Here is a 136,362-nt window from a genome sequence, read left to right on the forward strand (position 1 = left end):
TTACAACAGATCTGAGATCATTCAGCCATGTAGAATCTCTCCAGATCCTTGGTCCTTGCTTGTTGACTCAACTCAGCTCAACTTACATTTGTAATGAGTTTAGGTTAGGAGAGTTGAATGGCCATTGCAAAAGCTTGATTCTGTGGTCATTCAGCCATTTTTGTGTAGATCTGGAGGAATGCTTTAGATAATTTTTCTGTTGAAAGGAGGATCCAACGACCACCCAGTTTTAACCTCTTAGAAATGGCTAATTTTGTTCTAAAATCTCCTGGGACTTGACAGACTCCATGTATCCTAACAAGGTTCCCAGGGTCTTTGGAAGAAAAACATCCCCACATCATCAATATACACTACCAAGATTCACTGTGGGCAGTAGTTTTTTTCTGCATGACCATGCAAACAATGGTGTTTAGCAAACTCTAGACATGGAAGTTTATGTCTTGATGAGTTTAGGGGCTTTCTTCTGGCGAGACATCTAAATATCTTGTTGACATGGAGATGGCGTCTACTTGTGTGGTGAATGGTTTACCTCTAAACTATCCTCCTTACTGGGCTTGGGGTCAAAATGTACTTGGATATTCTGCAAGGCAGGTTTATCATAGTGTCAGATGATTTCAATCTTTTAATTATTACTTTAAAATAGCCGATATACGTATGTTCAGGTGTGTACCTAGTTCAGCCATTGCCTAAATTCTGAAGGTCAACATTCTCTTGTCTTATATAATTTCTATGTTCTGTGACCTTTGCGATGTTCAAAGATGGAAAAGGAAGTTTGGCATTTGAGTCACTTTATATTTATAATGTGTAGATTATTCTATTCGGCTAATAAGAATAATGGTCCAACACATGATTAATAATTTCTCCCCCATCACCACTATCTGCCACGACCACTGCCACTTTGATGGAGGAATCAACATAACATATTACAGCTCAAGTGTTGAGTTTAAATAAGCAGAACCCAGTGAAACACCCAAGCTGAACTACAATTACGAAATCCTTGTCTTCCTTGGCTTTTAGAGAGATCTCTCTCATACACCTTGCATGCGGTTGTGTGTGAGGAAAGCTCCTTGTGCTTTACTTCACATTTAGAATGAGAGTCCCATCTCAGTTCCTATTAACATACTGCACAAAATACACATGAAAAGTTAAATAGGTATTTCAAATGTACACTACCATTCAAAAGTTTGGGGTCACTTGTCCTTGTCATTCAAGAAAATGAGTTTTTTGTCCATTAAAATAACATCAAATGTATCTATAATACAGTGTAGACATTGTTAATGTTGGAAATGACTATTGTAGCAGGAAACGGCAGATTTTTTATGGAATATCTACACAGGCATACATAGGCCCATTATCAGCAACCATCACTCCTGTGTTCCAATGGCTCATTGTGTTTGCTAATCCAAGTTAATCATTTTAAAAGGTTAATTGATCATTACAAAACCCAATTATGGCGAATTTGTTTTGCAATTAAACTAGCCTTTAGACTTGTTGAGTATCTGGAACATCAGCATTTGTGGGTTTGATTACAGGCTCAAAATGGCCAGAAACAAATAATTTTCTTCTGACACTATTCTTGTTCTGAGAAATGAAGGTTATTCCATGCTTGCCAAGAACCAGAACAGACCAAACTGGCTATAACCAGAATAGAAAGAGGAGTAGGAGGCCCCAGGACCATCACCGAAAGCACAGCTTCAAACTATGCAAGAACTATTTAGGGAAGAAGCAATCAGTTGGTATTCTCTGGTATTCTGTCTATAATAGAGTGGCCAGCATAGTTACCGGATCTCAAACCTATTGAGCTGATGTAGGAGCAGCTTGGCTGTAGGGTACGTAAGAAGCTCCCATCAAGCCAATCCAACCTGTGGGAGCTGCTTTCGGAAGCATTGGGCTAAATCTCTTCAGATTACTTATAGTTGTCTACTTCTAGTTGTCAAAAACGACCTCATAAAGCCGAAAAAACAGGTGTAGGTTATAAGAACATTTCCAAGGCACTGAAAATCCCTCAGAGCACAGTCCATAATCCATAATTATGGACTGTGTCCATAACTCCATAATAAAAAAAATTGGTGAAGTGCTGCCGATGTGCTGCTTTCTGAAAGGTTTTCCCATCTCTGTACAGGAACTCTGTCAGAATGACCATTGGGTCCTTGGTCACCACCTTGACAAGGGCCTTTTCTCACTTGATTGCTCAGTTTGTCCAGGCAGCCATCAAGTTTTAGAAACAACTCAAGGATAACTTATGGAAACAAGATGCACCTGAGGTCAGCTTTGAGTGTCATAAGCAAAGGGTCTGAATACTTTTACAAGAGGAAATTGAGGGGAAATTACTTCACTATATTTTAATAAAACATAGCATAACATATGTGGATAAAGAGATCTGAATACTTTCCAAATGCACTTTGTCTATTCATTACTATTTAAATGGTACTTTAATGCTATTCTAATACTATTTAATGTACTACAGTACAACTTAAGTGGTTCCAAAATAAAACACTTTAAGTTAAGTACTGTAAAGTACAGCTTTTTTTGGCTTGAGTTCGCATAGCCTATTCAGTGTTCAGCTTATCACGGGGGGGTGGGGGGGTTTGGAAAAGTGACAAATTTTTTGTTTATTTGGCTCTGTGTTAAAGCACATTGGATTTAAAATGATACAACAACTTTAATGTTAAAATGCATACTGTCAGCTTTAATTTGAGGGTATTGTCATGTGTATCAAACCTGAAAAAAACATGGAAAGATACGTTGTTATATTTGGTTCTTAAGAATTTCTAGAGATGACAATATTTGTTACAGACAAAAAATATTTATTGATTAAGAATTTGTAATTTCTTTAAAAATCTATCCTAAATTAAAGCTTTAATTTCTCTCACATTTTAAGTGTAAGTTTAAGCTGGTAAACAACAATTACATTTTTTCATAGCCTTTCTTATCTTTAACCAAGGGTGACTATAATTTTGGAGAGCACATCATATTTATATTTAAGGGATATTTTTCATGCATTACTGTCTTAGTGAAAGTGATGAAAAATAGAGGAGAGTGTTTTTAGCTGAAAAGGCACTGGGCCAGACTTGAACAGGCTTGAATTCCATCCAGTGTATGTGTACCATAGGTAACAGCGTATGTGTATCATAGGCAACTGATTGCCCTAGGCAACTTCTTCACTGAAAGACTTAAATATAATGTTAATGAAAAAAATATTGATATTTTCATTTGATATATGCGATAATAGCCTAGTAGTCATTGAAATATGCTGACATGAAACGTCATGCGGGTGAAAGTGATATTAATTATAGAGTAGCATGGTTGATAAACAAGTAGCAGAGCAAGCCCGTCAAACTTCATATTAACCACCAAACCGCAACCATTGTGCCAGTGCCGAAGCAGTCGACTGAGTCTAGCCTGAATGACTTCCAACCTGTCGGACTCACCCCCACAATCATGAAGTGCTTTGAAAGACTAATCCTGGCCCGCCTTAAGTCCTACCTCCCCTCAATACTGAATCCCTACTAGTTTGCCTGCCGTTTGAACAGGTCTACCAAGATGCCATTTCCACAGCTTTACACTCTGCCCATCTTGGAAAAAACAAACACCTATGTGAGAATGCTAATTATAGACTTTAGCTCAGCATTCAACACGGTCATACCCTCTAGGCTGGTCAAAAAAATCCATGACCAGTCCCTCTCTCTGTAACTGGACTTTGGACTTCCTAACCAACAGAACCCAATCTGTCAGGTTAGACAACTTCACCTCCTCCACCCTGATCCTGAACACTGGTGTTCCACAAGGCTGTGTGCTGAGCCCCTCCTGTACTCCCTCTTCACCCACAACTGCATTCCTGTACACAGTTCCAACAGGCCTGATCAGTGACAATGACGAGTCACCCTACAGGGAGGAGGTCGAGCCCCTGGCGACATGGTGCGCTATTGCTGTTGCAAACAAATGCCCTCCTTTATTTGCCTTAATTGCACATTTAGTATTGCTATTTGTACTGCATTTGAATTAATTGCACATCTATACATTCCACTTGTTGTACACATATACACTCACTTAAAGGATTATTAGGAACACCATACTAATACTGTGTTTGACCCCATTTTGCCTTCAAAACTGCCTTAATTCTACATGGCATTGATTCAACAAGGTGCTGAAAGCATTCTTTAGAAATGTTGACCCATATTGATAGGATAGCATCTTGCAGTTGATGGAGATTTGTGGGATGCACATCCAGGGCACGAAGCTCCCGTTCCACCACATCCCAAAGATGCTCTATTGGGTTGAAATCTGGTGACTGTGGGGGCTATTTCAGTACAGTGAACTCATTGTCATGTTCAAGAAACCAATTTGAAATGATTCAAGCTTTGTGACATGGTGCATTATCCTGCTGGAAGTAGCCATCAGAGGATGGGTACATGGTGGTCATAAAGGGATGGACATGGTCAGAAACAATGCTCAGGTAGGCCGTGGCATTTAAACAATGCCCAATTGGCACTAAGGGGCCTAAAGTGTGCCAAGAAAACATCCCCCACACCATTACACCACCACCACCAGCCTGCACAGTGGTAACAAGGCATGATGGATCCATGTTCTCATTCTGTTTACGCCAAATTCTGACTACCATCTGAATGTCTCAACATCAGAAATCGAGACTCATCAGACCAGGCAACATTCTTCCAGTCTTCAACTGTCCAATTTCGGTGAGCTCATACAAATCTTTTCCTATTTGTAGTGGAGATGAGTGGTACCCAGTGGGGTCTTCTGCTGTTGTAGCCCATCCGCCTCAAGGTTGTGCGTGTTGTGGCTTCACGAATGCTTTGCTGCATACCTCGGTTGTAACGAGTGATTATTTCAGTAAAAGTTGCTCTTCTATCAGCTTGAATCAGTCGGCCCATTCTCCTCTGACCTCTAGCATCAACGAGGCATTTTCGCCCACAGGACTGCCGCATACTGGATGTTTTTCCCTTTTCACACCATTCTTTGTAAACCCTAGAAAGGGTTGTGCGTGAAAATCCTAGTAACTGAGCTCAGACCGGCCTGTCTGGCACCAACAACCATGCCATGCTCAAAATTGCTTAAATCACCTTTCTTTTCCATTCTGACATTCAGTTTGGAGTTCAGGAGATTGTCTTCACCAGGACTACACCCCTAAATGCATTGAAGCAACTGCCATGTGATTGGTTGATTAGATAATTGCATTAATGAGAAACTGAACAGGTGTTCCTATTAATCCTTTAGGTGAGTGTACATAATACTTGTAAAAACTTGTAAATGTTCTGCCCTCTTCTATTTGCACTTCTGGTTAAATGCTAACTGCATTTCATTGTACTGTACTTGTACTTGATCAATTACAATAAAGTTTCATCTAATATAATCTAATCTAAAACGCTAGCTAACCAACAACAGTTGCTGAGTAACTAGCTAGCTAACATGAGTTTTCATAAAATGGCAGCTGCCACCTGCAGGCTGGTAAAATGTGCACACTTGATCAAAAGGTGCTATTGTTGAGAAAACATGCTTACAGGCAGGCTGATCTTCAATCATTTTTAGGCAGGGAGCAATTTAGGTTACTTGTCTTGCTGAGGAACAGAACAACACAGAGTTTTTCACATTGTTCGTTCATGGATTTGGAACAGCAACCTTTCATTTACCTTGCAAAATCTGTTCACCACTAGGCTACCCTCTTGCCCTGTTTAACCTAGTAAACCATAATGATTAGGCATGATATAATCCTAACAAATAAAATAAGGATTAAGTCTTTACAATCACAACAGGGGAATTAGACCCCTTATAATATAAAATTGGCTTCTAAAGCAAATGTAGTTAGGCATGTGTCACCAAGGCATAGTCCCTTGTAGTCTTATACTTACGATCCTGATGACTTCAGTAATTAAAGTGGTGTCATCGTTTTTAATTAAATTACATTTCAACCTAACAGTTTTTATATTGTTGTATGAAAGTTGGATTACACAGAAAGGTGTAGATTTATTCCAAAATGCCCAATAACCCACCAAGCCAAATGCAAACTTGTGTAAACACAGCAGTACGTAAACAGGCTGACCTATTTGTCATTCCAGGTTTCAATGACTCCTTTCTCCATCCTTCTCCTTAGAGGTATTCCCCTCGTTCTGGACCAGTGCAACCTCCAGACCATTGACTGCATCCAGAAACTAAAGTCAACAACCCAAGCTGTGAACGTAGAGGTTAAAGTTAGCCATCAGTATTTGAGGGATACTGTGTGTGTGAACATTTCTCTAGGCCCTGAAAACGAATGGAGGGTATGTGTGCCCCTCTATGAGTCCATTCATTCCCCCTCAAGCAACTTTATCATTTACATGCAATGGAAAGAAAATAAACATGCTGCCTCAGCTGAGTCCTAATCTGTTAATTTACAGTAAGTAGGGAGGAAAGCAAGCCAAGGCTGTGGTTTTATAACAACGAGCTAGTAAAAGACAAACCAGGGGCAGGACTACAGCAATGCAAAGAAAACATTTAATAGAATAACCTTCATTCATGTTTTGTCATACATTATTTGATAACCAATGCATAGTTGTCAAAAACTATATGTATATAGTAGTATATCATGAGGTAAAAATAGATACTGATATTTATCAGTCACTCCCAGAAGTATTGGCTCTCAAAAGGGAAGTTGTCTGTTTTTTCAGCTGGACACAAACCATGGTTGTATTCCTCTGCTCAGACAAAATATAAATTAGGTAATTCTAAAAAAAATATGTAACTGACTCTGGTTGTTTTATTGCCGGACAGATTTTCACTTCCATTAGTCAAATGAAGTGAATGCAAAGTTCTTTGTAAATTTCTTTGTTAGAGGTTTTTACTTTAGTTTCTTGTCAAGTCCTTTAAAGCCTTGTCATGTTGAAGTCTTTACATTTTAATTTGCGGTAATTGTTACTCTATGATTGTGTCCTGCCTTATTATGAATTGTGACATCAGTGAATGTGGGTAGGCAAAAAAAATTTTTTGTTCTATTTTTGAAAAGCAGATGAAAACATCCGGACTGGTTGTGTTCCTGCCGTATTTCAAGGTAATTCACGACAAATACATTTATCTTTACTATTTGCTAGTAAATTTTTGCCTAAATGTTTTTATGTGACTGCGCAATCACATTTAACCTGTAGGCACCTGCCGAATGTCTCAGTATAATTTACACTCCCCTCTGCACACAATTGGGACAAGATGGCTTAGAGCCATATCTGTTTAAGGTACATTTATATTCAGACTTTATCACTAGATGGCAGTATGGTCAATTCAGTATTTCCATTTTATACCTCAGATGAAAATAATTTAGCCAAAGATAAAGAAAAGAAATTAACATCTATTCAGATTTCAGTACTGGGAAAAAAAGAAAATTCTCAGAAATAGTTAAAGAGAATATCTGATCCCAACTCTGCCTGTATCATCGCAAACTTTATGGAAAATGACCTTTTTACCTATTTCACCTTTCACTGAGCAGACTTCACACACGTTATTACCAATACCCACTCATGTCAAAGGGGAATGCAATTTATATCTGAGGAAGTCCAGATGAGATTGCTCAAGCTGTCTGGAAGTCTGAACCACTGATTGTGTTTTGTATGCCACAGCAATAGCTACAGTTAGGTCTGGAAATATTTGGACACTGTCATTTTTTTCATTAGTTTGTCTCTGGACACCACAAATATGGATTTGAAATGAAACAACCAAGATGCAACTGAAGTGTAGACTTTCAGCTTTAAGGGGCAGATTTTTTTTTAAATTTGAAACGTTTAGGAATTGCATCCATTTTCATATACAGTCCCCTTATTTCAAGGGCTCAAGTGTAATTGGACAAATTAACACAATCATAAATAAAATGTACATTTTTAATACTTTGTCAAGAATCCTTTGCAGGCATTGATTGCTTGTAGTCTGGAATGCACAGACATCACCCAATGCTGGGTTTCCTCCTTTGCCAGGCCTTTACTGCAGCTGTCTTGAGTTGTTTGATTGTGAATCTTTCTGCCTTAAGTTTTGTCTTCAGCAAGTGAACTGTATGGTCGATCGGGGTTGAGATCAGGAGATTGACTCGGCCGTTGCAGAATATTCCACTTCTTTGCCTTATAAAAGTTTCTGGGTTGCTTTTTCAGAATGTTTTGGGTCATTGTCCATCTGTAAAGAGAGGTGCCGTCCAATCAACTTTGCTGAATTAGTCTGAAACTGATCAGACAATATATCCCTTTACACTTCAGAATTCATCTGTCTGCTTCTGTCTTTTGTCACATCATCAATAAACACTAGTGATCCAGTGCCATTGGAAGCCATGCATGCCTATGCCATCACACTGCCTCCACCCTGTTTTACAGATGATGTGGTATGCTTCATATCATGAGCCGTTCCGAGCCTTCTCCATACTTTTTTATTCCCATCATTTTGGTAAAGGTTGATCTTAGTTTCATTTGTCCAAAGAATGCTGTTCCAGAACTGGGCTGACTTTTCTAGATGTTTTTGGCAAAGTCTAATCTTGTCTTTCTATTCTTGAGGCATATAAATGGTTTGCACATTGTGGTGAACCCATTGCATTTGCTCTCATGAAGTCTTCTCTTTATGGTAGTCTTGGATAATGATATCCCTACCTCCTGGAGAGTGTTCTTCACTTGGCCGGATGTTGTGAAGGGGTTTTTCTTCACCATGGGAAGGATCCTACCATCATCCACCCTCCACCCATCCAGGCCTTTTTGTGTTGCAAAGCTCACCAGTGCAATTTCTCAGAATATACCAAATGTTTTTTTTCTCGGCGTGTCTATTTGCACCTGGGTGAGAATAGCCACACTGCAGCTAATCAGTTATTAACCCCCACCCAAATGACACAATACGTGACAGATAGCTACGTAAATCAATGGCAGCAGACACCAAAGGATACTGGTCACTCGGCGCTGGCGGCCGACTCTAGCTCAGTAGGTATGGTGTCATTCTTGTAAGCTGTAGGTTGCCTGTTAGATTCTTACAGGTGGCGCTTGGCTTTTACTGCATTTCGTTGTAATGTACTATTTGTTCAATGACAATAAAGTTACATATGTGCCTCAACAGTTGCAGGTGCCAAAGGAGGATTCAATTAAAACAAGAGATCAGGCAAGCCTAGTTCAGCCGGACCGCAATAGAATGTATTGCCCTCTTGAGATTCAAACCGGGGTCACCCACATGAAAAGCTGTGTCACTAACCACTGCACCACAAAGCTCCTCTTGTGTCCATGAACAAATCCTCTATTGCCACTGGCTGTTTTAACAGCTAATTGGCCATTCGTGAATGATATTGATACAATTAAACTGACTAACATTTCTTATTAAGTTTACATCCACCACAAATAGCGACTATGAACTGTTAGCTTTGGCCACTGGCCATTTGAACAGCTTATTAGCCAGTAATAGGCTTAATGGTATCTACTAACTTAATTGAGCAATTATTTGCGAGACTGAAGATGAACTTTTCCATGCCAGAAACAGTCACAATATAATCATATACAGATTTAGTTAAGGCTCACTGTAATGTGATACTGTAGCCTGTGTTAGTAGCCAGCAAATGTGTTTTTCTATCCTGACCCAAAACATGTTCACGGATGATTACTTCGAAAATCCACCAGAAACAGTTGCACTATAACTGTAGACTGTTTTATTTCAGGCTTACTGTAATGTAGTCATTGGAGATTTAACCAGCAAAGTTTTCGTCTATACGAAATAATTCATAATGCGTACATCACTTCACCTGTGAGGAGATACGAACTCGGAACCTATAGTTGACAGGTCTGCTTCTCTAACCACTACGCTATTTAACAAGAGGTAGTCTGTTAGTCAGTAAGAGACATTCGCTCTTCTTAGCCGGCTCCGCTTACACGGTCCGGCAAAGAGTAGGCTAAATTAAACACAAAATATAACCTTTTCAACAACATTGTGTTTTCTTGCTGTTTGTATAATTAAACTAAAATTGTCCAATGTGCAAACTTCTATGGTTTGCTATACCCTGCTAATTTGGCTAATGTTAGATGTTAGCCAAGTAATTTAACAAATGTTAGCCAGCAATGATGAAGGCATACAGGACTGAAGAAATGACACTTTGCTACAATGTAAAATTTGCTGTCCCCTCAAAATAACACAACATACAGCCATTAATGTCTAAACCACTGGTAACAAAAATGAGTACACCCCTAAGTGAAAATTGGGCCCAATTAGCAATTTTTACTCCAAGGTGTCATGTGACTCGTTAGTGTTACAAGATCTTAGGTGTGAATGTGGGGCAGGTGTGTTAAATTTGGTGTTATCGCTCTCACACTCCCTCATACTGGTCACTGGAAGTTCATCATGGCAAATTATTGTTGCTCTACATAAAGATTGCCTAGGCTATAAGAAGATTGCCAAGACCCTGACATTGAGCTGCAGCAAGGTGGCCAAGACCATACAACGGTTGAACAGGACAGGTTCCCCTCAGAACAGGCTTCACCATGGTCAACCAAAGTAGTTGAGTGCACATGCTCAGTGTCATATCCAGAGGTTGTCTTTGGGAAATAGACGGATGAGTGCTGCCAGCACTCATACTTCAGGTCAGCCTGTCAATGCTCAGACCATATGCCGCATCAAATTGGTCTGCATGGCTGTCGTCCCAGAAGGAAGCCTCTTCTAAAATGATGCACAAGAAAGCCCGTAAACAGTTTGCTGAAGACAAGCAGACTAAGGACTTTGATTCCTGGAACCATGTCCTGTGGTCTGATGAGACCAAAATTAACTTATTTGGTTCAGATGGTGTCTAGCGTATGTGGCGGCAACCAGGTGAGTACAAAGACAAGTGTGTCTTGCCTACAATAAAGCATGGTGGTGGGAGTGTCATGGTCTGGGGCTGCATGAGTGCTGCCCGCACTGGGGAGCTACAGTTCATTGAGGGAACCATGAATTCCAACATACTGAAGCAGAGCATGATCCCCTCCCTGCCCTGCGTAGACTGGGCCGCAGGGTAGTATTCCAACATGATAACGACCACAAACACACCTCCAAGACGACCACTGCCTTGCTAAAGAAGCTGAAAGTAAAGTTGATGGACTGGCCAAGCAGTCTCCAGACCTAAACACTATTGAGCATCTGGGGCATCCTCAAATGGAAGGTGGAGGAGCGTAAGGTCTCTAACATCCACCAGCTCTGTGAAGTCGTCATGGAGGAGTGGAAGAGGACTCCAGTGGCAACCTGTGAAGCTCTGGTGAGCTCCATGCCCAAGAGGGTTAAGGCAGTGCTGGAAAATAATGCTGGCCACACAAAATATTGACACTTTGGGCCCAATTTGGACATTTTCACTTAGGGGTGTCCTCACTTTTGTTGCCAGCGGTTTAGACATTAATGGCTGTGTGTTGTGTTATTTTGAAGGGACAGCAAATTTACACTGTTATGCAAGTTGTACATTCACTACTTTACATTGTAGCAAAGTGTCATTTCTTCAGTGTTGTCACATGAAAAGATATAATCAAATATTTACAAAAATGTGAGGGTTGTACTCACCTTTGTGAGATACTGTATCTATATTAAGTTTTTAACCACCAAAAATAGGGCTGATGATTCGATTTTAGACTGTAGTAACAGATTTGTCCAATGATTTTAACTAGCTAATGTTAGGGGACATTGGGAAATTGGGAATTTACATACACATTATCAAAGTTGCATTTGACGACCTGAATTTGACTTTATACATTGGTTCTTGTGACATATATGATTAATAATTCCAAGGCCCAGTGCAGATATGCATGTTTTGTGCTAGCCGGCCAAGGCCAAAGTGTGAATATAGTGCTCATGTGCACCATGCAAAAAATTACTCACAACAGGTAGAACTAATACTAGGTATTCTGGGTGTTTTTTGTATTAGAGACATGCTGTAGTAATAAACTTGAAACTTACAGATTATTGAAGTTATTACCTCACCATATCATAGGGTGTTTACCATGTAATAGTCAAATGAATGTAGATCGATGCAAATAGTATTGCAGTGTGATCAGTTTGAGTATTTGCCCTCAGGTAGTTGGCTACGGACACATGGGTACAAATTGTCTGCCATTATATACACCTGGGTGTAAATAGATACATGGACTATTTCCACCCCGGGTGCAAATAGCATTGTTGGCTACAGACACCTGGGTGCAAATAGCATGTGCCTTTTTTGCAGGCTAAAGATGGCCTGTTTTACATACATTGAGAGCACCTTTGACCACATGTTGTGGGTTCACAGCAACAGTTTTAAATGTGAATGCCACACCTGGAATCAACTCCAGACCTTTCACCTGCTTAATTGAAGAAGAAATAAGGAATAGCCCATACCTGTTCATGAAACAGATTTTGAGTCAATACATGTGGTCCCTTGAAAAAGAGCAGGTTACATATTAAAAAGCTGTAATCCCTAAACCCTTCCTCCAATTTGGATGTGAATACCCTCAAATTAAAGCTGAAAGACTGCACTTAAAAGCTAAAGTCATTATTTAACTGTAACTTGAATATATCTTGGTAAACAACCAAAATAACAAAACTTGTGTCTGTGTCCAATTATTTCCAGACCTAGCTGTATACCGGTTTCGGAGCAACATCTGCTGCCAACCAGGCAAGGTCTTTTTCAGGGATGGTCTTGCTTAGTTCAGCAAGACAATGCCAAACCACATTCTGCACGTATTACAGCATGGCTCCATAGCAACACGTAACAGCATGGGTCCATAGAAAAAGAGTCCGGGTGCTAAACTGGCCTGCCTGCAGTCTAGACCTGTCACCGATTGAAAATATATTTGGCGTATTATGAAACCAAAAATACGACAAAGGAGACCCCGAACTGTTGATCAGCTGCCATCCTGTATCAAGCAAAAATGGGAAAACATTTCACTTTCAAAACTACAGAAAGTGGTCTCCTCAGTTCATCAACAAACAGAGTGTTATTGAAAGAAGAAGTGATAAACACAGTGGTTAACATGCCCCTGTCTCAATGATAGTCCTAAAACCACAAGGAGGGATCAGCACTTACACCTAATGCCATAGACTTGCAAATTAAAAGGGATTTATCAGCTATGAATATACACAACCAAGTGATGAACAAGCACCTGTCCCAACTTTTTTTAAACATGTTGCCGGCATCAAATTCAAAAGGGGTATGTATTTTTCCAAAAACAATAACATTTCTCAGTTTCTACATTTGATGTTGCCTTTTTACTATTTGTCACATCAACTTCATTAAGGAGCACACACAAAACACCAATGTCTACATCAACATTAAAGAGGCTACTCCAAGATGCTGGCCTTCTAGGCAGAGTTGCAAAAAAAAGCCATATCTCAGACTGGCCAACGAATAGAATAGATTATGATGGGCAAAAGAACACAGAGGAAGATTGGAAAGAAATATTACTGACAGAAGTATCTAAGTTTGAGGTGTTTGGAAGAACATTTGTGAGACTCAGACCAAATGAAAAGATGGTGGAGGCAATGTGATGGTCTGTGGGTGCTTTGGTGGTGGTGAGGTGGGAGATTTGTACAGGGTAAAAGGGATCCTGTAACGCTATAACATACCATGCGTACATGTGCCTGATTGGAGCAATGACCTAAAGCATGGAAGAAGTTTTGTGTGAATGTCTGGTAACTTTATTGTAAATAAAATATATATAAAATATATATGTGTAAAAAAAAAACATAACAACTGAGGTCAATCTATATCCCAAGTGATTATTATTTTGTTTATTCTTTTGTAATAGCAGAGCAAAAAATATGTCAACAGTCAATTGGCAAAAATCTACAAACAGCACTTCTGGACATATAACTTTCTACCTAAGCCAGAAAGGTTTTCTTTCATCTCCCTCTGTACGTTCCCCTGCTTTTCCTACACAAGTCACTGATCTCAAATGCCGGCAGCTCCCTCCCATCCCCCATACACCGCTGTGGTTAAACCTCGCTACCTCGCTTCCCAGAATGGGCTGTAAACTACACCAGTCCTATTAATTAATTAATGATCCCGAGGGAAGGGTCTGGCTAGTGAGGTGCTGTTTACAAGAAAACTTATCGTGGTGGACATATGTGTTGGTAGAGAAAGAATCAAGATAGGAGAGGCATAGGCAGTGCACCAGATGGAGAGAGGACGCCCCTCGTCAGCACCCCTTTACTGACCATTAATCACCCAGGACCATTGTGGTGCTGTCCAGGGTTGCCCACAGCGCAGCCGCCCAGCAGAGGATAGGATAGAGGGGGCAGGGAATCTGTAGCCTGCAGGGAGAAAGGAAGGGTAAAAGAATGACATCCGGGGAACGGCCTTCTAAATGTATCCCTCTCCGGCCGGTACTGCTGGGTTTTGGGGCAGCCCTACTATCGTTCTATGTCTCCGCTGTGCTTTCCCAGGTTCCGGATCCAGAGGTAAGAACTTGTTCATTCTTACTGGTCCCTGTCCACATGTTAATGCTCATCAGTGGGAAACTGTTCACAGAGGTGTGGGTGTCCGTCCAAGTCGCTCCCACCACTGTTTATAGGATGTTTGGTTGTTTTCATGATTTGAGAATGACACTTGTTTGCAATAGAGCTATAGTGTTGGTCAGCCTGACAGACAATAGTGTTGTAACTGGATACTATATGTTGTTGCGTTCTTTCCAGAAAAGCATGGATAGGTTGTTACAGACATAATGTTCACCATGTGTCGCCATTTGTATCTTTTATTTTCAAGGCAGTGAGTGATGCCGCAATCCCCGCTATCAGAAATGAAATACTGTGGCAGGCTCTTGAGAGTGGCAAAGCAAAATATAGAGAGAAGCAAATTGAATGTTTTGACATTTTAGAATTCATGTAGTACCACATATTTTATTGTATTACGCAAGTAACAATATTCCATGCTAGATCAGATAATACTATAGTCACCATGAAAATTATTGGCGCCTCTGATGAAGCTAAGTGAATAATACAAAATGGTTTTCTTGTATCAAAATTTGGGGAAACGTTTTTAATTAAAACAGCTGCCAAGAGAGATTTCAACACGCACACACATTTTTCATCTCAAGAAATAAGATCTTAAAACTATTGGTACACCTGAAGAATATTAGAATTAAAAATAACCTAAATTAAATCTGCATTAAATTAAATGTTTCTACTTCTTAAGGACCTGTATTTTGGTCTTCCATTACTTTCTGTTTCACAGGTGTATAAATTGAGTGAATATGCCAAATCTATATTTTGTTCATTATCGTGCGAAAAGGCAATGCGTTCATTGTTGTGTATCATTACCTAATTTATGAAGAGAATACTAAATGTTTCCCTTAAAACTAAATACAGCATACTACTTGCAATGATTTGGGCAATAATTTATGTTATGAATCAACTGTAGTAGTGAGTAGTGGTAAACTTGTTTGGCTAGTTGAGGCATGAGTCTCTTGATTTGTAAGTAAAGAGACTACTGATGGAGAACTACAGAACTTGGAGGCATCTTGCAGTGACATTCCAGAACTGCAACTAGAAAAGTGATGCTTGTTAATTATTGAGTGCATGGTTGTGAAATAGTATTATTAATGCTAGTGAGTACAAGTGAATACCATAGACTATGCATTAGTTACTTGTGCGGGTTGCCAAACAGGTGTGCCATTTTAATGGACTGCTTGACAATCAAATGAAAATATCATGACTATTTGTGTTTATTCCATACTATAATGTAACATATCCTAAATGTTATTTGAAAAATGTTCACTAGGCCTACTAGGACCACAGAGATCATAGGCAACTAAATGAAAAGTGATTATCCATATGAAACCGTCATAATCCTGTACTTAATTCAGAAAGAAAGTGTCTTAAAACTCATTGGCCGGTGCTTCATCACACCTCATCGTACTGCGATCTTTGAAAAGTGAATAGAACTTAATTCTGCCACAAAAAAATGCATTTAGCCACTGGCCCCATTACTTAAAGAAATGTTATGGCTATCATTCTGAAAAACTTTTGAAGAGCCTATTTCTTGTGGAGTGTAGACTAGATGGTGTAGAATGGTCAAGAATTTAGTTTTTTCCAACACATGGACAATTATGTGGCCAATGCCTTACCAGCCATAGAAACAAGTCCACTGGAGCTAATAAACTGGAGACAGATTTACTTGAATACTTGTTGGCACAGTAACCCATTATTTGTTATTTAACTCTAATCTTGGGAGTTAATATGGAAAGCGACTCATGTTCTACCACTAAATAAGGGCAAAGTGTCTAGTAACGTTAACAATTACCACAACATTTAAAAATGATCTTATCTTTCAAAGATTCTACAATTACTAGTGAAAATATAGCTATCTGCTCCTATTGGAATGAACTCTTATTTATTCAATGTGTGCGTGAATAAGGATTCAAACCAGTGTACAACAGTGTGGTCGAATGATACTGTAAAATAAATTGTCCTGCCTGTTTAAAAACCTGTCAAAGGCCTTTGACACAGCTGATAACTCCCTTTTAATTAGCAAGTTTATGGCATTAGGCGTAAGTGCTGATCCCTCCTTGAGGTTTTAGTACTATTGTTGGGAAAGAACAGACATTTTTCTAGTACATAAAGGCTCAATTTTGCATCCTCTGTTCTTAACAATGCATATAAATCACATTGGAAATACTTGTTATAGTAATTTTTTGCTGATGATACAATCAATCTTAGATCTTAAATTAGTGCTAAATGTTAACCTAGTAGATAACCATCACATTTGTTTCTTTGCCACCCCATGGCCAAACAAGCAATTTACATTAGGTCAATGTGGTCCTGATGTTGGGCGACGACAAAACAAGCAGAGCTACCAAAAAGGTCACTATGGAGAGGAGGGGCAAAAAGGACATGTGCACTGCTCAGGTACAGCCCTACCTGTTCAAGTGCCCGAGCACCAGAATGATCTCTGTCCTCCCATTGGTCTTGTCGTGATGAGAATGTCAATCCTGTATAAAATACATTCCTGTTTTTGAATTCAAATTTGATACCTTTCCTGATGTATCAAAAGACAATATCCCATTGCCTATTATTTTGCCATTGTCTATTGTAATTTCATTGAATTCTATATTGTTTACCATTTCTATAATACTGCAAATTTGCTTCATTATATGAAGTCATAATTCTGTCTATGTGAATTTGAATCAAAATGATCATTCAAAGAGTGTAACTACTTTCAGATCATAGAGATAAATGATTTGTGCCTTCTAAATTTCTACAAAGATACTTTCCTGACAGTGTATACAAAGGTCCCCATTAATTAACAAAAATAAATCTATTAACTATTTTCCATGATTAATACGGAGGACACAACTCATAGTATTATGATGTTTCTAGTGGTCTCCATTTTGGGACACAAAATCACAAATTTGAAAATACACTTGTGAGATCAGGTTCTGTACCATCTTGGTGAGCCACAGCAAAGGGAAACAAACTGTTATGGTGGTGGAATTTTGTGTTCATGATTGACTTGCACTATACATCTTCCCTCTGGCAGTGATGGTACATTTCAGAACAATGGGTGACCAGGGTCAGAGTGGCAGCGATGAACTTGTGTGCTTGCTTCCTTGACCTGGAGTCATGTAGGACCTTGATGAAGGGCATTTACAGACTGGTCATTACGTTAAAATGTAACCCTGCAGCAGGCAGGTGCCAAGCTATAACAATAAATGTAATTATCAAATTGCAAGTTTCAGATAAATATCCAACATGGATGCAATTGTGTTATCCTATCAACAGATTCATGTAGTTAGTCATCTAGATGTAGTAAAAGAGAGAGGAGAATTTCCTACTCTCATACTGGAAGAGCTGTCCACCTAATGTCCAAACATTTTCATTTTGGGCCATGTGGACCCTGTGAGCAGGAATTTCATGTCAGGTGTTGGCCCCTACATCCTACATTTTAATTTTTTTATTTTCCAACACCAATTCTAAAATACAACTCAACACCAATTCCACTACATTTTCTACTCTAATTCTCAATCTGAAATCTAACTACAATTCTCCACTTCCTGTTCCTGAATATTAAATTGAGATCAACCCCAAAGCTTGTTCTCATTTCAGTTTGCCCTTACAATTTCTAAGATTTGGGAAACAAAATGATCTGGCTCATCCACAAATCCTAATATCTTCAATGTGAGGGGAGATATTTTATTATGGTATTAAGGTGAACTGTAGATGACTTAAATTAAATGTTGCAACAGACACATTTGAATTGTTATTATATTAAACTATATTAATGGCAGCATTTGTATATGGGTTGAAACATTATACATTGTGACAAATCAAGTCTGATGTTAAAGTGGAAATTACTCACTTTAGAATACTTTTATAACCTTTAAATGGAAAACTACAACAAGAATATTATTAAATTAAGATAAAGCATTGATACTGTAATGTTCCATCTTGGTTATTATTGGAAAAACACAGACATTTGAAACCTCTCTGCAAAGTTTAATCACATTGTACCAAAAAAAAATCTATAGGAATTGATTTTGCTGAAAGAATATCCTTAACTCTTAATGTCTGAATTAGATACATGACAAAATACATTCTATGTGCACTGTCATCACACATTGCTTTTTATTCATAACAAGCCAGATGCCAGAAACAAAATTCAGGAATATTAACATATTTTCTTAATACAGATATGAGATTTACATAAAAATATGTTGCATATTAAATGGTACCTTGCAAGCAAGAAAATTGCTTACAATATTTATCTGCATTTGGTAGCTTTTCAGAATTGTATTAACAGCTTATGTTTTCAGACCCCAAGGACCCCAAAGGAAAACTGTGAAAAAGTCAACATAACAGAAATTGCAAAAAGACAAGACAGAGAATGTATTAGATGCTTGTGTTTCTTAAGTGATTCTTCATGACATGACAAATAATTACTGCTCCTTGCCTTTTTTGTAAGTTAAAGTTGTTCATTTTGAATGCCTCTCATTTAGATGGTCTTCTTATTAATGTGAAGGGCACTTGAGATGCCGTTAATTGTTCTTTATTATTTAGGCAGCTTCTAAGGCAGATGTAGGATTGTTTTTTATGCATTTGGTGGTACATCTCCCTCCCAACTGTCTTCAGATTGGCTGAGATGAGGATTGAGGATGAATGGGGTCATGAAATGGCATGTTTCACATTCTTCGTGATATACTGAATTCTCAATTTCAGTTTTTCTTTTCAAGTCATGCAAATTTCTAGTTCCTGTATTTCCTCTAGTTGTCAACTCTTCAGAAACTTAAAGTACGAATATACTATTATTCACTCGATCAGATTGATGGATTTCAATCTGCATAATTTGTCCAAATTGACTAACTGTGTCATGAAGACTCATACTGCAGAATGAACAGGAATACTTCTCTTGATGACACAACCATTTATTTATGCAAATACCCCCCCCCCCCTCCCCCCAACAGCTTTCACCGACAAATCCTCCAAAGAAGCCAGACCCAGTCACTTCAGAAACAGTGGTATTCTGGGGATTGCGGTTATGGCAGGTCATTGGCATCTTCTCTATGTTTATTCTAGCAGTCAGTAAGTATTCATCCCAACCCATCCTTAGTCTGCCAGACTAATTCAAGACAATTCATAATAAAATCACATGCTGTTAATACCAAACAATCTCATCAACACCCTACTTGCCAATATGCTGTAGTTTCATTTTTCAGCTTATTTTGTTTATAGTCCTACTATTTTTGTATACCAAAGGTATTTGAAAATATCAAAATTATGTAAAACAAACTACAAATGGGCTTGTGTTACATTTTCAGTACCTGTTAGTTTTGGGGCCTATTTCCCTTCATTCTTGTCAAAAACATTTTGCTTTTCAATTAGTGGTTCTAATAAATTCCTTTGTAGCTCATTATCCTACTGCATGATGAAGCACCACCCAATGAGATCAGAGGAATTTGTTTATACACTAAAGAGCCAAAACATTATAACCACTCACAGGTGAAGCAAATAACATAGATCTCTTAACAAGGGCACGTGTCAAGGCCTGGGTAGATTAGATGGTAAGCAAACAAGCAGTTCTTTTAGTCAATGTGTCAGATGCAGGAGAAATGGGCAAGAGTAAAGACTTGAGCAACTTTGACAAGGGCAAAATTGTTACAGCCAGACAACTGGGTCAGAGCTTCTCCGAAATGACAAGACTTGTGGGGTGCTCCCGGTCAGGCAGTGTTGAGTACCTACCGACAGTGGTCCAAGGAAGGACAAACCAGAAACCGACAATAGGGTGTTGGGCGCCCAAGGCTCATCGATGCCTCAGGGCATTGAAGGCTATCCTGTCTGGTCTGAACCGACAGAACGTCTACTGTGCCACTGACAATTTTAATGGTGGTTAGGGGAGGAATGTGTCACAACACACAGTGCATCGCACCCTGCTACGATTTGGGCTGCATAAGCTGTAGACTGGTCAGAGTGCCCATGATGACCCCAGTCCACCGTCAAAAACACCTACAATGGGCACCTGAGTGTAGGAACTGGGCCTTGGAGCAGCGGAAGAAGGTTGCCGATGGGTCCCGTTTTCTTTTACATCACGTGAACAGCCGCGCATGCGTGCTCCGATTACCTGGGTGAGTAATGGCACCAGGATGCACTGTGGGAAGATACAAGCCAGTGGAGTGAGTGTGATGCTCGGGGGCCAAGTTCTAGTGGAAACCCTGGGACCGGGCATTCATGTGGACGTCAATTTGACACGTGCCACCTATCTAAACATCACTGCAGACCAGGTATACCCTTTCATTACAATGGTATTCCCTGATAGCCGTGACCTCTTTTTGCTGGATAATGTGCCCTGCCACACTGCACACATTGTTCAGAAATGGTTTGAGGAACTTGATGAAGAGTTCAAGGTGTTGCCCTGACCTCCAAATTCCCCAGATCTCAGTCCTATTGAGCATCTGTGGGATGTGCTGGACCAACAAGTCCGATCCACGGCGGCTCCGCCTCACAACTTATAGGACTTGAAGGATCTGCTGCTATTGTCTTGGTGCCAGATACCAGAGGATGCCTCCAGGGGTCTTGTAGAGTCCATGCCTTGGGAAGTCTGTGCTGTTTTGGTTGCACATGGAGAACAAACAGCATTTTAGGCAGGTGGTCATAATGTTTTGGCTCATTAGTGTATGTCTGTACATAGCAGTCATATCATCCATGTGAGCCCGTTTCAGACATTCTGTACATGCCCAAGCCATAACACTACCTTCACAATATTAACAGATGGTATACTCCATGGGCAGGATCTACCTCTAGTTAGTTTTGAGAACAGGTTGGCCAGGTTACAGTACATAAAACAGACTGTAAGGTTCTGGAAACATGTATTGTGGGCAGAAGAAACATACATATACTAGAGTGAAGGCAGGATGAAACTCTGTTGGCACATCTGTGATATGGTTGAGCATGTATGGCTGTCAGTGGAACTGGCTCAATTGTCAAAGTTCATAAGGTATAAGCAAATTCATAAATATATAAAATACATGTGTAACCAATTATAAAAGTCATTACTAAATAGCTAAACCACTACGTACTTCAATAACACTTTTAAAACAAGTACCTCGACAGAAATTTTATTCTAATTCAACAGTAACAATGTAATGTGACACACTTGACTAATGTTAACGTAAATACATATTGAGATGTATCACAGATAACAGTGACTAACATTCCACACAGGAAAAATTCTAATATTTTCTCTCTTTCTGTCATTTGCAAGTCATAACCCTATGCTGCATCTTCAAATGCCGTATCCCCAGAACGAAGAAAGAGATTGAGGCGCGACATGCTCTAAGAGTAGCAGCTAAAGACTACGCTAACACACTGGAGACTGTGCCTCCTCTTAATGAGCTCACAGAGATCCCAGGAGGTAAGTGATGGTTCTCTTAGCCCCTTTCACTAACAACAATACACATTTTAATGTTTCCAGGCGATAGGTTAGTTGGACATTTTCAAACATCCTTATTGTCTAAGACAAAAGTCCTTAGAAGGTAGCTAGGAAGGTATGTTGTACACTTTAGAAAATTTTCCTAAAACAGAGGTATCTGGGAGGTAGTTGTTGTATACTTTTTTCTCAAAACGAGTCAGATAATAGTAATAGTCGCTAAAATGGGTCTTTCTTATGTCTTTTATGGATAATAAATAAATCCAATCTCTGTCTAACTCTCTCTGGATGTAGTGTTTTCAATTAGTGTACTGTATGTGCCACATTTACCATGTCCTATCTCAGACAAATAGCATTGTCCTTGAAAGAAGTTACAAACACAATCTAGGTAAATGAATGCATGACATAACTACAATAGGGGTTCTGTTTCTTCTTCCTTATCAGTACATATATCTTCCTTTGCAACTGATCTAACTCTTATTCCTTTCCTTTATCTTCAATCCTTACACTCCAATCATATCTCTTCCTATTTACCTTTCCCATTCCTCTCCCCTTTCATTGTTTTCCTCTTCTATCTTCCTCTCCTACCTCCTCACTATCTTCCCTCCCTCCCTTCACCCTAACCTCTTTTAATTATCTTCTCACCCCTACGTGTCTTATTTCCTATTCCTGCCTTCTTCCCTATCTCTCCTTCTCCACCTCTTCGTCCTGTCCTGCCAGCCATTCCGGACATTTCCTCCCTTCCGACGGTCTCTGAACAGGTCCAGGCTCGCGGCGCCAGCAGCAGCCAGCTCACAGTGGTGAGAGAGGAGGAGGAGCTCACCGGCCCTCTCACTCTGCCCTAGACTGGATGACTTCCCTCTCTCCTCTTCCTCCTCTTCGGCCCCCCTTCTCTCAGCCTGAGACTCCATTACATCCTTTCCTCATTCCCTCTTGCCTTATCTGTTCTTAACACCCCCGCCATATTTATGTTTGGACAGTGAGCAATCCACAAGAGGGAACATTGGATCATACAGCTCAGCATTTGCTCATTTACAGAAAAGGTTTGAATTGCTGTATAGAAGAGTTAATTGACTCAGTCAGTGTTTTCCACAACTATATAAAGAAATGACTTCGCTATTGTGGAGAAGGTGGCTTGCTGAAGAGTTAAAGTTGAATTGAATTTTCACTACTGCCTGATATGCTATTTGTTTGTATAGTTATCCTTGTCTGTCAAACATTTATTGTACACTGGACACAAAACAGCAAATGCAATATTTGACTGCCAACTGTGGACCATGAATATACAGAGATTAATCTCAAAGCTTTCTGTCAATTATGGTGCACGTCTACATCTGTCAGTCATTATTTGTGTTTCTCTTTCTCCCTCTCTGTGCCGGACTCAATCTGTAAGCTTGGCTTTGAATAAATATAACTTCCCTTTCATGTAAGCTTTTACAGTGACAACCGTGACAACCACTGATCCGGTTATATTTCAACCTAGCACCAACTATGTCTGCACATGCTATCTGTCCCCATGCAGTATTGCACAGGTCTACATAGACATATTCAGGTCTAGAATATCTATAATTCATACTTATCTACAATGAAAGACACCACAAGATGCATTAACTTATGTAGCCAACACTTTGCTATAAACATAAAATCAACCATGCATCTGAGATTAATGGAAGCCTAGCTAGCGGTTACAGTTATAGGCCAGTAACTGAAAGGTTGCTGGTTTGAATCATAATGTTGTTGTGCCCTTGGGCAAGGAACTTACCCCCTAATTGCTCATTATATTGTTCCTGATAATATCACCTGCTAAAAGACTGAAATGTCAGAGGGAGGCATAACTTAATGCTAACTGCTCCTGTGGCTTTGGACAAGTGTGTGTGGTAAATGAAATGTAACAAAAAATATTGATATCTAGATATTGTTTAGACTCATTGGCAACACCGAGGTCCATTTGTTAATCCCCAAATTCATCCACATGTAATTTAGGGCTATTTTATATTTCATCTAATGCTATTGTAAATGTTAGGGCTGAATGTTTGAGGTTGTTTCAGAAATGTTTGTGCTATTTACACAATTATATACACAGCTAGCTGGAATTTGTGAAAATACATGGCTTTTGATGAATGCCTAATAAATACTTATTGTTGGAGTGTTGAGAATTGACCTCTCACTGGCCATTCAGAACATGGCTACATGTGCTTCAATATGCTTCAATATGTATATTTACAATTTTGAATAGTGTTTTTATCAGCCTGCAGGAGGGTATCACTTGTGTATATTTATTTACGTTTGCAACTAAACTTGGCAATAGTATGCCTAGTTATAATTTAGGCCTATCCAGTTTTCAAAAAGGTCAGTTCTGGGCATAAGTGATAAGCGGTTGCTTAGGGCCCCATTGCTAGGGACCCTCCATTGCTAGGGAAGTGGGTTCCAAATAAATTTTTGCTTAGGGCCCCAAAAAGGCAAGAGCAGGCCCTGATGCCAAAACAGCAAAGAGAAAGGTACATTATTTAACAAAATCATACAGTGAAACAAAAAACCGTCTAATTAGGCTTCCTAGCCTCATTGGTATCTTTCAATTCAATGAGCGACTGCCACTGTATTGCACTGGATAGCCAGGATGGTGAATCACATCGTCCTCTGTCTACCATTACCTCCTGAAAACTTCAACAATCAGAATGCAGCAATCTCGAGAGCAAGGATCCTCTTTTGTCCTGGAGAGAGCATGATTAATTTACACAAATGATTTCCAACCATTATGAAACAAATTCACAAGTAGTGACTCATATTGGATTAAATTATGTCATCCAAGGGAACTCAGAAAAGCTCAAATCAAATTTCAAACAGTTTATCAAGGCTGTTCAGGAATCTGGAAAACAGACTGTGGTATCAGATCCCCGGCCATTACCCCACACTCGAGCTGTGAGATGTTTAAGGGCATTTTAGTTTAGTTGGCTTTAGTTTTTTTGATCATTTTTGGGGAAATGCCAAAGCTTTTCACTATCAATGACATTCATCACTATGACAATGGACTCAGAATGCTGTTGTCAAATATTGGCTTAGGATGGGTGTTGTCCCACAATTCCTTGACCTATGTGTGAATTATTCCATTTAAAATATCCATTGCTGCAACAACCTGATAGCTTAGCTATTTGTGAGCTGCACATCCATATAATCTAAAATATGATTGAGAATTTATTCCGTTAGAACCGAATGCATCTCGTAGCCTACAAGATTCCATTCTGGGCACAATTTCTAACCAAATAAGTAGGACAGTGCCTTTATCCTCAATGAATTGACAATTGTATCTGAGAATACTTTCCTCTTTGCAGTTTTCCATTGATTCCATCAATTATAATATAATTCCATGCATACACAAGGACAGTCATGCAGGTCACAGAATTTGTTTTCATAAACATATCATGGCAAATGGAGATGCAGAGTCTTCTGATCATTATTCTGGTTGCCAACCGATTTCCACATTAAAACCGGGTCCAGGAGTGTGAGATGTCCTGTTGTACCTCAGCCTCCATCGGGAGTACACAACACCACCAGAGAGGCACAGACATAGAAACAGTGAACATGAACATGATTGTGAGAATTCAATGAGCGTAGCCTTGGGATTGTGGGATAGAGGAAGGGAAAGTGGTCAGGCTTGAAATGTAGTGTCCTGAACATTACGTAGGCATGTACGTAGACTGGTACATTAAAGCTGAACACGTGGGTAGATGCTGTGACGTTGTTATGTAGTGTCCTGAACATTACGTAGGCATGTACGTAGACTGGTACATTGAAGCTGAACACGTGGGTAGATGCTGTGACGTTGTTATGTAGTGTCCTGAACATTACATAGGCATGTACGTAGACTGGTACATTAAAGCTGGTTCATTCATTTAATTAATTTATTCTGGAGTAAGCAGAAAAAAATTACGTACACACATACCGCAATCTACCGACAGGTATTACAGATAGAAAGTCTGTATCTAAACATGTTAATGGTGTACCCTACACCTGCCTGTGTAAGGCACGGTATGAATAGAGACGCTTTACATGAATACTCACTGAAAAGGGTAATGTCTACAATTCCACCACTGTCCCTACTACCCAACCAATCTTCCACAGGTCACTGTAGCAATATTCTTTTTTCAACAAAAATGGTTTTGCAGGGGTATGTCCTACATTGTTGGATGGTAAAGGGCCAACTGCCATACCCTGTCATACAATGCCATGCTAATAAGGCACCTTTTGGTGCTATAACATACCCTAAGCCCTTGTGATGTAGCATCATGACATTTTGAATGTAATGAAATACTCTGAAAATGCTACCTCTCTGTCACCAAATCACATTTTTTTATAAAACATAATATATAGCATTACATGTTAATGTTTTTGCAAAGTTCGTGTTATGCACACAGTGCTCTAGCTGGATACACATTTGCTCAAAATATTGTAATTTCCACTGTGACATATAGTGTAATGCTCTCTCTCCCACAACATGTTTACATGTTGGCTACTGGCACTGCTAAAATTACCAGAGGTATTAATTCTGCCAAACAAAATATTTCAGTTGTGAAACGTTTGGTCAAACAAAATGAAATCGCAAAGGAACCTCTTGTGTTTATCTAAGAGCAATTATATTTTGCTCCCAGAATTACTGTCTATAGGTCCAGTCACACCATGATTTTATGATTTGACAGCCATTGTGATGTGACAGCCATTGTGATTTGACAGCCATTGTGGGACATAACTGCAGAATATAGCCTCTAATAGATATTACCAGTATAGATGATCCAATTATTCAGATTCTTCATGGCAGTCTGCACAATCTGTCATTTTTGTATAGTTTTCTTGGAATAAATTTGCAGCCTGTGATCAACTAAATGTAATGTCTGAATAAAGATAATCTATTCAGCCATTAGCTGGAATAACTTCATGTAGCCATTTCTTTTAACTGTCAATCAGTCACTTACATCAACTGGGAGGAATTATTGCCAACTCTTCTTTACAGTATTGCTTCAACTGCATCATGTTGGAGGGCTTTCTTGCATGCACAGCCTGCTTCAAATCCCCCCACAGCATTTAGATAGAATTAAGATCAGGGCTTTGACTCAGCCATTCCTCCATTTCTTCTTTTTGTGCCATAATGTTATATCTTTGCTTTTATGTTTGGAATTATTGTCCTGCTGCAAGATACAAGAAAGGTTCAGCTTTTTGACAGATGGCTTCACATTTTCCTCCAGAATTGTCTGGTGCAATATGTAATTAACTGTTGACTTAATGATGGCAAGTTGGTTAGGCATTGATGCAGCAACGCATCCCCCAACCATAATGCCACTGTCTCCAAGCTTTAGAGTTTTTATGTGGTTCTTGTGTATAAAAACAGTTTTCTTTTTGCCAAACATGACATCTAGCTTTGAGGAGAAAAAATCCACCTTCTCATATATGCTTAGCTCCCAATATTTATACAATGGGATATGAGCAGTGAATTGATCATTTACGTGGGGTGGGTGTAATCAGCGATGATCATGGGTACAAGCTTCCTTGTGCTGGAGACAGAACTGTTTAGCTCTACAGTATGTAGACGAAGACCCATTTCAGACAGTAAGGATGGACTGTACACATTATAGAATTGTGATATTTCTACTTAATTTTTTTCTTACATTTGCCCAGCAAAATGTAAATATTGTTTTTGCTCAGTCAATATATTGTGTGTAGATTCATATTAGAATAAGGTAAGTTAATGTGGAAAATGAAGGGGTCCAAATACTCCGAATGCACTGTATTTTTCCAACCAACTTGAAAAATATCTAGTGAAACTACTCAGTAGAATGACCCAAAATCACTATGACAATATATGGATCGATGGTGCATACGTACCCTAAAATACTAAATGGAGTATTGCAGCAAAAGGTGGCTTTACCAAATATTAATGTCTGAGGCATTAATAATTACACAAGCACCATCTTCAACATAACATCTTAAAAATATTTCACAACATAAAAAAGATGAAAAGTATTTTGAGTTTACATTTCAGTGTTCCATTTATGATTCAGCAATACAATAGGAGAGCACTGGTCAGGGTTCCGTAAGAATTTTTCCAGGCACTATATTAAGCGATAAGGCACAAAGGGGTTGTCATATATGGCCAATATATCAGAATTAGGAGCTTCTCTCTGGCCCAATGCATTGTGAAGTGCCTCGACACTGCGCTTAGCCACGGTATATTAGCAATATATCACAAACACCCATGATGCTTTATTGTTATTATTTACAGCAGTAAAAAGCGATTTATTGAATTTAAAGAAAATAATTATCACCTGTACATATATATTCAGATTCTATTCAGCACTATTGTAGCCATGCATTTTGCTGTGATAACAGCTTGAAGTCATCTATGTTATGCCTCTACCAGCTTTGCACAACTAGATTTGGTCTGTTTGTCTCATTCATCCTTGCAGATCTTCTCAAGCTCTGTCAAATTGGATCTGGAGTGTCGGTAAAATCGAGTTCAAGTCCAGGCTTTGGCCACTCCTGGCCATTCATAGACTTGTCCCAAGGCCAATGAAGCATTGTCTTGGCAGTGGGTTTCAGGTCTGAAGTCTTGTGTGCTCTGGATCAAGTTTTCCTTAAAGGGGCATTTAACTATAGCAAAACGACTTAAAGTAGCAATTACAAATGTAAGCAATAAAACATTTGAAACATTTGTTTCATAAAAACATAAGATCTCTTCAACACTATGAATTATGCGGTAACATCTACTTCCTCTGTGTTAGTCTATCCATTAAATAAAGCAAGTTCCAGATTCATAGCAAACATTGATACCACCTCTTTAATAAAATATTGGTAGAAGAAAATGATCTTTCTATGAAAGCATACATTTTAAAGATTTTTGAGTGGGGTGAACAAGTATTTGTATTCTGATTTTGCAGGTTTTCCTACTTACAAAGCATGTAGAGGTCTGTCATTTTTATCATAGGTACACTTCAACTGTGAGAGACGGAATCTAAAACAAAAATCCAGAAAATCACATTGTATGATTTTTATGATTTTATTGCATGACATAAGTATTTGATCACCTACCAACCAGTAAGAATTCCGGCTCTCAGAGACCTGTTTTTCTTTAAGAAGCCCTCCTGTTCTCCACTCATTACCTGTATTAACTGCACCTGTTTGAACTCGTTCCCTGTATAAAAGACACCTGTCCACACACTCAATCAAACTGACTCCAACCTCTCCACAATGGCCAAGACCAGAGAGCTGTGTAAGGACATCTGGGATAGAATTGTAGACCTGCACACGGCTGGATGGGCTACAGGACAATAGGCAAGCAGCTTGGTGAGAAGGCAACAACTGTTGGTGCAATTATTAGAAAATGGAAGAAGTTCAAGTTGACGGTCAATCTCCCTCAGTCTGGGGCTCCATGCAAGATCTCACCTTGTGGGGCATCAATGATCATGAGGAAGGTGAGGGATCAGCCCAGAACTACACGGCAGGACCTGGTCAATGACCTGAAGAGAGCTGGGACCACAGTCTCAAAGAAAACCATTAGTAACACACTACGCCGTCATGGATTAAAATCCTGCAGCCCACGCATGGTCCCCCTGCTCAAGCCAGCACATGTCCAGGCCCGTCTGAAGTTTGCCAATGACCATCTGGATGATCAGAGGAGGAATGGGAGAAGGTCATGTGGTCTGATGAGACAAAAATAGAGCTTTTTTGTCTAAACTCCACTTGCTGTGTTTGGAGAAAGAAAAATGATGAGTACAACCCCAAGAACACCATCCCAACCGTGAAGCATGGAGGTGGAAACATAATTCTTTGGGGATGCTTTTCTGCGAAGGGGACAGGACGACTGCACCGTATTGAGGGGAGGATGGATGGGGCCTTGCATCGCGAGATCTTGGCCAACAACCTCCTTCCCTCAGTAAGAGCATTAAAGATGGGTCATGGCTGGGTCTTCCAGCATGACAATGACCCAAAACACACAGCCAGGGCAACTAAGGAGTGGCTCCGTAAGAAGCATCTCAAGGTCCTGGAGTGGCCTAGCCAGTCTCCAGACCTGAATCCAATAGAAAATCTTTGGAGGGAGCTGAAAGTCCGTATTGCCCAGCAACAACCCCCGAAACCTGAATGATCTGGAGAAGGTCTGTATGGAGGAGTGGGCCAAAATCCCTGCTGCAGTGAGTGCAAACCTGGTCAAGAACTACAGCAAAAATATGATCTCTGTAATTGCAAAAAGTTTTCTGTACCAAATATTAAGTTCTGGTTTTCTGATGTATCAAATACTTATGTCATGCAATAAAATGCCAATTAATAACTTAAATATCATACATTGTGATTTTCTGGATTTTTGTTTTAGATTCAATCACTCACAGTTGAAGAGTACCTATGATAAAAATTACAGACTTCTACATGCTTTGTAAGTAGGAAAACCTGCAAAATTGACAGTGTATCAAATACTTGTTCGCCCCACTGTATATATAAGTATGGTTCAATATGACCAATTGTAAGCCATTGTAAGATCAATTCTAAATATGTTGGATATTTATGATGGTATTAGTATTATGACTTAAAACTGGCGAGTTTTCAACCAGTTAAGCTTTAATTTAACTTTAAGGTTTTTCCTAGAGCATAAACTAGAATACTGGGGGTATAAATAACTGCACCAAATGCAATTATGAAACAAAATGTAAAACTAATGTGTTGCTATTAATTACATTTTTTTAAATTAAATGCTGTATTTACATATGTACTTAAAACATGTATATTGAGTTGTTTGATCATAAGATTGTGGATGTTTGATATCATCGATTACTCTACCAGGATTAGAAATCTTGCCCACAGTACTTCATAGCCTTCTGGTTGATTGAACCTTTTATTCGACCCAATAATTTAGAATTAAGCTCACTGCACTTAGGAAAACTCATTAGTAGAAAAAATAGTCTGTGTTCAATATCATGGAAAAACACATTGATTAAAAACTGTGAAGCACTTAAGGTAGGGTTTGCCTGGTTGGCTTAAAATATTTTTCTTTTCATGTTGCAGATAGAAGACATGTTGATAACAAATGTTGTTATTGAGGCATCTAATGGTTTCTCTTGTGCTTTTTGTCTTTCCAGCTGTAGTTGTGGAGAAAAAAGAAGATGTGACCACAGTGTCAGGAAAAGTAGATAAGGAGAAAGGAGAAAAGAAGAGCAAAGAGAAGAAAGAGGGCAAGGGTAACAAGGAGGTAAAGGAAAATGAGAAAAAAGGAGAAAAGGGTGAAAAGGGAGGAGGGAAGAAAGGAGAACCAGGGGACGTAAAAGGAAAGAAGAGTGGAGATAAAGGGGAGAAAGGAGAAGTTAACAAAGGAGGAGGTGGAAAAGGAGGAGCAAAGGGGGGAGCCAAAAAGCCTCCTGCAAAAAAGTAAAGAATGGGTCCTAAACCTAAATTGTGCTAAATGTCTCTCATTTAAAAAAAAATAATTGCTGTACATTTTTGAATACTTTTATATAAAAAATGAAATGTGTAAATTATTGTACATATTGAAAATAAAAATACTTATGAACTGTAATATATTGTCTTTAAATTGTACTTACAATACTTAAGTACTGCACATAAATATAGTAGTTCTTGTTCAGTAATTCTTGTTCATTATTATGGGATTGCATTCATATTGTAAATTCAATGAACACTACAATACTATTGTACATTTTAATGTCTTATTCACAACACCATGATGAACATCAGACAGAAAAGCATTTTACTCCTAAAGCCAAGTTTACATTTACAACATTGACTTGACTCAACTGGCATGGATTTAAATCAACTAAATATGCTGCATCCAATTTCAAACACAGTCGTACCCTATCCACTCATGGCACCCAGTAGAATTTTAATACAAAATACCAACTATCTCTTTGAGGAAAGACACATTTGAAATATGAGATGTATAAAAAACAATTAAAGTACAGGTGATTCTATATACTTCCATGAATTTTTTTTTTTTTACAATATTGTTAACGCAATGGCCTTTTTACATATTGAATTAAAAAACAACCAATTTACATGATACCATCATTAGTAAATGGAAAATGGTATTAAAGTGCGCTAATGACGTTTTCCTAATCAACACTGGCTGTAGCTTTGACCCCTCCAAAACAAACATGGACAGTAAAGCACAGACTTTACAGCTACCTAGCATAAATCATAATACCAAGCAGAGGCGGAGTGGAACCAGAAATTACAAAACACATTGGCCCACTTTATTTCTCAAGGCCCTAGTACAGACATTTTATTCCCCTTGAGGCACCTATTATTAGCCATTTCATCATTCTTTTATGCAAACAAAACAAATTAGACAGGCTCACTGGGCTAAAAATGGAGTCCAACTTACTTGCCCTAATTGCAGTATGGCCAGTCCGCCCCTGCTACCAAGCTTATTTACTAGCCAGATGCATTTTCGTTGGTTGTATGTTGACCAGTATATTTTACTGTATTTGTTATGCCCTTGTTGGCTTAGATGACATCTTAGGTAACACGTTCTGTAATAATACCCATTTATTACATTTATACATATAGTATAAAGCATCAGAACCTTGTAAGGCAGAACATTTATTCTGCCTTTGTATTTAGCTGTACTCTTTGGTTTAAACATTAATGTGCCCTAACCGTATAAGACTATGACAATAAAAAGGAACAGAAAACCACACAAAGGTTGGGAATTTAATGTACATTGATCTGTTCAAACCACTTCATGGACAATTTGTGCATTTTAACTATCATTTATTGCAGCAGCAACTTTGAAGCAAGGTATACCTAGTCTTTTTTATAATATTTTAAAACTGTTAGCTAAACCTCCGCTAACATTAACCCTTGGCCCTAGCTAGCGTTAGCAGCCTACAGTAGAACGTGACAACATGAGAAATGTATCATGAACATCCACAAATGAACGCATATCCCATTATATGGACAAACATGTTTAATGTGTTACTTTGACCCCTGAGACAAGGGACAGATACATTAACTAGAGTATTGGGACACTTCTATACTTTACCTGGTGCTCCTGACTGTACTGTAGCCAACTGTTTTTGTTCATATTCATGCCATATACATGACAATGTTAGAAGAGTTGACTACAGCATGTAGAGGCTAATCTAACTCAAGTTATTACTTTAAAATAATTTATGATTCAATTCAATCTAACCTCCATTGCAGTATTTACATGACAGCTCTTTTTCCATTGGTCAAATGAATTCACAGACAGGTGTTGTACCAAGACTAATAACTACTAACTGGTTGACCATTCTTACAGGTATGATTAATGATTTCAAAATTGGAAATGCATGGGCACATGATTAATACTGTAAGTAAAGACTGTCATTTGCAAATAAGAGGTATTGATAAGACCTAGGTAAATGACTAATCCATTTGGATAAGGGAGTTATAAATATACATTACAATTACTTTTTGGTCTGTTTTACTTTACTGCTGTCATTCAGTTAAACTCTTCTATTATAATTCATGACATCCTGTAGAGATACCTTACAAAGTTGCTGCTGAGATGGGTTAATGCAGAGGTCTTGCAGAGGTCTTTGGACTTATATATGATTCATTCACGCCTTTTCATGTAAAATGACTCTGGGGGAGTTATAGTGGCACGCAAGCAGGTTAGTGATAGTTATATTCCATACATTTCCCCCCCAATTGACCAGCCTGGCTAGTCTTCTAAATTATCCTAGTCACTTTAACTTTTTTACCAGTAGCAAAAGCACCACGCACATGCTTGCATTAGGAAAAGTGTGGACTGCACGGTTTCCCTAAATGGTTTACTATAGCTACACCAGAGCAAGCCACTGGAGCCACCTGCAGTCCCCACACTTACATCCACAGGGCAAGTGGCTTTAGGGTCTCGAAATGTAATTCCCATGAAGTCTAGGTGAAACTGCAAGAATAGGAATAGCCATGTTTTTTCAGTGATTGAGAAAAATGTTGGCTGATTTTCTCTCCCAGCATGCATCTCTCTCCCACTAACGTAATGTAAAGCCGTTAACTTGACACAGTACTATTGGAAGGTTCTACTGTCAGTATGTAAGAAATGAGCAGGATATTGGTTGAGCCTACTGCCAAGATTAGGTTTGGACAAAAGGCTTTCCCCATTTCAGATGAATTCCCAGATGCACATGCTTGGTTCCATATAACTCGCAAACTCATCTAAAGGAAAAACTTGCCCCTTCTGTCTCAACCCTGTTATTTCTGAATTGTAGCCCATATTGGAATTACTGAAGCCCATATTGGAATTAAATTAACATAACTAATATTGACAGATTTTTTCCCCATTTGTCTTTATTTTGTTTACCAGGTAAATTACATTTTCAAATTCTATATATACAGGTAACACCTGGGTAAGAATCAGGATTATCAGTCTTACTCATGGACAGAACATTATAATGTAGTAGCCTTTGTCCAAAAAAGGCAATTTTTTCCACATTTATCTGTAGCTTACTGCCACTATTTGGTCAGTATGGACCGGAGTGCACTGTGATGACCAGTAAACCTGTTGGTCATCACACAGTTCTGTGGTCAGTGCAAGAAATAGACCAGGGTATTGTAAACTATTCGCCATACATATATATTTTTTTCTACAGTAATCTTCTAATATTACCGTGGGTTGAAGTACATAACTGAATGTTAAATTTTTCAGAACGAATCAAATCAAGTTTTCTTGTGTGTCCTCTTTGAAACATAAACAAGTACTTTCCTTCCCCTGAGTAATCTACAATATTAGGGTATTTTTTGATCTACCAATTTATGTTGAAAAGGAGACATACGCATGAATGTAGGTTTATGTAATTAACGCAAATATTAATCCTGTACCATATAAGAAAAATATATAATTAATGGTAAACTGTAATTACAGAAATTACTTTTGATAAACATATTAAAAACTATAGAATGAAAACGAAATTGAGAAAGTCATTTGGTCAGCAAGTGTGAGGTTCTTTTAGCGGTTTAATTAGAATTGGATTCAGAGAACACCATGGAACATCACCAGTTACGCACCTGAATTAGTTCTGTTTATACCAGCTACTGAGAAGAGTGTAGAACTGGCATTTGTAGGTAAGGAGTAGACAAAGTCCCTTATAGACCCCTACAGTATGGGACCCTAATATCACTTCATACCTGATGCAATCATGTGTTCTGTGGCCACATTTTCTCAGCAAAAACAAACAAACTCAAACAAGCAAAATTGTGTTAACCCTTCATTCATAAAACACTGTCTGGAAAATGAACTGCTGTATAAAGGAACTAGTAAAGGGTTATTTGAAGTGTAGGTAGAAGTATTTTTGCACACATTACTTGACTATACATATGGATATACAGTGATGGAAGAGGAAACTGTAGGGCAGGATTGCCATTTAGTTCTTGGATCCTTTTTACCAAATCAAACTGGCACACTGACATCATGAAACTATATATAAATAACAGTCTAATGTTCTGTCATTCTACTAACATATTACATTAATGGTCTTGATAGATCCCTCATACAGTATATTCTTCAGTTTCTATCTACTTAAGACTATACACAATATATATTTTTTTTCCCCATATCTGACATTTTTAACAGTCTGTACAAATATCTCATTGTAGTTAGAATACATTTCCATGACGCTCAATGCTTTTTTAGCTCACACCTAGAATGGATTTTGTAATCAATGTAAACATTGTACTTCTATGCAAATGCATACATAATGTATACAAAAAGAGCAGCATAACACTGGACCATATACTGTAAAACATAACAGCTGTGTGCTATTCAGTACTGGTCTTCCTTCATACCATCTCCTTTACAAGTCTCCCTTAGAATTCCCCTGTGGAATTTGAGAATGCCTTGGAATTCCTCCTTAATTAACATTCCATTGAGAAAAATGTTACTTTCCGGCACCCTGAGTTTTGGAAAGGGGGCCTCCTTCTGAAAGTTTAAGTAGTTTGCTTCAATTATGAAAAAGCTGTTTTTCCATTGCTCCCAAAACGTAAAGTATTTTTCAGTTACTTTGTTGGCATTATTATGGAACATAATATTCTAATTGAATAATGTCATAATCTACACATCATGGAAACACACCATAGACAATATAATATGAATATTAGCATAGTCTCTTTTAAATATGATTGTTAGGAAAGTCTATTAAATAACAAAAAAATAAACTGTACAAATAGTTTATAATTATGGGGGAAAATCTTCCTATGGGCCTTTCTCTATAAATCAGAACTAGAAACTACAGATTAGCAGTACCTGAGTTTTATTACCTGTTACATCAAAGCGTATTAGGTTATCTGAATTTACATCCATATTCCAAACCAAATGAAATGCGGAGAAATCTAGAACATATCACCAGGAGTAGCAGATGTGAGCTAGTAAGCTGTATGCTTAGTTAGGGCTGGATTCAATCCAAAGCGCATGAGTGGTACAGCATGATTGAAATGTAAAGACAATATTCCTGTGTTAGCATAGACTGCATTCACAGTAACCACTGCAAGGGCAGGTTTTGGGGAAACATTTTAAACCTACCCCAGGACTTGAAAATCAAGTTCAATGGAGATTCCACTGATCTATTTCTTGATCTATCAATCCAGAACTAGGATTAATCTGTTTCCCCAATACTGGACCAAAACTTTGGCTCAATCAAAGCCTTACCCTTATAATGCGCAAACCATAGTGCTTCAGCAATACAGTTTGAATCTAGCCCTTAGCCATTCGCTACACTAACAAAAGCCAACATGCTCCTGAGAGAATGAGTACCTTCAAATACAGGACCTGTGACCACTAATGCTGTAAGTTTCAATCAGACACAGTAGCCTATTGTCTACCCTCAAACCATTCAGTTTCATCATAGTTTTAGAATGTGAAAAAGGTTACATAGAAGCTACAAGTTGGTTTTCATCAATAAAAGGTACCTGCTTCAACTCATTGAAGTTAAAATAATAGTAAACAAATATGAGTCTGCTTGTCCATGTGGCGGGTGGAAATAGTCTTCAGAAAGAGCACTGGTATTTGCTACAGTACAACATGTTGGTGGATCACCCCAAAAAATGAGGTTCCCTTTTAATCTTGAGCTTTTGTTCTCCAGTCCTTATCCCCCAATACAATCCTGGCTCGATTCACAGGAGAAAACTGTCAGTGTTAACAAAAGGCAGCCATCCTTCTACTGCATAACATCCTGAGAATATTGACTGGTCGGTTCTGTGTTCCATTCCTGCAGAGTGGAGACTATTGGCTGCATGAAGGTCACATGACATGATTGTCACATAACGGTTTCCCGCTCTTCCTCTACCAGAGGCGAGGGTTTCTCCTCCAAAGATGGTGGTGGTGGGTTTATGGGTGGCTGCTCCTCCTCTGGAATGTGTAACTCCTGTCCAGAAGAAGGAACAGAGTGCTCGGAAACGGAACCGTTCTTCACATACCCTGGCAGGTTCCGGTGCCCGTTGACTGTGATGGGGGCCCCAAGGCGTGTGGTGAGATGGGGGGCCAGCGGCCCCCGTGCAGTGACATTAGTTACACTGGTGTGAGACACCATAGGTCCATAACTATACGTGTTACTGCCACTACGGGCTTTACGTTTAAAGTCCAGCGCTAGTGTCCTCCTGCTCCAGGATTTCTTTATTTCTGCTTGGACCTTAAGGATGGAATTGTCAGTGAGTACACGTTATCAACTGTAACATACAATCTCAGGTGTGAGCGCAATAATTCTGAGGCTGCAATTTACCAAGAACACCACGTTATCCGTCAGGATTAAAACAGTGCATAATATACTGAAATGTTTCATAATTTCCTTGAGCACATTTTCACAACATTTTTGAACTTACCTCGCCATTGCAGAAACAATATATAATTGCCACAAAGAATCCCTGAAAATAAGATAAAATATGGTTACATTTTATTCTGTTTCACAGGTCACAGGTTGACTTGAGCATCTATCCACAACACTGGGTGAATGTCATACATTCTTATAATCTGAAGAAACTCGGCAGGTCAATGTCATTTTACTCGCAACAATTGAATCCTACCTAAATACCTAATTATGTATAGCACACCACAGGTGCGGAGGCATTCACTCACAGTGGACTAGACTGAGCTACACCCTTTTTACAGCACTCTATCGTTATTTCAGATCCATTGTTGGGTGTCCTTGACTACACCCACATGGAACATAACATCATTCATTCCTTTGTCTGTTCATTCATTCATGTGGTAGAACAACACCAGTCAGTACCTGGAATGAATTGAAAAGCATCTCATAGTGCATCTGTATCTGCCATGGGACTCCAGTCACCTCAGTATAAGGCATGGCCATAAACACTATGTAGTGAACGCCAAACAGTGGCATCAGGACCAGTGTAGACTTCAACAGTTTTCTGTGGAGGAAATTCATAATATATGTGTTTCAGATGTGGTTAACATGTTTAACCAGATACATAGATCCCCTATTGTACTTTAAATCTACAGTGCTGTTCCCATATCAACTTGATACATTTCGCATTTACTGTGACATTTACTGCGTGTGACAGTTTTGATGGGGTAATTAACTTTCACATTCAATGCATTTTTATTGATACTTATTTACTGACTTAACTGGTCACATGTTTTGGTGTGATATAGTTTAATCATTTTTATCAACATGCTGGAGATGCTACAGAATACAACTGTAGGTGACATTACATTACATAATGAATAATAAATCAGTCAGGAAAGGAGCAAAACGTCAGAATCCCTGTTTACACCTGGCTCTAATATGTCTTGATCTACTAATTCTGCCCACATTTGTTAACAGGTGTAGACAATCAAAAGACATATTGTGAACTCTTTTCTAACCCTCTCTGGATGCAGTCAAACATACACAAATATCATTGTGTAAAAGGATCATAATAACAAAAGAAAATCTAACTGACCACATAGGCTGATAATAATAGTCACACTATTATAAAATATAATGTAGGCCCTATATAAACATCCATGCATAAAGGTTAAACCTTGCCAGACCCATTTGGATTAATCCTTAGTGACTTTTTACCCATCTCTGTCCCTTAATCCTTTTTCTGTTTCTTCCAGGCTACTGTGTGCATTTGGGCGTGTGTGTGCCTATGCCAAAAGGAAGGCTGCCTGTATGCTGAGAGTCTACAGCATAAACAATACATAGAGAGCTTTCTACAATTATTGGCACCCTCTTTAAAGATTAGCAAAAAAGGCTATAAAATTGCATTTTGAGAAATGTTTAACCTTTACATCAGGTAATACTGTTTAAGGAAAACAAAAATGTATAAAGGAATACAATGTTGAAAGCGTGTCACAATTATTGTCACCGCTATTACTTTGTCCACCCTCCACTCCTGAGAAATTATTTTGTGGATCTGAAGGAATGCTTTGGATCAATGCCCTTCTGGAAAATCCAACAATGACCCAGTTTTAGCCTCATGGCAGAGGCAGACCGATTTTGCTCTAAAATATCCTGGTACTTGACGGAGTTCATTATTCCATATATCCTAACAAGGTTCCTTCACATTGAAGATTAGGTCAATTTCTGCATGACCATCCCTCTTTTTACGACATAACCACATCTGGTATTTTCGTTTAATCTGACCACAAAACCATCCACCTCACTGCGGACATCTGTGACTGCAAAAATGCTAGCAACTTGGTAGGTGGTGTTTTATATATAACCATCATGAACGCAATGATGAGACATGAACAGTGGACTCACGCAAACTGCTTTTCACTGCATTCCTTTCATTAAATATTAATAGAAGGTGGTCTTTCACTGCACTGTGCCGCTGCATAGTGTACATTCAACTACCTGGGAGCATTTAGGGTTGACTTACTTGCTGAGACAAAACTATTTTTCAATTTGCCTGCCTAAGTTTGGTTACTGTTTAAATGGTCCAAAGACAAGAATTTGTAACTACACAGTTTTATGTCTCAACTGCGTAAAATGTAGACCCTACTAAAACAAGAGTATCAATTAACTTATTGCAGTACCATATAGCACTAGAAGCATTTTAGCCATCAAAGTATTACTAGCTGTCTAATCTGTTTTATGAGAAGTAATCTAGAAGAAAAAAAGCATTTAGTCAATGGCAACTCATTTCCATAAATAACCATCTTTCGGTGGTTTCAATGTCTGAAAAAAGTAGACATGCTGGTAAGCTGTTCAAACTGGACAGAAGGGTGCATTCATAATTATCCCATTGTTTATAATAATGCATTATAAATATATATATATATATTGTGACAGGGTCGGTTTGAGCTGGAGCTCCCAACCCAGCCACAGCCCAAGGCAGCAAGTAACTGCAGGGCAATCAGACACAACCAGGGACACCTGGGGGAGTAATTATATGTCTCCTTCTCCCGTATAAAACAGGTGCCCTTAACGAAGGCGCAAGAGGAGGGCTGAGAGATGAACCTCCAGATTTAGGCTGCAAAATATAGGAGAGAAGAAAGACGCCGGAAGACGAGCAGGATTGTATGCTTTTCTTTTGTGACCAGGGCCGTTCAGTTGGACAGAGGAGTCCATTTAAGTTCTGTTGTTCATTTTCTTTGTTTTTCTTTCAACCGGGATCAGTGATCACCTGGTGGCCGGACCCAAATAAAGAAATACAGGGAATATTGGCCCACCGAACCCCTGTTTCGTCTGACTCTGTCTATTTTTCCACCTGTCCTGCCTGGTTGTTGGTGAATGGGAGGAACAAACCGCCAAAACAGCCCAGACCCATCGAGGAATGGACTCCACTAGACCTCTGAAGGTGTGCTTTGGTATCTGGCACCAAAACGTTAGCAGCAGATCCTTTAAGTCCTGTAATTTGCAACGTGGGGCCTGCATGAATCTGACTTGTTTGTCCAGCAAATCCCACAGATGCTCGATTGGATTGAGTTCTGGGAAATCTGGAGGCCAAGTCAACACCTTGAACTCGTTGTTGTGTTCCTCAAACCATTCCTGAAACATTGTTGCTTTGTGGCAGGGCACATTATCCTGCTGAAAGAGGTCAATGCCATCAGGGAATACCGTTGCCATGAAAGGGTGCACATGGTCTGCAACAATGCTTAGGTAGGTGGTAGATGTCAAAGTAACATCCACATGAATGGCAGGACCCAAGGACTCCCAGCAGAACATTGCCCAAAGCATCACACTGCTTCCACCGGCTTGCCTTCTCCCATAGTGCATCCTAGTGCCATGTGTTCTCCAGGTAAGCTTACGCACACACACTTGGCCATCCAGATGATGTAAAATGAAACATAATTAATCAGACCAGGCCACCTTCTGCCTTTGCTCCCTGGTCCAGTTCTGATGCTTATGTGGCCATTGTAGGTGCTTTCAGCAGTGGACAGGAGTCCACTGACTGGTCTGCAACCTGACTGGTCTGCAGCTAGGCAGCTCCATATGTAAAAACATTTGATGCACTGTGTGTTGTGACACCTTTCTATCAGTACCAGTATTAACCTTTTCAGCAATTTGAGCTACAGTAGATTGTCTGTTGGATTGGACCACACGGGCCAACCTTCGCCCCCCATGTTTCCTGCTTTTAACACAAACTTTGAGGACAGATCGTTAACTTGCTGCCTAATATATCCCACCCACTGACAAGTTTCATGATAACAAGATGATCAGTGTTATTCACTTCAGCTGTCAGTGGTCATAATGTCATGGCTGATCGGTGTATATTTGTTCATCATCAGCATAACAGTGGAAATTATGGTTGAAGTGACGGAGGATTTGACCAAGGAGAAGGATGCAGATGATGAGAAGTAAGGGACCAAGTAATGAGCCCTGGGGGACACCTTGAGTAACTGGGACAAAGTCTGAGTTTAAGCCTTTGAGTGAAATGTAATGGGTTCAGTTAGTGAGATATGAATTAAGCCAGGAGAGTGCAGTTCCCTCAACACCCAGCCCCACAAGCATGGTGAGCAGAATCTGGTGGAAAACAGTATCAAAAGCAGCACTCAGGTCGAGGAGAATCAGGATGTTGAGGGAGAAGGTCAACTTTGAGGAGTGCAGTTTCTGTGTGATGGACTGGACGGAAAACAGACTGAAGACGCTCATACAAAGTGTTTTTGAGGAGATTTAGAACTGTGAGGCAACAATTCTTTCAAGAGTTTTGGCCAGGAAGGGGAGGTTGGAGATGGGATGGAAATCGTAAAGGATGGTATTGTCTAGTCCAGGTTTTCTTTTGGGTGGGGGTGACAGCAGCAGCCTTGTAGCAGGAGGGGACAATACCGTTGGTGAGGGAGAGGTTGACTATGCTTGTGATGTGTGGAAAGAGAGCAGGTATGGAGGCTTTAATCAGGACCATAGGAAGAGGATCCAGAGAGCAGGTAGTATTTTTGGGAGTCATTATGAGTTTAGTGATGTAAGGGGAATCAACCGGACTGAATGAGGAGAGGTGAGAGTCCCAGGCAGCAGGTGGACAGATTTGGAGGTTAAAAGTAGGAGGGACTGTGGTAGATTTAATATTGATAGTGAAGAGTTTATTGTTGTTATTTTATCTTTAAGAAACTGCTAAAAAATTTAGTGGAGGGGCTGGAGAGTGAGTCATTGCAGGTCTGAATTAATTTGCAGAGTCCAGGAGTTCATACTGGAGTTGTTTATTATGTTTGAGATATAGGAGGACATGGTAGCACTGAGGGCATCTCTGTAAACTGACAGGTGGAGCGTGTAAGCTTCAGTGTGAACAGTGAGCCCTGATTTTCTTGCCCGGCGTTCAAGGTGACAACCAACGTGCATCATGGTATGGAGTCCTGATGAATACCAGGGGGATGAAGAGGTGAAAGAAACATGTCTAGTTTTTAGTGGTGCCTGAGACTTGAGGGAGACAGACAGCAGTGTTGAGATGGTTTGCTTGTTCTTCAGGTGATTTGATGATGGAATCAATCAGAAAGAGCAGAGCAGATGGCGTCTGATAGTTGGAGAGGGTCAACAGCTTTGATGTTACGAGATGAGATTATGTCAGTGTTATGAGGTATGTTGGAAACAATCTAGAAATGAATAATCTTATGGTCAGACAGCAGGAACAAAAAGGGATTCATGTTAGTAATGGTAAGGCTGACAGAGCAGAGATCAAGTATGTGACCTTTGATGTGGGTGGGACAATTAACATGTTGGACACAATTAAAACAGTCCAGGACAGTGATGAAATCAGAGATACGTTTGGAGTTAGGTGAGTGAAAGTGAATATTCATGCTACCAAGCAGGAGAAGGCGAGGGGAGAGTTATACAGAAATGGTGAGTAGTTCAGCTAAGTCAGAGAGGAATGACTCATTAGCTTTCGGATGGACAATAAATAAGGATGTTGGTCAGGGAGATTAACAGGCAATATATTGTCTTCCTATTCCGAAAGAGACAGGTACAGTACTAGTCCTGGGTGGGAATTCTTAAAGACAGAATTGATAGTAGAAATCTTCCTCGGATAACAATAATTTTATCTGAACAAAATCTGAACGATCCCTGCAAGATCCAGTATATTTTTTAAAAACCCATACCTGATCTGATTAAAATTACAGGTCAACCAAATCCAATCAGAAATATGTCAGAGATGAGGAATTAACTAGTCTAATTTGCATGGATATATATCCAACACAGATTTATCCAAAAAACACAAAATGCATGGTTCATTGGCCAGCGACACTGACAAATTATTTTGTCTTGTCTTGCTTTCAATGTTACCATTCCTATTTTTTAAAGCCTTTTCATAATTGTCCTAATTACCTCCAGATCTGCAGAGATTCTGAAAGTTATTTTGTAGATGCAGTGTGCAGACAATTGAGACAGTTGTATTACTGTGTGTAGACACTGCAAATCTGAACCAGATCGGGATCAGATTAAGACCGACCCAGAAGACAACCACATGTTTATGACAGCTGTAAATACAGAGTATGGATCTTACCTGTACTGCTGTCTTGTGTCACATCTGCCAGCATTTGTTTCTCGAAGTTTAGTGGCCAGAACTCGGATTATATTCAGGAACAGCATAAAATTCACCTTTGAAAACAATGACACAATGTTCCACTCCGAAGCCAAACACATAAAATAACCATTGTCTCTATCATCACGGCAGACTATTTATATTGGTCAGTAATTTTGGTAGGTAAACGTGTCAATTGAAAATATTAAATGTCTTTATGCCAATTAGCATTTTCAATTGACATGTTTACTTACCAATATTGCTGTTAGAATTGGCACTTGATAGATCCACTTCAGATTGCCTGCGCTTAGGTCCCAACACCTGTAAATGATAAACAGGGTATTTATGAAAAATAAATAGAAATACATATGATTGTGTAACCAAACAATTTCAGTAACTAATGTGTTTCTGTTTATTCTACTGTAACATCAACACATGACAAAGGTGGCAATCCTTACAGACCATTTACACACTGGCTTTTGTATATAAAAAACTGCCTGCACAAAAACATTTCTTATTCTGAAAACTGGCAGAATCAATGTGTCAGGCTAGTTGTAGGTATTTTCCCCTAGGTAGGCTAGGGGAATTAGGTGCTATTATGTAAATTCTCCAATTCAAGTCATTTAGTTTTGGACAAATACTCCTTTAACATTATAAGAGGATTGTTTATGCAATTTCAGTTTTCAGAGCAAACATTAACAATGTTAATGAATGTTTGCAAAGAACGTACTCTGTGTCTGCCAAGGTAGCTCTCACAATCGCCCACGCTGTCACAAACATAGCTGGGACCCCTGCAAATGAACAACAAACAACAAACATCAGCAAAGTTCTCAAAACAAAAGAAAGAGTTGCTACCCCTGAAAAAAATGAAGGTAATAAACTACAGTCACGCAAACAATGATTCAATACAAGATGTAATTTTTCTCAGAATATTGTAGTGAATTCCCGTCAAAATGACCCTTGTATAACTGTTAATATGGTGATGCAGTTGGGCGACACAGCATCCACATTGTATGCGCTGTGCTTACATCATCGATACGCACAGTGTGTACAATGCAGGAGCAGTACAGCCTAGTTCTCTGAACCATATTTGAGTTTCGTATATAAGAGTATGTACACAACATGTGAAGCCAGTGAATAGTTGATAATACAGTTGATCAATCAGCTGTCTGACAAAATGTATACAACACATTTGAAATGGCTATTGAATATAATTGATGAATAGATGTGCCTGAAATGGCAAAATGAGGGGAGCAGGACCAAAAAGCTGAAAGGAGCAGCTTCTGGGGATAACAAAAATGACATGCCCCCCTCAAAATAATGTTTATTATTGTTTGGCCTTTCTAGTGTTTAAGGGGAATTTTTAGCTTGTTCGATTTCATTAGTAGCAGTGCATCTGTAGTAGTAAAGTCTGTTATCACTCACCCCATCCAATCAAAGTGAATCCCCAGAGGTACTTCCTGTCTGAGAAGAAGGTCATGAAGATGAGGCTGTGGAGGTACAGACCCTCTACCAGAATCCAGTAGTAGTTGGTGGCCAGTAAATACAGGAACAAGGTTACTGCCACCTTGCAACCAACCTAAAGGAAATACAACATACACAAGGAGCGTTTGTGGCATTCCAATTATTCACATTACCATAAATTGATTTAAGCATGATATTACTATGATTGCATGGTCCATCAAGCAAGTTCATTCATCCTATTCTCTCTTTTAGGACAGTTGGTTTCAGGAACATTTGTCATTACTATCTCAATAAAGGTCAAATGCGGTGATAGCACATTTCTATCTGAAGGCAGTGTGCTTTGGGGTCCATTAGAAAAGTAATAAAATGTTAAATGGATGATGGACAACCCTATGTACAGTAGGCAATGAGTGTTTGTAGAGAATCAATTAGTTTCCCACAGTTAGTATACTTTGCAGGTGCATCATTCTCTGCTAATGAATCCTGCACAGCTTGTGCTGAAAGTGGAAATAGAATACATACAGTGCAATGAAAAAGCATTTGCCCCATATCAGATGTTTTTCATTTTTGCTTGTTTTTGGTATTAAATGCTATCAGATCATTAACCAAAATGTATCATAAATAAAAGAATACAATGGAGAGCATTTCATTCATTTATTAAAGAGTAATGCAACACCCAATGAAACTTGTGAAAAAGTAATTCCTCCCCTAAACTGGTAACGCCACCTGGTTACACCACCTATGCCAACATTTGGCTGCAGCACTGACTGAAACTAAATGCATCCATATGTTATTGATTAGTCTCTCAAAGCAACATGGAGGTTTTTTGGCCCACTCCTCCATGCAGAACAGATTTAACTCTTTGATATTTTGATGAACTGCTCATTCCAGGTCCTGCCACAACATTTCAATGGGTTTAGGTCTGGATTCCTAGTAGGTCATAGTAACAGTTCAATATGTACAATATATTGTTCTTCAACCATTCTGATGTAGACTTGCTTGTGTATTACAGATCATTGTCTTGCTGTGCTTTAGAGTCAACACAGATTGATGGCCAGACATTCTCATGGGGAATTCTCTAATACAAAGCACCATTCAAGGTTCCTGAGAGCAAGTTATCCAGGTCCTGATACAGCAAAGCATCCACAATCCATGACACACTCATGTCCATGCTTGACCCTCAGTATGATTTTCTTAATGTTTTTTTGCAAGACATAATAGGGCCTACTGTATGTTGCCCAAACTGTTCCACTTTTGACTCATTTATCCATAGAATATTGTTCCAGAATTTAGGTTAATGTTCTTCTTAGTGAGCAGTGGTTTCTTCCACTGCCAGGAATCCATTTTTTAAACAATGTCTTTCTGATGGTGGAGTCATGAAACCTGGCATTTGCTGAGGCGAGAGGTTAGCAAATCCCTGGCTGTTGTTTCAAGGTTTAAGTTGTGACTTCCTGGATGATTTTACATCTTGCTCTTGGATAGAGTTAGGCAGGATGGCCACTAATGGGAAGATTCAATACTGTCCCAAACCTTATGATTGTGGGTCTGTCAGAAAATGGCTTTGGAAATGAAATAGCTTCCTAACCCTTTCCAGACGGATAGGCGTCAACAATGTTGAATATCATGCTGAATATGTACAGTGTACATGCTTGCTCAGAGTAATAACGTTCATTAATGGGGTTCTTGTTGCATGTTGTCAATTACGACAAGAATTAAGTCAGGCCTCTGCATCCATAATTCATGTATAGCCTTTTGTATATACATTTAACAAATGCTTTCTGAAAAAATATTTGTATAGGAAATAGCATTAAAGGCCATTTTTATATAATTTTCAAATATTATTCTGTTATTTATTTTTAATACCCACTGGGATTATACAATCCCACAAAATGATAAATGATACACCTTATTTATATTGTAAGTTAATTGTATGAATTGGCTTAGTACAACTTGGGAAATTATGTGAAAAAAATTTTGTTGGTTAATACTGTGTTGATCAAACCTGGAGCTGATGATGAAATGTAAACAACAGCAAATCCCTGATGGTTTAGTCAGTGTATGCACTGAGAAGCCAACCACTAAGTCAGCCTGTCCTACTCTTTCTACCAGAGTACGGTACCTGATAGCAGCTGCTTCTTTTAGCCTGACAGGTTCAATCTGAGCAGGGATAATACATGCAATCCAATCTTTGTTTTCTCCTTTCTCTCAAACTTTGAATCAGCGTTATAATCCGGATTCACTTGGTAAATCAGGAAATCCTTTGTGACAAATTTAGAAATGCTCTGCAGGTAATGTGACAGTGACAATAATGGAGAAAAAAAAGAACATGAAAAGGGATGCTTTAGAATCTTTCAGTTAATCTGGAAGGGATGTTTTACAATAGTTACTTTGTAAACAGTAAGTATTTATAATAATATGTTCTATGTGCATAAATAAATCAGAGGTACCATTTGGTCGTTGACTTGATTATCCAGGTAATTACAGGTCTCACACAACACATTTCCTCTAGTCTGGGTACACGGTGAAGAACTTACAAACTGTGTTTTGTTAGCTGGAGGAGCCTCGGTGATGGATTTAAGATCTTCCACACTGACTTTTTCCATGTCCTCCAGGGCAGAGCCAGAGTATAGCACCACATCCTTTACAAAGATGCTGATGCCTCGTAGCATGAAGGACACAAACAGGTGCATATGGATGTAGTTCCTGGTGCAATGCAACCGCCTTAAGAGGTTAAGAGGAGAGAGACATGCAATAATCATGTTGGGCTAATATTAAGTAAAATATGCTTACAGTACTCATAAAAACCATAATAGAAAAAAACACAAATCCTTGTGCAAAACCTCCAAGTATCTGTTGCTACTAAGCCATTATAACTCTATTAACCCATATTTAAATCTTACCAAGGTGGTTTGTGTGTAAAGGGGTGAGGGTTTTCAACAGTGTGTAAAGTATGTATGTACATGCAGGTTACTGTGTGAGTGTGTGTGTTTTTACACTTTTCAGAACAATACTCATCCTTATTAGAGCCAGCTGAATTCCGTGCTGACTATAAAACATTCTTGAGATTTAGGGTCTTGAAAAGCACAAATATTGAATTGCAAGGCTCAAAGTAAGCTGTAAAAACAAAATTGCAAGCATGTGTTGGACAGCTCCAAAATCCCATGAATTTTCTCCCGGACAGGCATAAGTTTCTTTCAAATCAACATTTGATGCCGATTTAATTGATAAACATACTATATACTAAACTTGAATCAGTAATCTATATTCTGACATTAGCTTTTTATGTCAATCTCAGACATCCAGTGATATATAAATATATTACTTAAAATGAAACCAATTCATCTGATACTATTCTAAAAACCTTTATCAGTGTAAGCCTATAGGGTAACACTCTGGCAAGCAGGGAGTATATATAACAAGTAACAGCTGAAAACCCATGAATCATTATGCCCTCATTATTTGATTGACTACAGTGTGTCTAACCACTAAAGTCAATCCCATTAGTGAACTGGCGATTGGACAAGCTCTTCTTTGGGGAATATTGATTTTGGAAGTTGTGGAAAGTCCCCAAGTGCACTGGGTGGAAGAGGAAGAACACTTCAGCTAATGTTCAATATGTGTCCCACGGTTTCTCCCCAGAAAACATTTATGAACCTGCCTCTGTCATGTCTGAGGGTTTTAAAAGCCTGACATGTTGACGGGAAGGGGGTGATGTGGCTGGAGTGCTCCTGAACACGCTGCCGGGACGTCAGCCCAGACCTTAGGGACCCCAGAGAAGCCTTATTAAAATAATTTGGCCCATAGATTTCCTGGTGCCAGTTTAGGGTCTCTCTCTTAGAAAAATGGTTACTCCCTTCTGAATAGCCTTGGTTAGGCTTTAAGTCACGTTGAGCAGAACGTTTGTAAACACAACTTCATACCAACTCCCTGGATTTGATATCCCCCCTCCGCTAAACAAAAATGAGCAAATAATGGTGAGGTTTCCCTGCATTAATCAGCCAAAAGATAAATGAAACTATTCACTGTAAGATGTTGAATTAATTCGATCTTGTGTGTGAGGCTAAGTGTTTACACTGCTAAACATTAGTATTAGTATAAGTAACTCTTTGTAAAAAAAAAGAAGAAAAAAAAGGTCTACAAGCAAATTCACTAGATATGAAAGTGACTGAGTTACCAATCGATTGCTTGTTCACCAGGCCTTGATGGTTTTAGCTTAGTGATGACAATATTTAAATTAGGCTGAAGCTGTACACCAATATATTACTCATCTCTTCATGTAAACACCACACTAAGCGAACAGAATAAAACAAATGCTGAACCATAGCTTTTCTATGGATCTTTGAGGCCTTAGATCAATAAATACAAAAGAAACAAAAAATATATAAATGTCAGCAAGATGAGGCACGAATCCCAATCACATGTTGGCCTTAAAGCAACAACCTCAAAAGGAACCATTGCTAATTCTTCAAAAAATTTAATGAAAATGTTAAATCTTAAACAAACACATTTTGTATTTTTGAACCACATAACACATTTAAAGGGTAATTTCACCCTGGGAGAACCTTAGGTGGTTTGTATCATATTAGAGATTTTTAGGACAGTGAGATGTGGGTATTGACTTACTGCGTCTTTTGGATACTGTAGGTTTAGAAGCTACAGTAACTATTGAGATCTGTGGCTAGCAGTCATTATGGAAAACACATAGCTATGATTTTGAGATTTGGCTACTGTTGTCAAAACTGCATATCTATCAGCTACAGCATTGGAGACTAACCATGCTTGATAGCGATCTGCCTGTCTACTGTATAATATACATGAGTATAATTTTTTATACATATTAAACAAATGGAAATTCACTTTAGTTTACTCTAGCTAGTTGCTGAACATTAGTAGAACAAACAGTGACAACCAGATTTAGTGAAAAGTTGAGAAGGCATGAATTTGCTCCACAAAATGCTTGTCAAATCATTTTAATTGTAAAAATAAATACATTCTCTAGTCAACAGGAAATTATGGTTGGAAATAGTTATTTCTTTTGGCAAATGTGTGTTAATGTTATTGTTAGTTGGCATGTTATAAGTTGGATCAATGAATGTGCTATTTTCCCATGAGCTCTGTAACATGTGGGGGCTTTAGGTACTGGCACCCATCAAATTACATAAGTTTCCTTGTAATGTACAGCCAAGAACTGAACACCACATGGCCATGAACAGACGAATACAGATGTCCAATCTACTGCAAAATGCAATGTAGATTGCATGTAGATTGTATTGAGATGGTGCGTTTTTATCACATAAATGTATCATTATAAACATTCCTAATTAGTGCATTTAGTAGATGAGCTATGGTGAGATTTGGGTAGGTGAATATTGACTGAAAATTCCCAACAATAAGCACTCACCGGAAATAACCCAGTATGACCACAGCCACCATCAGTGACCCCAGAGAGATGGAGTAGCCCACTGTGTAGATAAGGTACAGACGGTGAAATACTTCCTGTTGAGACTACAAGGACATATGAAGGAGAAATGTTAGAGAAATGGAGTAGTCCACTCTGTAGATTCTGTTGGGAGAGAAAATGACATGCTTATGAGGAACATCATGGTATCAAGACAGGAGTGAGTTGTCTGCTGAGTACTGAGAGTACAGGCGTAGGGTGCGGGCCCTGGTGCAGCCATACCCCCTGCACCCCCCATAGTTACGCCAGAGACTGAGCGGTATCAACCTTGTTGTTGTAAAAGTGTTCGATGGGTTCATAATTAGTAGCTGGTGTGTTACATTGATTCTTTTATTTTTCAAACACATTATTAAATGTGATTACACGTGATTACACAAGACATTCCAGTTACAGAATAATGTCCCCATACATTTTCTGGAAGTTGACATGGGCCTCTGTGCCTCACTGTAAAACATTTTAGAGGCACTGCGGAAAATATTACTCCCGACAAGCAAATAAGTTGAAAGCTACGAACATCAATCTATTACATCAGACCTAAAACAAAACAGCATGCATCACAAAGTTAAAAAATTGGTAATGTCATGTTGTGCAACTGATCCGAGGTCAAAGATCATGTCACGATGTGCGACCTGTACAAGCCTTTGATTAGATTCTGAATTTATTGCTTCTGAAAACAAGCTACCCACCAAAAGACTGACGCTCACCAGGCAAAATGCTTATCACGCAGCAACAAACCTGGGATGGAGGTGTGACCAGAGGTTTCTAATAAACAGAATATTTGGCTTAAGAGATGTGCCGTGCTGACAAATGTCCTGGGCGGGTTGCGGTATATGTTGAGGCTTCCAGCAGGAGATTAACGAGCAAGCAGCCAGAGTACATAATACTTGAGAGGTGAGATATTAGCACACCAGGGTTCAAATATAATTTGTTTTCTTTCTGGCTGCACTTAATTAAACTTCCCTGGCACAATGGAACCAGAATTGTTCCAAAAACAAATATCCCATTCACTCAAATTCCAGGCAGTACTCTTGATCAAACTATCAAACAAATGCTTTTATAATTCGTGTCTCGCCTTTAGCAAGCTATCCATGGTCTCCGGGTAAACACAATGGGTAAGGCCTTCTCTGGGGCCTATTGAAACCAGAGCCTTCTGCACTGTTGTTATTGTTTATGGGTGTGGACCCAGGGCCAAACTTAAAGGTTCCTAAATTGTGGTGCCAGGCTGATGAATTTGATTTGGTGCATATGCAATTTTTAAACTGGAGCAACTTTTGGTACTATGAATCCTGGGACCAGAACATAAATTAGATCAATGAGATAAAGACATGATTGTTAAGGATCAAGAGACTAACTGAATGAATGGAATTCCATTTTGTGAAGACAATGGAATATAAAAAAGAAATAGGTTCAAATGTATTTTTATATTTGTTTACAATACTTGAACCAGTGGAAGAGCAGCTCCTTGTGAGGTGTTGGGTGTAGACAAACTCAACTGTGGTCATTGGCCTTCAAGGCAACCTATTCTAAGCAAGATGTTTTTAGGGATACTTCCTGGTTTAGCAGGCAGTGAGATTAGAAGTGGGAAGGCCTGGTAGGAAGTGCATCAGAAGCACTGGTCTTTGACACCTAAGCAGTCTGCTGTGACGACTGGGGGGATAATCACTCGTTGGAAGTTACACAGTTAGGAGGGTGAAAGGGGGTATTTGCGACTGCCTAAAATGTCTTCAGGTGACATGTCTTTGGTAGCCTCATACACAGTACCAGACTGATCCATGTAGCAAGCAATGAAGTCATCTTGCAATATCAGGCAGCTAGCAATGCAAGTATTTTGCCCCTTTTGGAAGCATTGTTCATCTAAATGGTAACCTTATCCCTAGGCTATGTGAGTCTGGCACAAGAACCATTTGATTTTGGCCTTTAGGTAGTGACCCAATCTTTCTATAGGCGTGACCTTATCAAGTACAGTAATTTTTTTATATTTTGTATTTAGTTGATCTGGAGTGACTGCGTAACTAAAGTGTAAATGTATAGTTCACCCAAGGGCCTATTTTCTGACCAATCAAATAAAACTGTCAATACATATTTTAAAACACATGCACAAAGCTCAAACAATAGATTGAAATATCACTCTGGCCACAACGGCCTTCATCCCAGCCCACTATCAGTGTCTCATGTCTCTGAGATAGCTGACAGTGTGTAATAGTTTAACTAAATGCATGCTTTGATGGATATGACTCACCTTGTCATTGTTTGGGTTATAGGCTGACAGGAATTCTGCACACTCGCTGTAGTTGGCCCATGTTTTGTTGGTGGTCAGTTCCCACGATCCATTGACGTCACAACGACGATAGGCTCGTCCTATAGAATACAAGAGATATACACACTTCAAAAATCTCCCATAGATATTGCTGTTGTATACTAGGTTACTGTCCTTGACAACTTCCTATTATAAAACAGCAATTAATAGTAGTGTTAAAAAAAAAAAAACTTGCTTTTCAAATAAACAATTTGTTAACTGGAATGTAATCACTACAGAAAGGAAATACATTTAAACTTTTTAAATCATTACATGTCCTTAAATAAAAATTATATATTTACAGTACCTCACAAAAGTGAGTACACTCCACACATTTTAGCAAATATTTGATTATATCTTTTCATGTGACAATACTGAAGAAATGACACTTTGCTACAATGTAAAGTAGTGAGTGTACAGCTTGTATAACAGTGAAAATTTGCTGTCCCCTCAAAATAATTCAACACACAGCCATTAATGTCTAAACTGCAGGCAACAAAAGTGAGTACACCCCTAAGTGAAAATGTCCAAATTGGGCCCAATTAGCCATTTTCCCTCCCCGGAATCTGAATCTCATTATAAGCTTTGTTGCTGGCTGGCACCAAACCAACCAGCCTGTAAATAATGCCCAGAAACAAGGATATTTTCAGTATTGTCAGTTAGAGAGACAGCATGCAGTTAAGTAAGTAACGTCTACCTTCACAATGGCAGCAGTAAATGTTTTAAATTTCAGTAAAATGTGTTCTTAATAATCGCTTTAAATAATTTCAATGCAAGCTGTTTTTGTGTTTTTTTTTTCTTATCTCAAATCAGATTATCTGTCACTTATTAAAATCTGTTTCGGTTAGATGACTACTAAGGTGACATGTGATCATGTTAACTTTTTATTTGTTGATGGTCTACAGCAGGGGCACTAATCTCTCACCCTACAAGCCTACCTCATCATCAATTGTACTCACCTTATGTCCTACATCTAAATAAGTCCTCTGTTTAGAGGGTTGCAATTAATAAACAGAGTGTGAGTTTTTGGGGTCTACAGTATACAGCAAAATTCTACGGTGAACAGCACACAATCAAAGAGATATTGCAATGTGTAGTATATTATTCTTCAGCACATTACTAACTTACATAGTAAAACACAGACCCTGACAGTGGTGCATGATTAACATTTCAAAATGTTCAATATTTGAACAGATGACTTGATATGACCTGTAAACCAAAGGTTAGAAAGTATTGAGGCCTTCAAAGAGAAGCGTTATTATAAAAATGTTAAATGATCATAAAGGTTGTAATGATACACCAGAACATTTTCACTTATGTTATAAAGTTATGGTTATGTTGAATTGTGTGTTCACTCAACCCCCAAAAAATCTACATTGAATCTATGGTATTTTGTTTTGCAAATTACAATCAGTTGCCTTACAGTTGTTTGTTAAATCCATAATTTACTTTTATTTCTTATTTTTGTTATTGATATAGTAGTCTATGCATTTCAACTGCTGCTCAGTGCTTGTAAATAAAACGTTATAAGATCTTTTTTTCAGCTACCTTGGCTATACTGTAGCATGATTGATTTATTATTACACTAAACACTGATTGTTTGGACTAGTGTAGACAATGAAATGTGTAGACTATTTATTGCTTGTGCTACTGCAATATCTGTAAATCAAAACAAATAGTGTTCAAAATATAATATTCGAAATGTTCAACCCGCCACCAACTTCCAGCTGCCTCAAATATTAAACAGAGACATGGGCTGCATCATCCTGTTGACCAAATGAGTTAAAGCTTCAGAGAAATATCAATGTTTGTGTAAAATGTGCAGAAAGAAATATTTGCATCCTTAGCGTTGAGAAAGAGGTGTCCTGATGTGTGTGTGTGTGGGGGGGGGGGGGGGGGGGGTTAAAAACTCCATACATAGCCACCACATAAAGTATGATAATGTGTTTACAGTGCAGTAAGCACTTTGATATACAATTTAAAATGTAATCTGCCAAGATTGCATTATTGTATAATTGTTGAACTGCAGTTCACCCGTGACCAGTCTTACCCCTATGGTTGAAGTCATAGATGTACTCTGGACAGGCAGTGGACACCAGCTTCCCAGGAGATCCCTCAGGCCAACAAACAAGGCCATCCCACTCTGGGGAGCAGTAACCATCTGCAGGAGTAGAGAGAAATCAGTAGTGACATTTTAACCTATTGAGTTCACTGCCATGGACATTACACCGCTGTGGGCTTCTTCATTATATTACTGTGCTACAGTGTGAAGCTGTTCAGTTGAGTTGTTCTCTGAAAATGATAGACAAATTAAGTTGAACCCAATGTCCTGACCATAATGATCACTTAGCAATAGCACCAGCGGCCTTTTAATTGGTTGCCAGCCAATTTCATGTACTGTGTTCACAAAACCATTTATCCAGAACAGTCTAGTTGTTGCCCTAAAAACTACAACTTAGGCTCAACAAACCATCATACAAAAACTTTACAATTATGTGTCAAGAAAGAGAGTTGTTAGTTAATGTTGAGTTATCTATTTAAAATGGAGCTGTAATGTAGAGGTCACAAAATAACTCTAAGCAGGCATGTTTCAAATGATACACAGAAGCGATGCCTTTATCTGTTATTTACTGTGGTTGGCTTAATAAGCATCAAATACCTTGAAAACAATTTCCTGTTATCTGCAATGTCGGAAGTAGGATTATCACTTTCTGAAGAAGAACATGACATAAAAGTATGGACACTCCAGCTCTATGACCCTGACAAAAATAAGAAGCAAAGCGCACAATTCCTCCCGGCTCTAATCCTTAACCAGAAGGCAACACAAACTTCAGGTATCTTAAAATGAAAAGACAAATCTAATATTTCCTCACTCCCATAACATTGTTGCTGAATTGCTAGCTACAGTCCGGATTTGAGTAATCTCTGCTATTTAATAATAAAGTATGTCATCTAAGTGGTTTTGTTTTCGTTAGAATGATAGCTAGCTAAGGTTTTTAGCAGTTACAATCGGGAGTGAACAGCTAATGCAACAGGTAGTTGCAATCCTGAATGCTGAACAAAAGCTGTGAAGCTTGCTATGTTTTCCTTCCTTGGTCCTGCATTTACAATGCATCCTAATATAATTTTTTATAAGTATGGTCCACATCTGCAGTAGTGCAAGTGCTGGCTAGCTGGAATCTTTACATTTCTATTGCTGTGTTGGGACTGATGTTGCAGCCAAAACAGTCATAGCCTCAAGGCCTGCTTTAGCGTCAACTGTTAAAAGGTGGCAAAGCAGTTCATACACATACACAGGCAGATTGATATCGACACACAGAGAAAGGATGACAAAAAAAAAAAAACCCTGGAGGCCATGCCATCCCAAGCTTACTTGTCTGCATTCAAAGTAATACGCTGAAAAACACTTTATGTACCACATTTATGCAAAGCCTCCAATATCATCCGCAAATAGCAAGTGAAAATATAAAAATTATATTAATGGTCATGCTGTTTTGGTACCAGCCTTTTTGTTGTTTTAATAGTGTGTGCAAACCTTGGTGCTAGAAGCTTTTAGGCATTTTATAGGAATTTTGCCCTGGATATGTATGCATATGTTGCATATATAGGCTATTTGTGTGCTTTCTTGGTTAAAGAGGGTAGGTGCTTCCCTGGTTAGGATTTGCTTATGGAAATGCTGACAAAGGAGTTCTGGTACATGGGCTTTAGTGGTTGGCTGTAGGACACAGTGCTGTACCGAGCCGCACACAAATGAGGAACTAAAGTGCACGGTGACGTAATGCGTGCCATGGTATACTTGTGGTTGAGGTTGCAGTGGTGTGGTAGCCTATATGGTGTACTGCTTTCAGTGCACATGGTTGTGTTCTTAGCAATTCATTATTTAATTGCTGGTACAGGCTATTGTGTTATTGTGAACGCATGCTCTCTCATGAAAGTCTAACCCTTCTATCTGAACCCTTCTGGAGTTGACCTGGATAGGTGCAGTAGTGATGGGCCATCAAAGCTTTCTGAAACGTTGAGGCTCGAGTCCACATACATTTCATTACTCAGTTTTTAAACACAGCGCACTTTATTGACATCTGCTGATCAGAAATACACATCACATCTTTCATGTTAATAAGTACTTTCCTGTCACGTTATCTTGCCACTACCTGTAATAATTTATAAGTTCCCGTCATTACCCGTTGAAGCTACGCCACAGCTGTGGTTACAAGTATTGAAAAAGATTGGATCTAAATTTGTTTAGTAAGGTGTCCAGTAGAGGTCAATGTTTCAAAGCACCTTGGCATCGCAGGACTTTGGAGGACTCTGTTTTGCGACAAAGCGACATCATTTTGTCGCTTTGACACATCGTACCAAAACAGTGTTTTCTAAACGTTACTGCTCTTGTTTCAATCTTCCCATGCAGTGAAACATACATACTGTTCATCCAAAATATAGATAGCTTGCTGTTTGTCCGAAAAGGTAGAGTTAGCTTGAAAGCTGACCTATCTACACTTAATGGAAACATGTCAAAGGGTATTGTAAAGAACTATTTAGTTACTCCAAGAACCATATGAACAACCTACCCACTTGAAAAACTTCCCTGAAAGGTTATCAAACAGTTCTTTGAAGAACCATAGAAAAGGGGTTCTTCTTGTTCAGTCACTGAGTCTGAGTACTGTTCTCTAAATTTGCTTTTTGTACACTTTTAGCAAGTTAGCAAAAATAAAATCAATTCCCAATGAATTGTTGCTTTGGCAAACAGAAATCATAGTTAGATGTCAAGCAAATGCAAAGCCTAACTTTTTTGGGGATCAGAGACCTCACATTTATTGATATCATAAGGCAGCAGTAGCACTTTAGAACAAAATTATACCTAATTGGTAGCTATAACAAACGGTGCAGAAATCCTAGCCCTCCGATAGTGGGAGTGTAGTCCCCTCTCACCACAGATCGCTGGCAGTCATCACTTTCTGGCTATGCTTTATTTTCTATTATTGAAAACATCTGCCCCACATTCACCACTAATAACTAGTTGAGGATAAAACCAAAACTGTGTTCTCTTTACTGTAGATCTATTATTTTCTCATTCCTGTAATCAAAGTTATAGAGGAACATCAGAGACTATGACAACATTATTTTAATGTGCCTTCAAAATGGCCTGTCACTCGCCTATTATAATTAGAGAGTAACCATTGTATGTATTTAACTGATTTATGATTAAGAGTGTAGTCTGGGTCGAAAGAATAGCCCAACATGCTTTGCATTTTTCTGAATAACAATGACCACATCCTGCAAGTGAAGAGTAAAATTGGTCTTATTCTTTATTTATTTTTGCATTTTATAGCCACCAGACCACCTACAAACAGGCTCAAATGAAACACAGAACATACACATATATAATTTCTTATGAATTCCAAGACCATTATTTAAATATAAGCATGACCATAGGTGACTTTGTAATTGGTGTTATTTGTGATGTAAATCTGGTTTTCAATCCCTTCATTCATGTGATTCAGGCCTTGCAGATGTCAAAACATATATTGCAGTAGAGATTTGATATATACTACCTTTCATAATGATTGCTGATGTTATATTACACCAAGACCACTGGTTTGAATGCTGAGCTATTTTCACACACTGTAAGGTCTGGGGCCTTAAACCCACATCCCTCCACTGTCCTTCCCAGGCAAACCTCAGTGAAACTCAATGAAAACGTTGTATCAGTAAAGTAATGGAGAACTCATGTGTATTAAAAGCACAAATGAGAAATAATAACAGAAAGATTGACTTCACAGAGAAAGGCTGCGGCGGGATGCACTGAAGAAGCAGGACTTCCCATGGAGCACCAAGTTAGGGCGGGTTCTTAAAACAATATTACTGGTAGATTATATGGAACTGAGTGCTAAAATAAGCTTGATTGAAACGGAAAATGGGAAACTTTGATGGAGGTAGCGGCACAAGAAAATCATCAAGAGGGGCTTGTGGCTTTGCGGACCCTCATTAAATCCCACACATGCAGTCAGAGCCAGCCCTAGCCTTCTGGAGGCCCTAAGCTAAATGTTGTTGGAAGAAAGTTTTGTCTTGGGTCGGACAATAATATGGCAGTAAGTTTGTTGTAATACACACCTTGTAATGGAGCGAATAGATTTCAGAATTGTAATTGGAAATACGTATTTTCCATATATCTGATTGGGAGTGACCAATAGAAATAAAAGAGGAAATACTTTTTGTTTGTTCGGTACAAGACGTTCTGGTGGTAATTCTTGAAAATTACCTTTCTTGAAAAACTGGAAGCAAGTTAAACCTGACTTCAGCTTTGTTGAGCAGAAATTATGTGACCAACAGTGGTTGCAATGGAGGTCAGCTGTGCAGGTGCATTTAGTTATTAATCAATGATATAATGAGATCTCAGACAGCAATAATCTTGTATCCATCAATTGTTGCAATTGGCCCTAGGCATGACGCTGGTTTTGAACTGAGGTGGTCCCACCACCCTACCAGACACCACTTCTAAAATGGCTGTAATAGCAAGAACAATTCATTACTATTGGTTCATTTTTAACATACCAAACAAATTGAAATAGTCAGTTATAATAGCTGTTAGGCAAACCATGAGTGTACATTGACACAGAACCCCACAGGTGGTCACATAAGACCAAGGCAAGACAAATCTGGAAGAACAGTCAAACTCCTCAAAAAAATATTCAGTTGCTATTCTTTGAGTTTGAGTCAGCACGCAGGTTTCAAGGTTTTCCCATAATAGAGGAGACCAACATTAGCATAAGCCTATTCCAAGTAAAGGCCACTCTTTTCTCAGCCAATTTCATAAAAATAACCAAAATAAAAACTAGGAATAAAAATATAATGGCCAGTTAACAGCAGCAGTATCCACCATCATTTCCAAGGTAGGGTAATCATGAGACACAAGGATGTGGAGGTCTTTGCCACCTAATATAATATAGTGACAATCTAAAGTAAGACTGATTAGATTAGTTACAAAATTACAAAAATGAACATATGTGCACATTAAGTGGAGAGTTCAAATGAAAATATTAAATGACAAAGAAAAATATTAATATATAAATGAAGAACATCAAACAAGGTCCTGAAAGCTTTTCAGACAAAAAGTACACTAGTCTTTTCTCTCTCCTTGAGAGGTAGGCAATACGCTTCGCCTAATTCTACCTTCCCTTGAGCTATGATTGTAAAGACATGTGCAACCTTCCAAAAGAGGTCGAGATACAGCCACCAGATAAAGGCTAAGCTGAGTCTACTACTCTCTAACAGCATCATAAGGTGTACAGGTTAAGTTGTATTCATCCCTGAAGTATATTATAATGTTATCATAAACACGTTACTATTAATTGAGAGTGAAAATTACTTGCAGCCTTGTTTTCAGCACTTTGTGCACATGGCGTTTGCAAGGAAAAAGTCACTGATTCTTATCCTTAGTATAGATTTTGAGGGATCATATACAGACATTTTCTAAATCCAAATATAAGGGAAGGGTGAACTAAGCACTTTATTTTCAGGGAAATACATTTTGGTGTATTCCCTTAAACCCACAATAAAGTGTAATAACATTACACATTATAGCATATTTCTTGTGCTATTTCTTATACAGTGTTTTTGCTTATGTTTATCAAAAATTTGTATAATTTAGAAGATAAACTGTCATAATCGTGCAAGAAAGTGCTGAAGGGTGAATTTTACCCTGGAAGTGTACCCCCAAATGCTTTAAAAAAAGAGTCATGCCTACTATGACAGTGACAAACAAGACATGTCAGGTTGCATTAGGGGTGATGGTGGTCAGAGGAGGGCAGGAGACTCTCATCTTAGACTGCTCTAATGTGGCTCAGAGTGCTCTGTTTAGTGTTACTGTGTGGGATCATTCTGATCAATGCACTTTGACCAAATGCATGCTTTATGCTTTCCCTTTTGAACACCAAAACCATCTTGCAGAAATTGGTCTTTTGATGACATGAATCATTATCTTAAAAATGTGTTCTAATTCAAATGAAGCCTGGAAGCTGTGAAAATTTCCATAAAATGTGCATATTTGGGGATAATGTAAGTTATGGGAATCCATCCAGGGATACCCATTTGTATAACTTACAACAACTATAACCCAGTAATATTGTGTATCCTTTACTTTTGTTTAGAAAGGTGCAAAACCCAATCACAGTGAATACACAAAAATACCAGTTGACTAGGGATAAAGATAATATAATATGACTGCCGGTACTTGGAATTCTACTCTCCATTACTTACTCTCTATGGCTTCAAACCAATGCTTCCTTCTTACTTAAAAAGCAAGGGCATATTTTTTTTATTGCTTGATTGCCCTTTTAGTAATTTCTTTCTCACATAAACATAAATTGAGCAACTTTGTTTAGATTTTTTGTAAACAGGAAATTACTGCAGTTTCTACATTTGAAAAATTGAAACAATGCTCCTGTTTTGACAGCAGTGCTGGGTGCCCTGGATCACTAGGCGCTTCAGAAAGTAGTGTGAATGCCAGATATTATTACATTGCGCAAAAACAGTATTGATAATCCCTATTCAGCCAAGCTTTTGCAATTGCGGTTCCACATTTAAATTCTTATTGGGATAATTTGGCACTTGTGAGTTATTAATTATAAATAAAAACATAATTCTTGCACCTAAAAATTTATTCGATCTAAAAGAAAATGTAAGTCTAATGGGCACTTGATGAACATTAGTGTCATTTTAATTTGACAATAGACATGAAAATCTGAATCCTTAGTTTTTTAATAGATCAGGTGTTTCATGCTGCATTGGATGTTCAAAAATAAAAGAGATGTGAATGTGAAGTCCCAGTTCTATTGTTTGCATTTGCCTTTAGATTCTGCCTTTCGGGTCAGCAGGCATAATCCAACAAAAAGAGCTGGGGAGATGTCTGTGAAAGAAAAGCAAGGGATTGAGATGCTAAAATGAAAGAGTAACTCAATCAGAACCATAGCACAAAAGTTTGGAAAGGCCTAAAATTGGCAATGAACAGGTCAGCCAATGAAAACAACAGAGTTGATGACATAAAAAAAAGAGTTGTGAAAAACACACTACAATGAGTGTCAGTGAACTCCATACACTGTTCGCAAACGATTTCGGCAGCAGACTTACAAAGGCTACACCGCAAGATGCAAACCTCAGATCAGCACTAAAAACAGAAAAGCCAGATTAGAATTTGCCAAAAAGTACAGGTATCAGCAAGTTTTATGGACAGATGGGACGAGTACCAATCTTTATCAAATGCATGAGAAGGCAAAAGTGGAGACAAATAGTAACTGTAGATGATCCAAAGCACACCGCCTTATCTGTGAAGCATGGTGGAGTTGATGTAACAGCATGGACATGGCTGCCTCTGGAACAGGCTCACTCATTTTTTGTTGATGATGTAACAAATGATGGCAACAGCATGACGGATTCAAAGTGTACAGGAAAATGTTGGATACCAACGTACATAAAAATGACACCAGGCTTATTGGACACTTCACAATGGAGTAGGACAATGAACCAAAACACACTGTCAACCAAGGAGTTCATCTGGGGGAAAAAAAGTGGAAAGTTTTAAACAGGCCAAGTCAATCTCCTGATTTAAATCTAACTGAACTTGAATTTCACTTGCTAAAGAGGAGACTGAAATCAGAAACTTCCCAAAACAGGCAACAGATCAAAATGGTTGCAGTAAAGGCTTGGCAAAGCATCTCAAAAGATGACACCATGTGTTTGGAAGTTGCAGAGTTACTGATGTTAATGCATGCAATGGATTTGTGAATAAATATTAGCCTACATTTGCTTTGAGTTGGATTGTCCCAAAACTCCCCTCCATGAACTGCCACCTTAACGTGGTGGAGGGGTTTGAGTACCCGAGTGACCCTAGGAGCTATGTTGTCTGGGGCTATATGCCCCTGGTAGGGTCTCCCAAGGCAAACAGGTCCTAGGCGACGGGTCAGACTAAGAGCGGTTCAAAACCCCCTTAATGATGAAAAAAATTATGAGTTCCGTGATGTCGCTCGGTATGGCGCAGCCGGGGCCCCACCCTGGAGCCAGGCCCGGGGTTGGGGCTCGTACGCGAGCGCCTGGTGGCTGGGCCTTTCCCCATGGGGCCCGGCCGTGCTCTGCCCGAAGGATCGACGTAGGGCCACCTTCCTGTGGGCTCACCACCCACCGGAGGGACCATAAGGGGTCAGTGCGGAGAGGATCGGGCGGCAGTCGAAGGCAGGGGCCTAGACAACCCGATCCCTGGACACGGAAACTAGCTCTAGGGACATGGAACGTCACCTCGCTGGCGGGGAAGGAGCCTGAGATCGTGCGTGAGATTGAGAGGTTCCGACTAGAGGTAGTCGGGATCACCTCTACGCACGGCTTGGGCTCTGGAACCACACTCCTTGAGAGAGGATGGACTCTTCACCACTCTGGAGTTGCCCATGGTGACAGGCGGCGGGCTGGTGTGGGTTTGCTTATAGCTCCCCAGCTCTGCCGCCATGTGCTGGAGTTGAACGAGAGGGTCGTTTCCCTGCGCCTAAGAGTCGGCGATAGGTCTCTCACTGTTGTTTGTGTCTACGGGCCGAACAGCCGTGCAGAGTACTCGACCTTCTTGGAGTCTCTGGGAGGGGTGCTGGAAAGTGCTCCGACTGGGGACTCCATCGTTCTAACGGGGGACTTCAACGCCAGTGACACCTGGAGGGGCGTGATTGGGAGGAACGGCCCCCCTGATCTGAACCCGAGCTGTGTTCAGTTATTGGACTTCTGTGCTAGTCACAGTTTGTCCATAACGAACACCATGTTCAAGCATAAGGGTGTCCATCAGTGCATGTGGCATCAGGAGTTTGTTTTTATTCTTAGTTGCTAAATCATAAATTAATTGAAATAGACAGAAATAAAATGAGACAGTCTGTACATTTGCTGCATTTATGCTGTATGTTCAAAATGCTATTGATCTGTTGAGAAAATATAGAAGACAAAATGTGCCCTCAGGTTCCAATGTTACATAATTTCATGCCTAGTCAACAGGGCTGATAGATAATGATAAATTAATTAAAACATTGTTGTGTAGTTTCACACAAAGGTTTACAGAATGTTTATATGAGGCATAATATACAAAACTCACCACTAGGCTTGTGTTTGTTCTTGATGGCTATCTCACACAAGTGTTTGGCTCTGAACATGAGGCCAATCTGTTCTTCTTTGGTGAGCACATCATCTGCCTCCACCTGTGTAGAAAGGATCATTCGATTCAGTTATTGATGAAACTTAAAAATGACAACAAACATCACGCAGCAGCGCAGATTCATATCAAAAATTTATTTATGTAAGGCTGACAGCATGGAATACATGAAATTGCAGATATTTGGTTAGAATTACGTTTCTTAAAATTGCCAGTGAAATGTACTAATAAATAAAGAATCTTTAGAATATATTAAAGCTTTATAAGACTTAACAACCAACTTTACAGTTTTGGATAACTCAAACATGATTCAAATTTTTGTGCGCAATATACTTAATTTATAATTGAAATATTTTTTTACAAATCAATCTACGTACATTAACCCATAATGGGAAAGCTGAAACACTGTTTAAGAAATGTGTGCCAATATATTTAAAATGAGAAACTGAAATATCTCTAATAAGTACCTAAGCCCGAACGTGAACATTTGAGGGGAGACCTGAATTCTCTGATGCTCCCCATCTAATCTTACAAAACTTGTGATGATCTCCCATCAAGAATGGAAAACACTTCCCAAATCCAGTTGTGCAGTGCTGTTAGAGATATATCAAAAAATATTCAAAGCTGTGATCACTGCCAAAGTTGCTTCTACAAAGGACTGAAGAAAAGGTCGGAATTCTTATCCACATGAGATATTTCAGTTTTGTATTTTAAATAAATTGGGACACATTTCAAAATATATGTTTTTGCTTTGTCATTGTTAGGTATGTGTGTGTATATTGATGGCAAAAATGTAACAATTCTAAATCAAGTCTCTAACATAAAGAAAAACGTAGAAAGGGAAGGGGTCTGAATACTTTCCAAAAGCACAGTTCAAAAGCCAGCATCTGTGATAGTATGGAGGTGCATTAGGGCACGTAGCATGGGTGACATGCACATCTGTGTACTGAAGTATGGACCAACTTTGCACACCGCGTCTGAGTAATTTTGACACATTTGTCTTGGCAGATTGGCTCCATATTTTTGAGGTTGGTGGAGGGATTCTTATTATTTTAAATAACGCCACAGATTTTCAATGCACTTGAGACCAGGACTGTGGGCCACTGTAGGATTTCACCTTTTCGTGAATAACTCAAAGTTATTTTCTCCATGGGCTTGCGTTATTTTCTAAAGCCATTTTTATATCAGCAATTGTCATGTTTTTACAGATACCCAGCCTAAAACCCCAAAGAGAAAACAACAAGAAAATGCCCAGTGACTAGGGAATCTCCCTAATAGGGTCAAAACCTAAAAAGAAAAACTAGAGAGGAGCCGGAATAGTACATGACCTTTTTTGCCACAACAATATTTTGCATGTTCATATGACCAGCAGACCAATAAATACAGGTCGGCTCAATTCCATTCTTCCAACATTTGTTTACATGATGCCCAGTCCATGGTCTCAGTTGGTCCAGCGGTCAAAACTGCTGCCTCCGGCACACAGTTTACAGTTTAGTCGTTCAGCAGACGCTCTTATCCAGACACATATATACGCTGAAGCGTGGGTTCAAATCCACAAAGTGATTGTTAGACTCCTGTTTGAGTGCTTTTTCAGAGAGTTTTATGTAACAGCCCTTACTTGGCAGTGCCTTACGGTATCTTCCTGATTACTGATCCAACTGTGCTTACTGCGATATCCAAATAAATAGATATTAATTTTCATAATTTATGCAATTGTTTGAATTTATCTCAAACTTCTGTAGAATGTGAAATCTCCAGCCTCTTTCTGTGTTAACTGGATAGTGAGAAAGACAGAATGGAAGGCCATTACTTCACTCTTCCTGCAGAAAAATCTAAAGCAATAAGGCATGTTTACATGAAGGATTACGCAATACATTGAGGCTTTGCCACAAGCCTAAGAACAGCACTTATCCTGGAGTTATCAAATGACAATCCCATGTTACTAAAACAGAAATAACTCATTTGTTCTTCCTGTAGTTATTACTATGTTTCATAGTAATTAGGGCGGCTTCATATAAAGTGTTAAAAGTATAGTAATAAAATTTCAATATCTCATCAAGTGGTACTGTAAAAGCTTTTCAAGCTGTTAGGTCAAACCCAATAGGTGTTTGTTTACGTCTTACACAGATACTGATTTCAACAGCAATAAAGAAGCGATCGCAACCAAGTTGACCCAAAGGAGGATTCATTTGATTTAATGTAGGCCAATGTTCATAGAATATTCTTATTCTTATTTTTGTTAAAATATTATTATGTATCTAGTAACCAGCTATAACGCCTATTCTGATTGTATATTTGAACACTTAATAACGTCAATATATCTGTCAATTATATTTAGGAGAGTAAAATGTGTGTTTTGTTAAAGACATGCCATGTTATACAAAAATGGCAAATACCAGTCCCTGAACCACACACAAGGTTGCACTGCAACACTTAAAATATAAAAATAATAAAAAATAATAAAACCACAATGCTTGATCCATCAATATTTTCACTAGTTTTCGTCTTGAAATAAGGATGTCCATTTTGAGAGCTGAATGGTGTTACAGAGGAAAGAAGACATTTATGGCCTAGGACGGTAAACAACCACAGATGGAACAACATTTCACCACACAGAGACAAGGATGGATACAACCTGTTTACTGTACTGGCTATGCCAATATAGAATATTCCACAGGTCTATTCCAGAGAAGCAAAAATAATTTTCACATTTTAAATCGCTTCTGACTTGTGTTACTTTAGGCAGAGGTAATGCCAGTGACAGGCCAGAAAAACAACTAAACTGGGCTTGCTGACATCAGCTCTTGAAAAGACAGGTGTCTTTGTCATCTTCATTCCAAATCTAAAGATGGTATATACAGCAAAATAATTATGTTTGACATTGAGTACTGTAGCCATTTAAGGTCTTTAAAAAACCATGCACAAAGATGTTGAATAAGAAAGATTTTAGACAGAACTCTATGCTCTAACTACATTTCATTAGTTTTTTCACAGCTGCAATTTTTAGGGCTTGTAAGAATGGTAAATGTAAAATGTCAATGTAAAACCCAGCAATATTTGATGTAATGAGTTGCCGATAAATGTAATATAAAATATTTCAGCTAAATAATAAGTAATAACTTATTACATCAATAGGTGGTTATAACATGAACATTAAATAACAACATACTAAGTAACATTAAGTAACAACCTTTTAGTGAATTATGAAATATCTTCAACAAATCACATTATAACGTTTAATTCAACAACCCTGTTTCCAAAAAAGTTGTGATGCTGTGTAAAATGCAAATGAAAACAGAATACAATGATGTGCGAATCACTTATCCCTATATTTAAATGAAAATAGTACGAAGGCAACATACAAAATGTTGAAGCTGAGAAATGTTATTGTTTTTGGAAAAAAACATGCCCATTTTGAATTTGATGCCAGCAACACATTTAAAGAGTGAGCAGGCAAAACCCATCTTTTATTTCTAATGGGATTTACATTCAACTGTAGGTCTTAACAGAAAGGCACAATCATAAAACAAAACATTGCAACAAAGATTTTTATTTACTGATTTTTACTTTTTACTCAAAAGTCTGCATACACTTAGTTCTTAACGCTATGTATTGCCCCCTTTATCATCAATGACTGCGTGCAGTCTTTTGTAATAGTTGTCTGAGGCCCCAAATTCTTGCAGGGGGTATAGCTGCCCATTCATCTTGGCAAAATGCCTCCAGCTCATGCAAAGACTTTGGTTGTCTTGCATGAACCGCACGTTTGAGATCTCCCCAGAGTCTCTCGAAGGTCATGAGACTGTGAGTGCCATACCAGAACTTTCACCTTTTTCTGCTGTAACCACTGGAGGATTTGGCCTTGTGCTTAGAGTCACTGTCGTGCTGGTCCAAGAGCGTCCCATGCGCAGCTTTTGTGCAGTAGAATACAAATTGTCTGCCAGTATTTTCTGATAACATGCCATCTATTTTCACAAGATTCCCCATGCATTTAGAGCTCACACACCCCCAAAACATCAGTGAGCCACCTACATGCCTCACAGTGGGGATGGTATTCTGTTCACTATAGGCCTTGTTGACCCCTCTCCAAACATAGCATTTATGGTTGTGACCATAAAGCTCTATTTTGGTCTCGTCTCTCCAAATTACAGTGTGCCAGAAGCTGTGAGGCATGTCAAGGTGTTGTCGGGCATATTGTAACTGGGCATTTTTGTGGAATTGTCGCAGTAAAGGTTTCTTTCTGGTAACTCGACCATGCAGCTAATTTTTGTATTGTCGTATTGTGCTCCGTGAAACAACCACACCGTCTTTTTCCAGAGCAGCCTATATTTCTTCAGAGGTTACCTGCGGGTTTTTCTTTGTATCCCGAACCATTCTTCAGGCAGTTTTGGCGGAAATCTTTCTTGGTCTACCTGACCTTGGCTTGGTATCAAGAGATCACATTTTATATTTCTTAATAAGTGATTGAACAGTACTGACTGGCATTTGCAAGGCTTTGGATAACTTTGTATACCCTTTTCCATCTTTATAAAGTTCCATTACCTTGTTATGCGGGGCTTTTGACAGTTCTTTTCTACTCCCCATGGATCAGTATCTAGTCTGCTCAGTGCATCCACGTGAGAACTAACAAACTCATAGAATTTTTATACACAGACACTAATTGCAATTTAAAAAGCCACCGGTAATTGGGAAATTCACCTTTAATAGCCATTTTCACCTGTGTGTGTCACCTTCTGTGGCCAAACATTCAAGGGTATGTAAACTTTTGTTCAGGGCCATTTGAGTGATTTGTGTTATCATTATGATTTAAAAAGGAGGCAAACAACTATGTGATAATAAATTGCTTCACATGATCACTATCCTTAAATAAAATACATGTTTTGCATAATCAGTCATATTTTCAAAATCAAAGGCAAAATGTTACAATTTCTGCTAGGCTATGCAAACTTATGAGCACAATTGTAGGATTTCTGCTGCTCAACAGTTTGGGGTCTTATTTTTCGTTTCATAATGCGCAAAATATTTTCAGTTGCGGACGGGTCTGGACTGCAGCCAGGCAAGTTTAGCACCTTGACTCTTGCTGTTGTAATACGTGCAGAATGTGGTATGGCATTATCTTGCTGAAAAAAGCAAGGCCTTCCCTGAAAAATACATTGTCTGAATGGCTGCATATGTTTCTCCAAAACCTGTATATATTATTCAGCATTAACAATGCCTTCACAGATGTGCATGTCACCCATGCTACGTGCACTAATGCAATATCACAATATCACAAATGCTGGCTTTTGAACTGTGCAATGATAACACGCTGGATGGTCCCTCTCCTCTTTAGTCCAGAGGATGCAGTGTCCATGATTCCCAAAAACAATATAGCATTTTGATTGGCCAGATCACAGGACAGTTTTTCACTTCACCTCAGTCCATCGTAAATGGACTTGGGCCCAGAGAATGTGGGGGCGATTCTGGATCTTGTTAATATCTGGTTTCTTCTTTGCATGGTAGAGTTTTAACTTGCATTTATGGATGCAGCAACATATTGTGTTCACAGACAGTGGTTTCAGAAGTGTTCCTGAACCCATGCAGTGATTTCCACTACAGAATCATGTCTGGTTTTAATGCAGTGCCGCCTGAGGGTCCGAAGATCACGGCCATCCAATATTGTGTACAGAGATTTCTCCGGATTCTCTGAGTCTTTTAATGATACTATGTACCGTAGATGATGAGTTCCACAAACTCTTAAATTGTTCCATTATTTGCGTGCACGGTCTTTCACAGAGTGGTGAACACCTCCCCATCCTCACATCTGACAGACCCATCCTCTCTGGAATGATCTTTTAATACTCAATCATGTTACTGACTTGTTGCCAATTGACCTAATTAGTTGTGTGACATTTCACCAGATTTTTTTAGCATTACACAACTTCCAGTCTTTTGTTGCCTCTGTCCCAACGTTTTTGTAACGCAGCAATAAAATTCAAAGTGGGCATATATTTTTCAAGAAACAATAAAATGTCTCAGTTGCAACATTTGATATTTTGTCTTTATACTTTTTTCTACTTTTCTACTTTTTTATTGAATACAGAGTTTAAATGATTTGCACATTCTGTTTCTATTTATGTTTTATGCTGCATCCCAACCTTTTTGGGAATTCGGTTGTAATTCACTACAAGTAACACATTACATGTACCTAAGTACATCTTTGGTGGACCTACAGTAGTACTGTTCTTGTCACTCAGTCTGTTACCTGTATATGTATTATTATTGAAATAATATGAGGAATAAACATACTTAATTACATTTTATCAAATCACTTAATATACTTTATTTGTAGCCAAACTGACATTTGCATTGACATTGCATTTTGACAGCTGATTCCATTGGCCTATGCCTACTCAGCCATTAACAGAGCTGTGAATACACTGTTCAGCTGCAGCACAGCACCTGCGGCAAACTGAAGTATTTGATTGTTGCTACCATGTAAGGGATCAAAGGGATTGGATGAGTTTTTAGAAACGCCCACTCAAGATTAATGTGGAGCAGATCAACTGCAGGTGAATGGAGAAAGAGAATATGCAGACCTAAAGGACTGAGATTGTAGAGAACAAACATACATTTGTTAGCTGTAGCTGACTTTAGCTCTGCTTTCAACACCATAATTCCAGAACTACTAATACTAAAAAACAAACTCTCTCAGCTGATTGTGTCAACTGACCAAAAGGACACAGCAAGTAAAGATGAAGTGTACAATTCCGACTCTGATTTCAGACCTTAGCAATGGACCATAACAAAGATGTACTCTCTCGCCCTTAATCCATTATATAACAAAGCCTATAACTCCAACCATGTATGCGTCAAACTTTCAGACGACCACTGTATGTGTCAATTTCCAGGTAAATTGCAATGCATTGTAGGGTCTGTGGAAAGGGTTATCAGCTGCCACCTTCCCTCCATCAAAGTTGTATATGACTCCAGGGCAAAGAAGCATGTAGACAAGATCCAACTAGACCCCTCCAGCCCCACTCACCCAATGTTCTAAAAGAATGACCTGCCAGCAGTCGGAAGGCAGTATAGGTCAATTATGACCCCCACACACAGACAGACACCTCAGACCAATTAATGTCAAGTATGACAAGCCCATGAGCTCCAACAGAAAGAAATATGAATATAGAATGGAAAATGAATGTATTTATGAAACATAGTTAGCACATGAAATGGTATCCCAACAAACCAGATTGCATTGAGGTTTTCCAATCACCAAGTAATTTCAAATTACAATGCATCTTTTCTGTATAATATCAGAAGCAATTTACACAGCAAACCCTTTTTAAAGGCAAAAATGCACATCCCTACAATGCAGCATCGCAGGAATTATGTGTATATGTAATTATTTTGGAAAACAATTATGTTCAGTGTCAACATATGAAAAGTGCTGTTTACCGTTGGAACCCGACCGCTAGGGGCAGTTATCAATGTTTTCACAGTCAAATAGAGTGGCTATTGGCTAGGGCAAAGCGGTCGGGGATGAAGGATGGACATTTTCGAACCGACTTTCAATACAAAAATTGTATTGAATTCCATCAAGAGAAAAATTATTTGAGGGAGAATTGTTTTTCTTTAGACTGAAGGTTTTCTGTCTGTGTAACCTTAACCTTAACGACAATCCTAACACTAACCTCAGTACTGTGATGCCTAACCTTGACCCTAAGTAAATTTTACCATGAACTGTAAACGATTTTTTGCAACAAGTCATTTTAATTTTGATATTGAGTATGTTGAGGACTATAATAATAGGGACATTTTAAGGAGCATCATAATAGCAAGTTATTACGGACCAGTAGCACTGGAGATATGTTGATAGTGAATGTAACTGTGCCAATTTATGTTCATACTGAACATAATTGCAGTTAAAAAAAAATTACGAACGTACTTCCTGAGGGGTATGGTTGAATCCCTAATAACTGAAGGTCAAATGAAACTGGGTTGTGTATGCTCGGCTAAGTAACACATTGGTATATGACAAAATAGCCTACACACATACAGAACATACCCAGGTGACATTTTAACATAGAATTACTGTATATTGCGTAATGGAAACATGTCAGTTTGTTGTCATCATAATCAACCCCACCAAACACAAAACAGCCATTGAGAAGAACAGGGTTAGCTTTGCCAATCTAGAAGTTTATTAGTAAAGTTTAATAGTAAGTGAAAGTTATTAGTAAGTGAAAATTATAAAATGTCCCTTGTTTATTATATAAACAATATATACATTCATCACATTTTGAGAAATTGTTACATGTACCTTTGTTACAGGGCTGTCTAGGCAAAACTAAAAACATAAGTTCTCCCTAGAACTATGAATTACTATTTGAGGAAAAATCGTCAAGCTGGGAATCCTTTAAAGTTTGTCACATTTAAACACTTCTCTCTGTATTATGGATAAATAAAACTACAGAATAATATGTTCTATTTCAAACCTTGTTTACATGTTGTATGGAAAAGTAATGTAGTTTGATTTGGGTTTGTCAGTTAAGTCAGAACTGGGACAAGGAGAATGAAAGGTCCCCAGATATAAAATAATTGCCCTCAGAGAATATTTTAATATAAACTATATTGCACTAGAAAACATTGCAGCTGGCACATGTCTTGATTCCTTAAATCAAGACATTATGACCTATAATTTCAGATTATCCATCCACTAGAGGAGAATTCTGGGTAATAAGCCTTCTACCTCAAGATTATTCTTGAAAACGATATTCCTTTTTCACTGGCCGAGCTCCAAACCACCAAAGCAAATAGAACTCTTACAGGGAGAAGCTTTGCACATTCTTATTTACCAGCATTTCATTCAAAAATACAGTATTCTTTTTGTTTAATACTTTTGACAGCATTCCAAAAATAAATTTAGGAAAATACTGTACATAACATATGAGTTTTCATCATTGGTCTTTCAAATACAAACACTACTACAATTTCTGTATGCACCCAAACACCAGGTCAAGGAATTTAATTAAGTTTATTTTTTTAAGGAAATGTGCATACAATTTAGATGAGCATGTGAGTAATTTTACAGACATTGTTATCCAGAGCAATTAAAAATTAGTGCACTCATCTTAAGATAGTTTCAGAAGATGGCCAAAGACTTTGCTGTCTTCGCATCCAGCGAAGCTGGTTGCAAAGTTGGGTTGACAGAATAGACATGAGACTTGATCAGGCTGAGTGGGAGCTGCCCTCCTGTAGTGGAAGGATGGCCAAGAGACGGCAGAATATAACACTTGTAAGTGTAAGTGTTTTATTGCAAATGCAAATATATTTAATAGAAAAATAGTGAAATATATGAAGTGGGTGAAGACATGGATGACAAGGCAAAAATAAGTAGAGCTCAGAATTGGAGACAGTGGGTTCCACTACATTACCCACAGTCTTGATTATATACAGAATATGTCTTTAGAAAATTGTGGTAAACCGAAGGTTTTGCTGAAATGGTCTCCTCTGTATTTGTGAGTCAAACGCTGAAAGTTATAAATTGATTTCCATCTAGGAACAGATGCTGTTCTGTTTTGGGATGTGAATCAATATGATAAGATGCTATTGAAAACATGTTGTTCAAAAAATAAAGAAAGAATTTATGTATTACTTATTGAATGGGCACAGAAATATGGATGGATGGAAATGCATACTACAATGGGGATAGGGAGACATGCAGAACCTAGAAGGTTCTAATAGAATGCCTGAATGTTTATGATTAAAAATGTGAAAGCTGACAGTACAGGCAAATACTGTATGATTTTTAATTGTTGGGTATTGTTTTTTACACTGGTGAGGGATGAGTGTTAGAATGTGAAATACCCAAATAAACAATAGACAGGTTATTATAGTCTAATACAGGGAATATACTGTAAATGTAAGAAATATAACACACCTTAGGGAGACTCTTATGATTATCATTGCTTGTAAGAATTATGCAGGTTTTCTCATGAAAGAAAAGCTGGTTTCGTAAAACCTTGATATTTGTTTCAAGGATAAATGTCAATAGTGTCTTTCAATGACATTTAAAGTATACATTTTGCTTTTTGCTGTAGACATGTATAACAAACATCCCAACATACACAAGGGAACATTTTTAAATCAAATTTCAAGGCAAATTACATTTGACAGATTTTCTAAAACTTTGGTAATTTAGGGATTTAAGTCATCCACCAAACTTTAAAATAATTTGCAATGCTAGGTGAGAAAAAGGCAAACACTAATATTGACACAAAAATCCTAAGTCAATTTCCAGATGTCATATTTTAGAATCTATGGCTTTGCCTGTCAACACCAAACTTCTGATCAGTAAGTGTTTTGACTGAAAACACTCTTCAGATCATTTTCATGAATGCTTAAGTAGACTAGTAATAATCTTCCTCCTGTAAATAACTGAGGATGGGATTCTGGTTTAAGCGTCCATGTAAAGTGAGACTTTCCGCTACAGATCACACTTCGTCCCATAGATAATAAATAATATACAGATAATATTTACCCTGTTGCGCCTGTAAAGCGGCTGTATTATGGGAATTCAGTTATATGTTTGTTTTTCGTACTTGTTTTGGTCATTTGCCCTTCTTTACACCATAGCCTAACATTTCCTTCCTTGTTGTTGGCTTATTTTCAAAACACGATCCCAAGGGCTTTTTTTTAACTTTCCCTCTACATTTTTTTCTCTTTCAGAAAATATGGGGGATCTTGTAAATTATAGCTCTGCCGAATCTTGTTTTTAATGTCCCGTCCACTATCTGGAAAAAAGCATGAATATGTTACTTTTGACATATTGCACCACATGAATGTTTTAGCGGATGCAAGTTTCTGGATATTATAAACTCTATGAGTCAGTGCCACTCCTCTTCAACTGTGCCATTTGCATTTGATGATAAAAACCACAGACCACAAGACTGGTTGTCCTTTGGAAATACTCTGCAAACCACATTCTGACTTAAAGCAGCATTCAGCTCCTAATTATACCCTGGCTTGGCCAGATATGCCTGAAGAACAGCACTTTTGTCCCTGATGGAAACATTGTGTGTGCTTTAGGGGAAGCAGTAGAACCCTAAATATCATGGGGCCATAAGAGGTCTTTCTGTGTGTTACAGGCTTGGTGTCAATTACATTTCAATTCCAGTCAATTCAAACAGTTAACCTAACTTCAATTACAATTCAAAATTGGCCTCATTGAAAAGCATTGAAGATAATTGGAATGTTTGTGTTCTTGCTGAATGGACTGGAATTAAAACGGTACTGACACCAAGCCTGATGTGCTTTGTTTGTTCCAATTGGAAATCGACCACAGGTTTTTATAGTATACAAGTGATTTGTCTCTTTGCATTTCTTTTCATTAAAGCAATGCCAGCCAGAAGGAGAACATGTTTAATTTTCATCAAAAAAGTAATCAGGCAAATCATAAAACACCATTTCGTGTCAACTGGTATTTTATCATCATCTTCACCATAACTTTTAATACTTATAAATTGCCAATTTGTGAAATCAAAAGGTATTGCAGTAATGCATCATCAATTCTGGAAATGCGAGATGGGGAATAAAATCCCCTTTCACAATGATTAAAAAAAAATTACCCTCATTTTGAATCAGACAGTATGGTCATGCTTGTCTAGAACACATCCACCTGTCTATATCGTCAAAAAAGTATATATTTAAAGCAGGGGCATTTTTGAATTGTTATATAAGAACATTTCCATAATTTATCTGCAATAGCTAAAGGAAAGTGCTATACAACATTTACCATAAATAAATGTGAGTGCATACAAAAGTGCAAAAGTGCAAAATGCTGAACTTGGTCAACAGAAGACAATGGCTTCAGTTGTCAAACAGAAAAGCGGCACTCTCCCTCTTCCATTGGTGCCACTTAGACAAGCAATCATCTTTCCTCAAACAAGCAATGCCAGACAAAGGGCTAAAAAAATCAGCCTCAGCCATTTCCTGAAATCTTACTGTTCACTCAATGCTGTTCAGTGAGACAACAATGACTAAATAAAGTAGAGAATCATTGTGCCATCTAAATCTCTTCATATTTGACTTCGAATTGCAAGTTATTTGTTGTGGCAAAAAGTGTTATACATTATGTTTTTCAAACATGTACATTTTTATGCAATAATCAAAACAGCGTTCCATTCAATGCTGGTCCAGCTCTGAACTGCAGACCTGCTTCCTCAACACAAAAGGCAGGTCTTAATTAGAATGGATGACGCTCCACCTTCTTGATTTCGCACAGTGGGGGAAATATCAACCAGATTAATGCAGACATAAGGACAGTAATTTAGAAACGCAACCATTTCCAAGTTGAAAATTGCACTTTTTTAACTCCTAAACTGAGTGCATATTTGTCATGCTGATATTGTCTTTGTATTATTGTGTATATGTTTTCTAACAATCAAGCTCTTGAGCGAAAAATGTCATTTTAGTCAATCAAATCCTGTCTAGAGGGGTTTGCAGTTTGGATTTTGTAACTTCACGTGTTGTTTGGTAACTTATGACTAAAAAATTTGTCATGGATTCATTCATATTTTAAATTAAATATAGTTAAAAAAATATTAGGCACATAAAAAAGGGAAAGAAGACTCCTGAAATGGACTGAATTATTTCCACAGGTATTTCTTTTTCATATAGAAAAAACCCCAGAAATGAATGATGACAGTGAATTAAGTCCAGGGGACCTCAAAGTTTTACCAACTTCCATGTTGCACCGTGACTTGTTTTCAACATTCACATCAGCAACATCTTTGCAACCAATGTAATTTACTCTTCATACCCACTCCTAGTGGGAATCAAACCCACAACCTAGGCATTACAAGTGCCATTATTTTCCATAACTATATAAGGCCCTATTCTTTAAGTCTAATTCAATAGGTCTTGGGTTGTTTGTGTTGTAATATAGTACATGGGTCATTTAAAAACCAGAAGAGGAACCAGGAAAGCCTAGGTCAGCCGGCCCGCAATCAAAAATGACAAATGTTCCCTGGATTCGAATGGCTTTTGACACTGGCGGTTTTAACATATTATTAGCCAGTAATAGGCTTACAAGTATCTACTAACTGATTAATTGGAATAGTCATAAGAATTGAGCAATTGCTAGGGAGACTGAAGATGAACATTTCCATGCCTAAGCTATTTAATTTCATGGCACAAAAACATTCATTTTTCACTGATACAATAACTATCAATATACACTCACTTAAAGGATTATTAGGAACACCATACTAATACTGTGTTTGACCCCCTTTCGCCTTCAGAACTGCCTTAATTCTACGTGGCATTGATTCAACAAGGTGCTGAAAGCATTCTTTAGAAATGTTGGCCCATCTTGATAGGATAGCATCTTGTAGTTGATGGAGATTTGTGGGATGCACATCTAGGGCACGAAGCTCCCTTTCCACCACATCCCAAAGATGCTCTATTGGGTTGAGATCTGGTGACTGTGGGGGCTATTTCAGTACAGTGAACTCATTGTCATGTTCAAGAAACCAATTTGAAATTATTCAAGCTTTGTGACATGGTGCATTATCCTGCTGGAAGTAGCCATCAGAGGATGGGTACATGGTGGTCATAAAGGGATAGGACATGGTCAGAAACAATGCTCAGGTAGGCCGTGGCATTTAAACGATGCCCAATTGGCACTAAGGGGCCTAAAGTGTGCCAAGAAAACATCCCCCACACCATTACACCACCACCACCAGCCTTCACAGTGGTAACAAGGCATGATGGATCCATGTTCTCATTCTGTTTACGCCAAATTCTGACTCTACCATCTGAATGTCTCAACAGAAATCGAGACTCATCAGACCAGGCAACATTCTTCCAGTCTTCATCTGTCCAATTTTGATGAGCTTGTGCAAATTGTAGCCTCTTTTTCCCATTTTATAGTGGAGATGAGTGGTACCTGGTGGGGTCTTCTGCTGTTGAAGCCCATCCACCTCAAGGTTGTGCGTGTTGTGGCTTCACAAATGCTTTGCTGCATACCTCGGTTGTAACGAGTGGTTATTTCAGGCAAAGTTGCTCTTCTATCAGCTTGAATCAGTTGGCCCATTCTCCTCTGACCTCTAGCATCAACAAGGCATTTTCGCCCACAGGACTGCCGCATACTGGATGTTTTTCCCTTTTCACACCATTCTTTTTAAACCCTAGAAATGGTTGTGCGTGAAAATCCTAGTAACTGAGCAGATTGTGAAATACTCAGACCAGCCCGTCTGGCACCAACAACCATGTTGGTTGCTCAAAATTGCTTAAATCACCTTTCTTTCCCATTCTGACATTCAGTTTGGAGTTCAGGAGATTGTCTTGACCAGGACCACACCCCTGAATGCATTGAAGCAACTGCTATGTGATTGGTTGATTAGATAATTGCATTAATGAGAAATTGAACAGGTGTTCCTAATAATCCTTTAGGTGAGTGTAGGTGACAAGTGAAAAGACGAGAAAATCATGGAAACCCCTACTTTTTTACTGCCCAAAGGATGTTGATAAAGCCTATATTACCCCCAAAAACCATGTACGGATGCGTACTTCGAAAATTCACCAAAACAGTCGCAATTGAACCGTAAACAATAAAGACCAGATTTGTATGAATTTTGTAGCCAGTTACGTTTTTGTCTATCCAGAACAAATACACAAATGTATATTTTATATTTTGAGAGTCCTAATTTCCATCTGTAGATGTTTTATAGATAGTAATACTATCAAAAAACTTTCAACAAACTATCGGTTGATAAACAACTGCTTGCTAAGGTTAAAGTTAGGGTTAGGTTTAGAATAAGGTTAAGGGTTAAGGTTAGGGACAGAATAAAGGTTAGAATATAGGTAAGGGTTAGGGTTAGTAAATAGTTGAAAAGGTACAGATTGTCTTCTGACTATCTGTAGAGCATCTACAGGCACACTTTTTGGACTCTCAAAATTAAGTGTTAGCAAATGAATCCAGCCAAATTTTTTAGGTAAATCTCTTAGTTGTAATTGGTTTCAGTCTTCAACTGAATGAATTGGACCAGAATGTTTCTGCTCTGTTTAGATGTTTAGACATACAGCACCAGTCAAAAGTATCCATGGGTAAGTATTTGCAAACTTTTGACTGCTTCTGTAGAATCTGTGCAGTTTGCCAGAATTTGCATCTCATGCGTCCACCACTTTTCAAGAGAAAGGGTGGTCAGTGTAAAAACTGGTATTTCCACTTGCACTGCAGCCAGAATGGCACCTAAGGCAGAACAGCAACATCATTACACAACTAAATAAATGTGACACACACACAGTACAAGCCAAAAGTGTGGATAAGTGTGAGTGTGTCCAAACCTTTGACTGGTACTGTATGCCAACCAATTAACTTGTATGAACATCCCTCCATTGGCTGCCTAGTCCTATCACACTGATTATTCATGCCTCTCATTTTTGTGAAGGTTTTACACATTATTTGTGTGCCTCTTTTAACAATTTTTACTTTCATATGTTAAAGCAACCTTTGACTTTTCTTCATGGTCATACAGTTTTAAATTAGCTCAAATACTTAAAAGTAAAAAAAGCCCTATCATGGCAGTCTCATTTATTAATCGTGCAATTTGTGCATAAAACATATGAACTTCATTAATATAATAATTAGAATTAGAATATGAATCATATGAATATAAAGTAAGCCTTGACACCAAGTTTATACAGTGCTAGGTGGTGGAATAAGCAAACTGCTTGTCAAACGTAGCCTAGTTCATGTGTAACCTGTGTGAATTAAATTGTGAGAATAATTAAATAACTTTTTGTTTTAATGGTTGGTATATTCTGAATTCATTCAGCATTTAACAGAAAATTATCGCACATAATTTCAGCACAGCAATGTATTTGTTATGATAACAATCCATATAAACTAGTCCTTAGTTAAATTATATGCCACAGGCTGAAATAATGGGAAAGCAAATGGGAGACGCATTTCCCAGAGAGCATGTTTTTAGAGACAGTTGGAAAATATTGCAGAAAGCACAGGTTGGCACAGTCAATATTATTAAAAAAATAAGTGTTTAAACATATTTTTTGTCAACAGGCACTTTTCCAAAGAACTTTGTTGATCAGTCTGGCATTTCACTAAGAATGAGCCAACCAATTGATGCCTGCAATTTCAGTTGTAATCATAACGATTACATACACTTTCTATAACCCACCGGATATCAGGTCAAAAGGGGCTTATTTGCCGTCAATGGGTTCCCAAAAATGATCAGAGTCAACCATGACAGCATGCACTCGTAGGTTACATAAGGGAGCTGATGCCTATGTATGGTGTAGTGATGGATTGCACATTTAGTCAATATACCTGAGTTGATGGGTTAAATCATCTCCTCGCCACTCTCTATAAGGCAACCTTGGAGTTTTGTAAGCAACACATGACAATGGAAGGCAAACTGAACAAGTGGGTAGGGGTGAGGGGCTGGTTTGGCATTACGGGTATGGTCAGGTAGTAATAACCGAAAAAAATAACAGTGTAGGCCATTCTGAAATGTTGTGCTATTTTCCCCCTGAGAGCATTAGGTCATGGTCCAGAGAAGGTTCCAGATGAATGAACACCTTTCTACAGTACATTAAGGTTGTTAAATGTCCTTAAAATCCTTGGAACAAGTTCATGCTTCTCAGCATACATGGTCACTACTATTAACTGTCTAAAGCAGGGTCCTCCAACCCTGCTTTAGGCAGTTAGAATCAGGTGTGCTGAATTGGGGTTGGAGTGAAAACAATCAGGACCCTAGCTCTCAAATTCCCCAAGTCTATGTCTAGTGAATGACTGTTAAAATGAATATCACCATTTTATCTTTATCAAACACAATTCTGACATGACACCATCAAATAAAGACATTTTGTTGGCTTCTGTATCAAATATAGATTTTTCTCTGAGGGCTATGCGCATGTCACAAGTAATAGCCTGGCACTGTTTGAACCATGACATTAACCATTACTTAACGAGGGTACTGAAAGCTCCCCTGTGCCAAACATAACATTTTTCACTGTCATTCAAGGACACAACCCCCCCCCCCCCCCCACCCCCCATAAAGGAGCAGCGTTTGTTTAAGGCCATAATTGTCTGCCTCACCAACAAGCAGCAGCATCTCAAATTGGAGGATAATCAGTATCTGCTTAATTATCCCAGGTGTCTCTTGTTTCTAAAACATCACGCCCCTTTGATTGTTGAAGAGTATTTTGTAAGTGGACCTTGATGGGAAGGTCAAACAAAGCTTGGAGAGCTTGCAGAGGATCTGTGCTCCTCCACTAAAACTGTGGAGTTCAATAAAAAATTGTTTATTCATGTGAACGCTCAAGTTCAGAAAGATTGCAAACCTTAGCAGGACTTTTGTATTGTTGATCTGTGACAAATTTTAAATTGTAAAATTGTAGTGTGCCAATACTCCACTGATACTTACTTGACTACAACACTTCCACTAACATTAGACAAGATTAGATATATTTATTTTTTTTACATGTATGACCAAATGTTTGGCCAGTTTTACACAAGTATGCTTTACATTTTATTTTATTTTTTATATACAACATACACTGTATGTTTAAGTCCATTCACTGTAAAACAAGTCACAAATGCTGGTAATCTAGTCAAATATCTGTCATTTACTCTTCACCGCTGTCACTAATTACTGGTGTGATTTGCTATGGCTGTAGCACAGAAACAGCCTTGTTCATACTGGCAGTTGAAGTGTTCACATGAAATGTTAGCATTTTATACTTTGAGGCTTTAAAAATGTCCTCACATTTTGATTTCAAACACTGAAAGCCGCAGAGAAAATGTTATAGCAGGCTTTGTTGTTTCACTTTAGTTTGCTTCATTTCTTCTGAGTTAGAGGTAGCATAAGCATGATCAATCAACCTGCATCACATTAGGAAGAAAAACTATTTGGCTGACTTCAGAATCCCTGAGTGAAAATGCAAATTTAATCCCAGATGTAAAAATTCATTTCGGAATCCTTAAAAAGTCTGGCTTCTACTCCCTCTAGATTTTATTACCTTGCAACAAGTATACATAGCTGTGTCAAGTTAAAATTGCTCACAAACCACCAGATGTTCACTTGAATGTCAGCCAATGTTTGTCACATCCAAGTCTGTAAACTGAGTGAAGGAAACTCAGTTGATTAATAGAAATTCTGCCTTTTAAGGGATAGTTACAGTGATGAGCCAAAACATTTGACCACTGAACAAAGAAGCGAATAATGTTGATCATTTCCTAACAAGGGCACATGTTAAAGTCTGGGTGGATTAGATGGTAAACAAACAACACGTTTTTGAAGGAGAAATGGGCATGAATAAAGACCAGATCGACTTTGACAAGGGCCAAATTGTTATGGCCAGGCGACTGGATCATGGCAATGATATTCCCTGAGGAACCCTGATGAAGATTTCAAGGTGCTGCCGTGGCCTCTAAATTCCCCAGATATCAAACCAATTGAAAATCTGTGGGATGTGCTGGACAAACAAGTCCAATCCACAGTGGCTCCATCTCGCAACTTACAGGATTTGAAGGATCTTCTGTTGATGTCTTTGTGCCAGATACCACAGGACACCTTCAGGGGACTGCCCCGGTGGGTCGGTGCTGTTTTGGCGACACTCAGAGGACCTACACCATATTAGGCAGGTGGTCATTATGTTTTGGCTTATCAGTGTAGACCTAAATTGATGTTTAGGTGATATTCCCATTACCTGGGTTTGTGTTTGAAAGCCCATGGGGTCATATTCGCTTAGTCTCACAAAAATCTAAACTCCAACCATTTGAAACCTTCTTCATAAACCTTAAAGAGAGAATAGCTCTTTGAAGGCCAGAAAACAGTGCAACAGCTGTAATTTTTAACACTTTTTATTTAGATTATTACAGATTCTTTTACAGTCCAATTCTTGCCTCATCATGGCAAATCCCAGCTGGCTCAGCAGAGTCGAGGATCAAGATCGTGTGTATATAAAAAGCACAATTAATTTAATTTGCATGTCATTTTTCAAAATGTATCATTGTATTTTTATTTTCTCTAAAAGCCATGCAAGCAAGAAGCCTGGTGGAGTTTTTTTTTAGTGCTCAGTTTGATTGAAGACCTCTGTATTTTGCCTTGTAAATGATTGTTTCTCGAAAGGAGAGAACGAACAATGGTCTTCCAAAAAGGGTATTTCCAATAATCACCTGATCTCTGAGATGTTTTCTGAAAAGGTTTCTCAATGTCATCAATCCGGTAACTATCTGTTTATAAGCAGCTGCTTGCTAAGGTTAGGTTACAGGGTTAGAATTAAGGTTAGGTTTAGTAGATAGTTGAAATGTTACGATAGTCTTTTGAATGATACAGCTAGCAACGCATACGTGGTTGGATCACCGATCTGACCAGTTTGCTGGTCACTTTAATCAAACTAAAAGGTTGTCATTTTCACTTGGCTTTACCTCTATTTTTTTTATCAAACTCTTATTTGTCTGTTTGGCAAAATGTGTAGCTACATGCTGTACGTCTACTACCACTCACTGTGTCTATCGACGAGGGAGTATCTGTGACAGCAGCATCCTGTTGGTGTGTGAAACCGGTAAGCAGGCAACTACTGCACAATGAGAATTTTTTCAAAGAAGGTGAAAAAGAGGTAGAACTATAGAGCAAACTGAGTAAGAATGGAAACCCAAACAATAGCAAAATACGGCCTATAATATTGCCCAAAACCAGATGCAATTTACAAAGTTCTAATTCGTTTACAAAAAACGCTCACAATCCAATCTGGTATGCTAAAGCTATGGCATCATAGCAGATAATATATAAAAATACTTCAGTAAAGTCTACTCAGCTAGCACATTCTGAGAACAATGTCTCTTAAAGCTCAATCAGAGCTTGGTTCTCCTATGGTTGTGTTACATAAAACTTTCCACAGCTTCTGGAAAAGTAACATGAGAAAGATTATTGGTTATCCAATTTCACAATTTGTATTTCTAGTGGCAAATGTAATGATTTGTCAAAATGCAGAAAGAACAAAGCCCCCCCCCCCCGCCCAGTATTAAATATTTGTTTTTATGCTACTGTATTTTATGTTTTCTTTTTTTTGTAAGGCACATTGAATTGCTTCTATGTATGAATTGTGCTATATAAATAAACTTGCTTGCTTACTAACATATAACCTTCCTCACTTACTTGCAGTAGGCAGGCAGCAGTTACCATAGTGGGTATGGTATCTGACTACTAATCAAATAGCTGATTGATTTTTGTTCTCAGGACACAGGATGTATCTGAGCTTAATTTCGTGGCAAAGGGTCTGAATACTTATGTACACAAGGTTTTTCATATTAAGATACAACTGACCTTTACCAGACAACACCTGGGTAAAGGCTAAAACTACTGGAACAATGTGCTCTGGACAGATGAGTTTAAAATGGAATTGTTTTTCCTCAATGTCAGACACTGTCTCCTGAACAGACAAACCTTGTACAAACTCCAAAGCATGGAGGTGGTGGCATTATAGTTTGGGGCTGCTAGGATGCTTATGGCTTAGCCAACTTGTCTTCATTGAGTCAACCATTTATTCCACATTCTACTTGAAAATATTTAAGGAAAATGTGACACCATCTGTCAAAACACTGAAGTTGAACCAAACATTTATCTTGCAACAGGATAATGATCCGAAACACACAAAGCCGCACCAGAATGGCTCAAACAAAAATAAATTGAGAATTATAGAATGGAGTAAAATCTAAATGCTGTGGGGGGCCCTCGATGATGACACAGTTGAAGCACTACTATAAAGAAAACCAATATTCTTCCCAGTCGATGTAAGGGACTGATATACAGTTACAAGAAATGGCAATAAGCAATTTCAGCCAAAGGAGGCAACACTAGCTATTGAAGCAAGGGGTGTACATATTTTTTCTGAACTATGCATTTCTGTAGTTTTTTATGAATAAACCATGGCAAAGTTTAATCTTTCAGTGTAATTTGTTATATTAAGTTACCTTTATCTGTCAATAGAGTTGAAGTGATGATTATATATCCAGGGGTCATATTAACAAAACATTTTATCTTACCACTAAGAGGCCTCTCAAACAGCAGTAAAATTAACAGAGTTGCATATAAGCAGCCTTTAAATGATCACACTAGAACAACCGTGACTGTAAGACCTGCGACACTACATTGTGCAAAAAAATAATTAATGAAAACCAAACTGGACACAAGAACAGCTTTCACTTTTTTGCCAACTTGTGCATGAAAGGAGGGATATTATTGAAGGAAAATTTGGAGTTGGGATAACTTCTAGAACCAAAACAGAAGTGTGGGAAAATATAAGCTTGCAAATAAATGCAGCTTTCCCACTGTCCAGAACCACCGATGAGTGTGAAAAGCACTGGTATTCTTCGCAGTCTCAGGCAAGAGTTTGCAGAATTCAAGCGACAAACAAATCCCACAGGTGGGATCCCACACGTGACTGTTATTATTTTCAACTAGGCTAGACTACAATGTTTTATTCCCTATCAGTCAATTTATTTAGCCTATATAAAATGAAAATATATGTATAAATAAACCTCATCATTGCAGACAATATTAACATGTAATATATAATTTGAAACAATTGTTGGGAGGCTCAGCACCCAAGGCCCTGTTGCCTCAGTGGTGTGCACAATCCTTGGGCACTCAGACACCAGCATAACCGGGCTGATTACAAGGCGGATTGCCAGTAGCAGCGCTTTTAGGATTGTTTGTGATCTGGTGATCAGGGGTCTTCTTGACTACCCCAAACCTTTCACAAATTTAGGAGCTTGTTTTACCGCAAAAATGCTTTGTAAAGTCCTCTTAGACCAAAAATGTCCAAAATGTCCAAAATTAGGACTAACCCGCCCATTATTTTTAAGAGTTTCTCCTAAATGAGCATGTTGGGAGCTACTTTTAATCTTACGTTTTTTTGTGAATACGGCCCCAGATGTCTAAATATGTGGGAAGAAAAGACAACTTTCTAGGGAGTGTACATTTCCAAATGACTGTATTTACGAAATGGTTGTTTTGATTGAAACCTCAGTCCATCAAATTTAAAAATGAAGTTGAAGATGACAGTTAACACCATCACATTCTTAACTGAATTCTTAAAAAAATCTATGTGCAAGTTTGGGTTCATAACCCCTGTAGGACAATCATTCTTCTTCACCAACACATTTCTAGGGCTAATAATAATCATAAGAGAGTGTCATATTTTATAACTAACCCTTTAATAACTAAGCTTTATTTATGACACAGAAACAAAATTAGCTGAACTACTGTAAATGCGGCACATTACAATTCTCATTACAATTTTTGGTAATTAGAAGAACAGATAATAGAAAGAAATTTGGCTTGTCCAATTTTTTTGTCATATGTAGTGGAGGATGACAATTTATAACTTTGACAAAGTTGTCCAACTATCAAACAATATTCAGGTTTTGCCACGCCATGCCATGCTCTATGGACAGCGCTTAATTGGAGTCAATTTCCTCCTACAACAGGACAATGACCCAAAGAACAGCTCCAAACTATGCAATAACAATTTAGGGAAGAAGCAGTCAGCTGGTATTCTGTCTATAATGGAGTGGACAGCACAGTCACCAGAAAACAAGGACCACAAACTTGTAAGTGACTCTAAATTACATTTTTCCTTTCAATATGGCGGCTTTCCCTGTCTCATTTTTTAAAGTGTCTGGCTAATAAATTAAATATCATGAAATATTAGTGACTACCACTGGCTTACCTTATCAAGCATGAAGATGATGCACTTAATCATCACAAATAGGTGCACCAAAAACATATTCCCAGGGTGTTGATGCATCCTCTTCTCATTGAAGCCCCTCCCAACACCACGGGAAGGGGAATGCTATCCATCTGCAAAAGTGAAGTTTTGCTTTGATTTCAACTTACATTGTTGCTACCCTAGCTAACATGTTCCTGAACAGTGCCACAAGCTCACTGACATGCACTTACTGTGTATAGCATGGAACATTGACAACACAACTGACCAATACTAGATTTGACAAGAGCAGCAGTAATCATGATATTATATAACATCAGACAAGAGACCAAGGGTCGGTTTTCAAAACTATTTGGGGGGGATCAAAAGTGTTTGCCATGATGGCTGGTCTTTCAGAAAATAATCAGATAGGAACATTCTAAAATAGATACCACAGGTTCAACATTCCAGAATCCAGATTTTAAGTCCTTTGAACTGGCCTACACTTCGCCATTTAGGTAAGTTGTGGTACTACTGTTTGTTATGCTGTCATAAGGAAACAAATGAGCAAACTGCATAATAAAGACAACTTGATAAAAAATATTAATTCACTCCACAAGAACGACTTCACATATACTGGATTCAATTTGACATAATTAAGCTTTGTTTTAACAACATAAAATCCTTGTTTACCTCCAGACCTTAGTTACACTTACACACATTAAATGTCCACTGAATCTGATCTTCTAGTGAGATCAAGTTAATCCAACAGTCCAAATTGTTGCTTGTTAGTTTGACCAACACAAAACCACAAATAATTCCTGAATATAGGGCAGACTGGATTACTAAATACTTAGCCCTATCCAGAGTACCAGAGTCTTTGAATGAGGACAAGGATAATACAAAATATGATATCTATTTGAAGGATCAAAATGAAATGTTTCTACTCCTGATCAAATTGCAGCAATCCAATCACAAAACTTCAACAAAAAAAACAGACCCAGGACATCAAGTTAAAAATTTGCTACTTGGTTTATTTTAGAAAAATATTTTTGTTCTTCATAAATGAAATAATATAAGCAATTCAAAATAAAATAAACTATTTAAAGTATTCACTGATATTCTAAACATTCAATAAGAAAAAAAATTAGGCCCATGGTATTTTGAAATCATATCACTAAAACACACTAGGTTAATACACTATAGAAAACATTCACAACAGTCCTACCACACAAATGGACAAATCATTGTGAGCTCTAGATAGATACTTTTGAAGAGTTCTGACTTCATTCGTCTACATTCAATTTGTTGTTCCTTGGGCAGGTTCAGAATCCAATGAATCAACAAAAAATAAATTAAGAATTAATGCAGAATTCTGTGTTTTCCACACAAAAAAAGATAAACCTTTTGCACTCAGGGGAGAACGTTTTGCTCTTGTCCGTAGACCAGTCAAATCCCAGCATTAAAAAACAAGCATTCTGTAAGCACTGTGACAGTGGTACTTTCTTCATTGGTTGTGTAGCAAGTTAAGTTAATATTTACCCAAAAACCTTAGTAAATGTACTTGATGACATTATTTGGATTGTGAACACACACACAAAAATGTATGGCCAGTCATTGTCTTTGAAAAAAAGAAAAACACTAGCTGTTGATGGGCAGAATGATGTTCTTCCCAACAACAACAAAGAAAGCATCAAAAAGACATCAACATTTAAGTAGTTAGGCCTAAGTAGCAAGGTGTCCTCATTTCAATGCTTATATTTTTAAATATCGTTGCTCATGTTTGCACCAGGTCCATTAAACTAATGCAAAGGCTATAACTGCTACAGTATCAACGTTAGCTAGTTTTCGGGAAACAGGTTTAGCGGGCTAGCTTGTTATACTGTTATTGCAGTGGTATTTGTTATATTACTGGCTAACGGACCCCTAATTTTGGCTTACCTCTATTATTGTCAAATTCTAGCGGTCTGTGAATAATATTCTCTCAAGTTCAAAATGCAAATGGACTAGAAAACAATGTTATGTTTTACCCTTTCATCTACCCCCCACCATTTTTGCTTTTAGAAATAGTATGAGGTTAAACTTTTAGATAAAAAAAATGTCAAGTATAGACAGTGACTATGATCTTTCATTTTTAACACAAATATGGAAAAATTATGTATTTTATAACACAAACACAATAATCACAAAAAATATATAACTTGATCAAATGATTACTTGGTACAAGATATATTTCAAAACTGCTGTTGCTTATGCTGATAATAGGGGGTTCCACGTTATGCCCACAAGCACTTAAATATGGTTCTACATTATCAAGGTGTTGTTGGATGAAGCGCATGCCCATGATGTCCCCCACTGACAAAAGCTAGCTGACAGGGATTTGCTTCCCCACCATTTTTCTCCTCCAGAAGATTTTTAGATTTTCCACACTTGGCGAGCGGAGTACACAGCAACTACTGATATCTCAGCTGAGTAGAATTCCATTCACCGCCAAGGGTCCACTGGAAATCAGTGACGCGCCCCATCCACCGCTTGGTGAAGCCACCTATAGCAGTAAACAAAGCCAGATCTAATATAGCGTGTCATCCAATTTAAGAAAATAAATAGCTGCCCCTCCCTGGCTCGCTATAGTCACTTCTATCCACAGCCCGGCTAAACTAGGCTTGCCTATTTGATTTTTAGTACCATTCCAAAAAAAAAATTATGAACACAATGCTACATTGTAAATATAGTCAGGCTGACATGACTCACAGCAGTAGAGCGGGACACACTGGCCAGAACAAGTAACTGTTGTAAATGTGTTGTTAAATTTAAATTTGATAATCAAACAGTTGTAATGGAAGGGCTTGGCACTTGGGTGCTGCACATCTCATTTTCTGAGTGAGAACGACTTAATGAGGCGAAATGGCTGGGATGGTGGAGATGGTGGCAATGATTCTTGGGTTGAGGTGGGTGGGGGAGGTGAGACCGTTGAGGGTGTTGGTGTGTTCTGACTCAGCGGAAGTGTTGAGCAGTTTCACAGTCTGGAAGGTCAGATGGAAGTGAGTTGTTGGTGGAGATGGTGTTACTGTTGGGGTTGGAGAGGATGGGTGTGATGGTTTGGTTCTACTGAGTGCCGGCTCATGTTGCTGTGGAGGGTAACGAAGTGGCTGATAGGCTGGCTAGGAGTGCGTGTAGGAAGGAGGGGGTGGGTGTTCAGGTGCCGTTAGGGAGAGGTGAAATTAAATCATTGGTAAAAGGGGAGAGTTACGAATGTTGGGTAGAGTGTATTGTGGGGTACATCGTTTGGTGAAGGTAGAGTTAAGGAATATGGGGTGTAGGAGGGAAGAGCTGATGTGGGGTTGTCTAAGGTTTGGGCATACAGGGCTGAATTCCTCATTGAAGGTGATAGGTAAGCATGAGACAGGACTGTGTGATGGATGTCCAGTAGAAGAAACAGTTGAACATGTGTTGTTGTATTGCCAACAGTATGATGTTGAGAGGGAAAGGTTGTATGAGGAGGTTATCGGGGAGTGTAGGAAGTGGGATTTACTGGGGTTGATGGAGGGTGGGGAGGAGAGTGGGGTGGTGGCAATGGCTGTGTCTCAATGTCTCAGGGAAACAGGGCTGAGCAGAAGGGTATGATGTAGGTAGGCCGTGGCCGGCCTCACACTCCGGTACAGTAGGTGGCAGTATATGCACCTTTCGTATGGTAGCAATCCGCCAACAAATTACAAGAAGAAGAAGCCCAAGTTCGTAATCCAAGTAGGCAGCACTTTATATCAACAGTAAAACAGACATTATGGGCCGGTTTCGCAGACACGGATTAAGCCTAGTCCAGGACTAAACAATCTAATTCAGTAACTCCATTGAGCATGTTTTCGTCCTAGATTAGGTTTAATTAACCTGTCTGTGAAACCAGCCCTAAATGTTTGCCATTTAGCAGACTGTGTCATAATATAGGAAAATGACGGGTTAACTTGGGTGTAACGTCATTTCCATTTCAGAGTTCAAACTTCTGAGGTAAATGGAACACACCACTAGTCCACACGTACACAGGTACTTTTAAAACGGGGGGGTTACCATGCATTTTGGTTTTCATCCACAGGCAAAAAAATGTAGGACACTGGAAATGGAAAAACTCCTTCCAGTGTTGACGTGTAGACAGGGAAAACAGAGTTTTTGGCTTGCAATATCTGAGTGTGCGCCATAATCTCCTCTGTTTGACGTCAGAGTGTGCACAGTAATCTCCTTTGTTTACACGAGGCACTTTTGTGCAATGGCGGACGTAGCCAAAATAGTTCTGGGTTTAATCTTGCTAACATTACTTTTTATATGTTTATACTTAAATTACTTCGACTATATTGATGAACAGAGACGTCAGAATGTGCTACGGACTTCACTTCTACATCCAACACTCCCGCCACTGTTGTTAGCCTATGAGAACCGGTAATAACCTTTTTTCAGGTTTCTGATTGGCGAACATGGGTTAGGGTTATTGGCGCGTTCCAGTTGTACACGGAGGTCGGAATTTTCAACTGGAATGCCCTCTCAAGGCAGATTTGCAACTCGGAAAGTCGGAAGAACGCCCCGTAAACTGAAGATGGCAACACCTTGTATCAACAGTAAGTGAAATCTCTAGTTTGACTATTTATTTTAGCAAATCTGTATATTTGTGTCTCACTAAAATTGTCCTACACACAGTACTGTGTTAGTATGCGTGAAATACCACTTAATGCGTTGTTATCAACTGGTGTTGGTAAATATAATGTTAAGTAGGCTATATAGTAAGCCAGTATGGCCATATCGTGACATTGCCCACTACTGCCTCATAAAATTAACAGTGAGCTTTAGCAGTACTGATTCAATGAAAGTTAGTGTAACAATCTAGCATGACCGCATTTTCTATCAAGTTATAAATCAGGAGAATTGTAACAAACCCCTCCTCTTCTGCGCAAGGGGTTGTGGGCTATATCACCCCAAAAAGCAGGCATGGTTACATACTGCAAAAATTCCCCAGAAATAAGAGGCCATTCAGGAACTTTTGTATGGAATCCCAAGAATGACAAATGTCATTGATTTAACCATTTCCTTTGCCTACTATAAGCCAACAAAGTACGTTAAAAAGAATGTATTTTACTCTTCTATTTATCATTTACTCACCCGGCTTATAGTAGGCAAAGGATTAAATACTTTTTTATATTTAACTGTCCTTTTAAATAATTTACTCATCAAATAACCATTTACTGACACATGTCATACCTGGGATTCCGCATTTTGGCACACTGTTTCCAATGCGCTTTGCTTTGGGAAATAATAATTATAATTTGATATACTAGTATGGGTAATATGTGAATGAAGACAGGGCGAAAATAACCTATGCCATTTTTGCTAATCATATTACCTTGAACCGTTTTGCAATCAACTCTGCTTTAATAACTGTATTATTGCCGTATTTTAGTGCATAGTGTGTGCACCCGTGTAAAATGTACACCCTTGCATAGCGTGCACTTTTTCAGTTTTGTGTAAAAAACTGTCTGTATTATGCACACTTACATAACGCGCACGTGAGGCCAAGCGATCAAAATTATATTAGTTTTCAACATGCCTAAACACAAGTCGTACACTGCTGATTGTTTACATGTAAAAAATATAATGTATACCGCGCACCAGCAGACAATGCACAGTATTAGCGCGCGGTTTGAAAACCATTGTATAACGCGCGTGTTATATGTGCTAAAATGCGATAATAGAAGATTGGCCCACTACTTGGCATTGGTATTGTTGAGACTAATAAGACTAATCTGAGTATGCTCCTGGACAGTTTGTGGCACTACCTGGCGGCGTCAGATGAGCCGATACATAACGTCCCAGAGGTTCTCAATTGGATTCAGGTCTGGGGAACGTGAGGCCCAGTCAATGGCATCAATGCCTACATCATCCAAGAACGTCCTACTGTGTGACCCTCAAAGGATATGCCTCCCCAGACCATCACTAACCCACTGCCAAACCGGTCATGCTGGATGATGTTTCAGTCAAGTTCACCACTGCATCTCCAGACTCTTTCACGTCTGTCACATGCTCAGTGTGAACCTGCTTTCTTCTGAGGAGAGAACGGAGCGCCAATTCTCATGTTCTCTGGCGAATGCCAATCAAGCTGCACAGTGCTGGGCTGTGAGCATAGGTCCCACTAGAGTACGTCGGGCTCACATGCCACCCTCATGGAGTCAGTTTGGTCAGAAACATGCACACCGGTAGCCCGCTGGAGGTCATTTTGTAGGGCTGTGGCAGTGGTCCTCCTGTTCTTCCTCACACAGAGGAGCAGATACCGATCCTGCTACTGGGTTGGTGCCCTTCTACGGCCCTGTCCAGCTCTCCTCATTTAATGGCCCATCTATTGACATCCCCTCTATGCTCTTGAGACTATACTGGGGGACGGCACGTATGGATGTGCCATCCTGGAGGAGCTGGACTACCTGTACAACCTGAATGTGCTGAAGGTACTGCCTCATGCTACCAGTAGTGACAAGGACACTAGACAAAAATCTGTCAGGAAGGATAAGGAGAGAGCAATTGTCTGTGGCCACCACCTGCCAAACCATTCAATTTTGGGGGGTTGTCTTGCTGTTGCCTCTCCAGTGCACATGTTGTCACTTTCATTTGCCCCAAAACAGGTGACATTGATTCACAATGGCTTATGCTTCCTAACTGGACAAATAGATGACTTGGTGTTGTACTGAGACGATTATGTGTTCCCTTTGAGCAGTGTAAATGGGGGAAAACATGTGTTTCTTATGTTTCTAAAAATGAACATTACTGGTACCAAAAGCACTTAAATCTTTATCCATGCATCTATCGGCAGAGTGTGTCATGGCTGGATAGACACGCAATAACCAACAGAATTACTAAGACCTGGCTGATCTTAAATATCTCTGCCAACACTGTTGGACATTTTGGCTGGTCTAAAATATCACTACCAACACTCTCTGAAATGCGCACTTTGGATCAAAAGTTTTTAAAGACACCCATATTCCCATATGAGTGCAAGCAAACTGATATAAGACAGGTAAATTACAAATCCCAGGAGAGAGCAGACTAACAGTTACAAATTGAAAAACTAACATGCTTTTTACACTTACTCTGCCTTATTGATGAAAAAAGTCCTATGTTAGTTGTTAGCATAATGAATGTACTTACCATTTAACCCATTAAATTCTGATATATTCTCCGGACCAAAACATGTACCATCCAGATCAAAATGTAAGCTTCTCAAAAGCTTGTAGATTTTATTATTGGATATTGAGCTAAATGCTATGGATCTATTTACAGAAATCCAGGCAAGGTCTCTCATCGTTATCTTAATTTGAATTGGCTCAGAACTGTAATGGGCTGCAAAAGAGAGGATTTCTTACTCTTTGCTGGAAAATCTGGGAGCTGTGAACTGCATACTTACAAACCCATAAGCCCTAGAGGTTTGCAATGAAACTAATAAAGGTTCTTTTAAGAAATGCTCCTTCCTCTCTATAAGCTGTTTGCCAGCCAAGGAGAGATGGTTGGACCTGCCCAAAACTAGAACTGCATCCAATCACATCAACAATAACTGGATTAAAACGAAGGATTCCTTGTTAGGACAGACCTCAGTGCTGCCTTGATCTGAGAAATAAGCTATTTGAAAAATTATTTGATGTTGTGATGAGAGCAGGAAGGGGTAGATTTGTCATGTCATGTGTATGCCAGCATATGTCATGTCGTCTCCAGAGTGCTTTCAAATGCTATCTCTTGCACTGCCGGTAGGGGAGGGCATTGCAAGTCTTTATATGAATGGAGAAGGCAGCAACACAGATGAGAATTTTCACAAGTCAACGCAACTGAGATACCCTGGGAGTTGTGGAATGCAAACCAAAAGGAATTCTACAATTCTATAGCAAACAATATTCATGCAGTTCCTGAATGAAGGAATATGAGCACAAGACATTCGCTTAGTCATTATTAACTTTGGTCATGTACACAAAATACACACATACAACACTGTTCTAAGTTATCTTGAACAGAATCGGATAGTCAGACACAGTTGCCCTGTTGCTGTCTCCTACCGTAAGCATTTCACTTCACCTTTTATACCCGCTGTAAACTATGTTCTGTTACCAGACTAATATGATTAGATTACACAGGTTGGGCCTATCTAATCAAATGTTAACACTAACAGTGATAGTCCTGACAGGTTGGTCGACACATGTTTTTACAATTTAAAAATAACCATGGCCCAGAAGTATATTTGCATTTCTTGATATCCCTTTGAAACTTGCCAACTGCCCACACTTTTCATTTCTTTACCAACCCTTGAAAAGTCATGCGTCCAATAGGTTTTCTGTACAAAAGATCAGCACAGCCATATTAACTATATACAGTGCATAGTTTGGGATTCACAAAAACTCTATGTCTTCATACATGTATTATTAAAGATGGTGGCCTTTCCTACCTTTTAAATTCATAATAAGAAACTGGGACTCAGTTACTAACGTTTTTTAAACCAACAAGAGAAATATTATTATGGGAATGTCAAATATTTAATCTGAAATTATGTAACATGATTATCTGCAGTGACATTAGTGGAAGAGATTGCATGACAATATGGAAGCAAGATAAGTAATTCAGTGACTTTACTTTTTGGTAGGTACAGTAGACCATCAGCACTTGCAGACAATGCTGTACTTGTTTGTGTACCAACATCTCTCCAAACTGTATAGTGAAATTATATACATGAATTACATTGACACTTTAGTAAGTTATTAGGTTATTTAGTTATAAGTAATTTCCAAAATAATGCTTGTTGCTATGATTAAACTATAAATCTAAATCTACTATAAATTGAAATGTTCCATTCAAGTATTAGAGAGATCCGCCAAATGTCCAATGGCAAAGAGAGACAAATCATTAAAATATCTGTGTTAGCGGTGTAGCCGTTTCAGTGAGGTGTAAAAGTGGCATTGAGTTACTCACACTCCTACATTCTTTAAATGGAAAAGTTGAGAAAAAAAGTTAAGGTCAAGGGAAGTCAAGAAAACAAGCTCTTTCCTGACTCAAACACAGCCACGGTATATCCATACCATGGCAATGAAACTGAACACTTGACTATTAACAGAACTGTTATGAGTCACAACCCGTCTCAAAAGCCCTGCTATATGTCAACATAAAATAACCGTTTGATAGACAGATTTCAAAATAAGACGGAAAAAATATAAATTTGTTAATGGATCATTAAAATATTATGAGTAAACTGGGTATAAAACTAACCTTTTTCCTTATCTATCATCAGCTTTGATACATGTAATGATGTTTTAAGAGTGTTTTTTGCCCCTACAAATGTGTGTGGAATCTCAAATTAATGCAAATTCAAACAACTGTGCTTTTCAAAGAGACCAGGCAATGATGACAGATGTTGACCTTCTCATACTTACATGAATGAGACGAAATGTCTCAAAGCCATGAATGGCCTATCAATACATAGTGAGATCTTTATTAACACAAACAGTATTTTCTCAGTAGTAGCTGTAAATATATAAGCTCACTATTTGAATTTAGAATGTATAGCGCTGAAATGCATCAAAATTACAAACATACAATATGAATCAATAAGCTATAAATGGTAGACAGTGATTCATGGATGTATATATTAAATAAGAAAAGTCTAAAAAACTTTATATAACCCTATTAAATGCCCTTTAAATCAGTCTACCTCATTTTCTATTGTCCTCACATACTGCATCACACACACATTCTCACTCACACACATATAAGCCTCATGGTGACTGCCAGAAAGGTATTTCTAAAGGGAACGAGAGGAGGAATTTCCTCCTAACATGATAATACAATAAAATGTGTCTGTCTTGAACATGCCACATGACCCATTTGTGGCAGCTAGGACAGTACAGCATATATACCCTTTTTATATATAGATCAAAATCACATTAATTAAATGTTTTTTTGCCTATATGAAATAGGGAAGGAACATGGAAAGATAAAAGCCAACGAGAGACCTATTCATTATAATTGTATTTTCACAGACCCTGTAATCAAAATTCAGGTTTTGTTTCTGTGTGAATGGTTCCATGCTGTTTTCAAGGTGAATTCAATAACAATTATATGCTTTAACATTTCTTGATATTTTAAGTGAAAATAGTCCACATAGTATAACACATCACAAAACCCTAACCTTCCAATTTGCCAGTTATCCGCTGATAGGTATATTTTTGGTCATGGGCTGCAGCCAGCAGCCCATGACCAGAAATCACCAGGGCAGTGATGGGGAAATTGCCCTGCTTTAGAGTGCTGTCTTTTGGCTGGGTTGTTAAACAGATGTACAGTACTGTCTGTGGTCACTAAAAGATCTCAGGTCACTAATTGTAAGATTGGGGTGTTAACCAGTGGTGGCTCCAGACTAGTTTTGTATTAGGATGTGTGCCTAGTGGATACATATTTTTTATTTGAACATATGTATTACAGTCCCTTAAACCAATCAATTATTGCTCAAGTAAAAGTGCAGCTAATAATCTTTCGCTCTGTCAAAAATAAATTACACAAACAAGTGGCAAGCAAGTGCGTTTATCTCCTGACATAGACATCAGCAATGGAATATCAATTTGCAATTAAGGCTGCTTTTTCTGTAATGTATTGTACATAGAAAAAACGTCACATTGACAGAATATATAACAAGAACGATAGCTAGAACAATAAGTAGCCTACTAGGGATTCTGATTCAAACTTTTTGGGAGAAATAAGAGAGAGATTTCTCGCCTAACCAGAAGAAACCATAAATTAATGAAGGTTTTTAAAACACTAATCTATCAATCCCTCGTCCAACATTGTTGCTGAAGTTTGCCTTGCTAGAATAGCTACAGCATGTAATCTCAGCTGTGTCTTGGAACGACAACGAAGCGATTTGCTAACAAAAACAACCCTAAAATGGTCCGGCTTGCAGATGTTCAACCAACAGAGGACCAATCGGAGCAGGCCGCTAACAACATGCCGACCGACAAATACAGGTGGGCGGAGACACATTGCCGATAATCGGCTCGCAGATGGTCCGCTGCAGACAGATGGCTATAGCTAAACTAATTTCACTAGACAAATATTATTTTTGTTTGATTGCAAATTAGATTGTTTTATAGCAATATCAAGCAATATAACAATTATTCATTAAAATGTGGTTCAGTAATCAATGTACTCCTGGATTGCACAAGTAGCACATTTTCTGCCACATTTTTTGCATGTTTTGTTTGTAAGAACAAAACATTTTTACTAAATAAGGACCACACATATTTAAAGTCTATAAGATCCGACCTCTGTCCATTTCCATCATGGACACTCCTCACATCTTTTTCTGTTCGTTGTGCTGTGCTTGTCGTGCAAATTGGTTGGAGTGCATCACTTACGTGGGTTCTACACATGAGGTCGTTTTCAATCCCATACTTTGGTGTCTAGAAAAGTGCTTCATAATTCCAGATAATATTATGTATTATAATTTTAAAATGATAGGCTATACCTTCAAACAAGTGGTAGCTAAATAAGAGGCTGTTTGAAAGGTATTGTATAAACCAACCAATTGATTTTACTGGAAAATATTTGAAAAACCTATTATCATATTATTATGATGCTTTTTTCTTAAATTCTAGACAGAATAAATGTGTACATAGAACTGAAATAAAACAAATCATCTGCTCTGTCCCAACTAACAAACATTATATATACCAGGTTATCTGACATTCTCTCTCAGAAATGCTCAAATTCCAGCAAGGTTACCGGCTATGAAGCAAGGTTACCAGCTATAAAAGTCTGATTGCAATCATCATAATTTGTACCTTGTAATAGGACAGCCAATCACGCAAGAATAATTCCCACCCAAGCTCTAAACGTTCCATGGTGACTGTCTAGCAACAGTGCTAATTTAAAGCCTGGCTATTGTTGTTGTGAATTTGCAGCAAGTGATGGTATTATCAGTACAAACATGGTACAATAGATGATTACCTAATGCCCTATCCTTGTCATCCTCAGTGACTTTCAGTAGAAAACAGAAATAAAAAAACCCTGCAGCTATTTGTAGGCCACAACATTGTTGGTTATAACTTTGGTTATTGTAGTAGCAGAAGCAGGGCTTAGACTACACACACTGCATCTGGGCAAAACAAGTTCCGTTTTTAGCCCCATGTACTGAAGCTACATTTCTGATGTAATTGTTATAGTTATGCTGCCATATCATAGCCTGAGTTTGCCACTCTATTGCCACCAGTAACGAGACTTTGACCGTGGATATGTTTGTCTTGCATCGCCCTACATGCCTCCTTAAACAATGTTTGCAATGACAATGGAAAAATTATTCTTGCATGTGTTTGGTATGCTTCCAAACAGACTATTGTTATTGTGCTTGTTGAAAGTGATGTGGCCTATATTTATGTGTGCTGTATTACATCATTTAGGTTAAATTAAAATCCTGTGTCAGTTTACTTGGAATTGCTTAATACACATTATGTCAAGATCAAGAAGCATGATTATCAGAAATCTAGTATCAGTCCTAAAAAATGAATTCTACTCTTGCTTTCATCCCAGTCATCATCAACTGAGTACTGAGTGTGTACACGTCTGACATCCATGTGTGTGCAATTACTATATTATCAATTACACAATGACAATTCCTTGATTACCATAACTAAAACAACATAACTATAGTAAGGTGTAATGGAAAGGTTTGCCATGTGTATTCATTTTTTGGTGTTTCTGACACTTAAAGAATTAAATGATATCATTCACAATAAGTACAGATGTGTCATGATGTTGTTGACAACATGAGAACAGGTAACAACGTCTGTAATGTCAGCTGTTACACCTCGTTATGAAATTGTTATGACTGTTGGAACAATTAATCACACATTTTAGGATAGGCATGTTAAGACGGTGTTATGACAACATTATAACAGGTTGTGACAAATTATATCAGCTGTTATTACTATATACGTTATGAAATAGTTATGACTGTGTCATAATCTTAACATGCATTTATATGGATTTACAGGTCCTTTCCTCAAACTACCCCAAACTAAACGAGATCATCAGTAGCCTAATAACAAATTAGCCAACAATGATGGACATTGTTGGATGTTGAATTGCTGAATGTTGGTGATAGAATTGCTGAATGTTGGTGGCACCACGGAAAACACACTGAAGCCGCTATTTGTTTATCACCACGAATCATGGCAATGGCAGATTAATCTAAATTATAACATGATGTATTTGATAGTATGACATATTTGTTTTGTTATTAGGACATGATTACATTGTTATAACTATCTAACCCCTTAATTCCTGAATAAGATATGATTGGTAGTTTGGACTGGTATGTAAGTATAGAGTCCTAATTAGATTATCAGATTTGAAATACATCTTTAACTGCGTGAGGCTGTTCCTTGTTTTATGTTAGGCATTAAAATTACTTTAAAACAGACTGCATTGTTTAGGCGGCATGACCCAAACATTTCGCTACCCCGGCGACAACACCTGCTGTAATGTGTATGTGACAAACAAATCGAGGAAATGTGGAATATACTTCATTATTGACAGTTTGAATGTGTCTTGACTTCTCTTTCACATATGAGTCTGTACATTGAAGTTGCTTTCCAATTAGGGAATACGCCAATTGGAATTTGGGTCAAATTAAAATCCTGGATTCATGCTGGATTATTACACTGGAATGCTGGATTGCTACATTGGAATCAACTTAATCTGCAAAAGATACAAATTAATTTTAAAGCATGACACATAGCCATGGCTGAGACAATATAAAATAGGACAAACAACTGTCCTGTTGAAAGTTTGATTCTGCCTAAAATTTGCACATCTATACAAAACATTAAGATCAAAAATGTTTTATTGTTGCCTAGGAGACACCTTACCTAAGAATACACAATTGACATGATAGGACTGAATAATTAAAATACATTTGTACTATAGGAGCTTGTTGAACAAGAGGCATACAAAACGAAGTACTCAGGTACAGTATGGGAGCGAATAATGAAAAAGCATGAGGGTTGCAGTCGCTGGTCTACTGGTAATGTTAAACGCCTTCCAACCGCAGACCCTGGTTCAATTCCCCGGTCCAATCCTTTAAAGAAGCATGCAGGGGTTTTTATTCACTGGTTTCAAAAGTGGGACTGTCAAGATGGATCCCTAAAAATGGGTTATTATGTCATGTACTGTGTGCCAATATGTGCGCCAAGTCATAAGAATCACTAATTTTAAACTTGCTATTTCATGGCTAACGGAAGTATGATATGCACATTAACAACATATTACACATACATCCCAAAATTGGGGGGTTAAAAAAAAAAGTATATTTGCAAAATGTATAGAATGCATTTTCAATCTATTTCTCCTGTACGATCTGTCATTTCAAATGTTTCCAATGAAGTGTGAAATCACAAACATATTGCAAGAGGGCAATAATCCTACAAAGTACTAAATAGAAGTCTCAATAGACAATGGTTTATATTGGCTAATAAATGTCATGGATATAAAATAAGTAACAGAGTAAAGCTGCTAAACAAGACTTGACTGAAGAAACTGGTCTCAATCAAATTAAATTAAATATTTGTTTTATATTTATGTCTCTAAATATTTGAGTCTCTAAATAAGAAGCATAACACCACAAAGGCCCATCTCTTGTTACTGCACACTGTGAGTCACAGCTGGATAGACTATGCTTCCACTCACTAAATCTTTGCAATAACCAAAGACTTGGTAGCGCTAAGACCAGCTTTTGATTGGTCTTAATATCCTGAAATGTGATATTTGACTCTAAGGTAAATTACCAATCCTATTAAAAGGGTTTAAAAATGGCAAATCACAAGAGTCAACTTGTCAAAATTGCCAATAAATGTGTGTATCAATATATAATGAAAATATCTTGAGATATGAAATGCCTTGGCTCTAAAACAGTACACAAAACAACAAAACAAGACTAGGCATATTTGGTAATCTAGCGCTGGTAAAATACTAGACAGTGCACACGCTGGGTTATTTTGACCCAGCAAGTTTAGTGGCATTAATTACCTTACATGTTGGATTATCTATTTAATTGTCGCCCGTACTCAGTTTTAACAAAGATGGTATATTAGGGTAGTGGCCTTCAGCTTGATTCCATCTGCTACCCATGAGAGTAAATATAATTCAAGTTATTCATGTTAAATTTGTACACTGCATATATAAATGTTTCTTGAATATATTAGCAAATTACTTTTCCTAATATAAAACGAAGGCTATTATCATTGAGATGATCATTGAGTATTATTTATGTATATGAACATCAGGATATGCATTGACTCTTGGGGATCTTATTCTTGTTTGAGCCTTTTTATTGCTAGATATGTGTCATTGTCCAATCCTATTATGTGACAACAATTACACAGAACAGATAAACAAGAATGACATACTCTCAAGATGACACACCAAACAATTTACAACTTATAGTTTTGCAATTTCTATAGTTTATGAATCCAGTTCATAATAAATGAGACAAAAATCCTAAAAACACTGCCAAAGTGTATAGCTTTTAAACTGATCATAAAATGTCAAAAACAATGTACTTCAGACATCTTGACCATGCATAACACATGCCTACCATGTTATTACATATACTTACGTATGTTTGACTCTCTGTGAGATAGATGTGACATGTATCAGCCAAAGCAATCATGAAGTAGGATTTGAATGACGATGCACACTGACGACGGTTACTTAAGTAGCATTTCCTCTTTATAAATTAAATAACTCTGTGAATCTGAGTCACCCAGTCTGAGGACTGACAATTGTAACTAAGAAGGCAGCACTGCATTGTACTACAGTAAGAAGGCAGCACTGCATTGTACTACAGTAAGAAGGCAGCACTGCATTGTACTACAGTAAGAAGGCAGCACTGCATTGTACTACAGTAAGAAGGCAGCAGTGCATTGTACTAAGATGGCAGCAGTGCATTGTACTAAGATGGCAGCAGTGCATTGTAATAAGAAGGTGGCAGTGAATTTTCCTAAGGCAGCAGGGCATTGGCTATGTCTGTGAGTTGTCACTATACTCTTAAGTGTCAGAAAACAGAGAGATGAGTCCATGTATATGTAAACTACAGCAAGTACCTTCAGTTCCTTTCAATACATTCATTTTAAATTAGTCTAAGCATTAAAAATGAGTGTAGTGGAATGTATCATGGAAGGATGCATACTTACTGGCTGATAGAGTTATAGATGTTGTTAATAGTTTATTATTCAGCTTTGATAAGTTGGCATATCTTTAACATCTTTGATCAGACACTATTAAAAACTCAACTCTAAAAGGGAACTTTTTAGAGAAAAGGAACACAAAAACATCAAATCTGAAAGGGTAAACAAAATTCACAGACACTGTCTTTGACGACCAAATGTTGAATCAGCTATAAATACACATAGCTATGTTATAATTGTTTTCCCCTGCCATCTAAACCAATGAGGCCAGCAGTCCAGCGACTGTAGCACAGTGATGTACCACATCACTAGGGAAAGGCTTTGACAGCCCAAGCCAACTGCTTGTTGAACGCTCAACATACTCAGCCAAAAAACACAGAACAACCAGGACCAGAACTGCTCCTTGCTGTTGCCTGCACTTCTGTTAGAAAAGCCACTGTGTAGACTACGGACTCAAGCAACAGTTATACTGACATTATCAGTCCTTTTTTAAAACCATCATCTACTTTGTGGCATTACTAAATAAGTTACCTGTCCACAGAAAATACCCACATGACATTACACAGACATCAAATGTTAATGAGCATTTGCCCCACATTCTAATTCAGAAAGCACCACAATGAAATTACATTTTAAGTAATTATAAGGGAATGCATGTTATAATGAACATAATGGATACCATGCCGGATGTGAAGTATGCTAAAAACCAACATTTGCATTTAGTCCACATTGGCAGTATGCAGTGACTGCCTGCAACACAATTGGAGAGGGACATCAACACTGCTAAGAATGAAACTTAGAGTAGCATAGCAATTGCACACATGTACTCTTATCTCTCCGTCTGATAGGGCTCCAGAACCACCAGAAGAATATGTGCTTAAATAATGAAACTTTGTAGTCTACTGCAGTGGTTCTTAATTGTGGACCTGGAGACTCAAAGGGGTGCACATTTTTGTTATGGCTCTAGCATTACAATACAACAAGGGCAGGATTGGGAATAAGAAACACTGTTCTATTATTAAAACAATTATTCACATAATTCAGTAAATGTCACCTTTTAATAGCAATCATTCAAGAACATTGCACTTAATACACAGAAATACTGGCTAGACCTATAATCTTTAAGCATAAACGTTTGTGAATGTAATGCACTGAGTGGGTGGGTATCTGTTCACAGCATCCTCTGAGCAAGGTGGGCAGTCTATCCCGTTGCCACAGAGAATAGATGAGAATAGTGCAGGAACAATGTTAAAAAACAACGTGTATTAGCTGTGCTACGGGAAGAGACTATCATTGTTCCATTAATGACTATTTCTGAAATGTATTTTTTTCTAAACAGTTAATTGGTTCCAGTTAATTAATAGGCTGAGTGTCCAGTAAAGTTCACAATTATTTCAAAAGAGTTCAAAACATTACTACCAAACATACAACACATTAGCAATTGCTAACAAAGCTGACAGGCAGAAAATGTTTTAATTAAAATAACTTACCAGAAAGACGTTATTTATGACCGAGCTGAAGAGAAGAAACCCCAAACTGTGGAACACTAGACTGGCTCCCATCCCTGAGACAAGTCCCGCTATGCCGAATCTCCAAAATCGTTTCAGGGGATTTTTTTTAATAGATGTTGATTGATTCAGTTTAAACGATTTAGTCTACTTTCTAATGTCTTAAAGAAACGAGTGCTTTTCATTACGTATGTCCTCTCATATGGTCTTGTCAGTGGCTTGTAAAATCATAACTATCTCATAGCTTTCCCTCCCACTTTTTAAATCTACAACTCGTTCAAAATGAGCCCACTCACTTTATTTCGCTGCATCTGCCTGTTTTTTTTTTTGTTTTTTTTTTCTTCTGAAATTACATCCACATGTCAGAACTATTTATGTCGCTCTCGTTCTGCGGTGGGAAGTTCAAATGATTCTTTGTGGAGAAGAACCCAGGGCTTGAGCGCTGTATTTTTAGGTCTTTTAAATTTCCCTTCAGACTAACTTAAACACTTCAGTATGGGGCTGTGAGCCTTTATGCCATATCCCAAACTTTCCTTCCCAAGAACGCCTTCCAAATGTTAATTGATAAGGGGACAAAATCATACGGAAAATATTTAGCCTATTAACAAGTGACTGACGTTTATTAACATAACTAACAAAACGCATGGTCTTTCAGGTCCTCGATCAAGTGAATAACAACTGAATAATATAAAAATTTCGCAGAACACGTGTGCTAATAACTAATATATTTTCACTTAAAATATATAATTAACTGTTTTGATATCAGAATTGCTATGGCGAAATATACATTATAGTTTCGTTAAGGCTGCCCCCCCCCCCCATCCCCAGATAATACTTTCGGATTAAACCATGCATTGCCGTCTCTTAAATAATCGAATTATAAAAAGTGTAATAGTTCTATCCTATGTGGATTAATCAAATCCCTAAACGTAACGCTGTTCTGTTTACGCATGGTAAAGTAGACTAGACAGTCCAAGGAAAACGCCAACTAGGCTATCAAGATCACACTTACGCTATTTGCGAGAAAACACTCTGATGCATTTCAGCTATTTCAGAACCACCCAAATCTAAAAAGGTAGCCTCCTTTCAAAGTAAATCATCAAGTTAAAGGGGTATCCCTAATATTATCACGGCTCCAGATGTGGACGACAGCAGCTCGAGATCTGTTGTGAGTATGTGGATGAAAAGGGGGATGGAAAGAGGCAAGTATTAAAGGCGCGTGAAAGGTTTTCATTGGTCCACTCTCTCGCGTTAGACTAAACCACGACTCTAAAATCATATTTTCTCACCCCTTCAACACACTCTCCACATTCAACCGATTACTGCGCTAACATTTTGCATATTTTACTGTATTTACTATCAACATTTTAGGGTTTAAATGTCCCAGGCCGTTTTTTGGCATATACTGTAATTTTAAACTGTGTAAAATGCCCACTGTGTTATTTAGTTCCCCAGAGACTGTAGTTTCAACACATTTGCAAAAGTGACTGGAAAATATAAAAACAATTATTATTACTATATCATTAGGATACCTTATTATAGATATATTCATATTGAAAGCGACCTTTGAATGTACTTGGAGTGGTTATGGGAGTGTCCTTTACTTTGAAACTGGGGGGAACCCCTATGAATCATTTAAGGAAAAATATAAAATGGTAATGTAAAGAAATATTTACACTTGTTACTCAAAGAACCATATGAACAACAAACCCACTCAAAAATCGACCCCAAAAGATTACAGTAATGGTTATTTGAGGAACCATTAAAAAGGGGTTCCCCCACAGTTTTAATGTGAAGAACCCCTAAAAGACCTTCCAATAACCTTTTCCTTTCAGAGTGTGTGTTGAGTTAATTATATTGAGCAAAATCTTTTGTTGAATTATACTTATGAAAATAACTTATATTACAATTTAACTCTTCATGGATTTAAAGTTAAAGACCAAATGTTTAAAGTTTAGTCAATCACAAATTAAAATACTTAAATGAGTATCAACTATGATGGTATAAATTTCCATAGAGTGAGGAAAAAATTAAAAAATTTATCCACTGCTGATTTTGTACGTTTGCCCACTGACGAATAAATTATCAGTCTATAATTTTAATGGTAGGTTTATTTGAACAGTGAGAGATGGAATAACAACAAAAAAATCCAGAAAAACACACTTTTAATTGATTTGCATTTTAATTAGTGAAATATGTTTTTGATCCCCTCTCAATCAGAAAGATTTCTGGCTACCAGGTTACCTGTATAAAAGACACCTGTCCACAGAAGCAATCAATCAGATTCCAAACTCTCCCCCATGGCCAAGAACAAAGAGCTGTCCAAGGATGTCAGGGACAAGATTGTAGACCTACACAAGGCTGGAATGGGCTACAAGTCCATCGCCAAGCAGCTTGGTGAGAAGGTGACAATAGTTGGTGCGATTATTCGCAAATCGAAGAAACACAAAAGAGCAGTCAATCTCCCTCAGTCTGGGGCTCCATGCAAGTTCTCACCTTGTGGAGTTGCAATGATCATGAGAACGGTAAGGAATCAAACCAGAACTACACGGGAGTATCTTGTCAATTATCTCATGGCAGCTGGGGAGCATAATCACCAAGAAAACAATTGGTAACACACTACGCCGTGAAGGACTGAAATCCTGCAGCGCCCGCAAGATCCCCCTGTTCAAGAAAGCACATGTACAGGCCCGTCTGAAGTTTGCCACTGAACATCTGACTGATTCAGAAGAGAACTGGGTGAAAGTGTTGTGGTCAGATGAGACCAAAATCAAGCTCTTTGACATCAACTCAACTTGCCATGTTCGGAGGAGGAGGAATGCTGCCTATGACTCCAAGAACACCATCCCCACCATCAAACATGGAGGTGGAAACATTATGCTTTGGGGGTGTTTTTCTGCTAAGGGGACAGGACAACTTCATTGCATCAAAGGGACCATGTCCAGTCAAAACTTAGATGAGAACCTCCTTCCCTCAGCCAGGGCCACGGCCAAAGCAACAAAGGAGTGGCTCAAGAAGAAGCACATTAAGGTCCTGGAGTGATCTGGCCAGTCTCCAGACTTTAATACCTTAGAAAATATGTGGAGGGAGCTAAATGTTCGAGTTGCCAAACATCAGCCTCGAAACCTTAATGCTTGGAGAAGATTTGCAATGAGGTGTGGGACAAAGTCCCTCCTGAGATGTGTGCAAACCTGGTGGTCAACTACAAGAAACATCTGACCTCTGTGATGGCCAACAAGGGTTTTGCAAAAAGGACTAAGTTATGTTTTGCAGAGGGGTTGAATATTTAATTCACTCATTAAAATGTAAATGAATTTATAACATTTTTTATATGGATTTTTCTGGATTTTTTTTGTTGTTATTCTGTCTCTCACTGTTCAAATTAACCTACTATTAAAATGATGGACTGATCATTTCTTTGTCAGTGGGCAAATGTACAAAATCAGCAGGGGATCCAAAGAAATTCTGTCACTGTATATTTGAAAAACGTATGTTATTTAACCCTCTAAAAGTATCCCTTGAACCATTCAAGCTAGAGAGACCCGAACAACTTTGTTCTACATGTTTAGGTTATTCCAACTTAAAATACGTCAACAAGTATCGACTATAACATATACAGCTCCAGAGAAAATTAAGAGACCACTACACCTTTTTCTTTCCTTTCCAAAAAAGTTGAAAAGGAAGATTTTGAGTGAAGAACAGAAGGGTTAAATTTAAAGATAACACTCCAAATTGAACGCAAATTCTTAATTTTAACCATTCCGTTCCTCACTCTAAACCTTCCTTTTTGACTTTCTTGGAAAGTAAAGAAAAAGTTACAGTAGTCTCTTAATTCTTTCCAGAGCTGTATAAGCATACTGTACTTAATCCCAAAACAGATGTCATAAACTTTGTTTCATTTGTTTAGGATATCCCAATTTAAAAATCTTGAAAACCAGGCCCTTATTTATTACCTTTTCTAACAAGCCCCAGTAACTTTATTGTAGAGTTAAAATCTATAGTTGCAGGTAGGATTATATACAGGGCATATAAAAAGTTTACACGCCCCTGTTAAAATGCCAGTGATGTAAAAAAATGAGACAAAGATAAATCATGTCAGAACTTTTTCCACTTTAATTGTGACCTATAATGTGAACAGTTCAATTGAAAACAAAATAAAATCTTTGAGAGGGAAAAATTCAAAATGTTACAATAACCTGGTTGCATCAGTGTGCACACCCTCTTATAACTGGGGATGTGGCTGTGTTCGGAATTAACTAATAAAACTCATGTTGAATAAAAGTCATTACACACCTGCCATCATTTAAAGTCACTCTGATTAATCACAAATAATGAATTTCCAAAGCATTAGCTATACCGTCATCATCAAGTGGAGAAAATATGGCACAACAGAGACATTACCAAGAACTTGACGTCCCTCCAAAATGTATGAAAAGACGAGAAGAAAACTGGTCAGGGAGGCTTCCAAGAGGCCTACAGCAACCTTAAAGGAACTGCAGGAATTTCTGTCAAATACTGGCTGTGTGCTACATGTGACAACAATGGTTGAACTTTTTCAAAAAGGTATGTTTGTTCTTTGGAATACTGCACATCTTCCAAAGAATACCATACCCACACTGAAGCATGGTGGTGGCAGCATCATGCTTTGGGGCTGTTGTTCTTCAACTGGAACCGGGGTCTTAGTCAGGGTCGAGGGAATTATTAACAGTTCCAAATACTGGAAATTTTGGCACAAAACTTTCAGGCGTCCGTTACAATGCTGAAGATGAAGTGGAAGTTCAACAAAGTATTAGTTTAAGGTTGTGCACAATTATGCAACCAGGTGTACTGTGAGTTTTATAATTTCCCCCCTCTAAGATTTCAGTCACATTATATTGGTCAAATTAAAGATTTATCTTTGTCTCATTCTTTTACATCACAAGAACCTGGCATTTTAACAGGGGTGTGTAGAACCACTGTATGGAATATGATGCATATGAAGAAAAACCTTATTACTTTGTAGATTGAGTACATTTGTGAGTAAGCACGTCATTTTAATGAAGCCAATAAGCACAATGTATGATATCACTGGTTCAGTGATTTTGTTAGAGAAACACTTGTATTAAAATGTTTGAGGTGCTCTGACACTGTTAGAATGTAAACATATTCAAGTGACAGATTCAAAGAACAAGGTTTTGTCTTCTTTTATCATACAAAATATGAATACACAAGACGATCAAACCAGTAATGCATACAGCTGTGAAGCCATAAATGGATACAAAAATAAACATGTTCAATTGCTAAGGTGGTCTACTGTTGCAAACCATACATTTTACTGTTTCCTCATTAGAAAAGATAAGTACACATTCTTTAAGAAAATTATTCAATTTAAGCTGGTAAACTTCCACCCACAGTGAAATGCCATATCTATTATAAATTGGAGAGAATGTTACTTCTATGCCACATATATTTAGAAGAAAGGTGGTAGAAATTATAAGGAATATACACATTCAAATAACTTATGAAACACCCTAGTTACATTTAGCTTTTTCTATGATACACTGTATTATTTATTGTATTGCTGGTGGAAAATATTTTGGGAACCAGCTTGTTGCATAACACTAATAAGAAAGGGTAAAGAAAGAACAGAAAAATCACAACTACAAGCTTCCAACATTTGCAAATGACTTCCTTCAAGCAGTTCAAAGTATTTAATCTGCTCCCATGTGTACCTAAATTTAAACATATATGATAAACATTAAGTCGAATTACCCAATCACTGTGAAGGAAGCAAATAATTTCTCTTAGACACAGAATTATCAACTGGTCTATTTCTACCTTTTCAACCGCTGATGAGAAGCCAAGTGGATTAGTCTCTGGTTGTCATAGAGGAGAGGAGAAAACAATTAGTTTCTTCCTTTTTTAATTGAAGACTGTTTATTGTCTTGACAGAAATACCTTTTTAAAACATTTTAAGCATTCATAATAAAAACATAAATAAACAAAATGTAATGGCTCCTGCTATGTATATATACCCTATGGTATGAAGTTCTCTTTATTGCTCAAAGTTATTATCAAGGATAGCAGGGACAAAGAAGGGGTTTCTTGATATTTTGGGTAGGAATGAGGTTTCACAAAAAAATTTTTTGATCTTTTCACATACATTTTGCCTGGGACTCACCCACAAAGCTTGTAATTAATTATTGGATACAGAGTTCATTGGGGGCTTTTTTAAAAACTTTTATGAAAGTGCTTGTTTACATTATGGGTGAATAAAATGTACACAGCATGCTTGTGACGTATTATGCAGTATTGTGCAAGTCAATCGAAGGAAAATCAAGTGATATGTGTGCGCCTTGCACAGAAACTTGTTACAGTTCCAACAAAATTGTCTTCCCACACAAACCTCCATGGCATTTGACCAAAAATGGGATGCGCAATCAAGTGTGCACAATACAATTGTTTACTGTCTCCAGTCTTCTTCAATATGTCTCAGAAAATATATTGTACTATAAACAAGCCCCAAGTATGTTTGAGCCACCTGAAACAATTAACACCGCTAGCACCTCTAATGTTAGTTAGCTCAAATTGGATCGACTGCTCAATCTTAGCTAGTTAGCATCTAAAATATATTAGGTGACAGCAAATTACCATATTCCAACAGCAACATGGAATGTTGGGGAATGCTTAAGCACTGGATTGAGTCACATTTTCTTATTAGCAAGCTAAACTAGCACTAGCCGCTCCTTTTCGTCTCATAAGGAATACATGGTCCAAATTACTGATCTGGGCTTTTGGTCAGTTGTGGTCAATTGTGGTCAAAAACATATGCATGCATCTCTGAGTTTAGTTAATGAAGTAAAGGAAGTTATGTCCGTTATGCCCAGGTCCACTTAAGAAATGGGTGGAGGAAGAAAAGCACAACTTCCTGCTCCTGTGGTTCAGAGAAAAATGGGAAAGACATTTACAACACATTTGCATACATGAGGCTGACTCAGAGGTTCGTAAAACCTATGATAGTTTTGAAGTGTGTGTTGTGCCATACACCAATATTTTTAAGGTTCAAAGAGAAAGTTCAGAGCTAGCAAATCATTTGAACAGTTTCATACAGACCTCCATCTGCATTTAAGACTGATTATACAAACAAGGATGAGATGGTCCAGGACTGCATTGTTCTTGCAATTCTCAGTAAGAAAATATATTTTAAATGTTGGTTACGAGTTAATGCTGGACAAGGCTATCGACAGAGCCTAGTCTCACAATACACAAGTTCTGAAATGCATTTTCAATGATTGCATGAGTGTGTCAAAAGAGCAAGCAGTTCACACAGTAAGGCTGACATCAAACCACACAGTGGGTACTCAAAGAGCACGTTTCAGAACGGAGGAAGCTAGAACTCGAAAACAGATCGACACTGACTCAAAACGCCCCAAGACATGCAGATATTCTGGATACAAAGTGCATGGAGAACAGGACAGTTGCCCAGCTAATGGCGACCAGTGTGCTAAATGTGGAAAATGGAAACACTTTGCAAAAATGCGGAACCTACCGTGAGAAAGTGCACACAGCGAATGAAGATCACATATCAATTAACGAGGCACGTGATAATGGACTTTTCATCGATTCTGTGACACGGAAAAGTCAGACATCAGAGACAGAACAAGCTTTTGCTGTCATTGAGATAGGAACACAAAGAGCTCAGCTAAAATTTGAACTGAAGACTGTTGAACAAGTGAATACTATTCCTCTGAGTGAGTATCACAGCTTGAAATTTGAAGAGGTTAAAGGGCACCACTGGTTATTGTGGTGAACAACTCACAAGAGAGGGGACATGCACACTGAAACAAGAATTTAAGGAGAGTGACATGAAGTTAGATTTTTATATTGTTGATACTCAGGCACCTCCAGTGCTAGGTTTGGAAGCATGTCTAGACACTGACCTCATCAAGCTAGTATTATCAGTAATGGCACCTGTGGATATAGAGAATGTCAAGAAAGAGTTTTCTGTTTTTACATGGATCTGACAATTCCCAGGAGAATGTTCTATATACGTGAACCCAAATGTCCTACCTATCAAGAAAAAATCCCTTTACTCTCCACGCCTGTTTGAAGGAAAAGCACAGAACAATTCAGCACTGTCATCCAGGCCAACAGATGGGGTCAAATCATTAGTAGTGGTAGAGGCAAGCTCGGAGTATGTCTTGACACCAGAGATTTAAACAAGGCCATCAAAAACACACTGCCCCTAACCAATGCTATATTAGATCAAACACAAGCTGGCAAGAGCATGCAACTTCAATGTCATGGAAACAGGATCAGGCTACTGGCTATCAAACTCACAGAAGAGTTATTTAAGGTCACAATGTTCAACATGTCGTTTAAATGTTACAGGTTTTGTCCCTTGTTTCAGCAAAAGTTTAGTGAGACATATGAAGGCCTCCCTGGAGTCATGGAAGTTATGGAAAACATCCAAGTCCATGGTTGAAGTAAAAAGGAATATGATAAAACCTCAGGGCGATGCTGCAAATGTCCTGCAAGAAAGGACTCAACCCAAAGAAGTGCACAGTTGACACCACCTAACTTCAGAGACCGCCTCACAGTTGATGGAATCAAGACAGATCTATGACATTTCTTAGTTATAAAGAACATGAAGCCACCAAAAATTGCTCAGTATTTGGTAAGGTACACTACATTAGGTTGTGCTCAAAAGTTTGCATACCCTTGAAGAATTGGTAATATATGTACCATTTGTAAAGAAAATATGAGTGAGAAGGCAAAACACATCTTTCATTTCTTATGGGATACACATTCAACTGTAGGTCTTAACAGAATGGCACAATCATAAAACAAAACATGGCAACAAAGAAAAAAAACTGACCCCTGTTCAAAAGTCTGCATACCCTTATTTCTTAATACTGTGTATTGCCCCCTTTAGCATCAGTGTGCAGTCTTTTGTAATAGTTGCTTGTGAGGCCCCAAATTCTTGCAGGTTGTATAGCTGCACATTCGTCTTGGCAAAATGCCTGCAGGTCATGCAAGTCTTTGGTCGTCTTGCATGAACCACAAGTTTGAGATCTCCCCAGAGTGGCTTGATGATATTAAGGTCAGGAGACTGTGATGGTAACTACAGAACCTTCACCATTTTCTGCTGTAACAACTGGAGGGTCAACTTGGCCGTGTGCTTAGGGTCATTGTCGTGCTGGAAAGTGCAAGAGTGTCCCATGTGCAGCTTTCATGCAGAATAATGCAAGTTGTCTGCCAGAATTTTCGGATAACATGCTGCATTCATGCTGCATTCATCTGCATTCAAACTTATGAGCACAACTGTAGCTATGTTTGCTGCCTGTCTTTCTTGTGCCAACGCACCCCTACAACAGCTAATATACTGTCGCAGTCAAATGAGTATGTGGGAAAAACAACAGAACATTGATTTCCAGAAATGAAAAGTCTTGATCATGAGAGAAGTACCAGTGTTTTCTTACTATGGCCAAAACAAAGAACTAGTCAAATCAAAATATCTACAATCATTTACGTTTCATAGCTGATTATTTGAGTTTCACCTATCAAGTCATCATGACAGGATCGCTTACCTGAAAGGCATAAGTTTCACAGCATCAAGCATGAACAAGACCAAACATATATCTATCTATATTTTTTTTTTTTACTCACTATAACACTGTTAAGGCTTTCAAAAAACAGGAATGTTTATGGCTCCGAATCACCAAACAACACTGACATTGATGCTGTCGTTTGATGATTTGGTGCTGTCATTTAGATTAACTGTTTCTGTTTTATTTTTTTATTTTTTTAAAGAAAACATCCAGACAAATACAATAACTGGTTGTTAAGAAGTAGAATTTTAGATCTTGATACAAACATTATTGTTAATGGAACATGGCCGTTTTGGCCATTCCAGTAAGTTGACAGTTGGCTGTTGACGGCCATATCTCAGTTATTGCTTTTTTACATGTATTTACCTAGTTACAATGATCAACAGATATGAAACTGATAGCCACGTACCGTGGCTCTCAAACTTATCCACCCCCCCCCCCCCCCCCCCCCCCCCCTTTGGACTTTAACATTTTACCGTGTTACAACAATTACATAGAAATAGATCCAAAAAGACGGGTGCTGTCAGGCATCCGGTGTGGTAATATGACCAATCCCAGCAAGAATTCTCTTTTCTTTGTGAAGGACAGGGTACCCTGGAAAGGGTTGGCCCTTAGATGGAAACCTAGACCTGGAACGCATTGGGGTTCTGGGTGTGTCCTCTGAGCTATTGCTGGCCCTTGAAAATCAGGGGGTGAGGGTGTAAATCTTACCCAGGTCCCCAAAGAGATCAGGGTCTTGTATGTTACAAAAATGTAGGGCGCTCAATGGGAATTTGCAACGTGGGTGAACGCTACTGATCACGTGCCTCTGATTAATCATTGTAAGAAATATGGTACGCATTTTAAACCTCTGGTGTTGGCCCAATCTGACCTACACGGATTGATTTACAGAGGGTGAAAAGCAGCAGGTGTGCTTACCACCTGGCCCTTTTCAAGCGGAAAGGTCATCTTTGACTACGGCGGCCCGCTGTTATGACAGGCAGAGGGTCTCAACTCTGCAGAGGAAAAATAAATGTAATTCATGTTCTTGTTAACTGATAAGAATGAGTTTGCCAGAAGCTTACATGCAAATTACCCAAGTGCATGCCATCCAACCCAATAACTTACCTAAATGATTCCCAAATAAAGGACAACATCATGCCAAGATCACATGTTGAGATCCTGTCCAGCTTCCCTGATATTTTAAACAATTTCCCCATTTTTATGCTGTGCGATTTGCAATATAACATTACATAAAACTTTCTTTCAGTATACAATTTCCAGAAGTGTATTTCCCTATGAGTTCCAACTATTATTCTGGATGATTTGCTATGATTTGCTCTTTTGTTATTCCCATTAAACATACAGTATGATCACTCCCATTGATTTATTTATGTTGTAGGAGACTTAACCTCCAAGCTTTGATAATGTATGCATTTTTTATTTCTCTTAGCTATTTGGGATTAGTAGGACCTGATAAGTATAATATCTAAGCATGACATCTGTCCTCTAATAAGGACAATAGGTTCAAGTTAAGCAGAATGAAGCACATGGTGCAGGAAGCCTAATACATAGTGCCCTCATATGTGGACACAGGGTCTCAGGAGGTTAATAAAGAAGACTTAATAAAGTCACAAAAAAAATCTTAGTGACTGCAATGTATTGAAAAGAAAAAATAATGGAAAACAAGGACATTTCTGTGTGACCACAAACTTTTGGATGGTAGTGTTTATGAAACCGTCAGCTTACTGCAAACTCATTATGGAGTACTTGAGTACCTGGCAGGGCACAATTCGGTTGGTAAAGTAACAGAAGTATTGTGTGAGGCACTGGTGAATTCCAGTCACTGTATGGCATGTATTTTATATGTCAGGTCTGGAACAGAAAAGAGATTTGTGAATATCAAGGAGACAATATATTTTTAATTACAACATTCCACAACCAATTTTTCTAAGTGGTAGACTGGTGTCTGAGGTAGTATGTTTATGGATTATATTATGTGGCTCATTCCTTGAATTTTGCCAGCTGTACATATGTAATACATTGTATTGTAATGGCCAAATCTATTTTAATAGCTACATGAACCGACACGTAATACACATGCTGGTCCTGATCAAAGTGGATGAAAGGACCGTCACTACAGCTCTACTTCTCCACATGTAAGAACTTTCATATGAGTGGTCTTCTTTGTTTTTAATCTGCTCAGCTCATCTATGAAAAAGCACATGCGGTCTAACATTTAGGCCACATGCCTCTAATACATGATATACCACTACTAGTAAGTATATAATATGTTTTCTTTCTTTAACATTCTTATTCTAGGAATTGGGGTTGACTGGCATTGCTATAAGAGCAGGAGAGGAATACATGCACAAGTGTTTGAATCACTGGACTATCAGCAACCATTCAATAATTATCATAATATTTAAATTTTGAGGGACACATTTCTTTCAAGCATAAAGACTTGGGTATGGCTACAGACGTAAAGGTATTGATCATGATTTGATACATTTAAAACATTATTAACATTCCTACATCAAACAACAAGTCAATGGCATAGAAAGCTAATTTAGAGGAGAGTGGTTTGAGGTTGGAAGGCAATCAAGAACTACAGTGGATTCAGTCAGAGCCCTCACCTTGAAGGACTTGGCACAACGAGAATGCCAAGTTGCCAGGTACTGGAGTTGCCAGGTGAGGGTTGTTTCAATGTTTGCTCAAGTAATGGCATTAACTGACAACAAGGTTATGGTATTGTAAGACCCAAAAGATTATTGAGAAGTTATTGTAAAGTTTTCTTGAGATAAACCACGATTTTGATTAATTTAAAATAGTAAAGTCTGTTCCTTGTCTGTCACAGGAAGTACAGTAAATAAGTGTTGACTCCATGTCACATAATTAACATTTTAGCCAAAGGAGGGCACTGTGGCCCAGTCTTTACATGGTGACAGCTTGACAGTGTGGAATCTCCATTGTCATAGTAGAAAGTTCAAGTTCAGTGAAAGGTTTTATATTCTCTATTCTATGCTGCTCCATCTTCAGGGGATTCTCAAAAATAACAAAGTACATTCGCTGTTTGTTTTCTTAGAAATTTAAATTGGGAATTTCTTTTAATAAATAATTTGTTTCAGATTGCGTCTTCTTCATATGCTAATCTAATCAGGAGTCCTGAGGTCTAGCCCTATCACTGAATGGATAATACCTTCATATTTTACACAAGTGGACTTGAATGATCAGAGAAGAATAGAGGAAAATTGAATGACAATCACATCTGAGTAGAGTTCCTAAAGAGAACATACCTACTCCAAAATATCTGACCATTTTAGGAATAAGGACTGGAGAAGTGTCAGAGCAATTTTTCTGGTGAAACATTAGGTACAATACCTTGTGCTACCGTCCAACTCTTACTTTGTTAAAGAGACATAAAAAGATTCAACCAAAGCCTCCCTAGACAATTTTTGTTTCTGTTTTTCTGTATCCAAAATCTGATCCTAGTTTAAACTAGTTTCTTTAAAGTTTAAAAAATATTTTTTTTCAGACATAGCACACTGTTGAAAAACAATGCCTGTTAGGAAACTGTAAAATGATCCATTACAAGGTGACTGCTTCTATATTTAGCCAACCTAGTGGACTGTTTAACAAGCCCACAATAGTTTGATGGTCTTTAAGGTCACTGCACTTTATGTACACTGCAGTTCTTCTGCAAAGGCAAACTGTACCACATTGATTAATCCATGCTAAGGTATATTGTAACAGTATAGTAAATCTTAGTTATACCTTAACAGTCTCATGTGGGAATTTGAGTGCAGCCGTTATATTATGTTGTAATTGGAACACCTTGGATAACTCCTTTCAGAACCAAACTAAAATTCTATAACTCCATAGACTTGGTGGTGACAAATGTACAAGAACGTTATGCTCGGAAAGTCATATGTTTGTTTAATGACACAATATGACAAAATCAATTACAGGTAATATTTACTACTGAATGCGAAACTAAGCTTCAATTATTAAAATATACTGTCTGATTTGAGACTTCGTTTAACAACATTTAGTAATTAACATAAACATTCTAAGGCAAATTGTCTTAAAAGGTTTGTCATTTCAATAACTGTCTGTGACTCATACAAAACATTCATACATCAGTTGGACTGTAGTATAAGTTGAATTTCATGTTGTAACTTACCACTGAATTACTCTATAACACATACTGTTATTTTTACTGTTTGACTGTTCATGTGTAACTAAGTATTTTCCAGTGTTCCCTATGCCCTTGGCCAGGTTGTCACTGTAAAAAAAACATTTGGTTCTCAATAGGCTTACCTGGTTAAATAATGGTGAAATAAAATAGTAAATAAATACATTTCACTTGAATAGTTATTCAACAAATGGGAATTACTGTAAAAAGGAAGTTCTAACACCCCAGTCTCCTGCCATACTATTGGCAATTGAACTTACACAAAAAATGTTGCTTGCTATCTGGGATGTGCCGTGTTTTATAATCGTCAACTATCAATTATATCCTGGTATGAACCTGAGTAGAACCCAAATGTGTGACATTATCTGTTGAGTTTACCTGATAATTGTGTTACAACCTTTATCAATAACAATGTTATTCTACAGTTTACTGCTCAGACTCATTCATTTTAGTTAGTACGTTCATCCATACTGGGTCAAAATAATTTAATTGTGTTTAATTCTCTTATAATTACAGTAAATCCAAGCAGTGAATCCAAACTAAGTGGTTTCTATACCTATAAACCCTGTTACAGCACAGCTGCACTGAAGGTCACTTCACGTTGTTTGAGGGCCAAATAACAATTGGCTTTGTAAATCGCCTGGACCTTTTCCAATGTACATGCCAGAATGGACAAAAGACAGGCACCAAAATAACAAGCTGCACAGGTCCTACATTTTTCACAAGCTTTCCCGTGGTGTGATCATACTGGGAACGTTGCAACATCCCCCTTTGATGGCAATCACCTGATGTTAGCTGTTTGCACTTACTGCTATTTGGGGCTTTATCCATTTAAACCCTGATTGAACTTCTGAGTTTCCATCCGTGTTGCTATGTAGGTTGACACTCATTGACTGGCTTGGATTCTGTTCAAGTCCATGCTGCCAGCCAGCAATGAGTTGAATAGGCATTATAACATTATAATGAACAAAGCTGTGGCAGGCTGCTATGTATTTGGATGAGTACAGTAATCTAATTTAAATATCTGTGTTATTATGTTAGTATTTTTTTGACTGGTGGGACATTTTACTTTGATAAGAATCCTGATGCAAATTAAGGAGCTGAATGATTTCAGAATATTGGGACTGATCAGTTTAGTAGCTGGAATATGGTTGATTATTACTGCATAATATCTGACAGTAATGCAACAATGAATTCTGAAGTTAAATTATGTCTTATTCACTTTGTTTCTGGTAATCACAACTCTTTTGCACAAAGGATTTTGTTGCCGTCTAACCTTCATTTTTGCCTTGTTGGAACTGTAGTTTTTTATGGATGCCCTCAATATGTAGGGATTAACATCAATCAAACCAGATCGACATATGAAAATGTAATTATAACCCTGCAGTCTGAGTTGTGCTGTTAGCCATCTGTGTGACCTTTTTTCTGAAACTCAGTCTATTGTTGTTCTGAAAAATAAAGGCTATTCTATGTGAGACATTTCCAAGGAACTGAAGATTTCGTGCAACGATGTGTACTACTCTCTTCCCAGAACAGGGTAAACTGGCTCTAACCAGAATAGAAAGAGGTGCGGGCGGCCTTGGTGCACAACTGAACAAGAGGACAAGTTCATTAGATTGTCCTCTAATTGGGGACCTTATTTAAGTTCAGAAGTTTCCGCACCCGTGTGGATCATTGTTCGTGATTAGCTCTCTGTGTTTGCTGCTGGACAGTTCATGGTTTGACTCTCCTTTTGTTGTTTTGTGGTTACAATTAAAAGGATGTTTCCTTACACTCCCTCTGCACCTTGTGTCCTGCCTACCTATGACTGTGACATAGTCTCAACATCAACAGTGAAGAGGCGACTCCGGGATGCTGGCCTTCTAGGCAGAAAAGAAAATGCCATATCTCAGATGGGCCAATAAAAAGTTATGAAATAATGATTAAGATGGGCAAATTGGAAAAAGGTATCATGGACAGACAGCTTTGAGGTGTTCGGATCACAATGTAGAACATTCATGAGGCACAGACCAAATGAAAATATGCTGGAGAAGGGCTTGACACCATCTGTCAAGCGTGGTCCAGGCAATGTGATGGTCTGGGTGTGCTTTGATGGTGGTAAAATGGGAGATTTGTACAGGGTTAAAGGGATCTTGAAGGAAGGCTCTAACTCCATTTTGCAATGCCATGCCTTTGTAATGGCCGGAAAAGGCATGTGACCTCCTGTCTTTAATAATTCTATGTTCACTGTCTATTGGTTATTTTTCCATGTTTTTGGATTGGTTTTACCTGTCCAGTTTAGTCTTCACCTGTACCTCGTTTACCCCTCATGTCCCTATTTTTGTTCCTCCTGTCCTAGTGTTTTTGGTCAGTCATTGTTGGAAGTTAGTGGCACATGTTACGTTCATGTTCGCTTATATCAAAGCATTGTGAGCAAGTCAGCCTTTGAATTAGTGTCTATATTCCACTGCCTCTGGGCCTGGGTCTGGCCTTTACGTACCGTGACAGCAATAACCTGTGGACGACGCTTCATTGGAGTCAGTTTCCTCCTAAAACAGGACAGTGACCTAAAGCAGTGCTCCAAACTATGCAAGAACAATTCAGGGAAGAAGCAGTCAGCTGCTATTCTGTCTATAATGGAGTGGCCAGCACAGTCACCGGATCTCAACCCTATTGAGCTGTTGTGGGAGCAGTTTGACCATGTGGTATGTATGAAGAGCACATCAAGCCAATCCAACTTGTGGGAGGTGTTTCAGGAAGCATGGGGTGAAATCTCTTTAGATTACCTCAACGCACTGACAACTAGAATGCCAAAGATCTGCATAGCTGTAATTGCTGCAAATGGAAAATTATTTGGTGAATTCCAAATTTAAAGGACACAATTTTGTCCGATTTTTTAATGAAATCATTTTCTAACCATGTCAGACTATATTTCCTATGTTTCCTATTTTAAATAATTTCATGGGTTTTCATGAAAAACAAGGACAGTTTAAGTGACCCCAAACTATTAAATGGTAGTGTTTATTATTTTTGCAAGCAGTAATCACTCATTACAAACAGGAAATTGCTTGTCTCAGCATTTAAAATGCTGAAATCATTTTAAATCTGTAGGAGGCAATGAGAAGTTATAGTGTATAGTATTTAGTTCACATTAATCCTTCTTACATGACATGGGCATATAGGTCTGTTACAGCAACGAAGACCTCAGGAAGATTGCTGTAGCTGCTGATTTGGTGACAGAGGCTAATGGGATCTTACATTCTAAACCCTATTACCCAGGGTCTTGAAATACCACCACAAATTAATACAATAACATGCCTATACAGTTGACCACAGACAAAGCCCAATTAGTGTCAGAAAAAAAAAATGTCAGTGTGGACTAGAAATGGATGAGTCTTAGATTATGCGGTGCTTGTCACAATCCGAGGTGGTTGCAGGATACATGCGCAGAGGTGGTGGAACAAACAAATGTATTTCCATAAAAGGCTTTACGCAACATGACAACAGTAACATGCAAATAGGGACAAAACGAGGGCGCAAACAAGACAGGTGAATGCTATAAGGACAGGCAGCGGCTGGGAGTCCCCCCAAAGCGTGAACTCCTGGCCGCACCAACAAAAGTCCGCCCGGGGGGTGGGGAGAGGCAGCAGCTCCGCTTCGGAGCAGGGCTGGGTGGGCTGAAAGCCATGGAGCGGGTTGGGTTTGATGGATGGCCAGACGATTGCCTATCCAGTCCATATGATATGGGGGAGGCTGTAGAACAAGGCTGACAAACAAGGCCGGGCAGGTCTCTGGGTAGCCGGATGATGGTAGGGCTCCTCCTCCTCGGAGTCAGAATCCCGCCATCCGAGGACTTACCCTACTGCCCACCTCTGCTGCGTCCTTTGTTGTAGGTCAGTCATTCTGTCATGATCCAAGGAGGTTGCAGGACACAGGCGCAGAGGAGGTGGCGCAAACTAGTATTTATTTCCAAAAAAGGCTTGATGCACCATGCCGACCACAGCATGCAACATTGATTGACAAAACACACTAGGACAAGAGGAACTTAAACGAGGGGGCAATAAGAGACAGATGAAAGCGATAAGGACATGGACAGGCTGCGTTTAAGAACAAAGAAAAAAAATTATAACAGAACAGGCCACATTCAAGAATAAAAGCAACATCCAAATCGAACAAAACCGAATCTCACAGTGCTTTTCTGACACTAACATTTTGTCCATATTATTCCATCAATTTTTCTGTCCTGTGTCAAAAGTGGATACTATAATATAATTATATTATTGTCACACGTGGGGCTGTGGTAGGACACAGGCGCAGAGTCGATGAAGTGGAAATAATCCATGTTTAATTCAAAAAGAAGACAAGACAAGACGAAAGCAGCAACCAGTGACGTGGGCTATCCTATACGGCACCAAGCTGGCCGGGGACTCTTCCTCTGGCGGCGAGAACCGGTACGGCGGGTCCCTAAAGCCCCACCAGTCCTCAGTCCGCTCAACCTCCAGGAAGGCCTCCGGGGATGGCAGCCGCGCCTCGGGTTCCTCCGACCGTCCCCACAGCACCCCCCCAAAAAATTATTGGGGCTGACTCACAGAAGGTTGAGTCTGTCGCCTCCGTCTACGTCTCTTCCGGGGTCGGCACTGAGCCAGGTTTGCAGCGGGGGACGGTAGGGGTTCTCCTCCTCCTCTGTATCGTTATCAGGCCAACAAAGGAGTTCCCCTACGTCCATCTCTGTCGTGTCTCTTGTGGGTGGTTCATTCTGTCACGCGTGGGCTTGTGGTAAGACACAGGCGCAGAGTCGATGAAGTGGAAATAATCCATGTTTAATTCTAAAAGAAGACAAGACAAAACAAAAGCAGCAACCAGTGACGTGGGCTATCCTATACAGGAACAAAACCAAAATGAACCACACAGGTGTGGCTAAACAAGGAACATAAATAGGGTCCCCAATTGGAGGCAACAATCAACACCTGCCTCCAATTGGCGAGACCAAAAGGGTCAGAGATGGCTAGGGGCGTAGCCAGTCCGTGACAATTATAATATACATTTAAGTCATGTTTTATAATAGTACATTTTATTCCTTGTCTCAGTGCTAGAAAAGCTAAGCAGTCAGCATGGAATAAACCAATAATTCCATAAAATTGATCCAACTGTAGGAAATATTATGCAGTAGATGTCTCAGATAGGAATAATCTCTCATGGGATGTCACTTGGGGTATGGACACAACACCGTCTTGTCATGGCTCGAGATTTTAATGTTTTCATTTTTATTCTAGCAGTTCCAGCCCAATACAAATCTGAACTAGGAGCAATTCATATGCTGTCGGGTCTACTGCCCACAGTAACGATTCTCCCCCCAATGTCACTAAAGCTCTGCAAGTCCCTGAAGATGGGAACATCTCTCCCATAAATTTATAATAATCTCAGAATTGCCAGCTTGCCCCCACACATGTCCTTATATCCAATCCGTGGCAGACAACACACAGCCATTTGAAATGATTCTGTATTCAGTCTGAGGGTAGAGTAATTGCAGGGTATTATGAACATTGTTGTGACAGGATAATCTGAGAACCTGCCTCCAGTTGATGCCTTTAGCTCCGTTATCTGGTAGATCTAAGAGTTTCAGATACAACAGACAATAGAAATATGGATAAAATGATGAGGATCCATGTGGGGGAAATCAATCCAAATTGGGTCTCCTAGTAGGCATCTTGATAATGTGCATTCACAACCTGTTGTCTGTCTTAAATAGAAGCACAAAGCGTGGCCTTTTATAGTACTCGCCTTATTATTGGCAGCATCGCAGTCAGGGAGGGGAGTGAGGATGACACCTGGACAGAGACAATAAAGGGCCCCAACCCCCCCCTCCAAGAACTCTGCACAGAGTTGTAGTAAACGCATTCCACCCAGTTTGTTACTCTCTGCTGTGTCATTGTTCTTGTGTCCTAGGTGTTTTTCCTCTGTCTAGTTTTATAGATCTTGGTTCTCACAATGGCACCAAAGAAGAAGGAAGAGCCCAAAGAAGCACCCAAACCCAAGGCCCCAGAACCTGAGCCTGTCAAGATCCCGGAGTTCAACCCAGCTGAAGTTGTGGTACAGAATAACTAAAATGTGTTCATTATTTTTTGCATGAAGGGAATAGAGTTAATATGATGAGCTTTGGATTTGCCTGTTAGGTGGTGGTTTAGATAATGTGGGAAATTACCATGATCTTTTTATTTATTATTCTTAGTGTTCAGTTTTGTTTATACAAATATTATAGATTACAAGGAGAGTTGTTCTTGTGGTAAATACATACAAAATGTGTTTCTGGGCTATCATACAGTGCATGATCTCACTATTATCTGAATGAACTTTCTTTCTTTTCACTTTCCTTAAAATTGAAAAGAAAAATGTAATACCCTTAATCTAAATATCAAGCCATATATTCACTTGAGGGCAAACATGACATTTCAAGGAGCTGGAAATAACAGTTTGGTCTTCCATAGATATACATCTGTATTTTTAAGAACATTAGAGACACCATGTGATGTGAACAGTGCAATGCATGCAAATAGGAATCATACTGTTTTACAGTTTGGACATGGTTTTAAGACAGGATAAAGAGAGTGGCACAAAAGATTAAGGAGCAACAATGATCATTTACATGACAATCAAATATCTACAGGCATTTAGGAGCTTAGAACTTAGTAATGTACTGATTTATCTTCATAGTGTTATTTATCATTACATAAGCAACAGCAGCTTGAACTTGATGGGACCTGAAGTAGGTAACGTATTGGTCTACATAAGACATTTTGTTTCTTGCTGACTCTGCCTGGGTCAATGTTTTTCATGGTTGAGGGAGCAGCTGTAATATGTAGTGAGGTTACAGCCACACAATGTGATTTTAATTATGGCCATGCATAGCACACCACTGAAATCAGAATGCTGGCTATGTGCAAAAAATAGAATTTAATACATTTCCAACCAAGGCCATGTATTTTAAAACAGGCTAAAAGTAGTGTTTTGAGTAGCTTTGCTAAATATACAAAGATCTGAAAGTAATTTTGGATTATCTGGAACAGATCCAATACATACAATAGGACAACCATGAAGAGAGGTTACCAGTGTCTATATGTGCTGGAGGGATGTTCTTTTCCTACCATATTTGCATGAATTATATGAAATGAATAGGAATAATGCAGGCTTTGAATTTTATGTAAACAATTACATTTTCAAGTACTTCTATTCTCCTATGTTTCTGGTTTCTTTACATTTTTGATTCATCCAGAGAAACCGAAGTCACTTAATTCAGATGTCCTTCATCAGCTGTGAATTGTTAACTATTAATAGTGTATTTAATCTCTGTTTGGGTCATACTACGCATCACCTTGCATTTAAACAGATTTAGTGTAAAATGTAGAAAGTGAAAGCTGTTGGTCAAAGGCATGTTGTCACAGTTAAAATAGTCAGTAAGAGGCATGTGGGAGACAGAAGGTCAGCCATCAATCGACGCTTACTAAGCCATGGATTAAGATTTTGGAATAAGTGGAGTGTAACTGGAGCCTGTTGAATCTGTGTTGTGGACATCTGATATTGAGGGCATCATAATAAGGTCTGGAGGATGGTACCATCAAGGTCGAAGAGTCACGTGTTCATGTGTTTGACCTCTGCTTTTCAGTTTTCAGCAAGCATTTTTACAGCTCCACATGTATATAACCATTTTGTTTTTCCTTTAAGCTTGAATTCACTCCTGAGCAGATTGAGGGTAAGATATAGACTGTTGTTACGCTTGGTTGTTTGCCCGTCTCCTCACAATGTCTACTTTCACATCTAGTGCATGAAACTGTTGTGTGGACCTGGAGTGGGACACCTATTTTAACAGTGATAGCTATGGTTGTGTACATATTACTTTAGTATTTTATGAAAAATGGTGACAATTTTCTCAATAGTCACTATCAAATAAAATGTATGATTTATGGGAGTCTTTTGAGTGCGTCAATATCAATTTACAATACTGTATGACACAACAATAAGGATAACATTTCCACTCCAGCAAAAGTTTTTGAATGGATCAAAAGTGCAAGAAATACTATGATGAGAGAATGCAACAGAATAACATTCTCTTTTGAAAGCAGGAAGCAATCACCCTTTGATTTCCTTACCACTTCAATATGTGGCTGCACACTGTTAGCATACCACAGATTGTGGCATTTCCAGCCTCTCCTTAAATTGAGATCCGACTCCTGCTAGGTCTGCCTGCTCATGGGCCTGAGCAGATATTCATTGCATTCAAAAAGCCATGCTGGATAGAATATAAACCAAGCACAGTGAAACTTTTTGTGTTGCTCTCCACACAGATTTCAAGGATGCATTTCAACTGTTCGACAGGACACCACTCAGTGAGATGAAAATCACATACGGACAATGCGGTGATCTGATCAGGGCACTGGGGCAAAACCCCACCAATGCTGAAATCATGTATGTCCTTGGAAAGCCCAAACCTGAAGGTAGACCCTGCAACACTGTTTGATCAGTTATGTGTTCAGGTTTTTCGACCCAAAAAAGAAATAAAACACTGATCAATTTGCATTACTTATATTATTATAACTTTTTATATTTGAAATAACATTTTGAAAAATTTCTATTCACTTTCTGTCAGTGATATATTTGTAATCTCTGTATTGATTGTAGTGTGGATGTTTGTTTCAGTAATATTTCATTAAGTTGTGTCTTATACAGAGATGGCAACGAAGATGCTGGATTTTGACAGCTTCTTGCCAATACATCAGTACATCTGCAAAGCCAAGGACCGTGGCACTTATGAGGATTTTGTTGAGGGTCTGAGGGTGTTTGACAAACTGGGCGATGGCACAGTCATGGGCGCTGAGCTCAGGCATGTCCTGGCATCACTGGGTGGGTCCAAAGCCTCAAACGTTTTTATTCTGCATGCAGTAATACATATAGAAAACGTTTTTTTCTGCATGCAGTAATACATATAGAAAAAGTTTTATTCTGCATGCAGTAATACGTATAGAAAACGTTTTATTTTGCATACAGTAAAACATATAGAAAACTTTTTACCTTGCCTGGTCCAACAGGAAAGGTAACAATGAAGACTATTGTATGTGCAATCAATGAGGTTATAAAGGTTTTAGGACACACTGAATTTAAATTATATTTAATTGAAAAATGTATTTTACAGAATTTGTGATGTGTTGCAGGTGAGAAGATGAAGGAGGATGAGGTCGAGCAACTCATGACAAACCAGGAAGATGCCAACGGTTGCATCAACTATGAAGGTATGAAAGGATAACCTGGTCTCGCTGTCTTGGTCTAAACATTTCAAAACATCACTATCACTGTAACTAATCGCTATCTATTGTTCTTCACAGCGTTTGTAAAACACATCATGGCATCTTAAAAAGGCTGGCAAGACCCCTGATAGTTGAAGACAGGTCCACCCCATGTCTCCCATTATCTCGTGTGCTCTCATGTGCTCGATGTAATCATTACTGTGTGCCCGGGTGGATTGCTATTCTATCATGTCACAGGACTTTTCAACTTACTGTTCTTTGTTTTCATTCCCCTTCTTGTTCATTAGTGCATCTCCATTGTTCATTTGTGTATCAAAATATCCCATTAAACACAATAATTCATTATTAGGATATTTTGCAATAGTTTCTAATTTTGGTTTTACATATCATACTGGATTTTCCTTGGTTGTATTTCCCTTTGCAATATTACAGTATATTGGGTCCCTAATGAAACCTACCACCAATAGAGGGCACCATTAATGTAACAATTTACCAAACAAAAATTAAGAAAAAGATACATTATCAAATGAGTGACACATTAAAAACCAACATAAAGTGTCTCAGCAAGGCAGAACAGCTCCAATGCCCCTTGGCATAGATTCTTTCATAGATTCTTTCTTATATACCCTCATTGGGTGTTTTAATGATGGTTGTGGAGTCAACAAGTCATAACAAAATCTCCCATAGGTGACCCCTCATGTCCTATGGTTGGGGTATTTTCATCCTGGAAGAGACCCAATAGTAAACCCTCTTTCAAAGTCACTTCAATACTTTCCTCTTGCCACTTGACCCAAAATCAAGGTCAACTGGGCCTGGTCAGAATTTCTATATGTCACAGAGCATGATAGGGTGGTGATTAATTGTTTGATTGTATCATGCAATATACCTGTATGGAAGCATCTGCATGATTTACAAGACACAAATAATGTCGTAAGATAAAACGGGCAATAAATGTTGACACTAAGTAATCTCTTTTACTTACAGTTTTATTTTAGGAACACAATATTTTAATGAAGTTTGTGCACACAAAGTCAATCAATCGATCACATTTATTTATAAAGCGCTTTTTACAGCAGCAGTTGTCACAAAGTGCTTTTACAAAAACACCCGGCCTTAAACCCCAAGGAGCAAACAACAGTAGTGTTGAATTTGGAAGTTGGTTCTTTCACTGTCAGGACTTGTTAAGTGAAAATCACTTAAAATGAATAATTCTGCTTAAAGTTAGACATGTCAAATTGTGCACACAAAACAAAGTAAGGATTTACTTAATTTTAAAAACGATTTCTTATTAAAAAAAAAAGCAAAAGGTTTACAAAAAAGAAATACTATGTTTGGAAAAACACCAGTAATATACAGGCATTAATATGATTTCTAATTGGCTTCTCACATTCAACCAATAGATGGAGCTAGTGGCCTGAATAATAGAGCTATTGGTCTCAGACCTGTCAGCAGCTTTGCTTCGATTAATTGATGGCTCTCAGCAGGAATTTATATAATTATCAACTGGTATAACAATTAAAATTATAATATTTTCACATATTTACATTTTTAAGTATAGTGAAAATGTGACAATAATACACATACTTACATTGTAACCTAACTAAACAAACCTCTTCCAGTTTTACAGTTTTACCAATTCTCTTTTTTATTTTTACAAGGCAATGTGTGCATGTGGCTCTGCCGGTCAAATGTGATTGGAGGACTGGGATGTAGTGTGATTTTTCATACAAAGTTGTACAGACATCTACACTCACCTAAAGGATTATTAGGAACACCATACTAATACTGTGTTTGACCCCCTTTCGCCTTCAGAACTGCCTTAATTCTACATGGCATTGATTCAACAAGGTGCTGAAAGCATTCTTTAGAGATGTTGGTCCATATTGATTGGATAGCATCTTGCAGTTGATGGAGATTTGTGGGATGCACATCCAGGGCACGAAGCTCCCGTTCCACCACATCCCAAAGATGCTCTATTGGGTTGAGATCTGGTGACTGTGGGGGCCTTTTCAGTACAGTGAACTCATTGTCATGTTCAAGAAACCAATTTGAAATGATTTGAGCTTTGTGACATGGTGCATTATCCTGCACCATGTCATGGTCAGAAACAATGCTCAGGTAGGCCGTGGCATTTAAACGATGCCCAAATGGCACTAAGGGGCCTAAAGTGTGCCAAGAAAACATCCCCCACACCATTACACCACCACCACCAGCCTGCACAGTGGTAACAAGGCATGATGGATCCATGTTCTCATTCTGTTTACGCCAAATTCTGACTCTACCATCTGAATGTCTCAACAGAAATCGAGACTCATCAGACCAGGCAACATTCTTCCAGTCTTCAACTGTCCAATATTGGTGAGCTCGTGCAAATTGTAGCCTCTTTTTCCTATTTGTAGTGGAGATGAGTGGTACCCGGTGGGGTCTTCTGCTGTTGTAGCCCATCCGCCTCAAGGTTGTACGTGTTGTGGCTTCACAAATGCTTTGCTGCATACCTAGGTTGTAACGAGTGGTTATTTCAGTCAAAGTTGCTCCTTTATCAGCTTGAATCAGTCGGCCCATTCTCCTCTGACCTCTAGCATCAACAAGGCATTTTCGCCCACAGGACTGCCGCATACTGGATGTTTTTCTCTTTTCACACCATTCTTTGTAAACCCTAGAAATGGTTGTGTGTGAAAATCCCAGTAACTGAGCAGATTGTGAAATACTCAGACCGGCCCGTCTGGCACCAACAACCATGCCACGCTCAAAATTGCTTAAATCACCTTTCTTTCCCATTCTGACATTCAGTTTGGAGTTCAGGAGATGGTCTTGACCAGGACCACACCCCTGAATGAGAAATTGAATAGGTGTTCTTAATAATCCTTTAGGTGAGTGTATATTGTAGCCATTCAAAGATTGCGGAAAAACCCTTGAGAGACTAGTTGCTGGGGGGAACACCCAATGCTGAGATTGCAATTGTGTGTGTATGGGGGAGGGCTGCCCCAATGATACTCTAGGGATTTCATCACATGACTTTTGCAGCACAGTGTTAATGGCCCAATTTGGGGCATTGAAAGGAACGTCTCTCAACTCAAAAAGGTATAGCCTAGATGGCGCCAAACAGCAAGTAATATAGTCAGTCATTGTCTTCATAGCGATTCCACAGGGCAAGAATAGGAAGGATTAGAAAAAATCTAAGAAGTGAAAGGCCAGTCTTCACATCCATAAAGCAAAGTAATATCTTTCCGAGCTTTGAGAAATAAACTGTATCTTGAAGTTTATTTTGATGAGTTACATAAAATTTGCTGTACTGCTATTTTTGTACACGGTTTATAATTTTGCCGTGATTCAGCTACAGTATACAGCTTAATTTGATGGTCACTGGAAGTGCAGCCATGTTTCCAAAAAAGTTGGGACACTGCGTAGGATGTAAAGATAACAGAATGCCATGATGTGCAAATCATTTAAACCATATATCCAATAGAAAATAGTACAAAGACAAGATATGAAATGTTAAAACAAAGACATTTTATTAATTTTTGAAAAATACATGCCCACTTTGAATTTGATGCAAGCAAAACGTTGGGACTGAGGCAACAAAAGACTGGAATCATTGTGTAATGCAAAAAAACAAAACCTGGTGGAATATCACACAACTAATTAGGTCTGTCATGATAGTCAAGGCAAGGCAAGGCAAGGCAAGGCAAGGCAAGAATAATGTTTCTCAACGTAATTGCAAATAGTTTGGGGATCTCACAGAACCCTGATAAATCTCTGCATGCAAAGGACAAGGCGGCTTCTTATCAGCGCACAGTTCAAATGCCTCATGGCATAGTTGGTGTGCACATCTGTGAAGGCACCATTAATGCTGAACAATATATACAGGTTTTGGAGCTGCCATCCAGACAATGTCTTTTTCAGGGAAGGCCTTGATTATTCTAGCAGGACAATGTCAAACCACATTCTGCATGTATTATAACAGCATTGCTCCGTAGCAAAATCATTTGTGTGCTAAATTGGCCTGCAAGCAGTCCAGACCTGTCACCGATTGAAAACTTTTGTCGTATTATGAAACGAAAAATACAACAAAAGGAGGCTCCCTACCTGTTGAGCAGCTGAAATCCTATATCAAGTAAGAATGGGAATACATTTCACTTTCAAAACTACAGCAATTGGTGTCCTCAGTTCCCAAACGCTTACAGTGTTGTTAAAAAAACAGGTGATGCAACACAGTGGTAAACATGCCCCTGTCCCAACTTTTTTGAAACGTGTTGCTGGCATCAAATTCAAAATGGGCATGTATTTTCAAAGAACAATAACATTTCTCAGTTTCAATATTTGATATGTGGTCTTTGTACTATTTTCAGTGAAATACAGGGATGCGTTTTACGCAGGTTCCCAACTTATTTGTGTTGTAATTAGCTATAGCCATCCGCCAGGGGCAGACCATCTGCAAGCTGATGGTTGGCAATGAGTCATCGGCCCGCCCGGGAATGGTGGGCCTCTGTTGGCAGATCATCTGCAATCCGGACAATTTTTGGGTTATTGTCAAATGAGACTAGCCAGCTGGCTCATGTTTAGTGTTGGCCATCGGCTTGAAACTGTTATTAAAAATACGTATCACTTTGTTGTCTTTCTACCAACTGTTAAAAAACATCCTGGCTGTAGCTAATTATTAAGGCATACTCTGCAACAGTGTTGTACGAGAGGTAAGATCTTTTAATAACCTACTTATGTTTATTGTTAGTTCTGGTTAGATGAAAAATCTCTCTCCTATTTTTCAAACAAGTTCTGTGAATCAGAATCCCTAGTTAATTGTTCTGGCTATCAACCTAGTTATATTGTCTGTCAACCTGCACCATTATTGTTTATTCTTCAATGAAGTCATAGATTGCATCCCCATTACTCAGTCGCAAAACTGCTACATTTTCACAGACGCCAGCCATATTGACCAGAAATTTAACTGAACCAGAAGTTGAACTTTAATGACTTTGAAACAGGGGCTAATTATTTTTTGTCTTTAGCTATTAACATCAATCAAAGATTAGCTAGTATTGCTAACTTTAGCTATCAAATATTTGGTAGTTAACCCTTGCTAGTTAACATTATAACTTGCTGGTTAACATTATACTGCACCCAAAATCAATTTGATAAGAGCTAAATGATGATGAAATGTTTTCAAGCCCTGGTAATCTACTTTAGACCAAATCTTAATCTCCAAAATATGAGTGCAAATGATTAATACGGATGTCAAATACTTGTGCATACATATACTTAATCCTTAATACGTAAATGTTCTGCCCTCCCTTATTGGCCTTCATGGCTCATTTAGTATTGCAATTTGTGCTTTATTTGTCCTCAGTGCACATCTACACATTCCACTTGCACATACAGTATTCCTAATACTTGTACATTTCCTGCCCTCTTCCTCTATTTGCACTTCTGGTTCGATGCGAACTGCATTATGTTGTACTGTATTCCTACTGTTCAATGACATCTAAAAATGTTATATTCACGTGATCGTCAAAAATCCATTGCATTACAGCTTGCAATGACTAGAAAATACTGAAATGTATTGTAAAATACATTGTTATATTGACTGCAGCAGGATTTGTGCAAAAGTTTGGTGTCTAACTTTAACAGTTATTTTATACAAATGTATACAAATGAATGTGTATAATTAATGGTTTAGCAAGATTTTAGAGAATTTAAAGATAGGTTAGCTTGTAAATGTACAGTTTGTTTTCTATAATTAAGTCATTTATTTTACTGGTTGTAATTTAAATGTATTTGAAATTAACAGCAGATTTCCAGAGGGAAATTCATAACCAGAAATCCATTTAAGCCTTGATTTGACCTCCAAGACAATCGAGAAAGAAAGAAAAATAATTACTTTTGTGAAGAAAGCCCCAATATCACCTTAACTGTAAATAAAAGTAAGCACCACAAAACAAGATCTACAGTGTACATTACAATACAGCGTACAGTAAATGTTGAACATACAATTCACAGATGGCCAAAAGAGATCAGCTTTCTTAGCTTTTGAAAGGCCGAAAACTGTTTTGGGGCAGAAAACTATCCCCAAAAAGGTTTAACATTTAAAAGTTGTGCAATGTACCAAATGCATATGAATCGGCCAAACCCCTCAAACACTCCTACAGGTTCATTGAATTCTACAACAAACAACAGAATGCTGGGTTTGCCTTGTATTGTACAGGAAACGGATGAATGGTGAACTTTTGTTAGCGCACATACCCAGATGATACATGCTTACAATTCTGTGCAATGATGCTGTAGGTGTGATTGAGGTATACGTTGTTTGTCAGCTCCACAAGGGCCAGCTTAACACATTCCTTATCTACGGCAGAAAGTGTCAGCTGAAGTTCTTGAAATTAAATGTTAACCTGAATTATAAATGTCGTGACAGGACCTCACAATTGTGTTGTACTTGCTCATACTGTCAGTAAAGCATGAGCGTGTGGAACTCTGAACTCTTTCAATTGCATCCGAAGCAGACATGACAGAAAATGTATTCTGGAAGATAAAGAAGAACTTGCATTATGGAACGAGCATAGCAATTAACACATGTTGTCATACAGTAGGGCATAGCTCCTTCTTTTGGCAGACACACCACTACAAATTTTCCTGTAAAAAGTAACTGCCTAACTAAATAAAGTAATTCAGTAAGCCATTCAAACATCTCCAACTATCAGTATTTAAAAGTCTTGAAAGTAGTTATTCTATGTTTATAAGATTTCTTCTCACAATGTTTTTGAGTACAGTTAACAAATATTTGGTATTGAGTAAATATAACTTTTTGTGGTTGGCTAATGTAAAGTTGATTTGTTCACGTACCAAATGGCTCTGCTTTCAGAGCATTATGGGTAAGTCACTGTTTTACCTATTTTTATACTTTAAAAAAAAAAACACAAGAGTTACATATTTTAAGCATAAAAGGGTATTGATGTCACTTTATTTATTGCCATTACAATACTTTGAGATTGGTTACATAAAAGATTTTAGATTTTAGAAGTTTCCACAAAAAAATGTATTAGGCAGAACTATTAATTGTTTGCAGTGTACTGGACACTGGGTAAAGGCTATCAATGGATTAATGAAGAGTGTATGTGCTCTCAAGTCTGTGGTCCTCTGACACACAACTCTTGTTTGATTTGGTATTCTGTGGGTCGAAAGCAATAAAAGTGAGTCTTGGGTGGTCTCAGATATTCCTCACTTTAAAAAAATGCCATATACCAGAATGCCATACCAGACTGAAAGATATCACAACCATGATCCATTAGGGCTGAGTCGAATGAAATGAATGAAGACCGCATAAGCAAACTGCTATCTCTTCAAGTTTCACATTTAAATTCAGGTAATTTAGCAGATGCTTTTATCTATTACACCTAAGATGAACACCTGGGGTTAATTGTCTCTAACTGCTGCATGAGATGAGAAATCTGCTGCCTGAGATGAGTGTCTGTGAGGTTTATCCTGAAATGTGATAGCAGGTGGAGGCCTATGGTATGGTCATTTTATCCTCAATAGGGCAATTCCTTTCATATGTGCATATTGTGCTTCCAGAATAAAAGAGTTGAAAACTTATGCAAGCAACACATATCCTTTTTTTTTATTTTTCTTACAAATTGTTCCCCACATGAAACCAACACCACTGTTACTACAATAATTGATTTTGACTTTAAAAGAATAAAAAAGAACAAAATTTCAGTGTGCCATCTGTAATTCATTAACATGAGAGAATTGGTAAGGCATTGCCTTTGCAATTCCGTGTATATAACGTATATCTCTTTACCTCATAACCATTTCTTTTTTAATACTGTACAAATTACAATATCAGACAAATTGTAACACTTTGAATGTATAGTACAACAGAACATTTTGGTTATGCATGTTTTAATACACTGTTTGACAACATGACGCATTTTAGACCATCTCAATTAGAACCCAGAGATTTCAATGTAATAGAATTCAAACATTCAAATTAAACATTGAATCCAAACATGCTTTCACTTCTAGCCATATCCCAGACTACAGAAGCCCCTGAGGATAGAATCTCTTTCTCTTATAAAGTACCGATAATACGACATAGTATTACAAAAACACTGAACCATAAATGTTTGGTCTCGATTGGAATCTTTTCCGATGCTGTATAAACGGATGTACAATCTTTGTGGAAATATGCATTTCTGTTCAAGTAATCAACTACTGTATGCACATTTATTTTTTCCACCTAAGGAATTCAGTAATTTGTGTTCTATGTAGCCTAGCTGTCAAGGTACTGTATAACACCTAGATATGTATGACCCCCATTCTGAGAATGTTGGATGAATTTATTTGGACATCTTACTTCCTATTTTGTCTGTTGTTGGACAATTAATACATTTTAAATATCAGAAGATCAGTGTTTCTAAATAGAGTGATATACCTGTGTTCCCCCTGTTGTCGTGCTCTTTTTAGGTTCCTAAATGTTGTGGTAAGATACTCTCTCTCTCTCTCTAAGAGCTTTGGGGCATGACATGCTAGGTGTGATCTTTACCTCTTTTCCCTCACTCTGTTCATGCCTACAGTAGAATAATGCTTTCTTAACACTAGTACAATCTTTTTATGTTGTGTCTTGTATAATGTAATAAACAATTAAAACTATGTTGGTAATTGCATAGTTTTTCTATAGCTCACATATCAGATTATATAACCAGTTATAT

General features: G+C 38.4%; 3 protein-coding genes across 4 annotated transcripts; 2 read left to right on the forward strand and 1 right to left on the reverse strand.

The window, feature by feature from the left end:
* Nucleotides 1–14,047: 14,047 nt before the first annotated feature.
* On the forward strand, nucleotides 14,048–23,924 carry tmie (transmembrane inner ear). Its single transcript, XM_034291523.1, has 4 exons — nucleotides 14,048–14,382; nucleotides 19,380–19,497; nucleotides 21,674–21,823; nucleotides 22,559–23,924. Exons 1-4 carry the CDS (start codon nucleotides 14,263–14,265, stop codon nucleotides 22,681–22,683), a joined length of 513 nt encoding a protein of 170 aa, XP_034147414.1. The 5' UTR covers nucleotides 14,048–14,262; the 3' UTR covers nucleotides 22,684–23,924.
* An 11,139-nt stretch (nucleotides 23,925–35,063) lies between these two features.
* Nucleotides 35,064–105,767, reverse strand: pth1r (parathyroid hormone 1 receptor). 2 transcript variants are annotated; one of them, XM_034288649.1, is made up of 14 exons: nucleotides 104,601–105,767; nucleotides 86,897–87,027; nucleotides 64,100–64,202; nucleotides 55,034–55,144; nucleotides 52,927–53,045; nucleotides 50,631–50,734; nucleotides 47,764–47,950; nucleotides 45,191–45,344; nucleotides 44,496–44,556; nucleotides 44,020–44,086; nucleotides 43,748–43,842; nucleotides 38,089–38,230; nucleotides 37,682–37,723; nucleotides 35,064–37,491 (listed from the first exon to the last, which is right to left on the reverse strand). In XM_034288649.1, the coding sequence occupies exons 2-14, from the start codon at nucleotides 86,972–86,974 to the stop codon at nucleotides 37,120–37,122; spliced, it is 1,635 nt and encodes a 544-aa protein (XP_034144540.1). In that variant the 5' UTR covers nucleotides 86,975–87,027; nucleotides 104,601–105,767; the 3' UTR covers nucleotides 35,064–37,119. The 2 variants fall into 2 exon arrangements, with proteins under 2 accessions (XP_034144540.1, XP_019897579.1); XM_020042020.3 differs by lacking the exon at nucleotides 86,897–87,027.
* Nucleotides 105,768–124,213: 18,446 nt separating this feature from the next.
* myl13 (myosin, light chain 13) lies at nucleotides 124,214–128,013 on the forward strand. The gene is made up of 6 exons (XM_010886377.3): nucleotides 124,214–124,451; nucleotides 126,081–126,108; nucleotides 126,701–126,850; nucleotides 127,083–127,256; nucleotides 127,565–127,642; nucleotides 127,736–128,013. Exons 1-6 carry the CDS (start codon nucleotides 124,350–124,352, stop codon nucleotides 127,762–127,764), a joined length of 561 nt encoding a protein of 186 aa, XP_010884679.1. The 5' UTR covers nucleotides 124,214–124,349; the 3' UTR covers nucleotides 127,765–128,013.
* Nucleotides 128,014–136,362: the final 8,349 nt, after the last annotated feature.

The sequence above is a fragment of the Esox lucius genome, chromosome 3 (genome assembly GCF_011004845.1).
Source record: "Esox lucius isolate fEsoLuc1 chromosome 3, fEsoLuc1.pri, whole genome shotgun sequence".
Classification (NCBI taxonomy): domain Eukaryota; kingdom Metazoa; phylum Chordata; class Actinopteri; order Esociformes; family Esocidae; genus Esox; species Esox lucius.

What these genes read in the sequence shown, in the direction of transcription:
- myl13 (XM_010886377.3), top strand. Translation starts at nt 124,350, where the DNA reads ATGGCACCAAAGAAGAAGGAAGAGCCCAAAGAAGCACCCAAACCCAAG. An exon ending in TGGAAAGCCCAAACCTGAAG is followed by an intron (nt 126,851 to 127,082) that starts GTAGACCCTGCA and finishes TGTCTTATACAG; the next exon opens with AGATGGCAACGAAGATGCTG. An exon ending in GCATGTCCTGGCATCACTGG is followed by an intron (nt 127,257 to 127,564) that starts GTGGGTCCAAAG and finishes GATGTGTTGCAG; the next exon opens with GTGAGAAGATGAAGGAGGAT.
- pth1r (XM_034288649.1), bottom strand. Translation starts at nt 86,974, where the DNA reads ATGCATCAACACCCTGGGAATATGTTTTTGGTGCACCTATTTGTGATG. An exon ending in GCTACCTTGGCAGACACAGA is followed by an intron (nt 44,087 to 44,495) that starts GTACGTTCTTTG and finishes TATCATTTACAG; the next exon opens with GTGTTGGGACCTAAGCGCAG. An exon ending in TGCTTTTCAATTCATTCCAG is followed by an intron (nt 37,724 to 38,088) that starts GTACTGACTGGT and finishes TCTTATTTTCAG; the next exon opens with GGATTCTTTGTGGCAATTAT.
- tmie (XM_034291523.1), top strand. Translation starts at nt 14,263, where the DNA reads ATGACATCCGGGGAACGGCCTTCTAAATGTATCCCTCTCCGGCCGGTA. An exon ending in CCCAGGTTCCGGATCCAGAG is followed by an intron (nt 14,383 to 19,379) that starts GTAAGAACTTGT and finishes TCCCCCCAACAG; the next exon opens with CTTTCACCGACAAATCCTCC. An exon ending in GCTCACAGAGATCCCAGGAG is followed by an intron (nt 21,824 to 22,558) that starts GTAAGTGATGGT and finishes CTGTCCTGCCAG; the next exon opens with CCATTCCGGACATTTCCTCC.